Source organism: Protomyctophum bolini, assembly GCF_963924005.1.
Source record: "Protomyctophum bolini genome assembly, chromosome: 8".
Classification (NCBI taxonomy): Eukaryota; Metazoa; Chordata; class Actinopteri; order Myctophiformes; family Myctophidae; genus Protomyctophum; species Protomyctophum bolini.
The window spans coordinates 31527224-31671402 of NC_137869.1; the positions used below are offsets into that span (position 1 = coordinate 31527224).

Genomic DNA, 144179 nt, shown 5'->3' on the forward strand with positions numbered 1-144179 from the left:
GAGAGACATACAGTACGTGCACAGTGCATACACAATCTCGCTAACTTGCTTTTTCTTTTCATCACTTAAACCCTAGACTTAATAAATTGTAACTGAATTGGCTTTGTACTTTTTCCCTCTACACCAAAAAAAAAGAAAAGAGCTACCCTCCTATTTTTGGGTAATCTTCCCCCAGAATATAATATATAACATGAAGTGGTTAAGAACTATAATGTGTTCTATTTTAGTAATGCCCTGATTTTGGATGACTTACTACAGATCAATGTGGTTTGTGGTTTGTCAAAGTGTGTGTTGGTTTGTCAATATGTGCAACATCTGTGACAAGCTTTATTAGTGGGTATCTGTTCAGTCTGATTCAGTCTGACATGCATCAGTTGCGTTGAGGAGACGTTTAGACATGCAGATGTGTTCACTGAAAGACATGCGTGCGTGCGTGTGTGTGTGTGTGTGTGTGTGTGTGTGTGTGTGTGTGTGTGTGTGTGTGTGTGTGTGTGTGTGTGTGCTCGTGTGCGTGCGTGTGAACAAAAACGCAGATGATTAGTAATGCACATATACTCTATTACACTATTACTCCACCTATTAATTATATTATTCTATTACTTCTACTTATTTCCTTATGCAGACCAGATCAAGCTGACCTGACGAAATCATATTATCCACGAGATCCCCTCTGAGTCCCTGAGTTAAGTCATATTTCCACCGACCCATTACTAACACTATCCCAAACCTAACCTCGGTCTTAACCGGCCACGCAGGTCGGACTAGGATGTGGGACTTATTATGGGCAGTCCCCGGTTGTCTCTGGCAGGTTCACCATGGTTTCATTCTCCATGCAGGGTGGGGACAGAGCAGAAACACAACTGGCAGGTGTACATGGGCTTGTCAGACTAAATCTAATCCAGACAGCCAAGAAGTGGAATATGAATGAGAAACCCCAAAATAGGAGCTGTCTCCGCATAATTGGAACAAATGGTAGATGCGGGAATGCAGCAGAAAATAAGATGGCCAAAACAACGGGGCATACACAGTACACAGTACACGTTGACACGGTTTTGCTGACAGTCACAATGGGCCAAGGAGAGTCGTCTCGCAGGCAGGCTGTTTTTCGCAGCTGGGCGGGTTCAAGTGTCTGTAAAACTAGCGCTGATCTCTGTTCTTATACAGTACAAGTTGCAATTATGTGCCCCCTTCACCACGCCTCCCACCGCCCTCCACCTCGCAAACTCCTCTCAAAGCAACTCTCTTTTATCCTAGGCAGCATTTAATTGTGAGGAGCTGAGCCAGAAAAGGAATAATCAGATGAGAGCTGGGGGGGGGTAGTAGGGGGGGGCTACTAACCAGGGATTAATAACACTGGCATCTTGATTGAAGTTCAGTTGCTCTCCCTGACAAAAAGGGAGGGTGGGAGAGAGAGGGAGAAAGGATACAGCAGGACGGATCACAGAGAAGACACGAGGGAGCGACGGAGAGAGAAAGAGAGAAGAGGGAAAGAGTGGGGAAAAAGTGGGCAGAAGAGAGAGGGAATGAGCATGAGGGAGGCAGGGCAGGGGGATAGAGTGATGGGGAAAAACAGATAGATAGAGATGGGGAGAGAGGAGGGAAATAGAGAGAGGGAGTTACGGCAGTGAGAGGGAGTGGGTGGGAGAAATAGAGAGAAGAGAGCAGTACGGCGCAGTGCAGGAGGGCGGGGGGGGGCGAGCAAGAGTGACTGAGACAGAGAGAGAGAGGGAGAGGCAGAGGCAGAGGCAGAGACAGGAAGCAGCGTGCCACTGCTACTGAGCCAGAGAGACGCAGGCAAGGAGAGAGAGAGGGAGACGGAGCGAGAGGGAAAGGCCCTCGACAGCTTTAAGGACAGACACACAGAGAAGGGGAGTGAGGGACTCACAAGCACCGCTGCTACCTACAACAAGGACAACGGAGAGAATAAAGCCAGAAGGAGAACCAGGAGAGGACGGGAAAAGAAAGGAAAACAGTCAGGTACAGCCTCGGACGGGAACATGAGTGGGTGGATAAGCTGGAGCTGAGCTCAGGAGGGGGAAGAAACAGATGAAACTTTTGGGAGAGAGATTGAGAGAGAAGTGGAGAGAGGCAAAAGAGAAAGACATAGGATTTAAAGATAGAAAGATCAATGACAACAGTTTATGTTGATGGCAAAGTTGAGAAGGGGCTTGTGGAGAAAGAGGAGGAAGATCTCTCACCTTCAGGAGTGTTCTACTTCCTCGTATTCCTCTTCATCCTGTGAAGCCTCTGGATAGCTTCTGTCATGTTCTCGGACAGCAGGGATCCGGGACTTGGGGAACGTGGAGGCTTCAATAAGCCCCACACCTCTCACTTCTTGCCCTGGTTCCGCAACGGTTTGAAGCCCCACCGCCCCAGTGACCTGGGGCTCAACAGATCGTACAAGTGCACTGCCGGCGAGCCCCGCGAAAACCTCGCCCCACTGGAACGAACCAAGGGGATCGGATTCTTTTCCAGGGAGCTGATCCAGGGAAAGGAAAAAGGGAAAAAAGGAGAGCTTAGGTGTAACGGTGTGAGACTCGCCAGGAGGCTGCCTGAAATGTTGAGAGCACACAGCATACTGCCTGAGAAAGTGGGTAAGAGAGAGGCCAGTCCAGCTAAATGGAGCCAGTCTCCAGAGCTTGATAGAGACCCAGACATAGTGGCAAGCCCAGGGGACCAGCCTCAAGGTCTGGACCACAGCTCTACCTCTGTCCAGGACAATTACTCTGAACGCTCCACTGTCAGCAACCATCGCAGCCACTTTAACCTCCTTCATTCCCAGACAGACAGAGCCGGCCCCTTGGTTAGGAAGCATGTGCAGCCTTTGACTCCTGTTCACGTTCCTGCATCTCCAGGAGAGTTCAAAGGTCAGGTGGAAAACTTTAAGACACCTGTTGTGGTGTGCGCAGAGGAGGGGAGGGAGAAGCCGTGGCACTACGACAGCTACACCCACCACAAACCAGACTCGCAATTGTCTGGCTGGCTCGACACACAGGGAATAATAGACAGGCGGCAGGGATTTGGCTCCAGTCTCAGCCACCCCAAAGAACTGAGTGGGGACTCCCAGGGCCAGAGAGACCCGAGCAAGCAGAATGGAGACATCTTCTCCACTGACACGCCTTGTGATGGAGTAAACCGTAACAGAATTCTACGAGGCCCCAGGAGACCCAGACCCAGCTCAGAGCACATTGTGACCCAGTGCCAGAGGCAGACATGTGTCCGTACCAGGCCGACCAGCGGAGGTGAGCCACAAACTACTGCAAAGGATGCTGGCTTGTCAGGACCAAGGTGCAGCAGAAAGGCGGTCCGGAATCAGATTAAACGAGTGGTGGATAATTTGGAGCACGTTCTAGGAGCACTGAAGGACGTCCACCAGGAAATGAGAGAGGTAACAGTGATATTGACTGTGAAGACTGTGATAAGCGCAGCTCATACGATCAAAGAGATAAAGAGATCCCAGCATCTTGATAAGTGGTGTAATGTCTGTCTCATATCCCTTTTATGTTGCCTAATGTCATCTTCTGAAACAATAGTTCACCCAGTGAAAATCAGTATTCACGTCGATATTCTTCCCAGGACTCAGCCAAACAACAATGTATGATTTATACAGCATCTCTAGAGGCAGAGAGAATAAATATTTGGTTGTGTTATCATTTCACATGAATTTAATTGAACCACTTTTCTTAACCTTGCTGGAAAAGCGTATGCCAAAGGAACCCCCAGGCAGCTAGGGGCCTGTACACTTTCATAAAACAGTGCAAGCTAGAGATTGTGACCTCAGAATTACATGCATTAAAAAGTTAAATTACTACAATATTATAGGTTGCCATTACTGTTCTGAAACAGCACTACAGGAGGCCCACTTCATGTGAGCCATCACTCTAACTATCCAGCATAATCTGTGAGTCTGCACCACAGCGACACGGGTGACAATTCATCACACAATTTTCATATACGTGGACGTGGCACTTGATGTGATGCTCCATTTACAGTGACTTCTCAGTGGTTGATGTGATAATGCTGTCCAACATTAGCCAAAGCAGTAGGCACTGTCTGTGTGCTTCTGACCCCCCACCCCCCCCTCTCTCTCTCTCTCTCTCTCTCTCACATACACACGCACGCACGCACACACGAATGCACACACGAATGCACACACACACACACACACACACACACACACACACACACTTCTCCCTCCATTTTCCCTTTCTTTTTCTCCAACCGCCCTCCTTCTAGACAGATGGCTAGATCCAATCCTTTTTATAATCCATTCATGGCTAAGCATCTCTGCCTCATATTCCTCATCCCGTAAACGTGCACACGTAAATCATGGGCTCTAGCTCCCCAGCATTTGATCTGCATCTGCAGGGCTGGTTTAGCTTGAGGTGGTAACCTCATCATCAGACTGTTTGATATACTATAGGTTATTTTTTCAAGAAATAATATTACACTGAATAAAGAGCAAACATTGTGGAAGGTCTTCAGGACATTCAGGAATGATCAAAAGAGGATGAGCCGTCTATTTATTTCTACGTTTTATTATTCTGTTGCATGAGCTAACACTTCAGCTATTATTCATACTAAAGCATTTTGAAAAGATGGGGAGTCAAGATTAATGTGAATTATATCTTAATGAAACAAAAAATGAGAGAGACCAAAAACAACACAGAGATAAAAGGGAGGCTGAGTCGTACAACTCCTTGTTCCCCAAAGCTTGATTAAAGTATTTCTCATCTCTTCGGCCTCCTCTTCCTCGAGGCCCAACAACTTGAAGAAGACCTGAGGGGTCAGAGCGTTGTTTTTTTAATAAACACACTTGGGAGCATGAAGCTGAAATGCAGACATATTTTTTTCTCTTTTATCTCTGACGACTAACAAACAGCCACCTGCCCGCAGACACTTCATGTGCATATTCAGTGTACTTTCAAAGTAATATAAAGAAATGAAACGATGACGACAACAACAACAACAACAACAACAACAACAGAAAAACCTTAATAAAAAAGGACAATCCAGGTCGTCTTTGACATCAGTGAGGTTGTTGTTGAGCACAGAGAACAAAATAATAATTCATTTGTTCCAGCAGGGAGCGAGGAGGATTTATCTGTTCACATAGAGCAGGTGGAGAGATAGGTCAAACATTTTCCCCAGTGTAATTTTCTCCAATCTCTCCAGCTTCCATCAACGTGTGCGTGTGTGTTTGTGTGCGTGCGTGTGTGTGTGTGTGTGTGTGTGTGTGTGTGTGTGTGTGTGTGTGTGTGTGTGTGTGTGTGTGTGTGTGTGTGTGTGTGTGTGCGCGCACATGAGTGAGTGTGTGTGTCCACCTGCCCCACTGAACCTTCATGGCATCATTCTGTATTGTGTGTGCACTGGTTGTTTTGCATACTCTCATGCATTACTGTGCACTCATTTAAATGTGTGTATATCTAGTATGTGTGCGCCTGTGCATGATGTATGACCTGTCTCCCTAGTATCCAGGGATGTGTGGAAGAAATGCACCTAAACTCTGTATGCCAGCCTTTATATTCCACACACCTTTATAGGCCAATATGAATCTTTTTGTTATAAATCCACAGAATGCATCCATTGGGTAGCATGATAAGTTATGTCTTTTCAAGCCGATATCATTTGACTTCATGTCAGTTTGAAAATATTTGTCTGGTTAAAAGGTTGATCACCTAAAGGAAATTCTCTAGAAAACAGAGGATTCAGTCTGTAGGTTATAGTATTTTGTGAACAAATCTGCTGGCAAAGCTACCGTTCCTTTGAAAGAACTGGAAATTGGTTTCAATTCTGTGCTTTGGTGGTATCGTTTAAGACGCTGGATAACTCATCCATAATGCCATGACGAGGCATCTGTTTGTCTCCCGGTGACACAGAACTGGAGTTCATAGCTCAACCAGCGTGCTACCTAGTTACTGCTCCATCACTGTATCCCCATCCATCCTTTGTCTTCCAGGTGGTGGAACAGATTGACTATCTGACCTCAACTATTGACCTAGATGAGGTGGAGCTGGCAGGAGAAACAAGAGCAGGAGGAGGAAATCGTACCAAGCCACCTGCTGACAGTAGCTCCAGTTCCAGTTCTAGCTCCAGTGGCGTCACTGTGAGCAGCATTCACCAGCGGCCCTCAGACCAGGAAGAAAATCCAGGAAGTTCAGACCTGACCACAATCAGCAGAGGTCAGCTGCTCAATCATACCAGAAACGTGTCTCCACTAAGCATGTTACAGCACACCCAGGGCACTGTGCTATCGACAGAAGTGACTAAAACACCCAATTTTCCCCGTAAACTCGGGTGTTCTCTAAAGCGATGTGCCCCGCCTTCGTATCACCAGAACCCTCCTCGGTTGATCCGAACTGGAAGTCTTTCTCAACCTCAAAACCCGGCATCCTCTTCCCATACAGGCAGTCCTCTTGCTGTTCGCCCCCCTACTCCCGGTCTCTCTCCCTTAACGGTCAACATCCATCATCCAAACAGCGTTGCATTCCCTAGCCCCTGTGCTCAGCCTCAGTCCCCTGGGCCTTCCTCCCCACTCTCCCCCATGCCTCCACAACCTCCTGCCCTCGGCCCTTCTGTCATCATAGAGACCAAAGTGGTGTCTGATCAGACAGTGCATAGTGACCACCCATCTGCTAGTCCACTCTCTCCATTATCAGGCTGCCCTCCCTCTCCCAGCAGCCCACCCACGGACTTTGACTATCAGCACATGACGGGTGGAGAGAAGGCATGCTCAGATATTTTAGCTCCCCAGGACCACACACCCCCTGCAGGCACAACGAAGATACCTCCAGCACAGAGCCGCAGGGGCCGCAAGCCTCCACCATACCCACACAACGGACGCTTTGAAAGGGTGAAGAAAGCCAAGGACCCCCGCAAGGCTCCTCCGTATCCTGAGAAAAGAAAGCTGCTCTCTACCACTGTGTGAAACAACACAGCAGGAGGGGGAGGTTGATCGAACAGAGCCAAATTCACAGTCACTGCCACCGGCCTGCAAGAGCAGAGAGTGATTTAAGGCTCGTCAAATTGAGCAGAGACCAAGTTTCCAAGGTGATGGGATGAAGACGCAACTTGGGGTGAGCATGTCAGGCAAGACAATTTGGCTCTCCTCGTGTAGCTTTTCTGTTGGTCTCTCACTCTCATTCTCTCTCCCTTTCACTGTAAGACATCTCTGTGTACATCCGTTGAACTATATTATCATAACAGCTGTCAATGCTGCAGGTTTGGCAACAAGAGTCCCTATAGGCTTCACTTTGAGTCTCAGCTCACTCTTTTGCCCCCTAGCCTCCCACAGACACATTTTAAGGGCGTATATGGTAATATGAGAATAATCTCTTGTGCAATGAGAAACTCCCAATTAACATAACAAAGTAAAAAATAATACCAGAACGTCTCACCATACTGTACGTATTATGCCAATCTGTGCAGTCTCCAATTGTGGAAATGGTCACTCCACTTGAATCTGTGCCGTCTAGGGTGGCATACATAATTCCTGTTTGTATGTTGATGACTACACACTCACAGTACACAGTGTTGGCTCAACCGTGTGGAAACTACACAAGGAGTCAGACTAGAGTTAGAAAGGTCATGTAGTATGAGAATATTAACAAGGCCAAACAAGGAGTGAAAAAGGCTCTCTGACTCATAGCTGACAGGGTCACCAGGCCAGTTTCTGGGTGGCGACAGGGGAGACAGGGGCACAGTTGGCTGTTAGTTGTACCGTTCAAGGGGGCCCCCGATGTTAGATAAATTCCATCTCCGTCCTGGCTCTGGCTTGACCCAACCAGCCACAATTTCCATCTGTTCCCCTCCAAATGTCAGGAGACGCAGAGGAGGAAGGGGGCAGGTGTGCATATATGTCTGAGAAGAATAAAGAGAAGAGACGAGTGAGGAGTCTGACCCCCCCCCCCCCCCCCCCCCCCTGAAATATAGGCAGATGGAGAAAGAAAGAAAGAAAGAAAGAAAGAAAGAAAGAACACATTGGATTGCTGGCCAGACTCATTACAGTCATTTACCAGAGCAAATCGATGACTCATTCCATTAGCTCCCTCTCCAATGAGATCCATCAAGCCATGAGTGTACATAATATAATGTAGTTCATTTCAATGCCATCTTGTGGTTATTTCGTGTACCTCAAACACAACTCTTTCTGGGCTGTGAAACATGGTTCTAATCAGGGCTCTTTGGAATGGATGCCAATATAATTTCAGGCAGTGTTGGACAGTGTTAGTTGTTTTTCCCTCCTTGATGATCATACCGTAGCTGTAGCAGTTGGAAGTAAACATCGTTTAAGTAGGCCTACTGGTACCAGATGGTGAAATGTAATGATGTGCTTAAGGTTTGGACAAGAGTACAGAGACAGATCACGGCCTCCATGGGAGAACGAAACATTGGCAAATAAAGACGTATTGTAGTAACATTGGAGACTAATTTACGCACCAATATATTTTCGTGGTGCCACAGTGAATCCTTGTTCTGAAAAGGTGGCCTATGTGGTGTCTTAAAGGTTCCAGACAGGCATGCATGCACGCGTGCGCGCGCGCACACACACACACACACACACACACAATGTGCAATGCCAAATGTGCTATATCATAGCTATAGCCATGCCATAGTAGTTATGTACGAGGTAGTAAAAGTACTTATAATAGGCAGTGGAATAGTCTATTTTCGTGTGGGTGCGAGGACCCGTAGTTGAAATAGTGTAATCTTTTAGAACCCTCACCCCAGAAAAAAGAAGCCAAAGGACATTTGTGATTGCACTATATACCATCATCCTTGCGTCAAAGATTTCGACACCTTTGTTAATTTGAAAAGACGATAGAGATTACTGACCTTTCCCTGGGTTTAACATAAGATGAAGAAATCCCTCTTGGCTCGGTAAGCCCTGTAAGAACACCCTCTATACATTCCCATGCACACCCATGGATTCACTAGATCTCCCCTGCAAAGCCTTTATCCCCAAACCCAATAAGAAACAATGGAAGCATCTTATCTTGTGTAACCTTCTGCTAGATCACAGTGTCAATTTGTGTGGTCACATTTTAGTTTCATTAGTATACATTTGCAAACTCTAATACATGATGGAATGCACATTCTATCCCATTTGTATGTAGGGCCGGCCCTTTATTTGACCACAAGTTCTTATAATAGACAATAGCAGTTTCATTTGGTCCATTAGCACCGGGATTTGAGATGATTGTGGATTAATAGACGCGTGTCAGGGACCTCACCATGACCCAGCTCTGCCACTGCTGTGATTATTATGTAATTTATGCTATAGCACTCAACTTCTCATTTTATGCTTCCTCTTAACAAATTGTGCAAATGTTAAAATCGGATTCTGACTGACAAAACAAAAACTTCCCATTACATCCAAGCAAGAGACAACATGATTTTATTGAAACATCCATCATACATAATCATAAATCAGAACAAAAGAACACGAGTAGAAAAACAACCAAAAAACACAAAATTGTGTAACGTCTATCTTGTGTCTTTCCATTCCCAATTGGTTGTGGTATTTCCTGTTGTGACCCCAGAGGGAGCCTAGCAAGTGACGGGAGGGGATGTCACTGTCCCTGCCGAGGATCACTTCTAGACAGACACTCTTCACCCAGACAAAACATGGTATGTCTCTCACAATCCATCCACATCTTTCAATTAGCAAAATATTCAAACTGAATACCAAACCAGAACTCATCCCTCTGAACGCTTGTGTGGATCTAAGGAAATTGGATTGATGTGAGGAAGATTACCCCATTAAAACCAATTGAATTTGTGCAAATCGTTGATTATTATAAAGCCAACATTTTAACTCAATCTTTGCTTCTGGGGAACAAAGAAATTTGAGATGGGTTCCGCAGCCAAATCCATATCATCTTGGGGGTCCAACCCACTCATATAGCAACATACGTTTTTCAGAAAACTGATTTAGAAGACATTTGTAAGGTTTTAATGGGTTACAGAAATATAACCTGGCACACGAGAGGGCCAGGTTCAGGACACTACTGACACGTCCAATATCTCAAAGGGCTGTAGCAGTTTGGCGATGATTGGTTGGTTTCATGCCATCAACCCCCTGACAACATACATCTCCCATCAACAATTTTCACTAAGACTTCTCATTTCACTTGAGGGGAATCTATGCATTGAATGATGATATGGCTCAAATGGATTGCCCCAGAGCATGTCTGGAAGGGATGCGGATAAAAAGAATGAAATAGAGATAAGGAGAAAGATGAAGACAGGGACTGTGGTGATCTGCTCAACAGTGTTAATCATTCTGCAACTTAGGAAGAAAAGAAAGCAAGTGAAAATTGTAATTGTTCTGGGACACATGACGCTGATGGAGATTACTCACTTTCCCCAGGCATAAACGTAGGATGAATAAATCCCTTGCTACACTAAATATTTCTAGCTATACATCCTCATCTTAAGACCAATCCTCTATGCATTCTCTCTGGTCCTACAATATAATAAGATTCCCCCAAAGCAAAGCTTTTAGCCTCAGATACTTAAAGCACTTTGTATTACAGCATAATTTATGGTAGGACATTGAGGCTCGATGTAATGTGTTCCCTGTTCATTGTGAAAAATCACTTTCACAGAGAACATAACATGAAATTATTGTTCTGTAAAAAACAAAGTGCTGATATATTCAACAGTAAAGTAGCTTCACAATCCAACCTCTGGCTGTCACTGCACAATAATTGCTCTCCGTCACAATTCCTCCATCTACTGAGGCAGGCAGAGCATGAAGCTCCCGACCTCAGAGCTTCCTCAAATGTTCCAATTGGTCAATACGACCAAAGTTAGGTTAGGGGTCCTTCCCAACTACAGCTCGTCATGTCGTGTCTGGCCAATGAGGGTCAGTTTTGAGAGTTCAGCCCGGAACTTTCCATCGGTCTGGGTAACTATAAAGGAAGATTAAAATAAATATAAGGTTTTCAAGTAATAAACATGTAAATAAGATATACAATATACAACGAGGTCGATATTATAAGATAAGGCTGTAATGTCAGCGCTATCCATTCTCTATATACAGTGGGTTAAAAAAAGAATAGAAAGCCAAATAGCACAGAAATTCTGAGCACACCTTCAGGTAGATTAGCAAATTCTCTCCAATGTCAAATGATACATGGCAACAAGGTTCTGTTGACATTTACAACAATTTTAAATGTTTTCATTATTGATTTCCAGAAATTGTTTCAACTTAGGACAAAACAAAAATGAACATGAAAGGGTGGGACTAGAAAGATGACAAAAAAAGAAGTCTCAATTAACATCCTGGCTACAGATCGACAGATATAGATGTTTATTTAGTTTGTATAAATATGTCTTGAAGTACTCTGAAAGTCTTGATGCAGGGATCATTCAATGCACAGTAATCTTCATAAAAGCTTCCAATTTAGTCTCTGAATGAAAGTTATGGTACTATCATTTGTACTCTTTGTAGCTCTAGTACATAACTGGTGCCACAGCGTAACAACAATCCAGTACAGAGATAGTATTCTATCCCAACCCACAAATGTAGCGAGAAAGAGAGAGAGAGAGAGAGAGAGAGAGAGAAAGAGACAGTGATGAACAGAGGAAGAGGGAAAGCAGGAGATGCTAACAAGAAACAGGAGATTGAGCTATAAGACAAGGGAAGCAGTAGAGAATACAGTGAGAGATGATGTTGACAAGCGAGGGAGAGCTAACATTAAGTCAACAACAGTACAGTCAGTAATTTCACCTGTAGAGTCTCCTACTGAAAACTCCTCCGGCTTCAAAGGCACATCGTTCTGTCCTCCTACCGCCGCCTGTGACTAGAGCCCCCACACACACACAGCAGGAGATGTGTGTGTGTGTGTGTGTGTGTGTGGGAGGGGGGGGCACAAAAGCACAGGAATGAGCGAGGGGTAAAAAAAGAGGAGGCACTCAAGGAGACAATTTGATTCCAACAGGCATGGCATAGAGGTGTGTGTGCGTGGGCTGAGACAAGGTCAAGGAGATTCTGAGTGTGTGTGTGCGGGCGCACACGCGTGCATGCGTGTGTGTGTGTGAGAGAGAGAGAGCTGGCAAGGACAGTTATTTTTATCCTATCACTTAGAGAAGTTGCTCTCTGTGTGTTTGTGTCTCCATGCAGGGCACGGCACTGGAATGGAAGAGGAATTTGTGCTCGCTCAGACTGATGACAAGGTGTCAGAGCTGTCCTGACTCCTGACTGAGGAGTGAGGCATGTCAAGGTGTACTGTGCTTTACCGAACCAACCACCACACTGACGTTATGTACGACCAGCGAGTGAATAAATAACGTTGACTGTGCTTAAGGCTTGTGCCAAGCCTAATGAATATTCCACTGGAGAATATACTAATAAAATGAAGGTGAGAAGGAGAAGAAAAAAACAAGGTTGTACTGTTGCTTTGACTTACTGTCTGTGATTATCAAAGCTGAGATTTAGCTAGAACAGTCACCAGTGGACAATTGCGCTAAAAATGCACAGGATCGCAATTAGGTGATTACAGGTTTCCATGGAGATAATTGGTGGTGTGTGTGTGTGTGTGTGTGTGTGTGTGTGTGTGTGTGTGTGTGTGTTTTTAGGGGGGGGGGGGGGGGGGGGGGGGGGGCAGGGACTCAGAAGTCAGATTCAAGGGAAACGGAGGTTGCACATTTCAGTGCCATTGTACAGTACTGTACACACTTCTGCCAAATGCCTTGTGGATTAACACCTTTTACAACATTTGTTTTCATCAAACAGAAAGACTATTTGATGTTCCAGTTCAGTTTATTTGGGTGCCTGGGTCTCAACATGAAGGATAGGAATAAAAGACTTGTTGTACTACACACTATGCTCTTAGCCTTTGGGAATAAAACATACCGTTTGTGATCAATTGTACACACATCCCCCTATCTTGGTACCGAGCCAACCTGCAAACCACAGTAGTTTCGTTGCAACTCTCTTTTTATTTGAAAAAGATTTTCATCCATTCTGGGTCTTATTCAGGTTAAGTAGGGGAGGCTGAACAAACACATCTATACCTACCTATATAGATTGGGTGCTGGATCAAAATAAAGTCATAAATGAAGAAATGAAGAAATCACACCAATTGATGCTCCCAAAATATCTTTACTGAATGGTACCATTCAGTAAAGACATTTTGGGAGCATCAATGGTGTGCAGATTTTTTCATTTCTTCTTATTCAGGTTAAACCTCAAGAATACCCAGAAAGGATCAAAATGTTTTCAAGACACGCAAATCTTACATTTACAATAAGATTGTTTTTTAATGAATTATGTTATCATTAAAATATTTGTGTTTTGCTAATTCTTTTGAGGCCCACTAGCAATACCCTAATGGCCCACAGGTTGGGCACTGCAGATCTAGAGACATTTACATTCCGTTTTTAATTCATTTCATTGTTTCGCCCCTCCCGTTTGTAATGCGGGAGCTTGCAAAAACTTCTGGGAAGTCCGATTATTTCATTGTGTGCCAGCTGGACCACAGTCAGCAGTCACCATCAAATATATACATCCCTCTGAGACCACCTCATATGTGTAAATGTAACGTAAAGTAATGTACTCACTCAGTATACTACGTTACATTTACATTTAGTTACTTTCCACCACTGCCTTTCTCAGTCGCTCTACTGAGTAGAGCGACTGAGAAAGGCAGTGGTGGAAAGTAACTAAATACATTTACTTAAGTACTGTACTTAAGTACAATATTGAGGTATATTTACTTTAATTTCCAATTTTTTCTTCTTTTACTCCACTACATTTATTTGAAAACTTTAGTTACTAGTTACTTTGTAGATTTTTATTATTATTACAATATATACTTCAGCACCTGTACATTTGAAAATAGCCGATCTACAAGCTCACAATGCGTCGCAATGTGAGCTTGTAGATCTGCTATTTTCAAAAGAGGTTTATACCCTTCAAAACTTGAAATGGGACATTCTACACAATAAGTACTTTTGGTACTTTAAGTACATTTTGATGCCAATACTACCGATATGTAAGTACATTTTGAATTCCTGACTTTTACTCAGTAAAAATGTGAGTAATTTTCCCCCCACTGGAGAAAGGGGACTTTAGTTACTTTAAGTGCATCTCCTGTCCTGTCAGTGGAATTGTTGGCACAGTAGCGGATGATTTATTGCTTGCATACGAAGCAGAAATATTTGCTAACTTGTGATTTACTTTGGTTTTTCCAACTTATTTTGGATTTCGGAATGCGATGGAACGGAAGTGTTCACTAGTCTAGTACAGCCACTCAACCAAAACAAAAGCTAGTGTTCCAGGGGTCTTATTATACATCAATGTCACATCTGCCAGATCTACTCTGCAAAAATGTTTGCCAATAATGACAAAATTAGGAATACCCGGTTGGTAAAAACCAAGGAGCAAGTTTCTGTTAATCTGCTTGATTCTACATTCTGCAGGCCTTGTTGTAAGCAGGGTAATAAATGCTGGATCTGATATGTAGCCAATCAAGGATATAATAATTGGTTCCCACAACTCTTTAAAATTATACATTATGTGTTTAAGTGGATTCTCAGGCTCAAAAAAGTAAACCTTGAATTTTACACAACAAAAACGTAAAAGTCAACTGACCCGTGCTGTCTCACTCTCAGTATAAAGCAATAGGCAGTTGGGCACCTAACAGGCTTCACAATTACACTTCAGTCAGTGATTGATGAAGAGACATTGCCATGTAGCCAAACTTTCATTTCACAAAGGGAAAAACTGGCACAGCCTATAGTCAATACACAGTAGGCTAGATTGGGAACATTCCGACACAACCATCATTCCGACTAATTGGTTTCCGCTTGCGGTTAGAGTTCGTATTGAGTGCGTCGGAATAGCGGGCTTCGGAATGCCCTTGACAGTAACCGGCTATATTTGCATAATAGCCTTAAAACAATGTTGCTCCCTTTACCCAGTACTTACATATGCGTTGGCATATTCAATCTTGGCTCCCTTCAGCTCAGCTTTGAACTGTGTGAAGAAAAGGTATGACTTTCCCTGGGGCCTGGCAGATAAGAAAAATTGCATTTGTTATCATCAACATTAATTTCCATCCACACTGACCGTACACTTATCAAGTCAGACATCTGACATTTGAACCTCCCTGAGCAATTGCAACATTGTAACATCTGTAATATGTCATTGCTCAACATTGAGATTTGATTATGGCAAAAGAGAAATTAAATTAAATCCTATAATGAATGCATTGGAAAAGAGGAGCACAGATTTTGTAAGACTGGATGTCTGGGTCAGTGGCTTAAGTGCTGAATAAGTTATAATGCAACCTTGTATCACAATGCATTGTGTGTGTGTGTGTGTGTGTGTGTGTGTGTGTGTGTATGTGTGTGTGTGTGTGTGTGGTTGTGAGGTAGTAACACAACACCACAGACTGTGCCCATGTTTACGCACAGTCTGTCTGTGCGTAAACATGGGAGGGCTGTCACTGTGTGTGGGGATCCGAGTGGAGATTTCTTCATCCTGTTTAAATCTAAATACAAAATTAAACACGTTTAGCTCAGCATGATCTATAAACTTTATAGCTAACATGGCATACGCATAATAGTTTTATATGGTGATCGGAGCATCAATGGGACTCTGGGAGTACAGATTGTAAACGTTAGATCATTTTGCGCTCCTGTCTGCACTGTGCCTCAGCCATGTGCCCCCCCCCCCCCCCCACACACACACACACACACACACACACACACACACACACAATCGGTGTATGAATGGGTGAATGTAATGCACAATCTATGTAAAGTGCTTTGAATGAAACCGCTATATACAGTAAATGCAATATTTACAGCTTACCTCCACAAAGCGCATGAGAAGAGTCTGTCATCATCACTCAGTCCCACACTCATCAGCCATTGCTGTTCAACATGACAGAACATAATTATCATCATGTGAATATATTATTCACATCATCTGACAAGTATCAAGGTTTTTTTATTGTTACATCTTGTGGGTATGCGAGTACATTTATTTTTGTTCAGGTAGACTTTGTAGCAGTAATCAATATTAATGCATTAACAACAACAATAATAATACGACATTATATATATAACTACAATTACTGCAGGATGATTGGTTGACATGCTAAACATTTTTTAATGGGAGAGAATGTGGTTGTGTGTGAGAAAGAAAGTTGATATGGTACCTCATTGGTTCCCCCTTGTGATGCATATGTGAATGAGCACTCATAGTCTTGCTATAACAGAGGAAGTAGAACATACAGTAGGCTACTATTAGGACTTATAAACAATGGCATATACAGGTAAATGTGTAATTCGTGGTAGACTGCATTAACCAGGAGTTATAATTATTTAAAAAGTAAGAGCCACAGTGTCCTTTCCATGGCTGTCTATTTGAATGATAACTGGTGTGTATGTATGGGCAATATAATTATGTAACTATTTCTTTTTTTAAATAACACCAAGGCAGGTTCCAAGTTCTGTATTTACAGAATAAGAAATTGACAATCAATCAATCATAAACACTGTCACTTGCATACGCCATACGGGATATAACAGATGGGTGGGTCCTGCTAAAACCTTATTGTTAATGGTTGCGCACTGAAAATGGCAGATCTACAAGCTCACAGGGGACGTGCCATAGATATGTATAAAGGCTTTCTTATCTGTAGCTGTCCCAGCAATGGGTATTTTGTAATATTCTATTTTATTGCTTACCTTTCTGAAAATGTATAATATGTGAACATTATATGTATGTTTATTTGGGTACATAACATATTGTATTTGCATGCTGTGTGTGGTGCCTGGTCCTTATTGCTGTTCATTATGACCTAGAAGGGCATGCAGGAGCAGAGCCCTGTGATTAGAGTGAGGCTGCATTAATTGCACCTGTGTGAGCTGAACTCGGAACAAGCTGAGTTTCAGTGGTGCAATGGAGCTCTTCCCACGTCTAAAAAGAGTGTCTTTAAATAGAGAATATAAGAGAAGATAAAGTAACTCTCCTAAAATAATCTGCAGAAGGCGCACACGGTATGTTACATGTTGTTTTCTTTGTTTGTAAACAGTTTAATTGTTTGTGTACATCTCACGTTTCTTTATATATAATACGGACATCATGATTGACTGACAACAAGGACATTCATATTTCATGTTTCATTGTGTTTAAAAGGATATTGTTATGTTTTGTGTTGCAGTTTTTCACGTTGTCTTGGGGAAATAAACAACCTCGAGATATCATTTGGAGCGTTTGTTATTCTGCTGGATAGGAGCGGTTATAATATCTATGGGTACTGCGACGCTTTTTGAGCTTGTAGATCTGCCATTGTCGATGCGCGACACCGCGTGCAACGAAGTATATCAAGCCTCTGAGTCTGGACCAATGAATGACGCCCTTGTGGCACTCTGGCAACGACGTGTCAGCCTCTCAACGGCTTGGCTCCTTCCCTCATCGAACCGCGACGACAGCATTTTATAGCAAAAGCTACTACTTTTAATACAAATTTTAAAAAATACTAAGCACGACCGATTTGAATATGGCTACATCTAAATCACGCTTTGTGCTGCTATTACTGCAGTAATAAAGCTATTACAAACGACTGACTTGTATTTTGCCATTTGATTTGTAATTTCGAGACATTCTAACTATGGAAGGACCAGCTAGAGACCATGCCTGTTTAAGTGTACCTACTACAGTAGCCTGCCCTACTAGATGTTGTAGACACGTTACATTTGGATGTGTGAGTTTAGTATGAATACAGAATGCGTCGCAGCATCGGTTCTTGAAAATCCGAATGGCATAAAAGAGACAGAAGAATCACTTACTATTCCCTCAGCGAAGGTGTACACCACTCCTCCTGGTTTAACATTGAATTCCACTGTTTTCGTTTGCTCTGAAGCATTTGCCAAAGCAAATGTCGATATTACCACAAATACAAAGAGGGAGACCACATTGTGAGCATAAAGGTTCATTTCAAGCGCCATCCTTCTGCAGTTGTGTTGTGGGACCAATTTGACACCAGCACCTCCGGGCTTGCCAGATATGTATGTGGGTCGACTGTGAGTGTCGTCACACAATACAATACAACACAGGGAAGGGTATCCGGATTCCGGAATGCTAAAAAACACGTTCGCCCTCGTTTTTTCCGCCGACCTCACCCCGAGCGCTCAGTGGGGCTGTTCTTATGGCTCTGGTTCTTGTATTCGTAGGCTATATCTGTTTTGACTGAGAATAAGGTTAGAAATAACATATACGGTACGCACACGGTCTCAATAACAACTCCCCACCAGTAGGTGGTGGCATAAGACCAACACTGACAACACACCCTTCGCCAAACAATCTGACTTTAATCACTAATCAGCTAGAAAACACCAGAGCCTTAGATATAGAAAACACTAATGCTAAGCTTAAAATATGTCTGGTTGAGTGCAGTACGTAGTTCAGGACATGAAATGTGAGCCTCACACATGAAATTTGAGCCTGTGGTATAACAATCAACAATTCAACATGGACTCACCTAATAGCCTACTGGCAAATAAAAAGCCCCATATGGCGAACGTTTCTGTAACTTATTTTTTGACTTGTCCTTCATACTGTAACTGAGCAGAGAACCAAGCAGCAGATCAAGCCTGTGTTGTGCTGTGCCTGCAAGAGGAGAGTCTTTGAGGTGCTGTTTGTACCACAGCACCCCAAAGGCCCTTAAAACAAGGCTCCAGACAAACTGGAATGGCTTAGGAGTACAGCATCTTGCAATGGGTCTGGTCCACAAGATTCGATACACCACCAAGATACCCATGTAACTGTCCAAAATCCAAATACTTCCTTAATGTTAACGAAGTCCACACCCACAACACCAGAGGGAGTGCAACAAACCATGTGCAACCCAGATTCGGCGCTAACAAGGGAAATTATTTTCGCTCCTATGCCACCAAAATGTGGAACACCCTATCAACAGTCATTAAGACATGCAAATCCCTTGACTCCTTCAAATCAGCTCTCAAAGGCCACCTACGGACGGCTGCAATTCAAAACTGGCCCCCGTAAAATCTGAATCCACCCACCCACCCCTTTTCCCCCTGACTGTATATGTTTCTTTTCCCTTTTACCTCCTTTATGATGAATTCCTGTTCTGTTCTTCGGCTTTATAGAAGTGTATATTTGTACGTCTCTAAATGTTTTGATGAATTGAACAAGGTGTCTTTGTATTGAGTTGTGCTTGAATTGTACTGTACTTCTGCAAACTGTTAATAAATATTTCAATCAATCAAGTCATGAGTGTCCTGCTGTCAATCCTGTTTGCTTTGCTGGCCTGTCTACTCGGAGGATTGATTATATTAGGTGCATTCCGTCAGCGGTGCCCCAGAGAGCCACCTTTGTATAGGGGACCTATCCCCTGGCTGGGCCATGTCGGATGTCCTAGACGTTTCGCAGGGACACAGCAAAGATTCTGGAGAGGATGAAGCGAGAGTATGGGGACATTTTCACGGTACAGCTGGGAGGGTTTTACTACATGTTTCTCATTGACCCCCTGTCCTTTGGGGCTGTTTTTAAAGAGGCCTGTACAAAACTAGACTTTAGAACATATTCAGAACATGATCCTGAAGATGGCGGTTGGATGTGAGTACGCCATTTGTGAGGGCGACAGAGTGGGTATTTTCCCTTACATGGCTGTTCAGAGAGACCCAGAGGTCTACCCCGATCCCCTTTCATTCAAATACACTTTCTAAACCCAGATGGGAGCAGGAAAACTGATTTTTATAAAGCAGTATTATAGCAAGTATTATAACGTGCCGTTTGGAGGTGGGGTCACCATGTGTCCTGGGCGATTCTTTGCCATCATCTAGATGAAGCAGTTCATTTTCCTCATGTTGATATACTTAAAGGACCACTTTTCAACCTATCTTCATATAATCGGTCCTCCCTGATAATCATGATAAAATGGCACGATTTTATTCTACTCAGTCCGTGTATCATAGGAGGGCTGTGGGCAGTTTAGAAACCGTCTTCCAGTGACATCATCATTAGGCCGATTCTTTTTACAAAAATGTTTAGATTTTCATTATCGTGAGAACGATGGCTTCCATTTTCGCATTGCAACTTTTCAGAACTAGAAAGCCTGCCGTTTCTATTAGCTTGTATTCCCCATCGATGATGTCACTGGAAGACTGTTTCTGAACTGCCTTTCAGCCCTCCTATGAGACACAGAGTAGAAAAAAAATTGCGCCATTTTTTCATGATTATTAGTGAGGACCTATTATATTAAGATAGGTTGAAAAGTGGTGAAGTGGCCCTTTCTTTCTAACTTTGCTAACTTTCCCTAACTATACAAGGCTGAAAGCATCCTGTATAGTTCCAACTTCCAAGCAAAGCAGTCTCCTCTCCTCCGCCCAATAGGTAATGAGGCCAAATGGGAGATCCCTCCTCCATACTGTTCAGAAGAACATGAGGACTACAAAGGGTTAAGGTTAGCTTATAGTTAACTATATATCATGGTGTGAAAAGACAATAACATGGCTGAAGCCAGAAGAATAGAGACTGAGGACTCTGGGTGCACGCCTTATGTTGCGTTCACACGGGGCAGATTAAACTATGCAGTCTACCATTCATTGTCAATGGATGCCAGCGACATGACGTGGCAAAAGCGCAAAGATGCATGTAGCTGCTCACAACACGTTTTTGCATTGTTTAATCTGCCTGTGTGAACGCACCAATAGTCTCTTAATGGGTGCATCCCATAGTCTCTTAACAGCAAGCATCCTCAATGTCCACATGGTTTGGCTTGTAGAGATGTAGCATTAGCTCTGTTCTTCTAGTATTATAAATAAATATGAGAATTTAATTAAATCAATTAATATGTGCTATTCACAGAGAACAAGGACCACTAAAATGTTGAACACTAAAATGTTAAAATAACAAGATTGTTTCAGTTCAGTTACCCTTCCCTTCTCTTTCTACTCTTTCTACTCTCCTCCACCCCTCTGTCCCGTCTGACTCCTCCATTCACAGTCTCATCCGGATGCCGCCCCCACCCCCCTTTCCAGACCCAATTCCTTGCCCAAGAATAATAGAATAACAGGATTTCACTCTGTTCAAAATGAGTGTGCATGTACTCTGATGGCCTATGGACTATTATGGTGTTTGCACAGCAGCTCTGAGGGGAAAGTACTGGTCCATTAAGCAGTACACATTATTCTGTTTCAAACATTCCCTGAAACAGAACACCTGTTAAACGTGTAATGACGTGTAAAGGGTCTGACCAACCAAGGAGCACTTGTCCTGCCCAGGTAAACATTGTTTCCTCTTTAGAGATGTCAGACACTCAGCTATGTTGTAGTCCCAACAGTCGTGAAAAACACTCTGTCCTATTTCGAATCCAACATTTTCATATACAAACATGGTCACTGTAAACTTTGTAAACCGACAGATCTTCCATTTATACAAAGTCAACACAGACCATATTCCAAGAACAAATTCTGTTTTGAAATTCAACATCATTTTGACATTCAATTATTTGATTAATGGGGACAGGTCACAAACGTAGGCTTACAGTAATCTATTCTCTGTCATACAGTGATAGGTGTTAGACACAGACAATTGCTGATCTACAAGCCTTGTAGACATGCTATTTTTGGTCGTATGGTGAAGTATAAACAGGGGTTTAGAACAACTCACAAAATTAGGTGTCACAATGGTCTAGTCAGTTGCCTCTAGGAATTTGTTGACTGGGAGTCTGAGACAGTTGGGCCTCTGGACTAGCATGAGAGACACAGTCAGCCTATGATAAGGATGGTGTATAGCCATGGTGCTGCTGATCTCAGCAGTCTCTGGCTAGGTTTTCCTGTCCAACTGCGTAACTGTGGAATTTCTCTTCTCCCCGCCATCTGCATGGGGGCAGGCAGGGCACCTCTGCCCACCATGCACGCTCCGGAGGCTTAGCACGTCAGCCTGCCCTGAGCAAACTCCCCCGGCAGTGGATGTTCTGACTGACCCGACCCTCAGTAACACTCAAATTCACATCAGCAACTAAACCTCTGGGGCTCTCCACCCCAAAAATGGTGTGGGCTTGATAAAAAAAAGGCCATGTTTGGATAAGAGCATGACAGAAGGGGTTTACAGAATGGGTTCACATGCACCCAGTGTAACACACATAGCCATTGCACCTAATCTCTCTGACACTAATCTAATTCCTGTATCCATGCCTGCCCCCTCTGAATGTATAACAGAAAATGCACACAGGTGTTAAACCTCACCCATGCTAAACAATCACCCCAGTCTTTCCCAGGAACAAGTCTAGTGGTACACATTATTACACAGTAAAAATCATCATGTTCATTTATCCATTTGTAAATCTGAGATTGTTGGGTTACATAGGTTCCACTCTTGACCACTTATGCCGTCTTACATTGGCTATTCGAAAATAGCTGATCTACGGATAATATTGCGATGCATTGAGCTTGTAGCTGTGCTATTTTATTAACAAATTGAAATAAGAAGAAGACAAAAACTAATTCAGACGTCAGGGTGAATGTGGTTACATTTATACATTAACCGTGAGGATTTGACTGTGCAGTCTGACTGGCCACATGATGGAGAAAGTATCTCACACCTCCCCAGACAGAGCTATGAGCTGGACTATTGTAAGTCTGATTCAGTGGCTGAGTCAATGTGAGAGCTGAATGAACACCTTTTTAGACAGATGCTGCATAGAGCTACAGTACAGAGACTGTACTCCATGACCTCAGCACCCACCTGTCTGCCTACACTTCCCATAAACATCCCAGACTCATCCTGTTCATGCCAAATCTTTGTCCCTGCTTAGGTCTTATGTGATCACAAATAGTGAGGGCTACATGTTACAACCACGCACACTCATGTTTGGCCTTTTGACATTTCCATTGTGAATTGAATTGAATTTACCTTGGAGGTCTTGCACAACGAAATTGTATTTCCTTGACTATGCTGAATACATAATTAGATTTCAATTAATTTGATCCATTATGTGTAGTCGTCCTCAAAAGGCAAAGGTTATTGGAAGCTATAACTGGGTGACTGAAAAATATGTCACTGTAAGCAGTCAACGTTTTGTACATCTCATCAAATTGGAGATATTCCATGTTATTAGTTATTCTAAACGGACGTTTTAGACAGACTATAAAGACAGGTCAGAAATTCCTAGACACTACACTAAAATATGCAGTTTTCATTTAACTCTGAGAATGTACAAATGGAACCAAGTTTCAATGTTTGCAGTGCACACATGGAGTCAGGAGCACAGATTGTTTTCCAGTCATTCTGGTTAAGTCAAATAGCATAACGTTAGGTACCCTGGTGAAAAATGTCAAACACTGTGTAGCCCTTTCATGCTCTCTCCTCCATTTCCGAGAGACGTAATGCATTAAGTGGTACCCTTTCATGCATTTCTCTGAGATGTGCAGTTTTATTTAGATCATTTTAGAAAAGTGCCATAGACAGCCTGTTAAATGTGAGTGAAAAGTGGAATGACATCATTGACAATTATATAGTCAGTGAAGCTTAATTCCCATCATTAAATTATAAGAGAAAATTAATAAGGCTTTAGTCTTCAATGGCATTCAGGTCTCAAAACATTACGTCAAACTTTATTATAAAATGCAACCGTATAAAATTAAGTACAACTTACAAACATTATTTATACATAATCAGCATATTGTTGAACATTATGCTTTAGCAGTACATGGCTAGTCTATAAGATAATGCACAGAATCTTACATACAGAAAGAAAGGTGTATGTGGGAGTACATGCATGAGTATTGATTCTCATAATGGTTAATGGTACTACTCTAGTCTGAGCACAGTAGCCCAAATGTTACCAACCATGAGCACCTCTATAACTCTTTTCAGAACAAGCACCGACTCAGTCATACTGTGAATGTCAATATTAAGGTCTGTATTAACACACACACACATACATACATACATACATACATACACATACAGCACAGCAGTCATTATTAATTTCCTGCTAATAGCATACAGTATATACTATTAGCAGGAAATGATGAATGATTGCTCACTGAAGTTCTGATCAAATGTTTACACTGAAGAACATATTGACTGCATGTGCCGAGCTTGGGCATGCAGGTATATGGTAGAAAATGTTCCTCACCAGCCAAGTTAGCTTCTGTGGAACATACAATAGAGTAGCGTGTAAGTAATCATATGTTGCTCTGTCACACAATGTATGCTTTTGACCCTCATTATAAAGAGCTTCACACTTGTGTCTGACTTACACAGTGATCCTGCAGTTTCTCGCTTGAACATAGGTCCCGGTGTACCTGATGTCACATCGCACCACATTGTTGGAGAAATCTGACTCCTGGACAAGTTGAGAGGGGTTCACTGTCACCTGGGATCGAAATGAGAGAGAGAGAGAGAGAGAGAGAGAGACTGTATTCTATTCTGTCTTACAGCATACAGTGTGTCTTTGAAGCAGCTAGCCTTTTGAGTCTTTTGACATTTTCCTTACGAAGCTTATCAGTATGTTATTAATGATGATATTTATCTCCCACTGTACCCCATTACAGTCCTACCTTGAGAACATAGTTTCCTGGTGGCACATCTGTAATATCAATCCACTGGCAGTCAATGTTTGCATGATATATATCATAGCAACCCGGACCAAGCCCCTGACAGAAATACACATTCATGCAAATGTTATACGATTAATTAATTGATTGTTTATTTATTAATATTGTTTCATATCAAATGGACACTGACAGAGACATCAGGCAGACCAACCTGTGTGTGAGTAGTGCAGGCAAATCGCCGTCGTATCCCTGGGTCACAGGAAGTGTCTTCCAGACAGAAGCTGGCTTTATGCCCCTCTGCCACCTTCCTGCCAGTAAGGACATCCAGCAGGTCATAGTTACTGAAGGCCTCCATGCTGTGGTAGTGTCTGAGGTGAGAGGAGAGTAGGAGACTGGTCAGTCTGTCTGTCATACAGTATGAAAGGCCTCCATGCTGTGGTAGTGTCTGAGGTGAGAGGAGAGTAGGAGACTGGTCAGTCTGTCTGTTATACAGTATGAAAGACAGATGAACCCTTAAGGTTCCATGCATTTGTACACTCCATGCATTTGTACACTGAGTTATATTAGCACTTTATTTGACTTAACGTGGCAACCCAACTCTGGTACTTAAAAGAAAAGACTATGAAGCCCAAACCACACCAAAGGGTCGCGTCGGGACAAAACCTTTTTTAAAGGTTTTTTTTAAACGATTAAACCATACCATTGCAACTCGTTGCATTGGTGTGGTTGACCTTAAAAATTGTTTTGTTCTGACCCGACCCTTTGGTGTGGTTTGAGTTTAAGAACTACCGTATTCACAAGACCTTTCCATACTGCCTCTGTGCACCATAATAATTATGGTGCACATAGAGGCAGTATATGGAAAGGTCCAATTGCAACACATTCATATTCATACAGCATGCATACAGGTGATGGCAGGCTGCAGTGTAGTGGTGAGTGGTGACTGGACTCACTGATGACAGCTGTGCCATTCCCACTCATGTCTGGGTTTCACCGGGAGGAAGTCTGCTGTTCCCTGGTTCTTTACCCTCTGGGGGAAACGGAGCAGAACCCTGTAGTCCAGGTCCCCCACACTGTGATGGTTCGCAGACCTCCAACAGAGAAGTCGAGGGGATAATAAGACAGCTGGGTCTACCCTGTCCAACTAGTGTTTTTTTTTCCACATTTACTTAAGGGATTCTACAGTCTTTCCTTTAAAGACATTCTACTTGGCAGAGTGGCTGTTCAGACCAGCGCAGTAAATCCAGTTTGGTACCTTTAGGATATTTTCAACACAAGTCATAAGGGTATTGTTATACTGTTATTTATATACTGTTTGTTTAATTGCACACATAAAAACAACCAAACAGTGCAGTAAAAGAATGACGAATGATGAAAGAGAAAAATAGATGATTTAGCAAAATTGTTCTTGAAACAAATGTGGCCATATACAGAACAAGAGTAACAAAAATAGGATATTGTTTTGTGTTAGATAGGCCTATTGTTTTCATATTAACCAACATTCTGTGATTCATTATTTCACTGATTTGCAAAGTGCTGATCGTTTATATGAAAACAAAACGTTTCTCTCTTGACTGGATGAATGGTGTCACGACGACCTGAACATTTATATTTATAACACTAATGAAAATATCACAACTATCACCAAGTGTGAATAATCATAATGCATAGCACCATATGGAGTTACCTGGACAGACAATTCTCCTCAGCAGCACAGCGTAGGGCATACATCTGCACTCTCTGGATGTATATTGCAGCTTGGATATAATAAGGATCAGGAACCAGATCTGGGAGACCTGAAGAACACAATGGATCCACTATTGTTTAGACTCAGAGAGACGTGTATAGTAAAGGAGAATATTCCAATTTCTAATGTTGAAAACTGATATCTTTCCATTTTAAATCTTTCACTCTGCTATACCATTGTGGAAGAGCCTGGTGCCATAGCCCGTTCCGGGTGGATTACGCGCTGCCGGTGCCCTGCTCCTGCCGCCTGGCGGGTACACATTATAGAAAACAGAGTTCCTGTGATTGTTGATCTGTGCATCGCGGATCTCATCGTTTATTGTTCCGTCCGCTGTCCTTGTCGCTTCGGGGGGTGGGCGAGGGAAATCCGTCTCCACGGCGTTATTGGACACCGGGGAAACATTGGACGGCGGTATGGGTCTGGTAACTCTGGTTAAAGAATGCGCTCTGTGAACACCCCGAGAGTCCCCTAAACTAGAAGGCTGGTGAATGCGTCGTCGGATGGTACCGGTGTCCCTAATTACATTACCGACCCACGGAGCCGTGGCAGGTGGCTGAGCTGTGGATTCGTGGCGATGCTCTGTTCGCAGACGAGTGTCCCTACTGCGCGCAAATTCTGATGATCCTACCGATGATGACGCGGCGACCTGTTGCGGTGGAGCCGTCGTCGGACCAACGTCCCCCGTGGTGGCCCTGGTGGGGCTTCGTCCTCCTCTCGGGACCCCGCTTCCCGAGAACTCCTGGATGGCGGCAAGTGTGCGCGCGGTGGTATTAAATGAGGGTTGGCGTAAACGGTGCGCTCCCGCTCCGGGGTATCCAGTAACCACAATGTTGTTCCTCGTGGGTGCCATGAGCGGTTGAGGCTGACTTCGTGCGCCCGTGGCGAGCAAATACTGACCAGCATCAGCACCGAGAAATGAAGCGTCCAGTTGACGGCGCGCGTTTACTATTTGAGAAGGAGCCCCGGGTCTCTCCTCCTCTCCCACAGATCTGGTCCTGGAGGACCTGCTCACTACAACAGGTTGCTGTCGGTTCCTTTTTGTCGACAAGAAGACCTGGGGATGCCCTTTGGCTTGAGCAGGTGCGCGGTACTCAGTCCCCGTGCTCAGTAAATGATACACCCGGCCGTTATTCTCCCACTGAATTCTCTGTCTCCACGGTCCAATACGTTCGCGTGCGCGGTGTTGTCCGGTGCCAAAATGTGCCAGAATTAGAAGGAGAAGGTAAATGGACGCTAAAGCAAAATTCTCCATGTCTAAACGTCTTGTTTGGTGTCTTTATTCGAAGATCCCCGACATTGAGACATTAGCTGCGTGTCCTGCTTGTAAATTGTAGGGCTGGGCTGCTGGCCGGCTATTTGATTTTGACACTTCTTGGAAAATATGGGTGATGTTTCAGGTGGTGTTTTGGACACACTCTTGATTCCGTCACGCAGCGTCGCCATGGTGAATATTTGTGTTGAGACGTCTCGGTGTTTGACTGTTTGTTTGTCCATGCATGCACCACAGACTGCAGAGGTCTATGACGTTTTCCATCACATTTTCTTCATTTAGCCTTTACCATTTGGCCACTAATTGTAACCTTTGTGAATGTATTCTTCTGGGCTGCATGGGGTGACTTTTCAATTATGTTTTTAACGAATACATTATATGAGCATGCATGAATTAATTCGCTGGTAAAATCCAACCTATGGCAACACACACTTTCAGGTTTACTTGAAGCCCTTCCATTTGAGCCATATAACACTGCACATACTTGTTGAATTCAACACTTCTCTGATCCTAATCCAAATGGGTTTCATATTTGCTTTGAAATCCAGTCCAGTTATTCAATGGAGTAGAATGGAATGAATCTTATAACTAAATATATTAATATCAGCCTGAAGACAGGTGGCAGGCTTTGCAACACATTTTGTTTCACCCAAATACCAAATTTAAAAATGCTGTTTGGATTAGTGCCTTAGGATAAGCCGCCCCCTATTTTTGGTTGTTTATTTTATTATGATTCATTATAGATTTCCTACTCACAATTAGCTAGTTCATGCATGGGAATTTAAATATAGTTAAAAAAACATGTGCCATGTGTTGTGTGTAATACACGCATATATTTATTTGATCTAACTGTGTTGTGTATCTAGCTCTGGTCCATAGCCTTACTGCTTCTGATTCTGCAGAATCAGAAGCAGTGTATCCATAGTTCCATGATGTGCTGCTTGTTTTTGTTTTTATTGTATTGTGCTTTTAATTTATACCTTTCTAGTACTTTGTTCTACTTTATTTGTATACATTTATGACACATCTTCACGTGAAAACCTAAAAAAACAATAAAATTGTATTATTCATGTTCATGTATTTCATTTTGTCATATTATTTTATGTATAATGTTAGTCTTTTTTATTAAATATAATCACTGTGTTCTTTGCCTGCCTGCACTGCGCCACAAGGGGGCATTACACTCCAGTAAACATCCCGTATTGATGCAGGCTGGAGTCGACCTTAGACCATAGCCTTAGACCTAGGGTAGCTCATTAGCTTCATTAATGATGCTCAGTGACAAGGTAGCTTTGTTTCCCTGCCCACATCCCTGTTTTTGTCTACAGGCAGGTGTTTGGGTGAATTTCACCCGGTTTAGTGATAGAGGGTAATAATAATAATAATAATAATAACTACAGTAGAACTGCACTCTGTCGAGTGCCTACTTGCTTGTTGCACACAAGTAGGCCTAGTGGCCTACTAGTGCGCAAGCAGAGCGCGCAAGTACTGTCGACCGCTACAAACTGTCAAATCTCAGCTTCTCTGTGAAAGAACGTTTGAAATATTGAATTATTAGGCTTTGGTGACATATATGTCGATCAGTATCGTGTTGGTTTAAAGGAAATGCCGTATATGTAATTTGTAAGTTGATTAGCGGTATACTGTGGTTACTTTGCGTATGCCCCGTTTGATGCGTATGTATCGTAGCAGCATATGACGTCAGGGTATAACTGGTATAACTAGCTCTCAATGATGACGTAATAAAGATGTGGGTTAAAGGACCCAATGCCAGGGTGTAATTGGTTTTTGATGGTGACGTAATGACGATATGTTTTAGTGTCGGGAGGATTGAAGTTAATGCCCCTATACATGTATGTAATCCAAAGGAGAAGTTCCCATGAACTGCTTCCAAGCCAAGAAAGAAATGCCATGGAGCAGATGTTATATCAGAGTTGTGATTTAGGCTCAAACCATTAGAAATATGTTTGAGGGAAATAAACAATATGATGCATGTTGTATATAGTTCCTTTATTTCATTATATATATTTTTAAATGATGTAGACTAAATATAAGTGGGTCTGGGTGAGGAGTGGGTGATTGCTGTGAAAATGTCTCTCCCTGTCCTTGTATTGCCCACCATTTAGCCTCTGCCACAGTGCCACAGTACTGTGTTTTGTGGTTGCTGGCAGGCGTACGTGTGGATAGTCATGGTAGCCTCTAGCTGCCTGCTGGTCCCGAGTGCTAGGGCACAATGCCAGCTATATGCTGCAGAGTACAATGGTGTGTTACAGCATCTTCTATGGCTTCTATGGCTGATGGCTCATATACAGTATATACGGTAGGTATACACTCCTCCCCTGACACTGTGAATCTCAGCTAAATATACTCACACACCCTGCCTATGTTCACACAAGCACAGCCTTTCGACAGTGTTGGAGTCTGAGCACATGTGTGTGAACAAGTGGGGGAAAGGGCGTGTGTGGCCATTTGAAAATTGCCGATCTAAAAGCTCACAATGTGTCGCGATGCAATGTATTGTGAGCTTGTAGATCAAAAGATTTTTATACATTTCATTTGAACACTTGAAATGGGACATTCTGCACAACGACAGGCTACTTTTGGTACTTTAAGTACATTTTGAAACCAATAATTTTGTACTTTTACTCAAGTAAAATTTGAACAGTGGACTTTTAGACAGTATTGATACTGTGAGTAGGCTACTTTTTCCAGCATAGCCGGGGAGCCACAGGCCCAAAAGCTCAAGGAATAGAGATTAACCTGTGTCATGACATACTTTTTATTTGTGTTTTTTCTATTCACTTGGTCATTCTCATTCTGTAGACCTCTCATTCTGTAGCCCTTCTACAGAATGAGAGGTCTGCTCTGCCGGAAAGTTATGGCCATTTTTGTATACAAAACCATAGACGACCAATATAAGGTAACATTTTCCAAATTTCATCATACTTTAAGTTGCATGTGACATGTCAAACGAGGGGGTTTTCATGATTCTGAATACATTCCAAGCATTAGTTTGCACGAAAAACACTCCTTGGCCTAATTTCGACCATAGCCACAATGGGCTGACCTCATCACATTTGTGATGACGGCTGTGGCCGTTTTTAGGCCAAGGAGTGTTTTTCGTGCAAAACTAATGCTTGGAATGGATTTAGAATGGTGGTTAGAGGAGCGCCCTTGTTACCGAAAGGTTGACAGTTCGATTCCCTGGATGGGCAGGAAAAATCTGGGTCAGGAAGTGATTGGTCAACTCATCACTCACCCAACACCGCATAAGTGCCCTTGAGCAAGGCAATAAACCCCCAACTGCTCCAGTGGAGCTGTTTAGTGGCCAACAGTATAAGACTGTGGTACTGGTCAGCTCCCAGGTTTGTGTGTCTGTCTGTGTGTTTCTATGTGCAGGGCGTTGCTGAAAATGAGCACTTGTACTCAGCTACTACCCTGGGTAAATAAAGGAAAAATAAAAAAGTGTATTTTATCGATTCTGACATATTCAATCTCGGAATCGATAAAATACATCTATATGAGACTCTAAAGCTTAGGCTAATGTTAAGTATGTCATATCTAATTGTCATTGTCATATACTGAGTTCCAATGTGTATTAAATACATCTATGAGAATCTTTGGCTAAGTTCAATGTTCACATGTTACGTCTACTCATGGCTTACTGAACAAGGATGTCACTTCCGTTACACTGAAATGATCAGCTGAATTCCCTTTACTGGTGGCCGAGTGGATTGCGGAGCGGTCTAGATACCGGAAGGTCGCCAGTTCGAATCAGCGATCCGACACGTTAAAATTACCACCGTTGAAGTGCCCTTGGACAAGGCATTGAACCTCTACCATGAAATGCTCCATGTGGGCCTGGCTGTAAACAAGTATCTGATGCTTAGTCCAGTTACCCTTGGTAAACTTGATTTACCAGAACGCATTTCTTCTTCTTCTTCTTCTGTTCTCTCATATTTTCCTCCATCTATGACGAATTCCCCAGATAGAGAAATCATTCATTGCTGAGGGTAAATTAAGCCTTATTAAAGCTCTGCTGGATTGGAATCCTAGGATGTAACATAGGACACGCTCCAGTCACTGGCTCACACTAAAGGTCCCAAATCTAAACACTGAGGTGGGGAAAACAGCCTTTTGTTTTAGTGCCCCAACCACGTGGAATGACCTACAGCTTAAATTAAAGATGTTTCCCATAACTTACGGTGAATTTAAATCTTTGATTGCAGACGTACCCCCAAGTGTTTTTAAACATAGCCTACGTGCTACGTCACGCGATGATGAGGAAATGTTACTGTTGCTTTGAAATATTGTATTATGTGTACAGTATCTCGACGACACTACAAATGAGGATGACCTCAATGTCTTTCGAGAATAAATAAAGGTTTGAATGAATTAATGAAAAAAGATTATATCGTGAAGGCTCACATGCACATCTGACTACTTCTGTTCATCAAGCAATCTGGGAACCCATTGGCAAAACAAAGGAAAGCGCCCTCTTTTCACTCTGTCTCTAGAGACTATAAAGTGAACCAGTAGACCTAGATACTTGACCTCACATGCCCTCTCATTATTTATAATAGCCGGATACTAAAAGACCTGAAAACAATACAATTTGGGGTTAAAAAATAATAAAAAAAACATCTTGAATGTCACTTTCCAGGGACTAGCAGCAATACACCCCAAGTAGTTTTCCATCCATGATCCCTGCCCTGGTATCAGTTGGATTTAGAAAGAGACATGCGACAGGTGACAGTCTGGGATACTGTCTGGCTCGTGACTAAATTATGGAAAGTTACTATATGGGAATGTACGGGCAGTGATTGGTGTGTTACGTGGGAGCCTGCCTGCAACCTGATTGGCCACAGTGAAAAAGGACAGAACTCGGAAGAACAGATCTACAAGCTATCGTCGCGTCGCATTGCGGCGCGTCGATAGCTTGTAGATCTGTTCTTTTTGGTACGCGACACCGTCGTACGTCGGACTCATACCGCCCCGGGGGGCGGGGTATAAGGACGTGACGTAAAGCAACCCGAATCAGATATAAATTTCAGGCGGCTTGTGGTTTGTTGTGAATGGTGCTTCAGATAGGAGGCATCTGCTTCTGATAGACTAATACTAGTAACAATATACACAAATACTATATTTGTACTTAAAGCGTTTCGCGTTTCGCTTCTACTGGATTATTGTTTTCATCGTTATCATTTCATTGACTTTTGTTGCCGTTTTCTAAGCTGAACGCATCTCAAGAAGAACTGAATGAAAATGAAATACATTATAGGAATTGGCGGGTAAGTTGTAAAAAGACCGTAAAAGCAGTCTTAAAGATTGTTTAGATTTCAAATAAGGCTCGGTTTGTCTACAAAGTAACATAATTTATAGACGAAAAGGTCTCTGGTGACGATTTGGAAACCCAAACAAACGTGGTGGCAATATTATCTATGACTAAAACCTGATAATTTAAAAGGGTAATTGTAATCTCATCTTAAACCAACACCATTTACGTTATCAGCCAGCCTGTGAACTATGGTGCTCTTTAGTGCTCTAGACCGTCTTATTTGTGTATATTATTATTATCACATGTAATATCCTGGCTGGTTGAGCGGGATATTTGAAATTTCAGCGCGGAAGTCTTATCAGAAGTGAGACTTTGTTTCGGGGGATAACGGGGGTGAAATACTATATATGGTAATGGTTGTAGTCAGTCTTAAACGGAGTAACATTAATTATCAATTCATATCATAAAATGCATTCTCTGATTTATTTTGTGGAGTTTAAGCGAATCGAATACATAGGACCCGACCCGTCCCCAATGGAAGCAAGCCATAGTGCTTTCTTTGGTTTAAGTTTAATCCATTTGCTATCCTTTTGAAACTGTACTTTCTGTGCTTTTTTTTGCAAAAACTGTTAATACATGTTTAATCAAAAGCAGTCTACATTACACATTATTATAGCCGCATCTTCAAAATACATCCTGTGTGTGTGCGTGCTCACACAGTCTCTCTCGCGCGCCCACGCACACGCACACGGTCACACACAAGTGCAGCTGGAAAGATAATCTGCTTTTTTTTTTTTAACTTGTCTTCAGAGTGACTAATGGTGGTAAAACCACGTTGACAAATAAGCTGATCAAGACGTTGCCCAACTGCTGTGTTGTGCACCAAGATGACTTTTTCAAGGTAAGTGGAGCCGAGCTGGCATTATTGTGGTCTTTTGTTTAGTTGTTTGCATGTGAGAAAGGTAATGACCCCCTGCCTTTCTGCTATCACACTGACCTTGATGTTTATGTATGTATGGTATATGCATGCATGCTGTTTCTTTACCAATACTGTCCCCTCTTTTACTTGACACAGCAGTCATGCGTTTTGTTTTCACATGAGCCCCTCTCTTGACCTTTCTGCATACAGCTGAGCTTAGTAGTGAATAGTGATTGCTTAGTCATTTCTTGGCTAGCTAATTTGACATGCTTTTTCAAACGCAGCAAAGCCTAATCAATTTAATGTGCAATAAAAGTTCTGGAATTTTCTGTAAAAATAAAACAATTAAATGCAACGTTTTGACCGACTAGGTCTTCATCAATATCTACTTGTGGCTGTGCTATGTGTGCATTTCGCTTTGCTGTTGGCGTGTTGACTGGTCTTAAAGTGTTCGGCTGTGAGGTTGCAGCAATGTTTTATTGGTGACTGTTATTTCAGAAACCTGATCAGATAGATGTCGGGGAGGACGGCTTTAGACAGTGGGATGGTAAGACTGGATTTCACCATAGGAGACTCCCGCTAGCTCATTGTTTTTACATGAATATATAACTGACTGTCCCCTTTTTTAGTTTAATTATAAGTGTAATATAAACTTGTATTCATCATTTCAATCATAATATTACCCTCACACAAGTATTGTTTGAACATAACCACCCCAAATACACTTCTTTGAACATAACCACACCAAATACACTTAGTTGGCCATAGTTGCATTGTGTCTGTCTAAGTTTGTTTTTTTTCTTCTCTTGCCGACCCATCCCGCTTCCCCTCCCCTATACAGTGATCACCGCCCTCGACATGGAGGCAATGACCAACACGATTAATGGCTGGATTGAGAACCCAGTGAAGTTTGCCCGCTCCCATGGTGTCAGCCTGTCTCATGTCTCCAGCGTGGTCGACCCTGATGTGGACATTCACATCTTGATTCTTGAGGGCTTTCTGCTCTACAACTACCCGTAAGTTAATTTTATTCACCAGTTGAAACTTGATAGTGTATGTGTACAAGGCCAACTGATAAATATCTGCTTCACATTGTAATTTGAGTATTCATTTTACTTGGAACAGAATAGTGTACCCTTATGGTTCCGTTTGTTCAGTCTTTAGACTTAAATTAACACTAAGGAGAGGAATTCCATCTAGCTTGAACTGGTGCAGTAAATTCCCCTTTTAACACTCGTTTTTATGGTGTGTTTTTATTGTTGTACAAGAGTATTGGAGCGAGATGGGACAGCTAGAATAATAGACATTCAACACTGGTCTTCAGCTTGGAATCATACCAGCAATGTTAGTTATGTGGAACTGGTCTGGCTGAGAAGCAACAGAGTGCCAGAGGAAAGTTCACTCAGTCCTCTTGTTGTTTGCAGAGATATACATATTGGGGACTGTACTTGTAGAAAACAAAAAAGATGATCTACCTATAGAGGGTATGTGTGTGACATAATACCCGGCCGGAAGTTATACGTGAACGCATACTGAGTGGCAAAAAATACTTTCTGGCCTTGACAGCCCATACACTCTGATTGCGTTAAACAATGTTAAACTCACCTTGCCACTCGATTTGCGACTCACTTTATGCATGCGCGTACGTAAAATAATGTCTTATCTCTGTTGAAATGATTCTGCCCCATCACTTTTGTGCATTTCCATCCCTACCGCGGTGCAGTTCTGTGAATGGCAGCAGGTTGCCTTGAGATTAGAACTAATTCAGAGAAACTCGTGACAACAAACCTATGGGGAGGGTGCTACTGGGTCACGTGGCATCTTGTTACATTCCCTACTACTAACTACAACATGCACACAAACATTTGGCCCCATAATGCATTGCTGGGCAGGTCCTGCAGTGACAGATAAGCATTTCTGTCCGAGCTGTTCTAAAAATAGTACTTATTAATGCTGTGGCCTGTATGGCTACAAAAACATCACAATTTGATGAATTGAACATGGTGGACCCTCTTGTAAACAAGTCAATTGTAATGCTTAACTGTTAATAAATATTTCAATCAAACATATTGTGTTAAGTGTGTAGGACACACAGCGCTAGTGTGTGTGTGTGGTGACTCCTTTCACGCTGTTTCACAAATTGCATATGTCATAAATGTTTCAGTCGAGATTTTATTTTTGCTTTAATCCTCAATCTACATAATGAGCTTCAATGCATCACGAGCCACAGAAGTACACTGAGGACAATTTCATACATTGAGGCAGAGTTGATGTGATAATAACCTTATTGATGACCTTATGTGTCCCTTCTCTGCAGCCCCCTGATGGATGTGTACAACAAGTGCTACTATATCTCCATTCCCTACGAGGAGTGCAAGAGCAGGAGAAGGTACGGATATTGAACAGCATTTAAACCTGTTGATGGAGTTCATCAGAAGCATCATACTTGTCACTTGAATTTTGCATTTGTCACATACTGGTAATCTGGCACAAAAATTGTGCTGTTTGGAACCTCTAGGATATCATGGTTGTATAATGTTTTATATACCGGTAGCCTCTTCTTCAATGGGGTTTTGTGTATAGAAACGGTGTGGCTCAGTACAGCCACATTTATTTTATATATATATCTTTTAATTACAATTAATTGAAAGAATTTAATTTCATTGTTGTGAACTGCCAGGTACTATAGCTGCTAGATGACATTGTACTGGTAGAACTGCATTTCTTTTGCCCAGCAATGGAATTTCTAGGTTTGTCTCAATACCTTAGATACCTCTCTAATATCTTGGGGGGGGGGGGGGGGGGGCACACAATCCAGTGCTGTTAGTTATACTGTATCGTCTTTTTCAGTACAAGACAGTACACCGTGCCAGACCCTCCCGGCCTCTTTGATGGCCATGTGTGGCCCATGTACCTGAAACACCGGAAGCAGATGGAGGATAGCTGTTTAAGTATCGGTATGTGCATCTGTTCTTCTACGGGAAATGTCTTCCATCGGGGTTCACATAATGTAATGTAGCAGAACACATTTCTGTTACTCAACATATTCTTTGGGATATTTTCCCAAATACTTTAACAACACGAATCTTGTATGGGGGTCCCTGGCGCAAAATATTTATAGGGGTCCATGGCCTTTATATAAAATTTGGGGGTCTTTGAACATGAAAAGGTTTGTGAACCTCTGATCTAACTGACATTCATGTTTCTACCTCCTAACAAGTAACCTTTCTATGTGTATTACAGAATACCTGGACGGTTTGAAATCGAAAGAGGAGATCTACAATCAAGTGTATGAGGACATTCAGAACACACTGCTAAATCGCTTATAGGTGAGGCAACTCATACTACAATAATGCTTACTTTCAATATGTTAGTAGTAATACTTGCAATCTATTGCTCAGATGCAAATGGCATTGACTAATATATATATATATATATATATTTCCCCATTTCTTGCAGCAGGAGCAGCTGTCTTCAATCCTGTATAGATTTGTACATAGCAACAAGGACATCTTTTTGTACCCATTTTATTTTTTTTATATACTTTTTTGTTTTTTTTATATACTTTTTTGTAAATAGGTTAACTTATAATGTGTTTTGTCACCTTCAGTTGACTTGTGTCCTGTTTTGAGAGGATTGTTGAATAACGTAACTTAACAGACTAGTGCTCGGACCATGATTGTTACTGTCATACATCTGAAAATAAACACATTAATATCTGCTGTTGGGCAAACTTGATCAAGAATCCTTTGCGTCTTTGTTTTCTGTTATAAAGTTTGTAGTTGACATGCAGAGTATAACATTTGACTATTGCATGGTTCCCAAACATTCTGGAAAACCCAGAACTTGTATGCTGTTTTTCATGGGAAATGACAGACTGGTTCAAATGTCCTAGAAAATATCATGTTGGCACCGTCTTCTACAACCCATTTTACTGTCCAAAACATAGAAGGAATGCAACTAATGATTATTATCTACATTTTGATTTAGTTGCACCACAAGTTATCTGAACCGGCATGGACATATTGGCCTGCGTAACAGCAAGTGTATGTAGCTTTCGTTTACCCAGCACTCTTCAAACTTTTCATTTTATAATGTGCAAGAAAAGAAAATTGAGATCTGTACAGTGTACACCCATAAGTTCCTCTGATACACTGTAGTATCTTAAATGCAGTTTAAGGGGGTATTAGCTTCAATTACTGGCACCTTGACCTCTTGGAAGTTCTGCAGCTGCCAAGCAGTCAGTGAGTTACTTTGGTTAAAGAATGGGTCTGTGTGTATGTACTTGCAGACGGTACACATTTGTAAAATAACTAACTTGCATTTTACAGTACATACAAACCAGTGTTTAAGATTAGTATTTTCTTTTTTACTTCCTGGGTACATTTCTTCGTCTCCTTGAGACAAACTGATTAAAACCCCTTGCTACACATGGAGTAGCAAGCTATCAGACCCTAGTATAAACATTCATTCGTGACCCATTGTTTAAGAAACCAGGGCATTCTGGATTTCATGTAGGTCAACTCTTAACTGCAATCATGGCATAGCTTTACAAATTCAAAATATGAGACAGCTACCGGTATGCAGTGTATGGTGTAGTCTCATATTGTCTTAACACTTGCGTTACTGCCAGGAGGATATATAAATGATCCATATTAATTCTGAGACTTACTGTAATATTTCTGTCATGGGAAATTGTGACATCTATATATCAATCTCTGAGAAGTGTCAACAGGGCTGTAGCTGTATAATGCCTGAGTGGGTCACAGACTAAACACAGGATTTAGGCCATTAGCACTGGATTTTGCTGCACACAAGGTTTCGTGCACGTGCCGATAACAACGTTTCACCCAAGTTTCCATGCTCATAAATAGCCCTGATAATTGCTCATTTCCCTTCGAGGATACCTCATCCCTGCCATAGAGAAGTCAGTGTGTTAACGTTAGCTCAGCACACCACTGTTGATTATAGGAGGTTAACAGCAGTGCACGTTATTTGGGTTAGGGTTCGGTTATACAAGTTGAATGCATACATGTGAGTTGAATTGCTTCATTATACTTGTATTGTTGGGGTTAATCCCTCAAGAATGTAACTATGCTCATTAAATCCTCTGGAGTTGGGAGATGACTCACTGGACCTATGGTTTCCTCTCAGCTGGACCTGCTGAAGGTGGAGCCGTAGAATCGGGACTCAGTTGTGGGTCGCAGACAGATTTTTATGGGTCTCTTTGTTTAAAAAAAACATTTCCAACTTTGGAATCTGGAAATGTGCCTTGTGTTATTTACACACAGTAGACCTGGCTATTCAGTGACTTTCAGCTGCTATCATCGGGAGCGTACCTAATGTTCCCCACGTTCTATGTTCCCCATGTTCTATGTTCCCCACTTACCCCTGCAAAAAAGGTTGTTCCCAAAAGTTTCTATGTTCTCCACTCAACTAAAAAAGGTTCTATGTTCCCCATTTAGCTATAAAGGTTCTAAGCTCCCCATTTCCCTCTAAAAATAGGTTCTATGTTCCCCGCTCACCCAGAAATACTGGAAATATTCATTTAGAATTTCTCATCTCTAAACACACATAACGGAACATATTGGGGAGAAATTACTATCTTTGGGTGACCTAGGCCATCTTGGTGGTATAAACTAGACTAGAGCAGTGGTTTTCAACACTGAGTCCATTATTGTCTCCACCAGGACGAAGGCATGTGGAGTGTATGTTTTGCGGATAGTGTTTGCCATTAACGATATTTATATAAATAAATGTCACCCTCTTTTACATGCCCCAAAGTATTTAATCAGAATACAACTTTTGAAATGCAAAAGGTTGGTTTTGCCTGTTTTCTTTCTGTCAATTTTCAAAATAGACTCACATTGTGTTCTCGGCTATATTCATTCATATATGGGCCGGGGGCATTCCCATGTATGGGGATTATAAACTACTAATTTATAATGTTAATTAAAGTGTGTCATGTTTGCATGTTTGGAATTGTAACAGCTGAAATCAATAAAAGGAGACTTTTCAGCTCTTTTTGGTTGAGCGGGGAACATAGAACCTTTTTTGTGGGGCTGGGTGAGTGGGGAACATAGAACCTGGGGAACATAGGAATGACCCATCCTGAGGTGTTGGCTGTGGGGGCTGGCTTGTCTCACTTCAAGCTCTCAGCCGGGACCCCTGGGGTGATGCAGGCTTGTTTATACTACCTTTTGTTCTGTTTCATCCTGTGTCACATGCACCACCCATAAATTTGTTGACATGAAGGAACAGACTATAGGACTAAAGTGTTTTTTGACTGGGGGGGTCATATTTTGACAGGAGGAATTGCCTGTCATAATTTGACCCCCCTGTATTAGGATGTTGATATTCATTAATCAGCCAACACCCCCCCCCCCCAGGAAGGATGAGGTGGAGAGTTACAGTGGGGAGAGTGAAACCTATGATCTAAATAAAAATACAACTGTTGAAATAATAGTGAAATCAAACTGTTCCTCATTTTGCTGGGGACCCCCTGAAGGACCCCTGGGAGTGCTATGCTCATTATGTGCATGTGACAAAAGAGACACAGCTGTCATAGCTGACGTAGTGGTCAGGGGTTCTCTGTCAGAGCTTGTGTGCATTGCGGAGGTTGTCACTGTCAGGGGGAGTTATCTGTCAAAGGTTGTGTGGGGGGGTATTGGGGACTCATGTGACGGAGGTGCTATTACGGTAAAGGAGGGGTCATAATGGCAGTATTAATAGCCTCTTTTGATCCCTGGCATGGTGAAAAGATGTCATGGGAAACTCCAGATCCCATCGGGAAGTAATACAGTACAGATACTAGTCACAAATGTACGTACAGCGGATCTCATTGACTATGTATGTGTTGATGGACTTACTACAGGAACTCTTGCTCTTGCTGAGCCATGTGGTCCATTCCTTGAAAAGAAAGAAAGTATAACAGTCTGTGATTGTTGGATGGATCAATTTATTTAGTTATATTTACAAGGCCAAAACTACCATCACAATCTCTAGTGTAGTTCATCTTTCCAATTTTAATCAGGGCAAAACTTTTCTGAAAAATAAGATACTTCATAAGCTATAATTTAATTTCTTTTGCGAGCTTTGTCTTTGCATTCCTAGTGAAATCAAAAATAGATATTGTGCTTTTACAGTTTTAATGAAAAATAAAGACAACAATCGCTTAGAGAGAGTTTTTAACAATGATGTCCCTTTGCTGACAATTACTTGACATTTATTACTTGACATTCTATCACTATGGTTTCTGGGAATTATTTGGTTCAGGCACAGGTAGCTGATAATAACTCCACTTTAAAGGAATGAACATAGTCTTTTTTACAACACATTGCACAGTAAAATCCCCAATTTTACTCTGAGGCTGAAAAGTAGGCCGAAGTGGGTCCATTTTGACACTCTCAGGGTTAAATTGAACACTGCATTTGACTTTGTAAGCTGAATCAATGGTGCTGTTTCACTCCCAGCACTGTTCCAGTACACTTGGCAAAACGCATGGCAAAGAGCTCATGGTCAATTCAACAGTGTGGACAAAAACTGAAGTCACTGGAGGTGAATGGAATTGAAGAGCTAAAAGTTCGATTCCATTCCAAGTACTTCACCAGCCATAAATGCTGATCTTGGTGGTACACATTACCATGTCTATTCACACCTATTCTTTACTTGCTACAATCATACAACAACTTATAAAATCACACCCGTGTGAAGTGAGGGTCACTCTTATCAACGTACATCATGACGTAAAATAGACACTATGCTAATTTTATCAGACACTATGACGTAAAAAAATCTCCATTCATTGTCAATGGGAATTTAATGTTTGTGTAGGACAAAATTAGACACTGTGCCGATTTTCTCAAACATTATATGACGTATAATTCTCTATTCATTGTCAATGGGAATTTAATGTTTGTGTAGGACAAAATTAGACACTGTGCCGATTTGCTCAAACATTATATGACGTATAATTCTCTATTCATTGTCAATGGAAATGTAATGTTTGTGTAGGACGGAAATCTACACTAATAGCTGAATATAGGAAATAAGAAAACCTAGGATGTTCTCATCATCACCCCCCAAAACAGATGACTTAATGTGTAAACCATTTATCATTTATCAGTAATGGGGCAATAGTGCAAAAAAACTATTACACAAAGTTAATTAAATTAAAATGTAAAAGATCTGCAAAAAAAAACCTCACTACCCTCTTGCTACAATGCCATGTAGATAGAAGAAGACATGAACAAGAATCAGTGGCTAGGGGCGACCCCCTACCTCGATAGTTAGGTATGATCATTAAGGAATATAATGTGCCGAGAACACATTGACATGATTCTCTTGCATATATTGCAAAGTCAAACTATGGCACAACAATTTACATTTTCAACTTCAAAATGTGCAACACATTGGAAAGTAACTATCTACAGTGTGTAACTGTAAGCTGCATGAAATGTACCCAGCTGAAATAAATATCAGAAACCCTCTCGTCTCTCCTACATAATGAGGTCATTACATCAGAAGAGGAGTGTCAGAGCTGACACTCATTCTCCAGGCCACAACTGCACTGTATATTCTGTTCAAATAAGCAGCTCAGCTCTTCCTTTTCTTTCTTAAAAACAAAACCAAAAAACACTACCATCAAAATCATATACCCCGGTTAAACATCAGGAAGGTCTGAAGGGATTAAAAAAAAAAAAAAAGACGCTACCCAAGCCTAATTTAATCCATCCCAAAAATGAGAACAGTGAGGCACATCCAGTTACATGGCAGAGGAAGCCTGACAGACAGATGGACTAGATAATGTCACAGAAGCGACATAATCTGAAAAACATATATTAAATGATCCCCAGGTTAATAGAGGTTAGTGATCAACATCTTCATACACCATAACAAGGGACATTAAATAGCAGATTTCAATACAGACAATGTATGAGGCAAATGTAAAAATGAAGGCTTTTGCAAAGTAGTAGTAGTATTTTAAAGTTCTGTGGAAAAGAACATAAAATAAACTGAGGAAGAGCCGTTTTAGTTTGGTGATCTTTCACTGACCTAGGTCAACTTCCGACCCCTCACTGGTAGATTTCCTACTCCATATATTCCAGGTGGTTGTCTTACATCTCTGGTTACAATCAAGATATATAGCCTATAGACCAGTGTAAATACAAAAACTCTGTTTCTTATGTTCATGGTGCTTTTTAGTGATGCATAGGATGATAAGCTGGCTTCACAGAGCCTGCTTGTGATTTCAATTTCATGATGTAACATTTCAAAGAATGTCCTTATATAGGATTAACAGAGTAGCAATGAATTGATAAGTCAGCAACAGTCTCTCATGACTTGGTGGGAACACTTCCCTCTTTAGTAAGTCCTTAACTTAAGCAGGACATAAAACATAAAACCCTCTGGGAAAGAGGGAGCTTTTGTTAGAGGGAATCTGAGACAGAACATTCAACAGCTCGATGGAGAAATGATAACACGTATCTTCATCTGAATACATTATGAAGTAGGACAGGGTCTTCATAGTTCTGTCATGCCCTGCAAAACAATAAGGAACTTGTGTTAGTGGATGATAGTGTTCTGGAAAAGTATATTAGAGTATTCAATTCTGTGTAGGTTTAACAATGACAAGTGCAAAGTTTGGTGCTCTTTTGTGCAGAACACTTTAAAGTTTAAACCAATACAATTTAAGTGTTTCATGTTAAACACTGCACGGCACTTGCCCTGTTGGCCCAGTTGGCACATGCCCAGTCAGCATGGTTGCATAACCGTGCTCAGCACAGCCATGATGCTGTGGGAAGGCTTAATGATGTAAGGATGTCTAAATATTTACTACTATTGCTCATTGCCAACTATTGTTGAGGAGGGACAACAATAGCCTACATTTACAAATCCACAACTATTCATAGAAGACTACAGTCTTTGTCACCTTTAGACATTCAATGCCATGTTATCACATGTTTGAGTAATTCAGGTTATAATCTAGGTTCTCACCAGAAACAGCATGCACCGCACGCACGCGCGCGCGCGCGCGCACGCACGCACGCGCGCGCGCACACACACACACACACACACACACACACACACACACACACACACACACACACACACACACACACACACACACACACACACACACACACACACACACACACACACACACACACACACACACACACACACACACACACACACACAGAGAGAGAGAGAGAGAGAGGCTATAGCTGCAGCATATATTGTTTATAATAATAACAATAGGCCCAACATGATATGCAGAATATTAGACTGAATCCAGACATCATGGCCGGTATCCATGTCACCTCACCTCAGCCACACCCAAGCCTTCACATGGAAGTGCTTGGACATTATCACCTGAAAAAGGTGATTGACGTGCACAATTCTGCCTAGCCCCAGCCACCCCTCCAGCGTATCAGGTACGCTAATTCTTGTGGTTACAGAGGGTGTACTATTTATTTTATTTTTTTAAACCGGTTAGAGTATATTACAACGTATAGTGTATAGTGCTAGTAGAACACACCACTGGGTATATTTTATTTGGCTGCAGTATAAGCCTGACAGTGTGTTGCAGGTTCACCATCTCTCTCTCCCCATTTCCTGTCAGTCTACTGTACTATCAATAAAGCTATAATAAAATCATTAATAAAAAAAAAAAAAAAAAAAAAAGTTGACTTGTTCAATGTTCAATGCATTATTAGTTACAGACAGTCAAGGCACATCCTTATTACAGTACTGTGATACTGTACACCACGGCAGTATAACTAAGTATAACTAATATAGTATACTGTAGTATAACAGTATAACTTGTGATTGTTTTGCCTCTATCTACTCTTATTTGACCAACAATTCCATGTAGGTCCACCGATTTCACCACTGCTGTTCACTGGTTATTAGTGAAGTGTTTCAATGCTCAAAGCATGCCCATGAATGGAGAGGGCCCTGGCCTGCAGTCATCCCATACTGGAGAGGGCCCTGGCCTGCAGTCATTCCATACTGGAGAGGGCCCTGGCCTGCAGTCATCCCATCATACTGGCTGAGTAGGTTCTAAAGCCTAATTTCAGGTGACCAGGTCAATATGAGACAGGACAGACAGCATTGCTGGTTTACCGTTGAAATGAACGAAGCAGCCCAGGTCCTTCTCACAAACCTTTATCCGCAATCATTGATTTTGGTCTGGAAGTGAGATAAAATGAAGTCACATTTCATCATGTGATGACTGATATTCCTGTGTTTCATGAAAGTCATGTACGCGTTATGCCTATTTGTTATGCATTGCTGGCAAACAAGATTAAAGCTTTAACAAGAGTTTGAGCAGAGATTCCCAATCTTTCCAGGGCCCGCTGGTGGGCCATGAGGGTTTTGCAAACATTTTTTATTGAGAATATAACATATATATAAATACATTATGTAAATATAATTATGGTATTTGTTCTTAATTTGCATTGTGATACTGACAAATAGGAACTTAAAAGTATAGTTTGTTAGTTCCATTGATACACAATCAAATGATTGATCATTAAATTAAACATGCTCTGAAAATGCTTGCAACCCACCCATCTGTCCACTTAGCACGGCAGCCATTCATTGGGCTGCCGTGTTAAGTATACTCTAAGGGTGAAACAGGTGTGCCACGAAGGGCCTGATTCAGAAGAGGTTGGAACCACTGCATTATTAGGGGCAAAGTAGTACCTCTCTGTCTTTACTGTCTCATGTGGATTTGACTGCTGCTGTTGTCTCTGTTCCTGCTCCAATCTATATGCGTGCACGCACACACGTACACACACACACACACACACACACACACACACACACACACACACACGCACACACGCACACACACACACACACACACACACACACACACACACACACACACACACACACACACACACACACACCAGAATCAGTTCTACCATAGCTTGAAGTATTCAAATTAATAGCTACTGCAGTGGTGCAGCCCAAAGGTGATCATTTTAACTCAGTGCATCTGCTGGGGTTCAATTTGAATAATAAATGCATTTAATTTAAATGTGCTTCACCTCTCTTTTCGAGCTTTAATCCTCTCCTCGTCAAATCTGAAAAAGAGGTGAATGGTCAAATGCTGTCATAACTCATAAGTCCTTTTAGAACAGAGAATGCTAACTGATATTTAAATGTATCATTAATGATCAAAGCTGATGAATAATAATATTGTCCATTTTTGTACCTAAAATAGTATTTTTTTATGGCAAGGTTGATTTCTTTATATTGACATAATTCCCAATTCCCTAAATCATGTATGCAACCCAGCCCTCCAGCATCAGTCAGTCAGTAAATGAAAGAAGTAGAAAGTACTGTAAACATTCTGTCTCTTGTGCCATCTAGTGGTGGTAACCACTTACTGCGCCACACACTCAGGGACTTGCACATGCTCCATGGGGACAATCTCTGCCAGCTCATCCAGACTGTGGACATACTGGATCTTATTCATGAACTTCACACTGCGGAAGATGAAGATCAGAACAAGTTTAAAGTTGATCTGCATTGTGGCGACCATCTATAAAACATGTTGAATGTTTTTCTAAGATCTGAATACTGTTTAAATTGCCAACTATGTGGAACTATGTGGAAGTGGAAATACAGCATTTCAAACGTACATGCATGCGTGTGTGCGCGCGCGCGCGCGCGCGCGCGTGTGTGTGTGTGTGTGTGTGTGTGTGTGTGTGTGTGTGTGTGTGTGTGTGTGTGTGTGTGTGTGTGTGTGTGTGTGTGTGCATGCTTGCGTGCATGTGTGCATGTTACCTAATGAAGGGTCTGGATATGGCTAGGACAGTGCGTATAAACCAGGTAGGATGAGCAATGACCAAAGACTTCAGATTCTTCCTCAACCTGCAACCACAACACACAAGCAGGAGTAAGTCCATTTAATCACCAGAGCATTAGCTGAGCTACTAGAAGTGCAGGGTAACTAAAAGCACAGAACTTTGTGGTATAGTAACTGAAAGAAACACATTCAAAACATTCAATGCATTTAAGCTCATTGACCAAGATTCAATTAGAGGCTTTCCTTTCAGAGTGCATATGCTTTCTGAGTCTTCTCCAGGCTCCTAATGACAGATAGCAGCCAACAGGTTCCATCACTCTTCATTTACACTTGTTTGGGTCTCAGTCAATCTGCCAGTATAATGTCATGCATGTCTGTACGAAGCGCAGGCACTGCCAGGCAATATAAATTGGTCACATTAGCCACACTGTCCAAGTGTGTCTATTGAGACTGTTAATAAGTGTCTCACAGTGAGATCTAACTACATTCAAAACATACAGTATAATATTAAATAATGGATTCTTTAAACGTCGTGAGCATAATGTCCACTCCCCTTCATATTTCCTCTTCACTAACAGAAAGAAAGATGAGATGCAACGTGGGACAATGTCTGTGGTAGGATTGCCTCTGAGGCCACTACAGTGTTACGTATGGCTCCAGATGAGAAAGTACTGCATCATCCATGGATGCTAAACTGACTTCTTATAGTAATCAATCAAACAAATAGATCCCTACCGCCTGTCAATCATCTGGTAACACTTCTTGAGCCAGCTGATCCCAGGCATCTTGCCTCGTGGAGTGCCTCCATTCATGTAGATGATCAGGTAGTCCTCCGCCACCAGCATCTCTAGACTGCTAACCACATACCTGGAGGAGCAGGGATGGAAAGTACAGTATGTCATTTCATTTTGGTAGCCTCAGAAGAGTGCAGTTCTTTACTGGATATAATTCACATAGTGGCTATTTTGCTCTTACATCATACTCAGGGGTGGGCTAGTGTATGACATAATAAGAGTATAATGACCATTGCTTGAATATGATTTTCTTTTCTTTTCCAAAATATTTTTATTTTGTTTTTATAACAGAAGCCCTTGAATATGATCAATAACTAAGTTACAATAAAAGACATAGATCAACATAATTGTGAAGGAGAATCAATAAGCATAAGCATGTAAACTCAACATTGCTGGCCCAGTGTTTCTGTGTTTTCACTCATTCACTCATACTCACAGAAAAAGGTTCTCCATGATGTAGTGATAGTCAGCGCAGCTGCTATCAGGCAGGTAACAAGCGGAGAAGACAATTATGGCATTTAGGCCCTCACCGTAGTATCCTGAGTGTATGTACGTGCGTGTGTGTGTGTGTACAGTAGGCAATGGGGGAGAAAAGGACAGAGAAAGAGCAGATAGTCGATTTGAGAGTAGAACGCTTAATATGCTGAGTAACGTAGTATTAGGTGTGAGATGCCCAATAAACTACGGAAGAATGAAACCTAATATACAGTAAACAGTATACAGCTTCTGAGTTGCACCAGACTGGCCTGCCATAGGCTAGAGGTGGACTCCCTTCTGCCTAATATACAGTATACTTTGTTGTACAACCATGTTGCAGATTCGTTACCATTCACAAAGTTCATGTTAATAGTGATAATGTATTTACCATGAACTTTGGTATTCTCAATTAATTGTATTGATAATAAGTCATTTATTATCAATACAATTTATTGAGAAAACCAAAGAATCATTAAAATTATATAATAGAATGTAACAGACCCAGAGACTCAGACACAGAAGTGGACAGTATGACTGTCAAGGTCTTTTTTGGCCAGGAGTTGCACACACATCCAAACGATTTTACGTATAGGCTAACTGGCCTTCATGTTCCAGCTGCAGAGTGATCTGTAATTTGACACTGACCTCCGTGTGTGATAACCCGGAGGTAGGGTCTGATGACCTGCATGTCGATGCGATGCTCCTGCTCGCCAATGATCACCGTCCTCCAGAGACGTCCATTTCCGCCGGCCCCATCCTCGTCCACCTCTCCTGACCGATCTGGACCGGCTTTGGCCGAGGCCACTGGCGTGTCATCTGAACAAATTACATGCATTTTCTATGTCGTTGGGATATTTTTGCTACTTTGTCGTGTGTGTGTGTGTGTGTGTGTGTGTGCGCGTGCGTGTATGTGTTTGCAACTTTGCATGTATAATATGAACCCAAACAACATTAATAATTGTTTAATGTTTTATTATATTTTGCCACCAGAGTGTATGTGTGTATGTATGTATGTGTATGTATGGGTGTGTTTTCCCTATATACCAGTAAGACGCCTTAAAGCCAAGGCGAGAAGCGACCGCAGGTCTGAAGCAAAGGCTGTGATATATACACTTCACAGAGTATAGACCACTTGGAATTATACAAATTGGCAGTCTGGCACGAGTGAAATCTCAACTTTTTGTGTGTGTGTCGGAATGACCCGAAACATTGTGTGTCCCTGGCAGTGAAATTGACAAAAGCGATCTTTATAATCTTAATACAAAACCAACTTTTGAACAAAGAACAATATTGATGTACAGTAACTAAGAGATTCAATGAGGTAGCTATATTTATATATAGATTTAGAAGGAATAAGCAAAAGTCGTGATGCAACATTTCCTGGTGTAATGTGGGGTCACTTAGCGCTCCGCTGTTAGTCCGGAGCTGAGTAGCTGACACATTCTGGAGTGGGTGGTGGCTTTACAGGCTTCTGCCGGCGTATGTGTGTGTGTGTGTGTGTGTGCAGCATTACATGAAGAGCGTGATGTGACGGAAGCCTGTGACAGGCTTGAGCGTTGGCGTTACAGGCTTCCTGCACGTTTACAAAGTAAGTGCGACTTGCGGTCGCAATCACTTACCTTCCCACTCCAGGTCGTTGCCGCTGGTGATGAACTCCAGGGAATCCGTCTCATCTGGGGTATCAATGTCGTCTACGTTAATATCCAGGTCGTCAGGCGTATCCAGGAAGTCATCTGACAGCAAAGAACCCTCACTGTGGTCCAACGACAAGAACCCTCACTGTGGTCCAACGACAGGTTCATATCCGGAGCAACCAGTGTACGCCGTTTGCGGTGGGAGGAGGAGCCACCTCCGCCTCCTCCATTTGGACTGACATCCAGGGCGTTGGGCGGAGCTTGGATCGGGAGGGGATATCAATCAAAGAGTCCAATTAGGAACAGGGGGCTGTTATGGCACATGGGTGGCCAGAGTATTTTGTCTTGATGGAACAGGGCTCAACGTCATATATCCAATGGACATTGAGAGACATCCCCAAGCATGATATATTATTTACAGTATACTGCAACATTGCCAGTGTTGATGGTCCATGACTGATTAATTGATAAATAGGCAGGAGAAAAGGCTTCTTCAGGGAAGAAGACCTTACAGGTCGAAACGTTGGTTTCTGTTAATAAACTTCAAGCATCGTGGCTATGAGTGTGCTGCCTTTTTCTTCTTTTCCATGACTGATTAATACATTAGTTTGGGGAACAACAAACACAGCAAATGACAAAAAATATATAGATCTGTCAGAATGGTAAAAGGTGTAGTTCTAATAGTCTTCAAAAATCATCACCAAAGGTCTTGACACGTGTACCCAGTACCCAAGTTTACTTACAGGTTCTGTCATCGGTGAGACCACAGGAAGACTCCATGTCCCCGTATTCTGGTAGTGGTCTGGGGGAAACATGAAAGTGTTAATGTAAATCTATCATAGATAAGAGTATCTTTTACTATTAGTGTAACTGGGTGATACATAATTGCACATTAAAAGTTCATCACTTGGAAAAGGATTGAAACATTTTGTTAACTAGAACCCCTGAAGTTAAGCCTTACAATAACACTACTACACCAGCTGGCCTAGATCAGAGACAACCTAACATTTCACCCACAAACAGATTTGTCTTTTTTTGTATGAATCTTAACTATTCATCAAAGCATCATTCTCAGGTCTCATATTACAGTGTTGTTACTGAACCATATGGCACCATACCAGCAGCCGGTGAGCTGATGTGGCTCAACACTGCATTGGTCACGCAATCAGCACATAAATGGGAATTAACTGATCTCTGGGGAGACATTTAAATTATAGAGATGCCAGTCACGCTGTTAAATGGGAGTATAAAGGCAGAGAGATGGTGGCAAAAATAGCTGGGGGGGTGATAGAGAATGGGGGAGGATGAGAGAGGGAGAGCAAGAGACAGTGTAAAAGAGAAAGAGAAATGACCCATCCTCCTAGTCTGTTTGGGGAAGTGCAGAGACACAGGGGCTGTTATGTCCTGACATCTGGTGTGTGTGTGTGTGTGTGTGTGTGTGTGCGTGTGTGCGTGTGTGCGTGTGTCTGAACACGCATGTACATGAGGACATGCACACTACACATTCCAACAACACAGCAATGGCTCTATAAGAAGGCTGTAATGCCATATGTTTAAATATGGATGCAAGTCAGATTTATATTATTGTATTGTTGTTGGGTTTTTTACTGATAGTATCAAGTGAAGATAGACAGGAGAGAGAAGGGGAGAGACACTCAGCAAAGGTCGTCATGAACGGGACTCGTACACGCGGCGTGCTGTCAGACCAAAGCCTATATGTGGCATGCGCCTGGACCACTTGGCCAGCAGGCGCCCCTATATTATTGCATTGTTGTTAACTTGTTAGCGACATAACTCATCCCCAGTAACTGCATCCTCGGGCAAGCCAAAGATGCTTTCCTCCTTCCATCCACAGTGTGACAATATGCCCCACCAGAACCAACAACACCAGCCATTGGACAAATAAGCACACAGCCAAGACAGGCCAGTGATGAACGATCCAACACTATTCCCTCAGGAATATGTTGATTACCATCCGCCCTGCATATGATGCACAGCACAATATACAATGCAGAGGCTGTCTTTGTTCAAAAACATGCCCTTTCTCCCAGACACGGTTACTGCTATTTACAAGAAGTATGGATGTCCGTTTGATAAGCTGAGCGATACTGTATTGTTGGTCATGCACTGTATACAGCCACATTCTCTAAATGAAAACAAGATCTCACATGTCGAATCAGCAGAGGGTGGAAGGATGGATGATGCTTACCTAACGGAAAGAGAGAGGGAGGATTGTATTAAAGATGATTCCGAAGAGCAATCCGACTTTGCATCCCTCTGCATACAGTTATTTCATTTATTAATTAATTCCCAGGCGAAGGCAAAGCATCTCTCCTCTCCTATAGCCCAATGCTGCTGGTGTTCTTTCTTTCTATTCCTTCTTCTGCTCTCCTCTCCTAAGCCAAACCTTCCTCCATCTTCCTGGTGATGCTGTGTTGTTGACTGGTGGCTGCCGTTGCGTCATATGACGTGGCCAGAGACCATTTATGGAGAGAGCTGCACCTGCTCCCCTGCTCAACCCCCTGGCTGCCTCTCCTGCTCCCCTCAACCCCCTGGCTGCACGCACACGCACACACGCACACACACACACACACACACACACACACACACACACACACACACACACACACACACACACACACACACACACACACACACACACACACACACACACACACACACACACATACACACACACACACACACACTCTCTCTCTCTCTATCTTTCCATGTATTTGGACTCTCCGTCTACGCAACGCATCCATCACTCTGACACTATAGCTTTCTCTAGCAGTGAACAGTGTCTGACTGAATGTTTGTCAAGAATCAGTGTCTCTCCCACTGTCCATGTTTTGTACATTTCAGTAAACATGACGTGATTTATTATGACGTGGGATGTTGATACTGCATCTGATAATAACCCCTGACACTCTCTAACACTGATTATAAACTAGTTTTGTCATTCAACATCCTATAGCCAAATTCATAAATTAATTAATTGCTAATAAATATGTCTATTATTATACTAGAGTTACGTATAATATATCTGCAAACGTCCTACTTTAGATAACAACCAATGAGTCAGCAATGTGCAGACAGGTTCACAAGCAACAAGCAAGTTCTACACAAACACTTAAACCAGACTTATTTGCGGTGCATGGGTCATACTGTATCAAGCCTAACTGCACCGCACCCACACAAGCTATCCTGCTGGGAATTGAGTCACATTATGCAAAACTCAGTGATGCATGCTGTGTTAAGATGAGGACTAGAGGTGTGCAGTATGAACAGAATGCTATAGCACCAGCCCTCCCACCAACTCCTTCCCACCTACAGGGGAAGGCATGCTTGCATGGCATTAGAGGGGAATTAATTATACAGCTAGTAACAACTATGGCATTTGTCACAACCTGGCTGTGGGGACCACACATGACTCTTTGAAAAATAGAACTTTATTATTTGTACAAGTTACATAAACTGTACGTATGTGTGAGAAACATTCTAATCAACACCAAACCAAACAACCTAACAAAGCAATAAGGAGAGCCAGACTGACTGCTCACTGGTGAGGTGAGCAGTCAGCTCGACATAGGTATCAAAGATTTCATAATGGGCCTCTCCTCAGGACCCAGACAACCCACTACACAGGAAATCAGTTACCCTAACAACAACCATATAAATAACACTATTTTTGTTATTATTGCTATTTCAATGGAGCAAAGAGTACAGGATTCAGCCTTACACACAACAGTTGAGCAACCTCTAAGCACAGCATCAAAAAATAACATAATAATAAATGTCTTAATTATTATTGATTATGTTAGTGTGTTCATGTGCAGACGAATGTGCTATATATTGCTATTTTTAGCTACCTTTGATAAATGTACACAAACCATTATGAATGATCAATTATATGACACAAATTCACTTGTGAACAAACATACACTATGCTTGTATTGTACACACACACACACACACACACACACACACACACACACACACACACACACACACACACACACACACACACACACACACACACACACACACACACACACACACACACACACGTGCATAAACATAGATGACAGAAAACAAGCATTACAAAAGGTACATTAATGCATGCAACAAATGATGCTCAGGGAAGGAGGATAAAGATAGATGTATAGTGGATGAACATATTGAAAATTAATCCAACCTTGGGAAGTCTTCATCCTGCCACTCATCCTTTACCTCCATGTTCTCCATTCTTAGTGTTGCCTCTGTTGTGCCCATCCCTTGGAGGGGAGAGGAGGGCCTAGGAGTGTACAAAGAACTGCATTATTTATTAATGTTCACCATTTATAATGACAAAAGAAAACTGTCACAAAAATGCTTCTAACTATATACAGACAGCTGCTATATGAGCTGGACAGCAGAAAAAAATTAATGCAAGTCAGTTATTTGTAACAAGAGGATTTTATCCTGCTAATTTACTTTCTATGGTTACAATTTGGCTTTTATCCTTCTCCTCATAGGGCTCCACATGAAAGGCGTGTGACTGATTCTGACAGGTCCCTTCTTTTGGTGTTGGCTGCTTTCAAAGTCAACTACCATGCGGATCCTGGGGAATTCAAGAGGCTGGGAAAAGGGTGCAGAATTCAAACTTAATCCTTCTACATCAAGCCTTAATCCTTCTGTGCTGAGTCTGTTGGCAACTTTTTGATCAATAGTCAGAGTTACACAACAGTGAGTACATGCTGGCTGTGATATAGTCTGATGTATAGCTGATGTATAGATTGATACCTTGTATTCGAATACAAAAGGGATTAAGAATAAACTTATTTGTAGATGTTTTAACAGTGTTATTCTGTGTTATTCGGTGTCAAAATTATTGACACCTTAGACAAATTGCTGACATTACCGTATAAACAGTAAGAGCACAAAATAGCATTGTTAGAGCCTAACATACTTGTTCTATCCACTCATGTGTAAAACAACCTGTCTTCCAATGAGTGTCTGAGGATTCCCTCGTCTAAAATGGTGGAAATAATTTAAGAACAGACTTTGTAAAGGAAGGAAGTGCCCGCTTGTTACGGGTGGCTAAGGCCAATACATCCAGATATTTCACAATACTGTACAATAACAATAAATTTAAAGCTAACTAACTCAATTTGTTAATGGTAAACAGACATTTTTCATTGTCTTCTAGACTTCTACACTGTATGTTGCTGTCTGATGGTGACGATAAGCTTGCATCATCATGAGTATGGATGTGGTGCAGTGCATGTCCCTGTGAAATATTTGTAATTCATGGAAGTGGTAGTTACTCATAAACAGTATTTATGCTGAAACAACATCCACCACTGCAAGTTTTGCATCATCATACATTACTATGCAAATGTCAACGTATATTTTTCTGAAATTCAGACAATCAAAAAATGCATAAGATTGCATCATAAGCCAAATCATTATAACCCACAGGGTACCAAAATTAAAAGGGCATGCATGATAAAGCCAGCTATCAAAAATAATGTCACAATAAATGATCTTCTTCATGATGCCAAGGCTGCCAATACCAACGGTATTGTTATCAGTTGGTATCAGTGTAAAATTATAGAATAGACATTTTTGGATAGACAAATGGCTACCATGCTACTCTAAATCAGAGCTGCATGTTGTTCACTGTTCAATGCTCACAGTGTTAGTCCAACTGCTGTGGTGAATCAACAAATATGTTAGGAGAGAGCACCACAAATAGTACCCAGTGTTCATTTAAAAAAAAAATATATATATATATATTTTTTTTTTGATGTGTAGAACACAAACGCAAAGGCATTGTAATGAATGCCTATAGTACTCACATGGGCAGTGTGAGACCCCTCGAATATCTCTTGCTCGTCTGTGCCTGGGTGGGTGTCCTTCCTCGTCAGTCACAGACGCAATGTTTTAATGGTTGAAACCTGTAGTCCTCCAAATCAATGCATGAGTTAGGGCTGAATCTCCCGCTCATTCTCATGTGCATATAAACGCACACATGCACAGTACACGGCGCTCTCTCTCACTCACACACACACACACACACACACACACACACACACACACACACACACACACACACACACACACACACACACACACACACACACACTCACTCACTCACTCACTCACACACACACACACACACACACACACACACACACACACACACACACACACACACACACACACACACACACAAACACACACACACACACATACATACAGCAGGTGCCTCAAGACAGGGGCCACCTCTGTGCTCGTCTCCCCATCATCTCCTCCTCCTTTTCTGCCCACCTTTGTCTAGGAAGAAGAGAGTAAAAGACTGGCGTGAAGAGACCGCCGACGCGTTGCCTCCCAGCTCAGCGTTTCACCCCAGCAAGACACAAAATCCTTTAATTAGAATACATCTGCTCTGGCATCATGATCTCTCTCTCTCTCTCTCTCTCTCTCTCTCTCTCTCTTTCAGCTGCAAAACCCCCTTATATGTGTCCTGTTTCCTCAACAGTCAGCTTTTCATTCTTGAACTGATTTCACACAACATCTATATGGGTTCCATTAAAAAAAGAAATCACATATTAATCAGGTCATCTGTTTGCTTCCTTGACGTTACCAATCAGATTGTTTAATCCTAAAGGATCCATTTTTGGTAATCCTGCTGCTGTCAATGGTCCCCTATGTGGCCACTGTTCCTTGGCAACAGCATCTCCCTTTTACTATTGGTCTCTCTCTCTCTCTCTCTCTCTCTCTCTCTCTCCTCCCCAGTTTTTTCTGTTGCATAAAAAGCTGTCATGCTCTGCTTCTACACGCAGACACATAGCCTACACAAATATATTATTCCGACACTTCCATCCAATCATATCACTGTCATCCAGTTTGCAGCACACGTCCTGCTTCTGCTCCACATGAAGCCATGTCTTTTCTGTTACTGTCATGACATGCACATCCATTGTCCATGGCAATTTAGCTAGCCTAACTAAAAAACAGTAGCTATTTTGGACTTGGTCTGTCTGCTACCTGAGTAGCAGGATGCCTTGATCTATATTAGTTACATTATATCCGTCCTTACTAAACATTTCTTTGCAAACTCTCTACACAAAATCATTTGATACTGTTGCTACAGTGATGATCAAAGTGCAAGAATAGAAGCCTGTAAGGAGAAAATAAATAAATAAATAAATAGTGGGCCTGTCAATTAATCATCATTAGCCTTGGATCAAGACTATCATACGTATTTCATATAGTCTGACCTTTACTTTCGTATCTATGTAAAATTGTAAATGTCTAAGTCGATAAAATACATTCATACTAGTCTTGATCCAAGGCTAATTAATAATCATCATCAATCAGTTTTGGACAAACAGCTTGAAACCAAAACACAGCGCCCCTAAAAACGAGTTTGTTTACTGACACACACACACACACACACACACACACACACACACACACACACACACACACACAGTTAGGTAGGCTACTATGCTACAGACAGTACAACTACAGTCTACAGTACAGTGACACACTTACAGTCAGTGTCACTGTCTGCATATTGTAATCAGCTGTCTGTCACTTAGCGCTGGTAGAGTTAACGCAGCAAGCAGGCGGGCGCCCCGACTGAGTGACAGACACACGTGACACAAGCGGATACTGGCCCGTCCACGTACAGTGCTGCTGCTGTGAACGGGAGATGCAAAGATGGCTGCGAGCAATTATTATGGCTATACACATGGTGCCGGTCCGCAGTACAGGTAATTCCAGTTGATGCGTGCGTCTGTTATACTAGGTGTCAGCGTGACATTCATATTCACGCTGTTACTGGTCTCATTGGCAACCTCTCACACACGCACACCGTGCGCAATTGATGCAGGTTCACACTGTCCTGTCCGTGCAGTCAGTGGACGAGCTCGTTAGCTACTAGTGCTGCTGCGTTAGCTTTAGCATGCGATACTGAAGGCCAGCGGTCGCACACGCAATTGGCACGAAGCGGCGAGCCGAAAAAATGGTCACACTTTGGGTTAGAAAGTTGGAGAGCAGCTGCAGCAGAGAGGACCTCTGTATGTTCAGCGAGCTACGTGTGTCAGGTTACGAAGGCAGACAAGTGAAGCCCCAAGCTACCGTTTCGTTTCTGAATGGCAGCCTCAGCCTGCCACTGGCTGTTGCAGACTGCAGTTTTTAATGTCTGTGGGGTGACTGCATGGTAGCCAGGGAGGGTTTTTGGCCAACAACATAATAATGATGATCACATTCCTAGTATTTGGTTTTAAAACTTTTTTGTAATTTTGTGGTTAATGTCATTTTACATAGCGTTGTACAATTGTAGCTTGTAGTGATTCTAGTGCTAAACAACTATTGTAATATTTGTCATTTATTTAGTTTTGCAACATTGTGCAACTGGAGGAGCGTTTTCTCGTCTAATGACGGGGTGGGAAATAACAACTTGTTCCATCTAGGCTAGTTGACTTGAGAGGAGTGTCTGGTTAATTACTGAATTTAGCAGCCACTGTCGAGTGGACAAAAATATGTCCTGCCTAATTTTGAGTACGAAGTTTGATATTGCTATTTGCTATTCTGACCCACTGACACACACACACACACACACACACATGTAGTACCATCACCATGCCATCTGGTCTCCACATCAATGAGTTCTCTCTTAACTTAAACTTGACTTGGCTACCTTTAGCTACTTAACTGCACACACAATCTCATAAAACAAAAATCCTCAAGTAATATAATTTTATTGGTGTAACATATCACTGGGGGATATCTGGATATGGCCTAAATTTGCTATATAATTTGATTATATTTTGATGTTTTATATGCCTATTCATAATTGTGTGTGTGTGTGTGTGTGTATGTGTGTATATATATATATATATATATATATATATATATATATATATAAATCAGGACTTGATTAACCTTTTGAAGCACTTGTCCAGGCACTAAAGTCACTTGTCCAGAGCACGAGCACACACAAACATTTTAAATCAACTAAGTTGGTTTTGGTGAATATTAGATGAATAATTATAGTTTTCAAGTTAATAGCCCTAGAATATCTGTGATTTTACATACAGTACAATTCATGTATTGACATCAAAACTTCCTTTAATTAGGAAGCACAAATGTATGGGGCACACAAAATAGGTGGTGTCATCAATTACCCGGTCCCCACACCAATCGCAACACACCTGTCAATTGTGTGCCCCATACGTTTGTGCTTCCCAAACGTACGTGTGTGTGTGTGTGTGTGTGTGAGAGAGAGAGAGAGAGAGGCAGGTAGATGGAGCTGTCACAATTACCAATTTAAGTTTACACAATTATTATTGTCACACAAATAATTGCGATTTAATTGTGACAGGCCTAGAGGCAGAGAGAGGCATTCTCTTACCGATGACCAGATGCAGCAGTGCAACCTGTCCAGATTTATTGTACTCTTTGCCAACCACTTAAACCCTAGTTGATCAGGGTCCGCCTCTGCCAGGGGTCTGGAGTTGGTCCGCACCTTTTTTCCCTCTGCCCCAAATCTCTTTGCAAGCTTTGTGAACTTGTATATCTGCTATTTTCACCAAACCTTGGCTCCAGAATAGGGATACTAAGGTTTGTGTGGTTAAGGCTCTTGCCTTGATAACGTTGCTGCCATTATCTGCTGTGACACAGACCAACCACTCCCCGTAAAACGTCCCTGAATTAAACCCATCTTTAAGCAATCGTCCATCCGCCTGTATGATCTGTGCATAGCTTCTGCAAGCATGCAATAGTCTGCAAGCATGTGCTTCTCAGCTCTAGTGCTCAGTGAGGCTCAAATAGAGTTGCATTTGTACGACTACTAGACCATGGGATAGTCATCAAGTGAAGTGGTTTAGCAGTAGCTGACATTTTTGCTGGAACTTTTTCAACTGAGCTGAGCAGAGTCACGGCTCACTTTAGCTTGATACAATTAGTTGTAGACAGTTGATAAAGTGTTTTATCTGATTGAACAGATTTGTTGTGTTGCCTGTTTTCACCGCAACAGCTTCATAAAACACTTACAATTTTTTGTTTGTTCAATGTTTTCATCATTTAGCCTGTAACGAAACCATTTGCAATTGGTTATAGGCAAACTGCCTACTGCTGCAACAGCACTAGGCTGGCTTAACAGGACATCATCTTGTTATAGTTGTTAACACTGTTTATAGTACTTATAGATCTGTTTTGTTTGTCTGCCTGCTTGGTTATCGAAGATTTTTCCCTATTCAAACTTAATCAGTGTTACATCCTTTTGCTACTGGTTTTCATCCTGGGTCCAATATATTATTGGATAAAATACAAATTGTGCCAGTCTTACAACTCTGCTTGAATACTACTAGTAGTTTGTTGTAACTTGTGTCACTATTTTTGCTGCATCCATGCACCTGTAGTTGGCCAACACTTGGCCATCTAGGAATCCATTGTACTTTTTTCGCCCTTTCCTGTCCTTGTCTATCTTGACACCATATGCTTTTCTGCTGACAGCATCAGGTACAGGATGTCAGTGCCAGTGCCAGTGACTAGTTTGTAATTGCTTCCATAAACACACAAGGTTGTCTTCTTGGCATTACTGCAAATTCAGCTGAGAATAACATTTTCTCTTCTTTTTTAGTAAGTAGGTCAGTGTGTACTGGACGGTGCCTTCTGACTTCACTGCCCAATTTAATGCCTAACATTTTTGGCCAATACACCATTTGTACCTGTGCTATTATTTGAGCCTCTTGTCAGTGTTTCGTTATGAGAAACACATTGCACAGCGCCTAAAGTAGTCTGCTCTGATGTAAGGAGCTTAATATCGCAGTGCATTTGGCAGAACTCTAATTAGAGGGGAACTGCTGATATTTAACGCGAGACACAGAACACATTGAAAAGTGTTATGTAGGTTTTTTCCCATGATCCCATCAAATTACGGCGAAAGGATTCACATTCCCCTTAGTATAAATGGTTAGGCATACTGTCAGTGAGTGTAGATGGAACCAACCTCCCAAGCTTATCACACTGAAGTTACTGCTGTGAAGGCTTTTTTTGGCAGGCTTTTTCACTGCGGGATTTTAGAATAGAACACAATCTTTAAACACAATCTGAATCAGTAGCTTATTTCAAAACAAAAGCAAGATTTCTATTGAAGGCAATTGCATTTCATATACCAGCTTGTTAATTAAATGTTGCTTCTCTCTCTCTCTCTCTCTCTCTCTCCTCTCTTCCTGCTGCTCATTTCCTTCCCTCTTCCTCACCTGTTCCATCCAACAGTACCCAGCCTCCCCCATCCTACACCCACCCCTCCACAGCCAGCTACAGCGTGCAGCAGGCTCCCGCCGTGGCTCACGCTGTGACTGCTTCGTACGCTCCAGCCCCAGTTCAGGCAGCCCGGCCGGTGGTCTCTGCTGCGTATCCTGCCTATCAGGGCCACCAGGCAGTGCAGGCCCCCCCGGAATATGGCTACAGGCAGCCAGACCCCCCAGCACCCCCACAACCCACCACCACCCCACAGACGTATACTCAGGTATACTCGGACATGGTCAGTCTGATTTCCCTTTGCTTGTTTGTAAAGTCTCATGGCACGTTGTGTTCATGTTTGATTTAAAATATCCGAGATGTTATGATGCAATAAAAAGTGTTATTGAATGTAAATGTAACTGTACATTAATTAGATAAAATCCTTTGGGTATACTTGCTGCAATTCTTCAGCGTGGATCTAACATTTGACATAACTGTTTTGTGGATTTTATTACAATAAAGTAGTGACAATTTATTGATCTTACTAGAATATTATAAATATATATTATAATATATAAGTCAGTAAGCCTTGCCGAGCCATGTGGCCCATCCTATTTCTGTAGCGTGAGGTTGCTGAGGCAGCTTAATGTACAAGTACACCCCCTGGACATGATGCTACTATCGCAATTCTTCACTTCAGTGTAGATTAGATATAACATTTGACATACACAAACAAATAAAGGATACTAAAGTAGAGACAATTTATTGATGATAGACTATAGATTGTGCATCTATTGATAAATGCCTTGGATACCAACACTTACAGGACAACTACAGCTATGGACGGGCCCCAGCAGTGACTGCCTATGATAATAAACAACAGTACTACCAGCCCAGTATAGCCCCAGCCCAGAGGACGGCCACAGACAACTACTACCAGACTGGTAAATCCATCTGCATTTATTCTGTCAGCCATCACTGCGTTTCAGATAACCTGCAGCAGGAGACTGTTCCCGTTTCAATTACAGTTGAGAACTTTGGTTTGCCAGACAGTCACTCAATACATTCTTTGTATTGTTTGTTTCACACTTTCTAAGTATAGAAGTGCAATGTGATATTCTAAGGAATGTTTCTGGTGTCCAAAGGTGGATTAGATGGCTTGACTGCCTTGCCCGTAGTTCTCTTGACAGGCAGTCCCAGAGGATGTGATTTGAGAATCAAATATCTGTCTCTCTCGCTCTCCCTCTGCCTTTCCCTTCCTTTCTGCACTGCTCTTCCCTTCCTTCCTCACCCCCTCCCCATCTCACTCTCAGTAGGTGTAAAGAGCGGCTACACTCCAGCCTCCTCCACAGTGTACAGCCAGCCCCCTCCTCCACAGAGGCAGGTGACAGCCTTGAAACCCCTGACTCCAGCCTGCTCCAGCTATAACATCTACCCAGTGTCCACAAGCGTCCAGCAGTCTCCCTCACCCATATCCTCCTACACGCCCACAGCATCTGCCACCTCCTACTCTGGTGAGAGAGATGAACTACAGATTGTCCTAATGTCTAGTTTAGCCCAATTCCATGCATTACATGCACTAAGGGCAATATATGAGGAATAAGTTCCCCATGTTATTTTCTTACCAATGCGCAGGATCTAGCAGGAGCAGGAAGAGCATGCACACACACCTGGTAGCGTATTACAGGAAAGTGCATGTTACCTGAGGAGTGCTTCTAATGACTGATGTTTAGTTGAATTCGGTCCACAACACTAGGAACTTATGCAGACTAGAATTGTATATTATAGTGGCTCTTAACTGCAAGGCATACACCCACTTAGGTGTGCCATTTTGTGCATAATTCTTTGTGTGTTCGTAAATGAACTCTGGGCAGAAGATTTTGAGTGTTCTTGCTTGTCATTATGGAATTGGAATGGAATTTAGAGCATTCACTGCATTCCTGATAAAAAAATCCAGAGCAATGTGCTCTGAAAGCACATACCATATGGCAGATACTCCAGCTGAAGGAGACTTTGTCTGAGTATCAGAATCTGATGGGTATGACAAAAGGTGATCTACAACAGGGGTTCTCAACCTTGGGGTCGCGACCCCGGCCCTTAGGGGGTCGCCAAATTATTTTTGGGGGGGTCCCCAGATGATTTAAAAAAATTGCAACTGAAAGGCTGGAAAATGGAAATGAAGAGTTTACATAGTACACTTCCCTAATGATATCTGGTTTCAGTATTTATTTATGATGTATTTTCTCTATTAAGGTTATTGTAGCGGTCAATTTGTATTGGTGGTCGGGAGGGTGCGGGGCGGGGGTCACGAGACATGGCCAAGCATTTCAGGGGGTGCTTCTTTACACATTATTTAAATCTCTTAATACATGTGATTTGGCATTTGACTTGCTTCTTGCTTAGTCTACTAAGTATAGACTGTATGGATTAACACTTGATGAAATTCAAGTACTGTTTGCATATCTTCTATCTGTGTGTTTTTGCAACCTGTTCAATTTGGCATAAGTAAGCCAGCCTTGCCGAGACATGTGGTCCATAGCCTAGGGCAGGAACCTATCCTGTTTTTGTAGCGTGAAGCAGCTTCATGTACTAGAACACCCCCTCTGTCAAGCAGATAGTCATTGCGTCCCATTTTTATAAAAGTCTTTGCGACTTTGCCGAACGACACATCTTCTCTGAACAACCTTTTTAACTGCCTCGATGACATCAAGGGATGGATGGCTACACATTTTCATCATATAAAGTCATCATATTTGGCCCCCAGAAATCTGTGAATGACCTCAAAAGTTCCCTAGGCCCCCTTTCTGCGAATTTGCACAACACAGTAAAGAACCTGGGTGTTTACTTTGACTCCAGCTTAAATTTTAATAAACAAGTGTCCAGTGTAGTGAGTAGCAGTTTTTATCAGTTAAGAACAATAGTTAAGAACAATAGCAAAAGCGTACCGTGACCTAGAAACCGTGATCCACGCTTTTATCACCTCTAGACTGGACTATTGTAATTCCCTGTATCATGGCCTGACTCAATCCACTCTGTCCTGCCTACATATGGTCCAAAACTCAGCTGCAAGACTTTTGACAGGAACCAGAATGTGTGAGCACCACATAACCCCGGTTCTGGCCCAACTGCACTGGCACTGGTCTACTTTTAATTTTTAAAGCCCAAAATGACCTTGCACATGAATACATTTGTGACCTCTATGGTACTTAGGTCAACCTCCAAAATGCCCCTTGCTCTCCCCTCAACGAGCCTAAAAACCAAAGGCGACCGGGCCTTTTCAGTAATTGCCCCCAAACTCTGGAATAGTCTCCCACTACACATCAAATCCAGCCCCACCATTGAAAGTTCCAAATCTCTCTAAAACTCACCTTTTCTCCATTGCCTTCAGCTCCTAGTTCTGTGAAAGTTTTTAACCTCTTTGTAATTAGTAGTCTATTGCATGTTCTCATGTTCCTTGTAATGTTGTTATATTGTATTGTTCTTATATGAAGTATTGCTAAACGTTTATTTAATCTTTGTATTTTATGATGTAATTTGGAAAGCACTTTGGGTCAACTTCTGTTGTTTTTAAATGTGCTATATAAATAAAGGTGACTTGACTTGACATAGGCTAGCAGCTAGTAGACTTCACCTAAAAAGGGTGAAGTTTCATTTTTCTGTCTCTAGCCTTCCAGTTGCACTGGATCACTCTTTTACTGTCCTGTCACTTTCAGGCATCAGCTACTCCAGTTACGACTCAAGTGGCTACACCTCCACTTCCACCCCCTCATACTACCAGCCAACACAAGTTACAGTCTCCCAGCCCCAGGCTCCTCCCCAGCAGACCCAGCCCTCCATCCAGCAACCCCCCAAACAGCTGACCAGCTCTTCCTGGAGCAATGCAGGCAGTAACATGGTGACAACCCCGGCTGTAAACACCTACAAAAAGCCAATGTTCCATCAGAGCAAGTTGCAGAAACCCAAAGGGCCTCCCAAGCAGCCACAACTCCATTACTGTGACATCTGTAAGATTAGCTGTGCTGGCCCTCAGGTAAGACAACAATGCATTGTGAAAATTGAACTTGTTTATGATGGGCCTCAGTGATCACGTGGTTGGAGTCACTTTAGTTTGTACTATGATATGATCAATCATATCTTGAAAGTTCCTTGAGCGTGACACTGAACCCTGAACACATACCTACTTACACTTACAGTTTACCTACTTACACTTACAGTGTAAGTAGCTCTGAATCAGAAAATCAGCTATGTGTAAATAATGCCATATAGCACAATCAATGGTGGTCAGTGATGTCTTAACCCTTTAACTGTGTCCAATTCTCTTAGACGTATCGTGAGCACCTGGATGGCCAGAAGCACAAAAAGAAGGAGGCAGCCCTAAAGTCTGGAGGCCAGGCAGGCACCAACAATGGGCCCAGAGGGATTCAAACCCAGCTACGCTGTGAGCTTTGCGATGTGGCCTGCACCGGGGTTGATGCCTATGCTGCTCATATCCGTGGGGCCAAACACCAAAAGGTTAGCAGTTAGCACAACTTAGCAACTTTATATTACTGACTGGCTGACTGCTATCAAGAAATTTATATTTATAGGAGGCAGCCATGAAAAATATTGACGGTAATAAATCATACTGGATATTGGTGCAGTGACTCATGTGATGTCCCCTGAAAGCTGCCAAGTCTCGTACTGATACTTCCCTCAGGGATCTGTTAAGCAATTACATGTCTCCAGCACTCACGCAGTGCTATCTCTCCTTTGCTTTTTTGTGAACGGTCTTATTGTTTTCATGTTGCCATAAAAGAACCGTTACAGAATTGTGCACCAATTATATGCAAATTGTGCACCAGCACATATGCGCACAAAGACCTAAATTCATATACATCGTACATGCATATTACTATACTATGTATCCATCCATCCATCTTCAACCGCTTAGCCGCTGTTTGGTCGTACACTTATTTAATTAATCCCTCATTTCTGATAAAAAAACAAAAAAACAACAACCAGAAAGACTGTACCTCAGTTCGCTCGTCAAACATACTGGCCCTCATTTATCAATGCAGTGTACAAACCAGCTTATTTTGATTTTTCTACTCATCTTTCTTTCATAATGACCAGATACTCTGCACAGTGTTATGTCCCAAATGGGCTGCCATAAAAATAGCGTAAGACCCAGCATGCATGCTCTGAGCTGCGGTGTGTTCTGGATGGAGCCCCCCCCCCCGACTCGCTGCTTGTCATGGCCGCACGTGCACGCACGTAATGTTAAAAATAGTTTTCCACATTTTTCCACGTTAATGAGAGATAGCCTGGCAAGGCAGTCATAATCTGAACGTTTATGGAGTGATTGATGAATTCATGCATAAACATTAATGGATCTTTCTACTTCCTCATTCTTCGGAAAGGTGGTGAAACTCCACACCAAGCTGGGGAAACCCATACCTTCAACTGACCCAGTGATGGTGAATTCTCCACCGGTTTATACGACAACGACAGCCGGGAAACCTCCCGTCTCAGCATCGGCCCCGACCTCATCAGCTTCTACGGCAAAGGCGACCACGCCTGCAATGCTAGCCAAACCAGCAGGCATAAACACCACTACCAAACCAACACCATTGATCAAGAAAATAACTTCTAAATTAACCATCCTTTGTAAGTTGCCTGCTTCAATCTGTACCTTTTTTTTTATAATTAAAAAAATAATAATTATGCGAGTAAAACCCATTTTTCGTAGCCGTCTAGGGCACCTAGGTTGGTAATCCAGCCTGAAAGTGTGTTGCAGGTTCGAGTCTTGATCCCGACCTTTGCTACTCCCCCCACCCCCCCCCCCTCAAAAAAATATAAAAACAAGAATGAAAAAGAACCCATTTCTGTGTTGTTTAGCTTTTATTATATTGTTGCAGTCAGGAGGAAACCACCTAACTCCATGGTTTAGATTTTTCTTTCCTTAAATCACTGCTCTTGAACATTAAAAAATATTGAACCAATGAAAAGTAGTAAAAAGCACTTAGGAAAAAACCTTAACTCTAAGCTAACAGCTAACTCCATCACCTGTCCCACTCTCATGCAAGTAATTGACAATATATAAAGTCACAACACCAACTTTGATGATGTAGTATTGCTTTGTTTTAAAAATATAAGGTTTTCTTCATTTCCTGAATAATGTATATTTTTTATTTCCTGAAAAAAATATATTTTGGAGTTAAGTAGTTTAAGTTTCTTCCCGACAGCAGAGATATGTTTGGTTAGTTGAATGGGTCTATTCAGGCCGCCTGGGAAACAGAAAGTCCCCCCCCACCCCCTTAACACTAACTGCTCCCTGGTCACTATATTGGCATATATCTTTTCTACGTCCGAGCATAGACATGGTAACGCCCCGCCTGCCTCTGATTGGCCTACCGACACTGCCATACCAGAGTTTCCTTTGAGGTGGAAGATACATGCTGGATAGTCTGCCGCAAGGTTACTCCGTGGTGGGAAATAAATAAATAATACAAGTACCATATATAATACAAGAGAATGACAGCTTGACACGTGCGACAGTAACTTTTATTTTTGTAGAAGAGGCAAACTAATATTGTTTATGCCGTTGGCCTGTTTATGTGTAAACTTGAAACATAATTTTACTGTAAAAAGGTCTCTTTTCCCTTGAAAATTTTGCCATTCTCGAGTCTTGTACTTGTATTATTATCCCACCAGTGCCCTTGCATCTCGGAGGACAGGCAAGACGGGCAGTGTCGGTAGGCCAATCAGAGGCAGGCAGGGCGTTACCATGTCTATGCTCGGACGTAGAATAGATATACGCACTGTATTGATGTCTATTGACCACTGCTCCTAATACATTTGTAAAGGAGTGGTTGGAGGACCACGTTAAAACGTAATATGTTACATTATTGCCTGAATACACAGTTACAGTGGTTGTAAAGAAAACTTTGCATTAATTAATTCTAGGTTTTATAGATCATATTGACAGTTTGGGTAGTGTTTGGGTAATGAACATCAGGATACTGACATGCTGCATGTTGCTCGTGTCACAGCCAAGCCGGCCAGCGCTCCAGTAGCAGCGCCAGTGAAAGCAGAGGAGCCTAAGCAGACGAAGATGGAAGAACTGAGTGATGATGAGGACAGTGACAGAGCAGGGGCTCACGTCCAACCTGTGGGACATGACTATGTTGAGGAGGTAGGCAAACGACAATCTTATTGTGTGTGTGTGATATAGTATTCATAAAAAAATATTCAATTTCAGATCCTAAACAAAGTCAAAGTCTTATCATTTGTCACACACGTTACCGCAGTGAAATTTGTTCTCATTTGACCCATCTCTTGGAGCGGTGAGACGCAGCCAAGAAGTGGTGAGCTGCAGCCGTGCTCTGGGATCATTTAGTTGATTTGACCCCCCAATCCAACCTATTGATGCTGAGTGCCAAGCAGGGAGGCATCGGGTCCCATTTTTACAGTCTTTGGTATGACCCGGCCGGGGATCGAACCCCGACCTCTCAGTTTCAGGGCGGACACTAACCACAAGGCCACTGACTGGCCTTGTGGTTATAAACGGCACTAATAAACGTCCGTCATTAATCAGTTTTCCTTTTTATTGGCAACGAGAACTGGGTTGTTGCGACTACATGTCGCTGGCTGTACTGGAGGTGCTGTCTGGTTGAGTGATGTCTGGCTCTCTCGGACACCGCAGGTCATTAAACTCTACTCTTTCAGATTGATGCCAAGTCCACTCATTATTCTAACAATCATCCATGGTGCAGTCTACTAGGCGCATACAGTATACTTGCACATAGATGATAGATGAAGTATTGAAGGGTTTCCTATAAATACAACAAATGGTTCAACAACTGCTGCTTTCATGTCATAGAATAGAGTATGCACATGCATGATTTTCCCATCAGGACACGCCCCCCTCATCTAGACTGAGTGGCAAAATATTGAGCAGCATGGAGTGTTGGAGTTTGGAAGCGCTTGTTGGAAATCACTCAACCTGTTTCTAAATGTCACATAATGCAGGAGGCAGCAAAATGTTGTGTTATTGAAAACAAGCACTTCCAAACTTTGACACTTTCCGTTTTTCTTGACCGAAAGTAGCTCATAACGTTTCTATGGTGGATTTTTATGAAACAAAAACTTTGCAGATAGAGGATAATTCAAGCTTTTCGCAATGTTGGTGAGTTTAACATTGTTTAATGCAATCAGACAGGACTTTTCTGTTTGGATGAATGTGCTGTCAAGGCCAGAAAGTAGTTTTTTGCCACTCAGTAGGCGTTCCCGCATAACTTCCAGGTACGATGATGTCACGCGCATACCCTCTATTGGGAATGATGTGACATTAGTTTAGACGAGGGACAGTTGTGTTGTTAGGTTAATTTAAATGTCTCTATTTTCTGTACAAAACATTCCAGCATTGCCTCTATCTTACCTATGTAGTACTAATATACACAGTTTGTACAGGTAATACTGAATACTTACTTCAGTTAAAGCTTAAAAGAATAAAGATATTTGACCTCTTTACTCATTATGAATAAGTTTTCTTTATCTTCTGCACTGTACCGGTAATTGTATTTGTTGTTTTTTCTTCTATTTTGTATGCCTCCTAATGATTGTCAGCCTTTCACCTGTGTGTATTTCATGCGTCTATTGTCCTGAATTATCTCCAGGTTCGTAATGATGATGGCAAGGTCATTCGCTTCCACTGTAAACTCTGTGAATGCAGCTTCAATGACCCTAATGCTAAAGACATGCACCTGAAGGGAAGGAGACACCGACTGCAATACAAGGTAAAATAAAAAGACATTAAAGAAATGATGATCAAAATGTTTCTCTTGTTAAGACATCTTCTGAGATGGATGCGTCAGTAGAAGGTAATTTTATGCAACTTGAATTGGAGGTTAAGTTATACTTGGATGAAGTATTTGAGTTATGAAAGTGATATTCCAAGCCCTATCTACTATCTGGAACACTGTACCACAAGCTTCTATCATCCCAACTGGTTGAAATGGTCTACGAAATAAAAATACTATAGTGCACTATAAAACAGACATTACAGAAACACAGAGGGAGCGATTTCCTACATTACTCGTGATAAATTATGCCCTGCGACTTGCAGACAGGCAATAAATACATAGTAGATGAGAAGTGGTGTCACTGTGTGACATTGTTATTCACTGGCCGTAAGATGTCGTATTTGCTTCTGAAAAGATCTTTGCTACCCCATTTGACTGGGGTAGCAAAGATGTACATCAGTACATCAGCAGTGTACATCTCTTTTTTTGTTCTGTTTAAATACTGTCTGTAAGTGCAATGATATGTTATCATATGTAATGCAAATCAATATTTGCAATACAAATATAATTATTATATTAGGTATTTTATGATATTGTGTCTATAGAGATTGCAGGAAGAGGTGCATGCATTAAGTCTCTAGTTCTTCCCGGTTCTTGGTCCCCGTGCAGAAGAAAGTGAACCCGGAGCTTCCTGTGGAAATCAAGCCCAGTAACCGTGCCAGGAAGCTGCAGGAGGGCAAGCTGAGAAAACAGAAGCAGAAGGCAGTGCTGAAGAGACAGAGAGATGACGAGCAGCGCTGGCACATGGAGATGAGGTCAGACTCATGGCCAAAGTAAGGATGATCATCAGTGCTGTAGTCCGGCTGCAGTGTGCCTTCTTATTTGTGAAATAATAGGTCTGATCTTGTATTTGTTTTGTATGGAACAAAGATAAATGGAAAATATATGGAAGATAACTCCACAGAAGTAACAAGCCAACCAGTACCAACATGTCATCGAAGTAGATGTAATGAAGTTGATATCGGTATCAGGAACAGGTGGTCAGTTGACTGTATATGGCTGTCAGTATTTATGGTATTAGAGCTTTCCCTATTGCTTGACCTTTTTTTCTTTCACAGTGTGACTTCAGTAGTCCAGCCATCTAAGATTGTCAGTCTCTCGCCTCAAATAGTTTTTCACATGTTTTCTACTTTTTCTCTGTTACTAAAGCAATAAGCCAAGTGTCTCAGCGCCTATACCCTAGGTGTGTTTGGCGAAAGGGCCTTTCTTTGTGGAGTTTGCATGTTCTCTCTGTGTCCCCCGTGCTACGTCCTACCAGGGTGATATCGGGTGATAAGAAGCGGCCTGCTCACTCCTCATGCATTGAAGGAAGCATGAGCTCAGTTTGTGGTTCTCCTCAGGTTGGCAGAGGGAGGCACCCAGGATTCCATCTTAGGGTTTAGGCCATTGGCACCGGGTGAAATAAATTGGTTACAAAAATCGTGGGATAAAATATTTAGAGGAAAAAAACTATTCCTGCAAGAAATTAGTTCCACTTCTCGGCCACCAGGAAGAGCCACTTCCTCATGTTTACATATTAGCCAGTCTGTGCGTTAAGACATCAACTTTGAGAAACAAAACGTAACTGTTAACTTAGGTCAATCTCATTGTAACATTCAATAGAAATTCATATTTTTTTGATGTCTGTGAACATCACGTGAAAAACGCTAGCATAGACATGGCGAGGGTGATCAGCTGTGCTGATGGAATAGGGGGCGCTTTCTGTCTTTACAAGGCCTGCCCTTTGCCGCAGCTCACACCTACAGCCAGCATACAAAGAATGTGATTTATTGTGTGTGTATTAGCTTGTCTGACACCTTGATCGAGTTGAGACAGCATTCTGCAGTTACTGCAGAGAGGCAAGCATGCAGCCAATTAAATGTCTATAATGGAAGTGATCGGGCTGAAACACAGTTTGAGTAAATCGTCTGTCATACATAATAATGCGTAATAGACGACTGATTTCACAGGCTGGCCACATGAACACATTAGAGCCACACCGTTCCCACGTGGATCCCGACATTCACATATTTCCAGTCATGATTATCTCTTCATCTGTACTGTATGTGTAGAATAACATCCATAACCCCCCAATGTGTACCCTTTAATCTGCGGTTTTATATCTGACTTAGGATACTGTCAAGGATACTGTCAATGGAATTGAATTAACAGTCAATGGAATTGAATTAACAGACGGATTCCTAAATGTCTTGTTCTACAATACTGCCACCTCCCTTTCCTCCCTCTCCTCCAGACGCTATGAGGAGGAGCTGTACTGGAGGAGGATGGAAGAGGAGCAGATGTACTGGGGGGAGCAGAGACGTAGGATGGCTCCGCCTCCACTGATGAGCCGCCCGGGGATGCCAGTACCTCCTCTGCTGGTAAGCGCTAACTGCAGCGCCGTTTTGCGGCTGTGTTAAATTAGTTTTAGCAGGATGGATTTAAAGGTTTTGTGACATTACTTTTCATATATTTTTTCATAATTTGTTAGATGATGTATGATGATAAGAACGCCCCTCACTTCACACGGGCGTGATTCTTTTTTTGTAGCGTATTTAACATTTTCTTTTTTTTTAATACTGTTTTTATTAGGCATTTTTGTTCGACAATTTCAGATTAGATAATGATAAGTAATTCAGTTAAATAAAAATGAAAAAAAATAACAGGCAATGTAAATGTTCCACATACAGTATAACAAAAAAACATAAGTGTGATAAACATGAAAAAACAAAAAACAGTTAAACAATGACAAGTGTGAACAGACAAACAAAACAGACAACAGGACAGACATTCTTGCTCTCAAACTTCCAACATGTTGTGAATTAAGTAAGTTAGACATTCTTTTTTAAATAATAAAAAATAAAATAAAGAAAAAACATTCAGTTCCTTTTCTTTCAGTTCCTTTTCTTTCTTTCCAATTTTCTATTGTGCTATTGTGTAGGAGGGGTTAGCGTGCACCTATTAAAATAGTCAATGAAGGGTTGCCATGTCTGGTAGAACCTATCTTCACTCCCTCTCAATTCAAACTTAATCTTTTCCAATTGTAAGTAATGCATAACATCTTTCATCAGTGAAGTGTGAGTTGGAACCTGTGCTTGTTTCCAATTCAACAGTATCAGTCTGCGAGCCAGTAGAGTCACATATTTTACCATGTTATATTGGAAAGTAGACAGTTTGACCCCGGGCCCTGTGACTCCCATAATTGCTGTCAGTGGATCCGGGTCAAAAGGTCTTTCAACAATGTCTGACAGTGATTTAAATATACTTTGCCAATAAGATCTTAGTTTTGTGCAATGCCAGAACATATGAGCTAGAGTGGCCGGCGATTGGCCACATCTGTCGCAGGCTGGATTCACATTTGGATACATTCTGTTGAGTTTTTCCTTTGACAAATGTAATCTGTGTAATATTTTAAACTGTATAAGACCGTGCCTGGCGCATACTGAAGAAGAGTGCACAAACTTTTGAGATGTAGACCATTGCTCGTCAGTGATAGATATTCCTAAGTCGTTTTCCCAAGCAGTTTTTAAATACTCCAAGGAGGCATTATTATCCAAACATGAGAGAGAGTTATAAATAATAGAAACACCTCCTTTGAGCAGTGGGTCTGGTAGAAATATAGATTCCATTGATGAGTTGGGAGGTATGTTTGGAAATGAATCAGTGTGTTGTGTTAAAAAATGTCGTATCTGTAGAAATCTAAAGAAATGTGATTGGGGTAAATTGAATTTGCGTCGTATTTGTTCAAAGGTCGGAAATAACCCATCAATATAAAGATCTTTGAAGGAGTGAATACCATTTCTATGCCATACTTTAAATAATGAGTCAGAGAGGGACGGTAAAAAAGCATGGTTAGCGACCAGTGGTGCGCGCACAGAGCCCGGGTGCCAACCGAAATGCCTTCGTATTGAGAGCCAAATTTTGAGAGAATGCGAGACTATGGAATTCTTTGGCAACTTAGTGTATCTTGAGGCCACTGGGGAAAAGATTAAAGCTGACAACGATGTTGGGGGACAACATTGACCTTCAATAAATGCCCATGTAGGCAATTGATCTTGGAGCCAAAATGAGAGTGCACGTAAATTACACGCCCAGTAATAGAGTTTGAAGTTAGGTAATGCCATTCCGCCATCTGATTTAGGCCTCTACGTATTTAACATTTTCATCTACACTCAGCAGACATGTGTCCGGCGGCCAGATTCCCCTGATGACCGCCACATCATGGCCAAGCACTCCACCATCTACCCTGTGGAGGAGGAGCTGCAGGCTGTCCAGAGGATCGTCTCTCACTCTGAGAGAGCCCTCAAACTGGTGTCTGACTCCTTGTTGGAGAAAGAGACACCACCTGCTGCTGCCGCTGCTGCTGCTCCTGCTGCTGCTACTGCTGCTGCTGCTACTGCTGCTGCTCCTGCTACTCCAGCCACACCCACCACCACACCCACCACTACTACTGAGGATGGAGATGAAAAAGAGTAAGAGGAGGGTTCCCAAGTATTTTACAAAAAGGACGTTGTATGTACTGTATGGCACTTAACCCATTTAGACCTGAGATCAGACTCTAAAAATGTCTTCTACATCCTGACAAAAAGCTATGTCAGTCGTTTTTCAAAAATAGCAGACCTACAAGCTTGTAGATCTGCTATTTTTCAATAGCTAAAGCATAACATAATGCGAACACCAAAAGGGGTTCCCGCCCAGAATGGGTTAATACATGGTATCATCACTTAATACATGGCATCGTTAAATCACAGCAGGAGAGGAGACTATCTGATTGTATGGTCAAGATTGTCGATTGGTGAACCAATTGATCTGTCTGTTGTTAAGGTAAAAGTTTTCTCATTGAAATTCTGACTCTTCCTCTGTGACAGTGTTGAGATTCCTGGACGGCTGCTGAAAGGAGTGATGAGGGTGGGCATCTTGGCCAAAGGCCTGCTTCTCCATGGAGACAGGAATGTTGAGCTTATCCTGCTGACTGCTAAGAAACCCACTGTTACCTTGCTGAGGACCATATCCATGCAGCTACCCAAGGAACTGGCTGTAAGTAACGTCACTTGTCTTGTCTCAGGCTTGCAGAGATGTAGAGGTCATTCATTGACGTAGGAAAGGGTTGGATCCCCTTCCTATGATCTACATGAGGTTATGAGAGGGCTTTTGTTATTACATTTGGAAGTAATTTACTGATTGTGCTTAAACAAAACTGAGCCACTCATAAGCCATTGCCTTCCATGGGGGTGCGTATGAGATGCATTACATCTACTTAAATCCTGTGAGCTTTGTTGGCGGGGGTCTCCCTGGGTTGTGTACTTGGCCCCCTGCTTTTTTCGCTAAACCGAAAATACAGATTTCAACTCGCAATGTGTCACATTGAGACACGTTATGAGTGCAGAAATTAGTGCAGAAATAAATCACTGTATTCCATTGTAACACATGAGACCCACAGGACACGTAAGCATAAGCACAGGTGCTCCACTCGCACACAATATTGTCTGTCCGTATTATCATACAAATACTTTGTATAATTTGGATGACTAGACGTGCCAGTTTGGCGAGACAATCAAGCTCGTGTGTGGTGGGTTTGGTCAACTTTGGTGCATAATTGTGCTAGAGTAAAGGAAAAAAAATGCTTTATTAATTGAATGTCATGATTTAGCAGTGCTATAGTTATATATGTATAGCAGTGATTTATTTAATTGAGTTCTCTTTATCTGCCTTTAGGACAAAACTGATGATTTAGCTGAAGAAATGTAGAAGATTCTCAAAGGATTCACAAACTTTCAAGCACCACTTTATATTCATATGAATACAATTCATTTTATTGTCTTTGCTTCTAAAAGACTATTAGCAGCCCAGACAATAAATCACTCTCACGAAATATCACTTCATGCTTATCCATAGCTTTTGAAATGCATATGTTTTTCTTCTGTGCCCTACAACAGTTCATGTTTGCATCAGTTAACTCATTACAGTGTACAATTATCCTGCTCCTTGCTCCTGCAACTTCAAAGTGTCTGAGCATCATCTTAGGATATCTTAACATTTTCTTGTTATGAGCTATTTGCTGTAGTACTACTATATTCTAACATTATTTGATTGGAAACAGATGTTCTGTATATCCTCAAATTCCCATTTACTTAATTTCCAAACTGCTTTGTCTTAAATGGCATAATAGGAATCTTAGATTTCATGGTTCAAGCAGATGAACTGTCTTAGGCCACAAGAATGATGTGTGGAGTTTTGAATTGACTGGAATTTCCCTTTTTAAGGCTGTTCAGGAGACGTGTAAAGAAGAGAGAGGACCTATAGGGGATGTACAGTATAATGAAGCCTTTATGAATACTGCTAATAGGGGTGTGTTTTATAATGAATCTCTTCCTCCCTCTTGCTGTAGTTGTAATGAGTGTTTCATCACAAGTGCTTTTGACTGATCTTTAGATCCACTGCCTGGTTATGACACCCAAATCCTACAGAGTGAGACTGGGGAATTTATTTTTCCAGAAAGAAAACATGTTTCCCATGTTTAGCACATCTCATAGAAAACATTATTAGTGCCCAAACCTGAGAAACATAATCAGCAACATAACTCACCATTTTTAAATAACAGGGTCTAAAATCCCAGTAGTTATTTGAAAAGCTATATTTGCCAAGGGTTAACCCCCCCCCCCTCCCCCTCCCCCCAAAAAAAGCTGGCCCTTTTGCCTGTTTATTCACAAAAAGGCACTGTCCCCTGCAATCCCCTAACTCCTCTGTAGAGAGTAATCCCCAGTGTCCTTTTAACCGGCAGACGTTTTCTGAAGATCAGTATGAGGTGCAGGCTCACCCAGAGGAGGCCAACATCGTGATATGTTCAAGCAAGGAGCCCAAAATGCAGGTGACGATTTCTCTCACCTCGCCGCTGATGAGGGAGGACCCTGCCACTGAGAAGGACAAGCAGGCAGGAGGAAAAGCGGCTGAGAAAGGTTAGAGAAGCCAAAGCTTTTGGTACCAAGGTGACTTTAATGTTAAGCCTGATTTATGCTTCGTCGTATGAGGGTGTCCTGTGCCGAAAATGGCCGATCTACAAGCTCTCGCGAAACATCAAAGTGCGCTGTGAGCTTGTAGATCTGCTGTTGTTGGCGTGCGACACCGTTGTACAACAGAGAATAAATGTGGCATTAGCATTGTGTGTATTACACTATAAATCCCTCCCACTACTAGCCTATATTTTAGGCTGAGAAGACCCTAAATGAGGCCAAATTAGAAATGGGACTTTTAACCAAGCCCATATAAAGTATCATCTTTCCAACTAAAACAACAAAAACGGTGTTCATAGATATTTTTCTTTATCCCCTTCCCACAAACAAAGATTTGACTCACCCATTCATTTGTCCCATTGCTTCCCCCCCCCCCCCCCCCCCCCCCCCCACATTGTTTGCAGTTATACTAGTGCCAAACAAATTCTTTGTTTTTTCTCCAACATGGGAATCTAAAGCCGGGCTCTCCGACCTTTCTGTGCCTGTAACAGTGTGTGTTTGTCTATGAATACACACTCGGTTAAATCTTTTGGAAATTCTAATGAAAGTGATTTAAGAAGTGATGTTCAGATAATGCCCAGGGATGAGAATGCATCACAGCATTGATACGACTGGTAGAAAAAACAAATCCTAGTTTTTAAGATGTCCTATTGCACTCTTCATGAGATGTTTTGTTGATAATGATCATTGGAGGTCCAGGACTTCCCACTCCCTTATCTATCTCTCATCCCTGCAATGTTAAATGGCATTATCAGTATTGATAAGGTGTTGGAGTGTCATTTAATTTCCTCACAATGGCCTCTACTGAAATAATGAGATCGGTAACACCTTTATTGTTACTCGCCCCCTGCATTGCAGTGCCAGATCATTGTGATATATACACTCCTTCACCTACTGCAATAACGATGCCGTTCAGCATGTACATTTTGTTTTTCTCCCCATTAAGAAAACATAAAATAAATGTTTTCTGTGGCCTTTCTCCTTTAGTTTTTTGTTTGGGTTTGTTGATGAGTAACCCCCCAACTCCTGTATCAGCAGACCTAGGCAATCCATTGGCTATTCTGAAGTCCACACTTGTATACATACTACTAAGAATGGTGAAATGAATAAATAAAAATGAAAACACCCACCTATTTGTTTAAGCTCTTCAGAGTAGGTATGACTATGATCTTCTATTGCACAGCGATCAGAGGGTCAGGACTGTCCCCACATCAATTGACCATATTCTGCTCATGCAGAATGATATACTAGAATAATCCCCTGCACCCAGTATGACACTATGGGCGAAATGGCCACTGTATGAATATGTTCAACTCTCACTACTCTAGAAGTGGTATGGCAGAGTAGACTTTGCAATGTACCGTAGCATGCTTTAATGTACGGTATTCCCCCTGTAATAAATTTAATGTTTTCTGTTCTTGATACAGTGCTAGTCAGCATGGAAGTGTGGAAAGCCGGTAGGATTGTGAAGCATTACACATGACAATTCTCATTAACTGAAGTGGATGGATTTGGGAGGGATACCATTTTGATGATAAATTTCACAAACTGAGGTGGATGGATTGGGGAAGTGATACCATTTTGAGTTGACAAACGAATGTGGATTTTTCATTGGTCATATAATCAAACAGATTTTCTGGCATTAAAAAAAAATCCATCGCTTCCTTATCCAATGTAGCTTTGCTTTCCTATCATCCATACAGTGATACATACAGTGTTCAGTGATAAGGCTTGCTTTAACATTTTGTTGAACAGACTTAACCTCTCGGAAAATGCTTTGCTCTTTGTCAGTTGTTAAAATAGTGAGACCTTCAATGGCATTTTCTTTTTGCTCTTGTGCTTTACCAGCTCGGGATGTGTTTCCTACAAATCCGATTGTACATCCAAAATAGTGCTTGACTGATTGGTCGGGCCCTATTGGAAAAGCAGTGCTCATATGCTTTCCTTGATTTCTTATATCTTAAAACCACATTAAAGGAATCAAGGAAAGATTTTAGGGAACCATGGGAAGTTTTTGTTTTTGTTGGAGAAAAACCTCACTCAAGTAAACAATATGCTTGAAATATTTTCTCACACACTCCTTTGGTCGTCAGTGATCTCACCAATAACATGTCATAGATTGACTTGTGTCAGTGATCGGTTTAGCTATCATCTACTGTATGTCTAACAGTAAACCATGAGCTAGTCTGTTGTCTCTGTCAGGTGTGGCTGAGAAGGAGCTTCCGGATGTCCTCCTGAACAAGAAGAAATGCCTAGAATATCTTGCTGCTCTTCGACATGCCAAATGGTTTCAGGTAAAGACATTACTAATACTGAGCGTTACCCAGACATCATGCAGTAGACCAGTCATTATATGGCATTAATAATGACTATTAACACATTTAGTACCGGAACTGCATCAAAATAAAGGCTTTGCTTGCACCAGAGTAATCGCCAGAGTAGTGATCGCTTTTATTTTGAAAGCCATGAACCGGAAATACTTTCTTAAAAAAGTTGACTTACAAAGTGACCTCACAATCTCTGATCATCTTAATATATTTATATACGCTCCAAAAAGAGTTCATATTTTGCGGGAGAGACGGATGAGGAGCAGAAATGCAGCGCCAGCATATCGATCCATTCATCACCACGGAGAGCGCCCTGGATGAGGAGATACGAGTCATTCTTTCCGCCACGCTAACATGGGAGTCAATGACAATGCACAGAGCGTTAGCATACGGCAAGCGAAAAGCGAAATGCCCAAAAAAAAAATAGGAATAATTCTGAATATTATTATCTCGCCCCGCGTCGTTTGGACGTCGCTAGGACGTCCACAGACGTCGAAGGCACCTCTCGGTTCCAATCCTTATGACGTTTCCAGACGTATTATGTATTAAATGTGTTAAAACACCTATGATGCTAAACCGCCATGTGCCTTGGACGTGTATACACGTCTTTAGGTTCTTTTTAACCCATTTTGGGGCGGGAACCCCTTTCGGTGTTTTAAACATTATGTTAAAATTTAGCTATTGAAAAATAAGCTCATAGCACGCCACAAGCTTGTAGGTCTGCTATTTTTTTTAAATCGTGAGGATTTAGATTTATTTTTAAATTTTGAGGTCTGGCCTAAATGGGTTAATGATATAAAACTGGGACACTGTAAATCAATTTTGACAGCTCCCGTTGCTAGGCAACGCCTTGTTCAGCGCTCCCGGACATGTTTTGTGCTGCATGCGCACAGCCGTTCATTTGCTTGTTTAAGGGGTGACAAACCTTTCTATTCTCTCTAGATCTAGAACCCTCTCCATGGTTCTGATCAGAACGACGATGTTCTGTTCTAATGAACCAAGCATCTTGTTTGAAATATTAACGCTTCTAGAGAGAGATAAGACTTGACAGCGCGAGGTAGTAATGGAACATTATACCTCCCAGGTTTTGGGGGGGAAATGGAAGGCAGGGCTTTTCGGAATAAAATCTGCCAAGTGTTAAGGTCAAGGAACACATGGATTTGTTGACTTCAATTTCTATTTGTTGTCATATAACCAGGATAGTGAAATTCTTTTCAGTACAGGACAATTTCATTTGACATTACCACAGACAATATGCAGCCTACTTTTGCTTAGGCAATATGTCCATGATTTATATTATCACAAGCATTTTCAGTGAGTCTCAAGTATACTTTGTCCAATGCAGTGTTGATGATGGTGACCTGTTTTGAATGTCTTAAGGCTCGAGCCAATGGTCTCCAGTCCTGTGTGATCATCATTAGGCTACTGAGAGACTTATGCCAACGTGTGCCAACCTGGGGCAAGATGCCAGCCTGGGTAAGGCTTAATTCAATTACCAATTGTCAGGCTTAGCCTATTTATTTATTATTTGTGTTGTAATTTATTTATTTTTACATTTGTGGGTTAGCCTGTTTATTTGTCCCTTACACATTATCCTGGCCAATTGACAAATATCACCTAAAATGATCTACAGTACGCTCGGATGTGTATATATGTAATGGAGAGGTAATGTACGCACACTTAGAATTCAGGCAATGCATGTGATAATTAAGGGCAAGATACTGAAAGGGACGAGGTGCTATTCGGGGAAGAAGAATCCAGGGTGCAGTTTTCTACTTCGTACTATTAAATCTTCATTTGTTTCTACCTTCCCTTCAGGCAATGGAGCTGCTGGTAGAGAAGGTGATCAGCAGTGCCACAGGTCCACTCAGCCCTGGAGAGGCCATGCGCAGGGTGTTGGAGTGCATCTCCACAGGCATTCTACTTCCAGGTCAGATAATGGGCTAGTGGGGTTAGCGGTTAACAACCCTTGGAGTTGTCTTTTATCATGCCCCCCTCACCAGGAGAAATACAGTATATCATTATGATGTACACATCTATTTTCTCTTCCAAGAATAATTGTGTTTCAGTATGGTTATCTCAAGGCATCCAATAAGCACACTCAATCAGTCTCAGCTGCAGCGCTTCTCTTTCTGCTGTAAAAATCAGCTTGTCAAACATGCACGTTCTAAGTGGAATTTTGAAGAATTTCAACTAATTGTTGAATTTCATAATTCCATTGGTCATAGTCAACCCATTATTCTTCCCTCATTAATCAGATGGACCAGGTTTGCTGGACCCCTGTGAGAAAGACTCAACGGATGCCTTGGAGAGCATGACTGGCCAAGCCAGAGAGGACATTACCGCTAGTGCACAGGTACTTCGCTCTTTTTCCAAATAAGGAGTTTATGCTTATAGAAGGTTGTTGGAATTCAACTTGACCACCTCTTTTTTCTTTTTTTTTTTTTTTTCCTCATTCTGGTTTCAGCATGCTTTGCGGCTGCTTGCGTTCCGTCAAATCCACAAAGTTCTGGGCATGGAGTCTCTCCCGGCGTCCAAGGCCAGTGCGCGCAACCGTAAACGGAGACGGGATGGCAGCGACAACTGCGAAGAGGAAGGCGAGGGGAAAAAGGACAAGAAGGAGGAAGCAGCAGAGGCTTGACATGGAGATGTGTGTTTGTTAGCATAGAGACTGGTATAATTGATCATTTCACGTGGCCGCCATTATGTTCTTATGTGATACTTTGGGGTGGAGATTCATGAGTATGATTTAAGATACAAAATGGCCACCTTGTGAATTTGATCAGTGTCACAACTTTAACCGTTTTCTTATCTTAAAAGTAATCTTACACATACAGCTATATAGATATGAATAAATGTCTGTCCTTCAGGCGAGCAAAATAACGTTGGAGGGGCGGAGTGGAACTTGAATATTTTACCGTAACAATTTCTCCTGTGCTAAACGTTAAAGATGTACTGTACAGAGAAGTGTGTTAAACATTGGCCATAAGATCATGTCACAGAGGTTCTAAGGGAGATAATGATTGTCATTCCATTTCTAGAACAGGTGTACACTAGATACATACTACCCCTCCATTCATTAACAATATGTGTACCAGCCACTGTTAATCTAACGTCTATTTTGTATGTACTGAAATTAATCTGATGTTGATGCCTCTAGTATAATTTAATCATCGGCACTTTTAGCTTTATTTTCAGCTTTTCTCATTGAAGAAAGGTTTGAATCCCTACTGCTGCACAGGCCAGTCTAATATTATTGTTTTAACACATGGTAGGAGTTACCATACAAACTTAAGTGCATGACATTGTACATTTAAATATTATTTCCATGTCTAAGCTGGAAAGAGATGGTGGTTTACTTGTTATGTTATATACAGAAGACTTTAGAGCAAATTATTATTTACACACCATGCAGTTAATTGTGCCTAAAATACAAGCAGTAGTGACATTAATAATCAAAGTAATGGTGTGATGCTGTTAATCTGAAAGAAATTGGTGTACCTAAAGTCATTCTTTAGACCCCTTTCTTCCCTCTTTATTTCAGCTGTGTTGAGCTTTGCCGCCTCTTGGGGTTTCCCTCTGACCTCTTCTTCCAATGCCCAGCCTCAATATAGATTATCACGCTTATTCTTTTGTGTTAAAAAGAATAAAATCTGGACAACATACCATGCAACAAAACTATTTAATAAAACCACATTTGTCAACTAGATTTTATTTTTGGGAACTTGCAAAAATAGGTGCAAACATGCACATTCTCCACGAGCCAATGTTCTAGCATGTGCAATGCAAATCTGAAAATAACATTTGATGCTGGAGAAAAAAGCTGAGTTGCCAAAATGTTAGTTCATTTTAAATGTGATCAATTTCCTCAGTTGTGGAAAAAGGCATAGGCTATTTTTTTTTTTTTTTATTTACATTCATAAGCATTTATTTTGAATCCCCATGTTTATGTATAACTGGAAAAAGGCATAGGCTATTTAAAAAGGATTTGATTTACGTTCAAAAGCATTTATTTTGAACCCCCATGTTTATGTAGAACTTTCTTGCCACCACTTATATTGCATTGCCCATATTTCCTCCAAGAGTTCACATTGTCCAGGTTTGAATGAAGCGATGCAAATTAATATGAACGAATAAGGGCAGCATCTTGAATCTACTTTGCGTTTACCATATTTACATGGTGGTAATTTTTACTCTTACAGTATGTCATACAAGGGTGCTGGGGAAACCCCAGGGAAGCCAGAGAAAGTACTTGGGGTCCAGCCAATGACCTAATGTACACCAAACCATAGTTGCTTTTGAAAAAAGCAATTAAGGTTTTCAGATACCTGCAAATATAATGCCTGGTACAAGGTTTAATTGCAACAGAAAAATTAAAAGCTTACATTGGGTAATAATGTTCTGTCTGAAGAAAGAGTTCTATGTTGCACAGTTGAGCATGCTGAGGGAATGAAGCACTTAAAAATGACAATGTTTATGCTGCCATAATTTGTCATTTGAATAATGCCTAGCAATCTTTTTTTTTTCTTTTCTTTTAAGAGTATGGTTAGCAGAGGAGACATGGTGAAAGAAATGTCAGACTGAAGATCCACTGAAATGGTCAAGAAGGTTACTAGTATTGCATTGTGTAGAGATTTCTTATGAAGACTGAAGGTGTAGTGGGAAGGGGAACACTTTTCATGCTGTCATGCAATATTTTAAAGATCTTACTTCACAAAGTTGTTGGTTGGTGACAAATCTTTGACAAAGATTTATGAGAGAAACAATGTGCTATTTTAGTTTGTTTTCCTTTATGAACATAGGCGTTTTGTTTTATTTAAAGGATGTTGCAATCAGTTTTGTATTGTTAAACAAGTGTGAACATTGCTGTCCTGTTATTTGAATGTCTTTGTAGTGCTGCCTATAATTAAGGGGAAATATTAAATAGGATACTTTTAAACGGCATAATTTGTCTCCGATTGTGCGTTATTTATTAAAATAAGTGTTGCATAGTTCTATCACTATGCTGACATAGTAATCATTGCTATATAGAGTGTTTATTAAATTGTTCAGTAACAAGTCGTCTTCAAGTCAATAGCACTCTCGGATGTTCAGTTGTGTAGTAGACACCAGACTTTCATCAGTGCTTTGTGTGTGAGGGAATGTATTACCTGGAGTCTAAGAAACTGGTCCACAGAGACTTGATAGCTCGTAACATCTTGGTCTCTGATTAGGTTGTGGCCAATTTCACTGACTAAATAACCAAATTTCATCAAACCAAATTAACAATGTAAGTATATATTGTATGCTATTCATGTGGATTTACTGAAATGTATGGCCATTAATAACCATGTATTTATTTACACAATCATGGGTGTGAATCTAAATACTGTTGTTTTTGTGATTGTCATGTAGAAGTTCTCAACAAGGTCAGATGTCTGGAGCTATGGTGTTCCCCTCTGGGAGATCTTTTCTTATGGACAACAAACAACCCTACCTAAATATGGTAAGTAGTACTAATACTTTCGTTTTAATCATTTACTATACAAGGATTGTGTGCGTGCATGCACATACAGTACATTTCAAGCACAACTCAATGCAAAAACTGTTAACTGTGGACGACACACTGATAAAGCATTACACTTGTTTACAACATGGTCCACCCTTTTCAATTATTCATCAGAACATTTAGAGACGTACAAATATAAAAGTACCTTTAAAGTACAAAAATATACACTGGAAAAAAGCACACCCGTGTGAACTGAGTGGTGCAACTCCCCCCCCCCCCCCCCCCCCCTCCTCTCTCTCTCTCTCTCATTAGCAGGCAACAGTGCAGCACTATCTATCTCTCTCTGTTTCTGGCACAACAGCGCCCCTACTGGTACTCATTAAAGTCACATACTGTAGTCACATACATAGTCACATATAGGTTAACACAGACATTGCTGTTCCTTGGAGTGGTTGCAACACTCAAAAATAGGGTTTTTTTGGGGTTTGGTTAACTTTTTTACAGGGGCCAGTTTCGAATTGCAGCCGCCCGCAAGTGCTCTTTGAAAGCGGTTTTGAAGGAGTCTAGGGATTCACATTTATTTTTTATTGAGGCTGAACTTTCACATCTGTTCAATCGCAATATACAGTGCGTATAGAACCACTTAAAAAAACAACAATGAAATTAATTTAACCCCTTGTTTGAGCTGAATCTGGGAGACTGAGGGGAGGCGATCGCTGGCCCCGGTCTCTCTTTCGCCGTTTTTTTTTTTTTTTCCAAGTGTGCCCTTGTGTGCACACTTGTGTTTGAGAAACTGAGAGGGAGAAGAGGATCACAAGAATATTCTTTCTTCATCTCACAATATTTCACCTTGTCATTCCACATTCATGAGTATTAATTTAACTCAGAAACTTTAAAAACACCACAAATTTTACTGTGCTCCCCTCCCCCATCACTGTCTTTAGCTCTCTCTACTTGTCTTACCATTGCTGATTGCTCTCTCTTTCTACCCCAGCCTTCCCCACCTGCCTCAGTAAGCTGACACAGCGCATTTACACGTTAGCTGCTTTCGTCTCTAATAGGATCAGGGGGACTTAAATTGTCATCTGATAAAACTAAGCAGCTTGATAACTGAACTGTTCCTTCTTAACCAATTTATACTCAATTAGGATAATGGAGAAACAACAGTAGAAGTACAAAAATGAGGAGAGGATATACGCTATGATCACCTTCTAAGCCAGTTGGCAGTGAGAGTCTTTTACAGTCAAACTTTGACTAGAGGGTGGCACAGTCGGTAGCAGTCGATTCCCGCCAGGTACGCTGTGGGCGCTGGGGGGCGTGTTCTCTCATCTGCGTCATCAGCGTCCATACCCTAGGTGGGTTGGCGAAAGGGCCTTTCTGTGTGGAGTTTGCATGTTCTTCCCTCACGAAACATGCAGTAATTCTGGTCTCTGTACTGCCTCCCCCTGGTCAGCCGAGGCACCTGATGGAAGGGAAAGGAACTGAATGGAACAACGTGTTCCACTACTTCCATGCGCTACATCCTACCAGGGAAAATTCTTTCTAAATTTCTATGCTTTAAGTAGCATGTGCCGTTTCAAACTAGGGGTTATTCATGATTCTGAATCCATTTCAAGCATTCGTTTTGCACGAAAAACACTCCTTGGGGTAAAACGGCCTAATTTAGCCCAAGGAGTGTTTTTCGTGCATAACCCCTAGTTTGACACGTCACATGCTACTTGAAGCATAATTAAAAATATATTTATTTTACTTTTAGGTTTTTAATGGTACCCCAACTTTCAACCCCTGAATTTACCATGGTCCCAAAAAATTCGATCCATCAATTTTTTATGTTATTTGGATGACCCTAAGGATCACAAAAAACCTTGAACGATTACTATTACAATTTCTTTCGGGTCATGCCTCTTTTTAGCTTAGATTGACTGGCCTAGAGAGTAGCACCCAGGATTGCAGTTTAGGCATTGGCCCCGAGTGAAAAAAGGGTTACGATGTCGTGGGATTAATTTTTTTTTTAACTTTGACTACAGTATATACAGTACGTTATAATATTTTGCTCCGGTTTATGGGTCTCAAAGGGTACATTTGCATTTGAACAATAAATAATTGGCTAAGAGTTGTGCATAGTTGAACCAGAACACCCTCTGGTGGACAGATCTGTGGACAGAGTGACATGCATATATGCAGACAAACAGGCAGACTGACAGCCTCATTACCATAGTTCACCAGCAATAGCTGCATAATCTAACTACCCATGACCAGTTTAGGCCTATAAAAGCAAAAATCTAAAAATTGCAGTACCTTTTCCTCCTAGAAATGAAGACCACGACTGAATCAACCTGCTGTTTTTAACACGATCTGTTTGTATTGAGGCCAGAGGAAATCTCTTTAACATAATTAGATACATGCTTGATCTCTGTCGTTTACCTCACTAAGCCAGGATGAACCTTGGTCTATGGCCTTGACCGACTGTAAGCTCCCAGCTGACAATTCTGTGCCCCAACATAAAACTCTATGAACAACTGTATACTGTACATCGTGTTGCACGATGTATACAGTTTAAATTGGATTCTAATTCAAATAAATCAAGGATCATAATGGAAATGTCTATAATATAATATTTATTACATAATTCAGTCAAAGCTAGAGCGGGTGAGCTAAGCTTATAACAGGTTTAAAGTTAAAAGGATCCATAACCATATTGAGTTCTGACGTATGATATTGTAGAGCTGCTATTTTCACGGAATGATTTCCTAATATGAGGTGACCACAACAGGGACGCTAGGGTTCGTGTTGTTGAAGTTTAGATCTTTCAAATTAAGATGAATAAAGTTTGCTCTTGTAGTTGTAACCCAATTTTCCAAGTCTCTACATAGTTCTGTTGAGTCTTGCATTAGGTCCTAACTTGTGGCTATCTCTACATAGTTCTGTTGAGTCTTGCATTAGGTCCTAACTTGTGGCTATCTCTACATAGTTGGTGCTTTTCATGGTGGTATTGTCCTCACATGAATGATGGGGGGATTAGTGAAAACTTTCAGTGGTGCTTTTGTCTCTAAAACAATAAATATATGAAAGAAAGATTTGTTGAGGCTTCATTAGCCCGGGCCTCCTCCTGTGGGTGTGAGTGGAAACCCACATTTAAAACAATTACTTGACCAGAAAACAACTGCCAATCATTCTTAAAGGGGAAGGATTCCAATTAATAAACCTCTGCTAATCCCTTCATTTTCCTTCCATTCTCCAGTCTTGTCTGCTTCTCTCTCTCTCTCTCTCTCTCTCTCTCTCTCTCTCTCTCTCTCTCTCTCTCTCTCTCTCTCTCTCTCTCTCTCTCTCTCTCTCTCTCTCTCTCTCTCTCTCTCTCTCTCTCTCTCTCTCTCTCTGTCTCTGTCTCTGTGTGTCTCTCTCTCTCTCTCTCTCTCTCTCTCTCTCTCTCTCTCTCTCTCTCTCTCTCTCTCTCTCTCTCTCTCTCTCTCTCTCTCTCTCTCTCTGGTCCCACTCACTTCTTCCTCCTGTCTCTCTGTGTGTGGCATGTGAACTTATGCTTGTAAAGTGTGTTTGCATTTGTCTGGGTTATTGTGCACTTATTATACAAAGGTTTTCTATGCAGATTGATCCATCATTGCATCAAGATATAACTTAAAGATATGCATAGTAAGCAAAGCCAGCTGAGCGGGTGCGAGCGGTGCACATAGAGGACCGGGGCGGGTGCACACAGGTTACTGTACCACAGCAGTCACAGAGCAATCTGCTGAGAGGAACAGGTGGAATACTGGCATCAGCAACTTCAACAGCTCAACTCATTCATTCTGTAAAGGTAGGCTCCTTTTATTTAGTTTATCATACGTAATAGTGAAGGCAAATTATATGTCCTTCATGATGCTGCATGTGAAATTAAATAAGGTTTTGTCAGTTACTCAACCAGTCAATGAAGAATCGCAGGGCCTTATTGCTATCATGTTTATTATGTTGTTGTTGGACATTCTGTGGTACATTTTGCTGCACATAATTTCATTTGGATAATATTTGTTTTCAATAGTAACATTACAATAACTTACTGTATATCTGATATATTAACTTAGACAACTTGTTGAATTTAAGTAAAAGCCCATACACCACAGTGTCAGTATCATTGCCAAACGTATTGCTCTCCATATGCTATCTAGTTCTTACATTATAATAAGCAGCTGGTTCATTAATTTGGTTTTACTTAATTGAATGATCAACCATGTCTGTTTAATGAGTGTAATATACATTTAGCAGAGATGAAAATCCCTTATCTCAAACACGTTTAGCAAATGTTTAACCATACGAACTCTAGCATCCCTATTCTGGGGAGAACATTCGGAAAAAATTGCAGATTCTCACAACACATGTTGTGACAGGGGTTATGATCTTGTAGATTGGCTATTTTCAGTGAAGCAACTTGGTGTAGAGAGAAAAAAGGAGTGTAGAGTGTAGACAGAGGCCTTGAACTCAGAAACGTGATTATTCTTAATGTTTGATAACCATAAAGCAGTGGTTCCCAAACTTTTTCATGTCAAGAACCCCCAAATTGACACTAATTAGCCCGCGGACCCCCCATTTGAAAAGACACGCCAGGGACTCCCATAAGAGAAGATTTTTGAATTAGAATTTGAAGGAGTCTAGGGATTCACATTTGTTTTTTATTGAGGCTGAACTTTCACATCTGTTCAATCGCAATATACAGTGCGTATAGAACCACTTAAAAACCACATTTGGCAAGAACATAAATTAGTCTACGGACCCCCATTTAATAGCATTTATATCTCTGGTACCCCAATTTATATTGTAAAGTCAATGCTAATTTAACTCGGAGAGTGTACAAATGGAACCAAATGGGTTCCATTTGGTTCCAAATTATCATTTAACTGGGTCCCCCCTGGAACTCCCTCAAGTACCCCTGGGGGTCCCCGGGCCCCACTTTGGGAAGCACTGCCATAAAGAATACTAACAGTGATCTGTGTATTTTGAATTGTTGGTTCTCACTGATAACCTAAGCTATGAATAGTCATCATGCTTATCAATTGTGAAATTGCCATTGTCTTGGGTCGTTGAAAAGGGGAGATTTTTCCCTGTATAGACTAGATTTACAACAAAGTCTCAAACTACTGTGAAATTTTCTGTTCCTGTATTACATTTTATTAAAGCGTCTCAAAACACTACATGTAGAGCAGAGACCTGACATTGTCCCACCCTAGGCTAGGACAATGACAACTATGTGCTACAGAGGAATCAGCAGACTGCCATCTATGAAATTCTCTGACCTCCTCTTGTATCCCTTCTCCCTCACTTGAACACTTTCCCCTGCTTTAGGACAGGCCGGGTGCCCAGACGCTCAAATGCATTTATCACTGGATACCATGAACATGGTGGACGACAGCTGCCTCTCGCCCAGCAACTTCCACGAAATGGGGAAAGGCGGAGGGGCAGCTTCAGGGGGCCGCGTCCACAGCATTGATGTCATTCTGGGTTTCAGTAAAGACCAGGAAACCCTGCTCAGTTCGGCCGGTGATCCGGGGCCCCACAAGGTGGGCATGGACAGCCTTGGAGAGCCTGGTAAGCAGCAGGAGCCCTCATCAAACGCCTCGTATGGTGGCCACCTTTCCTCTCTGAGAGACAGCAGCTCAGAGCAGCAGCCAGCATATCATGGTATGTCATCGACCAGACTGTCAGTGGTGTTCAGAATGAATAAATACTTGATCACTAACCATGAATTCATCCAGGCACGTGCATTTGACATTAACACATGACAGCACTCGTTTGCCCCTCAAAAAAGATGTTACAGTGCATGCAGATCTCACAGGTGTGGTTATTATAACCTTTCATAACATTGCTTGACTTAAATTCTTCAAAGGCAGTAAATTATGCTGATGCTGAATGAAGTGAATCGTTTGGAGCTTTTAAGATGGTGCACACCTTAATCATAAGATGATTGTACACAGGCTCAGTCTGGGTGTTATCACCAGTCTCTAGCAAATACAATAGGCCATGATTAGAACCATAGCCACTTAAATCCTATACTTTGTTGACTGAAGTCCACCAAGGAGTATTTGATTGATTGATTGATTACTTTATTAACAGTTTGAGAGAAGAAAAAAGCATAGAATAATACAAATACAATTATAAAAGGATTGAACCCAAGAAAGCACTATATGGCTTGTTTCCATTGGGATCCTGAATATTTAATTCATAGAATTCTATCTACGTTTTTCACCAAATGTTTGCCTATTCTGAACTGCCCAGAAAAGGCACGTTCATGTGGTTAAACATAATTTTATTGTGAACTGTGTGGGCTGAGATTGAGAGAAAAATAACAGAACAAGATAGTGTGAAATTCCCCCACTGCAACCTAGCCCGTAGCACTTGCCCTAGCATCGACGACCTTCCAGGCTTATGCAAAGGCTAAAAATTTCATTTAGATAACATGTTATGTAGACATATGCCAGGTCATTATTGATCTGGTATCCTATAGTGTTTATAGTTTCAATGTATGCCGCATATTCTACGGATGATAGGTTCTTATGATCCTAGATGACTATTTCTATGCAATTGATACCTTATCTTGTTCTTGCTTACTGTAAATCGCTCTGGATTAAGAGCATAGATGCTAAATGCCTAAATTGAATATTGTAACCTAGATTGATTGTGGTGTAAACTGTCATTCTTCAATTCTCCACATCTAATTTATCATGTGTAATCTGTAGTTAGCAGAAGCCCTGTGACAAACCCATATTTACACACACATAAAGTCATTCAGGAGGATCCAGTCACTGCATCCGAAAAGGACGATATGTGTTGTTGAGTCAACATAAATCACCACATATGTCAATTCTCTTTTGTAGATGTCTATGCTGTTAAGTCAGGCTTGTTCTCCCTGAATGGACACTACCTTGCGCATGGCGTCACTCATGTCCCCCACACCCCACCCGACTCCCCCTGTATTGAGAACCGGTGCTGGCCAGTGAACAGTGGCAGCCTTCAGATCGGTGGATGTGACGGGCTGACAGGCAGAGAGCTGGTCACTGAACCAGGCTTGACCTCTGCCATTGTGAAAGCCTAGGCTTTGTCATAGTTGCTTAATGAGAGGTAGATAAATGAACCCCCAAAATCCTCCTCTGCCCTAGCTTCTGCTCATGTTTGGTAATTGAAAGACTTGCACCCCTCCTTCTCCTCCATGTGCACACATGGACGCATGGGCACACTCTGTCCCCAGTTACACTGAAGCATTAAGTGGAACATAAAGTTTTGGAGTCCTTGGCAATTGGCATCATCATCATGTGTTGACAACCGTTGTCAAATCTTGGATCCCAATGAGTCGACAACTCGACATACCCTCTCTATGAGGTGAAATGGCCTAAAATTAGAAAAACTCAGTAATCTTACAAGTCGTTCTTCTTTTTTATGCTGTTTATACTACTAAAAGTAGCATTTTATCCTGTACTGTTATGAAATCCAAAGTCATGGCCAAAACTTGGCCAAACTGTAGTTTCCAATACTTTTTGTAATCCTCAAAAAGTATATCAGATGCCAGATGAGTGTAATTTGCCACAAACATGGCATATATATATATATACAGTACCGGTATATATGCGCATATAATAAATTGTATATTTCATAGTACGTTTAGCTTGCCTTTCTGTGTGGCTGAGAACTTACCTGACACCATGTGATTTGCACAGACACAATAAAGGGCTACTAATTGAGTCTGATCATGACAGAGACACATACTGGTGTGATCTAATCATCATCTTTGTACTTAAATTAATTAAATTACTTGCTAGTTAGTTAGTCAAAGGCTAATTCATCCAACGGGCTGACAGTGTTAAGGACTTTCCCTCAGGGTTTCTGTAGGCCTATTTCTTTGCTGCTGCACGTATTACACACACAAACACACACACACACACACACACACACACACACACACACACACACACACACACACACACACACACACACACACACACACACACACACACACACACACACACACACACACACACACACACATTAGCTTGTTAGCCTATAGGTAGATTAGAAATATGAGGAGGGCTTATATCAGGTTGGCATCTGTGCCTTCAGAGATTTAAAGTATATACACCTGCCGTGGAGCACAATATGGCCTGTCACAGTGTCTGCTAAAATACAATGTTCACAACAATATAATACACTAGCAAGAAAGGATACTATGCATTAAATGGATAACAATCATATTAAATAAAACTATACTAAGATTATAGACATATTCTCAGAGCATGGTATTATTTTGAATACTCACTACAATGAGGTAAAGTATGTAATGTAACTTACAGTTTGAGTGACACAAATCATCTCCCTGAAGTCCTCTTTCTGAGGATTGCTTATATTTGCAGTTGCAAAATTATATTACAAACCTCTCAAAGTGAGAGTAGGGGTGTTTTCAATTTCAAGCTTCAAGTTTCAGGAGTCTATTGTTGCAGGTGTCAAACAAATGTGTGCTCTACTGGAAAGTGGCCGTTGCATTACTGTAGGTCAATGCAAGACTTCATTTCACCTTTGTGCTGCCTTTTGTTTATGTTCTAAAATGTGTTATTTCTCACAGATTTCATCTAGCCATACAATATTATGTTCAGGACAAAAAGCCAAACAAACACAACACATTGATCTCTCTCTCTCTTTCAATGTTGGACAGAAGTGGGCCTATTCACAAACAAGTGTGATGGGGAACTAAGTGAACTGACAAAGAGTATAGACAGCGATGAAGGCAAGTCCCCAGAGCTATGCAAGGACGATCAGCCCAAGAAGAAGCACAGACGCAACCGAACCACCTTCACTACCTACCAGCTTCATGAGCTGGAGCGTGCCTTTGAGAAGTCCCACTACCCCGACGTGTATAGCCGCGAAGAGTTAGCTATGAAGGTTAACCTCCCAGAGGTCCGGGTTCAGGTAGGCTAGACCTTGGCATCAGAAAGCCATTTCCTAATGTGAGCCTAAGCACGTTATTGTATTCTATGTTGGATTCTCAATAGAGAGCTACAGGGGTCAGGGATGATGTATTTTTGTATGCCAAACTAATTGACTATGGGAGGGAAGCCAGGTGGGGAGGCCGATGTTTCACTGCACGTACTCCTCCGGACTAGGGTGTCAACAGGGAATGTTGAACGGGAGGAGTAGGATGGAGGTGCTAAGCTATGTTTATGTTAACCACACGCCTTATAGTTTGGAAGTACTTTTCCAAAAGGTTTTAGGACTGCAAACTCGCTGGCACTCTTTTTCCAGTTTTTCCAATAACATACAGGTGTAACAGGTAGAACAAGTGAACAACTACTTAAAACATCAGTTAGAAAGAAAACCACTTTGAAATGAGAAAAATGATATTGTGTCTTGATATTCTTCTAGCAAAGCATATTGGTGAAGTTAAGTAAGCAAGTGCCCAAAATGTAATTTCTGGGGATAGGCTTAGACTTAGACTTTTTACAGGGGCCAGTTCCGAATTGCAGCCACATGCAAGTTCTCTTTTAAAGCAGTTTTGAAGGAGAGTAAGGAGTCACACTTTTTTATGACTGTTGTTGGTATAGATTTACATAAGTGAATGTATTAATTTCCCAGATTATGGCATACCCTCAAGGACAACAGATTCCAAGCCACCGGCTTGGCTTTCTCACTATTCAGGTTGTGAGATTATTCAAGACAATTACGATAGGAAACCCTGTGATGCACAGTAAAGTAGCGCGAGGGCACAGCTTTAAAATAGGACAGGCCCTTTCGAGGGATAGGTTACCATATGACAAACTTACCACTAATAACTTTGTTTTATTATCTAGGTGTGGTTCCAGAACCGCAGAGCTAAATGGCGTCGCCAAGAGAAGATGGATGCCAGCAGCATGAAGCTCCACGACTCCCCAATGCTTTCCTTCAACCGGCCACCACCTGTGCACACTAATGTAGGACCAATGGCCAACTCTCTTCCTTTGGATCCCTGGCTGACGTCTCCTCTGTCCAGTGCCACACCGGTCCACAGTATCCCTGGCTTCATGCAGGGACCGGCCCAGGGCCTCCAGCCCAGCTACCCCAGCCACAGCTTCCTAACCTCCTCTCCCCATCCTACCCATCCTCCTCATCCTCATCCTCACCCCTCCATGGCCCAGGGGATGCAGAGTATGGCTCCTCCTCCGTACCAGTGTTCAGCTCCTTTTCCTGAGAAATACCCTTTGGAGGATGTGAACCAACGCAGCTCCAGTATTGCTGCGCTGAGGATGAAAGCCAAGGAACACATTCAGTCTATGGACAAGACATGGCACCCAATGTGACTATGCCATCCTGGCCACCCATGTGATTAACAATTGTCAAAGGGAGATGTTCAAGTTGTGTTGCAATCCTCATTCTATCGGACAACGTAGATGACATTACGTTCATGTCCTTGTTCTACAGCACATAAAGGACATGGAGGTTAAACAAACTGGAAAACAAAATGAACACTGGAGATAGGATACATGGTTTGTTTTTCTACAAACACTTTTTCACTGAAGACAGCAAGTAAACAGATTGAGTCAACAGCTGAATAGCAATCTTGTGGTCAACAGATAGTTGATGATGCCTTGGCTGCTATTTAAGGGATATTTCACTTTCACAAAAACTTTTGCTCATTTTATCATCTACTCAGGCTGTGAGCAACCAGACAGTTTTTAAGTTGCTCGATTCAATATTTATATATTCGATATTCATTCAAACTCAATTTTAACCATGATAGATTCATCGAAAACACCCGTCCTACTACTGTTTTCATTTATTTTTTATAATTCTTTTCGATTTTTTGGTCTCATCCGGCCTCCTCCTGGAGGAGGTTCTTTACCAAAATAATTAAATGAAAACAGTAATTGACAAAACACAGCCCCCTCACGTATTAGAAGGACAATATCAGTCACCAGAAGAAAAGAAAACGGGCGTTTTTGATTAATCTATCATGGTTCATCAAGGGGGCGGGGTAGCTAAAATGAATATCAAATATCTAAATACTGAATCAAGCAACTTAAAAACTGTCTGGGGTGTTCACATAAGCCTGAGTAGAAGATAGAATTTGCAAAATATCCCTTTAAAACACACATCATCAGCTTATACCCCAGGAGCTACTAAAAACTCCTGTGCTCCATCGTGTTCCACTGATTAATGAAACTTTTCAATAGAGTTCAAACTTCAAATGATCATAATATCACAATACCCTAAAACAAGCATTCCTTTTGATCTATTTTTGTTTTCTGTCCCCATTATTTTACTTTTGAAGAAGTTTGCATTGCAATTTAAAAATGCCTGAATGCTGTGCTGATTTATGTCAGACACAGACATAAGCACAGCTTATGTCAGCTTAATGTTTTAAGGTGAAATCTTGTTTTAATTGTTGTTAGGGTTTTCCCCTCTATCACCCAATGATGATCACACATTTAAGTGTACACTCATTACTCTTCCATTTTCTTCCTTAAATTTGTGATCTTACTAATTAATCCAATTGTCCCACTTTCATGGGTCAGCTAATCAGTAGCTCCACATATTTTGTGATGAGGGGCTGATCTTACTTTCACGTGACAGGAGCTTTTTTAATTAAATGAAGGATGAAGTGAGTCTCTGTGTAAATGCAATCTAGCTTATTGTTTTAAAATTGTCATGTACAATTTGCTCATAATCTCCTGTTTTCATACATAATTGTATAATGGGCTAGAATAGAGTACCCATTCTCTTTACTTAATTCACAGACACATGAGCTGTTACTTTAGATTTCATCCTGATTCAAGTTCTTAGCTGACGACCAGTAAACCTAGTTGCTGCCTATCATGAGTTTGACTGTGAATCAGTTGTGAATACACAACTGTAAACTGCACCGTCTTTGCGGATTATGGCTGAATTGATAAAAGACAATCTTTACTCGTTACTTACATTGTGTTCTGTAAACCTGTTCATGACGAGATGCTTATATTTTATACAATGTATGAGAAGTAGCCAGTACTAATGAACAGGGCTTCACTACAGGGACTTACATTTGTCACATGGAATTGTAGGGACAGGAAGAGAGATGTTATGAGTGAAGTTACTTTTTTTTGCTTCAACGACTCTGAGAGTAGAAGAGCTGCGAGCAGCTCAGTGCTGGGTAGCTGTGGTTACGTGCAGAGCAGCAGAAGGTAGTCCTGTCTAATGTGTCACCCCCATAGTTTAGTCTTTGTTCAGCACAATTGATCCAAGCCTGTCCTCTTTGTCTAAAGTTTAAAGAGGGGAAACGGTCACAGGCTGCACTAAATAGGCCCTTGTAACCACCTTTGTTGCAGACGTCTTTTTCCACTCAAAAAGCAAGGAGACATGGGCTGTAGCTACTCAGGTCATCTGGTACAGTATCGGTAATTTAGGGTCTGTTGTGGAGTCTGTTCTAAGTAGGCGTGTCAACTATAAAGAAAAGTGCAGATAAACTTCTTTTGATATTGAAAATGGCAAGTAGGGATGGAGCTCGATAACCGATACCCGAAAAATCCGATAACAATTAAGCTTATTGAGTACCCGGTATCAATAAGCTTTGGGTTTATCAAGCCTGTTATCGAGCATAGTATGGCCCATGATGTCATGTTTAAACAATCAAGACAAGGCGATCAAGAAACAAATGTAATCATCCATGGTGGCACAAACATTTCGGTCTAAAAGTGTATTGATACCTGCCAACCAGCGCTGCTCGGGTAAACAAAATTACGCTTTAAAAGTGACGGTACACATATTAACCAGTTAACAGTTTCTATAATATTATTTTATTGGTAAAAAGGTAAATTACCTTCCATCTAGTAGGCCCTAGTAAAAGATACTGGTTCTCTTCCGAATGTATGTCATCTCCCGTCTTTCCACAAAATAATAGAAAATGCTCGATAGTGGGCTCGATAAGAACCCGGCTCGATAAGCCTGATCGATAAGGTGATCGTTATCAATAAAATGTAACAAGCTCCATCCCTAATGGTGAGAGTCAGACAAAATGTACTATTGCAACTTTGCAAGTTAACTGTGACGCGTGGATCAGTATTTGTATTGCCTATAACATCAAAACATCTCACCAATACACAGCATCTGCTGATAGAATAGAATTGAATGTGTTCAAAAAGGATGGTATATATGGCAATCCATTTGATTAACCCTGAAGGTGGATTCCTTCAACAAAAAAGTGCAATTACAGCATTCTCTACAGTTTGTTTCTCTGTAACTGTCAATGTCATTGTACTGTTTAATTTAAATGTCATGCAATAGTTCACTCTTATCTCCTGTTGTTTAGTTATATGCGCTCAACGATAACCATAATTGCTGTCATGAGAACAGCAGCAACAATAATCAGTTATGTGGTTATTGATATAGTTCAAAATACTTTGCATCTTCTGATCGCATCTGTGTTATGTTGTGGGTTCGTGGTGTTTAGCTGTAGAATTATATAGTTTTTAAATAAAATTAAATCTTGGAGGACCTCAAACTGTACAAAAAGAATGCTGCACAAAGGTGTTGTTTATAAATGTGATTTTGGATCAAGAATAAGCCAAAGGTTATAGATAATGAGCAGAAATGCACTAGAAGCAAGACACATTTTTAGAATTTCTTTTAAATGTGAAAATGTACAGGATTCACCTTGTTTTCTTTTTCCTGTACAGCCATTTTGTTTATTATGTTCTAGTTCTGTCATTGTTTTCTTTTATCTCTTTTATCAGAACCATGATGGATATTCTGGAAAAATGAATACTGATAATAAAAACATCTAGTTTAATAGAATAATCATCTCCTTATCCTTACTATCTTCCACATGTACACTTGCAGACAACAAAATCCTGAGTATTATATTATAACTCTGACAGCATTTGTTGCGTGGCCTTATTCACACTAATTCCTGCAGAATAGTTGTTTTTTAACCCAAATAATAGAATGAAACAAAGTTACTACACAGTTAAATCCACAATGTTTTATTTATCTATTCAACTCAGAGTGTATAAATGGACCTGTAATGATTTTATAGAGTACATTATAGAATTTACAATTAACAAGATAGGCATTTAGCAGATGCTTTTATCCAGACTTACAAGTGCAAGAGCATGAACCGTAGTCAACAAAAGGCACAGTAAATGGTCACATAAGTAGAGTGCAGACTGCAGAGAGAAGAATGCAGTACGTCTCAAAGAAACTACGGTACCAGGTAAATGAACCTAGCATCTGTCTATAACAACATGCAATCTAAATCATTCTAGCATTTATGGTCAAGCAATAATGTCTATAATATCATATAATATATGATGTTATAGACATTATTGCTTGACCACATATTATGTGAACAACATCTATCAAAAAACGAGAAGGGACAGAAGGAAATGGTGAATTCTGAAGAGGTGAGTGGCAGTGCTAGAAGGTGAGGTAGAGTCTGAAGTGGTGGGTTTTTGGACTGCAACGGAAAGTAGGGACTGAGTCTGCAATCCTGACTGAATCGTTATAATCTGATATACTGTACATGGACAGTTTTTTCGCTAGTTCCCCATTACTTTCTGGCCTTGATGTAAGCACTCTTTCTCGCAACTCTACCCCTCCCTTTCCTCTCTCCCAGTTCCATGGCTGGTGGCAGGGTGCCAGCCTGTTAGGAAGATGAGACTCCAATCAATCAGGGCTTCCCAGGGGGGCCTCGGACCACAGGGCCCAGCTCCTTAATTGCCCCCAGGCAGGCAGGCACGGCCGCTGCAGCACATGTTCACAGAAAGGCCGGTGGTGCCGCTGTGCTAGCTGGTCTCCTCAGCATGTGAACCACTTTTTCTTGGACAGATGGAGGCCTGGACGGACCGCACTACATGGGGCCACATGGGTAGAGCAGAGAATCTAACAGGGAGGCATTGTAGTTATGGTTGGTTTTTATTCTACATGCTGGAACTGTGTGGAAAGCTGCTGCAAATTGATGGTAGAAATTTTATTTTAATTCTTGTAATTTACATTCAGACATGAGCCTGTGAGAATACAAACAAATGATGAGTTCAGTTACCTTTTCACCATGAATGTGTTACTACAGAATATGTGAATATGTACACTATACAGTAGTGTGTCAGTGTCACAAGTGGACTGGTGAGGCTGGACAGCTTTTCAGAACCTTGATCAGATGCTCATTTGGGGTTTCCATGTCACTAATAACACAGTGTGTTAGATTAGATGAAAGAGAAACTACAGTCAGACGATGGGAGGAAGAACGACTAACGACGATATAACTTAGTAAGGAGAGAGAAAGTAACATATACATAACATGTAAACTTGAGAGAGCGAGGAGATGAAAATGGGAGAGGGGGAAAACAGTGATGAGAGGGATTAATAAGGAAAAGTGTGGGAGAGGAAGAGAGAGCAAGAGAAGAAAGGATAGAGAGTAGCAGTGGAGAGAGAAATAGGAGTGTGAGAGGCAGAGAGAGGAGGGGTTAGAATGGCTGCTCATCAGAATTAATGATGTAGAAAATCCCCCAATTAGAGCATTTTCCTGCGTTGCAGGATGAGTTCAGAGCAGGGTCCCCTGACAGCCTGGGGATTAGTGCCTAGGCTGGACTAGGCCAGGCTGAGCTGAGCTGGGCCGGGCCTAAAAATACATTTTGTGACTGCTACACAGCTTGGCACAGCTCATTCAGCGCTAGGATGGGTCCCTGGCCACAGCCAGGGGCCGGGGTAGGCATGCGTTGAGTCGGAGTAAGTGGTACAAAGAAAAAGCATGGGAAAAAGAGCAGCAGATCAACAGGAGACAAAAAAACCTTTTTGTTGGGGAATTTTGCTCTACTGTGCGAAACCTTTTGTTTTGAGAATAGGTCATACGAGTTAGCCACCATACCTTTGTACAGAAACGTACTCTTTTGCAGATGATTAACTGACTGAACATCTAAAAGACTCAATTAATAGACTTAAATTATTGAATACCAAAGCAAAACCATGTGTTAGGGTGTGAAACTACTGCCATTCTATTCAACTGTTGATTGGAACAACATTTCTGGTGCAGCACTATTACACATGTGTTCTTTCAAAAATAAAACCTAATCTAGTTCGGACATATGGATTGTTGAGAAAATCAATCTTGTCCACATGCTACTTTGCCTTCAACCATGGATAAAAAGTTGGCATGCAAGCATGGTGTGTTCTCTTACAGCTGGTGGTAAGAGACAGGAACAGGAGTTAATCCTACAAACCTGGCAACCAGGGACATTGGAGATTAATATCTCATGGCCTCCTCAACAATGACAGGATTATTACTTGCAAAAAGTTTTAAAAGTTGCAAAATTATTATAAAAAGACTTAGATGTTGAATAAAGATCTATACAGTCAGTAATCTATTCAATAACTAGACTAACGAGAACACAACTGCCTCACATGAGAAAGAAAGGTAGCAGAACTCAAAGCCACAGGTTGCTGAGTAGCTGAATACCCACTAAAGCAAAGACAAATGATTTAGAGAGAACCTCTAACTCACTACAACCCCGTGGTTATTGTCTTCATTAAGAACAATTAAGTTACTAACGACTAATTGATTAATTGTGTGATCTATTATTTCGCTCCTGCAGCCCAGTGAATCTGAAAGGGCCACGGCTGGAGTTAACAGTCTTAATGGAAAGACGCGTTCCTTTCTGAGGATAATAAGGGAAAAGAGCGGAATTAATTGGTTTTGATTAAGAGAGCTTTTCAATGGGACACAGCTTTTTCGCATGACATAATTGGAGGTCAGTGAGTGAGGGGGTTGTGAGAGGGGGATTTGCTGGCTGGCGCCACTGTTGGTGTGTGTGTGTGTGTGTGTGTGTGTGTGTGTGTGTGTGTGTGTGTGTGTGTGTGTGTGTGTGTGTGTGTGTGTGTGTGTGTGTGTGTGTGTGAGTGAGAGAGAGAGAGAGAGAGAAAGAGAGAGAGACTAAAAGCAAGAAAGATAGAGATAGAGGAACTCTCCACTGCACTCTTGTATAGTATAATAATTTAACAGAAGACATAGTGAACTTCATTGACAGTCAGTGCATAGCATATCCTGTCAAACACACCTGGTATTCAGAATATTTCACGGTTTCGCATAATAAATGTGTAATAACTAAAAGCATTGTAAATCTGTAATTATTTCAATTAGTTCATGACAAATTAATTAATTTTATTTATTTATTTTTCCATCTGTAGTCCCTGAGCAGGCTCTTAAAAATAAAACTATCCATACAAAAACATCTCGCGAACATCATACCCCTCACTCGGGGTGACGCAGCCGGGGTGATCGAGTCCCGACTTACGTCCCAGTAGCTACCCTCGATCAGACCCTATAGCGAAAGACCAGGGCCACAGCCGCCACACAATCCATTAGAACCACTCCGGAACTACTCTGCTGGACTGGGAGGCAACGGTGGTACTGCATGGAGTGCAGGCTCCACTTGCGGCTCGAATGGCCCTCCTAAAGGCTTCACCGAAGGTATTTTGGGCTTCCTCCTCACGGAGGATGCAGGCTGGGGCGCCAACCCATACTGCTCCCGGGGTGCCGTCTACATTCCGGCTGTCACCCGTCTCTCCGGTGGTCACCAGACTATACCTGTTGTCACATAGTCTATTCCTATGAGTCACTATAAATAGAATACCTCAGAACGAAAATACATCGCATGGATGCACCTTGGACGTATCCTCAGTGATGTATCCCAGGGTTTCGGGTCTCGCAAACGTCATACCCCTCACTCGGGTGACCCAGCCGGGGTGATCAAGTCCCGACTATACAATACAATAATACAAGAACAAATAAACATGGTACAGGGGACAGAAAAACCGCAGAGTGGTGTGAGAAGTGACTCCAGTGATAAATAGAGCTGAAAATTACTCATGATTACAAATTTGATCTGTTTTTAGCCACCTCTTAAGGTTGAATTTGAAGGTCAAATAGTTGGAGGTCTCTCTTACTTCTGTACGGAGACTGTTCCAGTGATGGGAAGCTCTAACAGAGAAGGCTGTTTTAATACCAAACACACTACATCTGGTTGGCACTTCGCAGTCCCCTCTGGTAGTGGCTCTTGTTTCTCTGTCACCACTGTCCCTTCCATCTATGAATCAACGATCAATGAATAAAATAAAACATATATACTGTACAAAGAACAGAATAAACTACCAACCCACATAAAATACACAGCATTTATAAACCCCATTCATACACACATGACGATATAGCATTCCTGACCTCACACACCAAAACAACAGCAACGCACGCACGCACGCACGCACGCACGCACGCACGCACGCACGCACACACACACACACACACACACACACACACACACACACACACCCTTTTTGTGAGTCTGATGAGAGGTTTGATTGGCAGTGAGAAGTTCAAAGTTGTTTTCATGGAGCTGCTGCACGCCATTATCAATAAGTAGTAGCCTACTTTGAAACGGATTGTTTCAGGAGCCCGAGCCAGTGAAGTACAGTCATTTGTTGCTTTTCTTGTCCTAGTGAGCACTCTGACTGGAGCATTTTGAATGAGCTGGATCCAGCCATCTTTGACCTCTTAATTGAGGTCATATGTACAGTATGTGAAAATGATGTGGTGTTGCATGATGTGATGCGTATGTGGCGCAAAGTGTCCTTGTGCATGTCCATCCAAGCACCCATAGCTGCAACAAAATGTATTTATGTCCTTGTGGGCAAAGTAAGGGTCTGCCTTCCACGGGTAGGGGGTTATGGATACCGTAGGAATACAACTATGTATTTCAATCCATGTAGACCTAGTCTAGACTTCCTTTTTTTTGTCTGCACATTATGATTATTGTAAGCCCTTGCCTCCAGGTTAAAAGAGGCCCTATTTTCAGAGGCTTGTGCATGGGTCTAAGTTCTACACACCATTTTCAATAGCCTGGCTCCGCCCACTCTGCCACTGCTTGCTTGAGTCTGATCATCAGGCAGCCCAGGGTTTGATAGATTAGGGCAATGTTTGGAAGGTTACTTACTATACTAAAGTTGTTTTAGATAGGTGTGTGTGTGTGTGTGTGTGTGTGTGTGTGTGTGTGTGTGTGTGCGCGCGCGCGCGTGCGTGTGTATACCGGTGCCCTGAGGGCGAGAAGTGCATGCATCCGACTGGGTGACGGCAGATGGCAGACTGCTGGGCGAGCGCTGGCGCTTTGGCATGGGGGGGTCAGATCAACATATGGAATTAATTCTGTACTGGAGTGTACAGGGTTTGATGAAGTCAACATGTGGAATGTCAGAACAGGTCAGCTCCAGAGGTCAGATGTAGAGTTGCTGGCTGGCTCTATATATTATATGCAGATCTAGGTGATGATCCAGTCTTCTCCATTTATGGTAGTGATGGGAGATTAATCGGCAAACACATCGGTATCGGCCGATATTGGCCTTAAACCAATTAATCGGAAATCGGTATCGGTAAAATAATATATCGGATTTAGCAGATTTTTAATTTGATTATAATTATGTTGAAAAATACATTTAAAAAAGCCTGAAAAAGCCTTTTGTGGTGATGAAGTCTGCTAATTATATCAGTGTTTTCTGGGGAAGCTTTCGAAAGAGTCAATAGTTGGAACATTATTGGAGTTTATGTTGGGATATGAGCAAACATTTCCCTAGTTTTGGAATAAAGAGGCATTGCTTTTTTCAAATTCAGCTTTTTTTCAGAATGGACAACATAATTATATATTTTTAATACAGAATGAGATCATATATATGATATCGGCCAAATTGTCTCATCGATACATCCCTAATTTATGGTTATCCAGGGTTAGATGAGGTCAGTGTTGTGATCTTCATATATGGAGATGGCCATATATGGTGCCATGATGTGTCAAGACTCACGTGGCGTGATGTCACGAGGCGTGACCATATATGGAGCCCGACCTGGAGATGCAGGATTTCATAGTATATGCGAGTCTGCGACCTCTGGTCCTCTGGTCGCATTTACATTTATACACACGCGCGCGCACACACACACACACACACACACACACACACACACACACACACACACTTCACTGGAAATAGAGCTATCACGCCATCTATGTTTGGCACGTAGAACTTTCTATTACTACTTCTATCTTCAATTTTCGCTATTCCAGAAGGTGATTATAATAATAAACCTATAAAGACATTGATCAAAGACATAAAAGTGTGTTTCTAGAGTTGACCACGCAACGTGTTAGGTTTGCACTGCAGCTCCTTGTTCCCTTGGCAACAAAAAGTGGCATTTCCTTGTTTTGATTATAAAAGTCACGTCACGGATGTTCTCAAAGAATGTCCCACAATGCATTGCGTCATTTTGTCAATAACCAGTCAGCCCCTCAGCTATTAAAGCTACTACTTTATTTCCAGCAGTGATTAAACACGCTGTTTGTCATCCATACATTTTCCAGCTAGTACCGTTCTCTTGCGACAATTTGGTGTCTGCTGTTGGTTGGCGGTATTCGTATTCTGGGTGCCGTCCTGCTTGCTGGAGGTATGTAGTATGCAACTATGCACATCCCTTGCCAAACATTAGCTACAGTTTGCTAACTGCCATAGCCCAAGATTTAGACTCTTCTGATCGTCAGAATCGGAAAAAACTCTACGAGAGTCTAAATCTTGGGCTAAGGCTGCCATAGGGTCAGGCTATCTATCAGCCACTTGCCCACTTATCTACTGTACTGTCTGTACTGGCTTTTCTTACCATGACGATAAGTATTTACACAGTGTCAAAGTGGTGTTCCTAATGGCACAAACGTTTCTGTGAAGTGGAGTCTATGGGGATCACTATCTGTACTCACTGTGAGTCCTGCATCATCAACATGGTTACATTTCACCTAAAGTTAAGTCAAACAGACAGCACACGATTCTTGACTGTAATGTACCCAATATTGTTTAGTTTTTGTTGTTGCATCGAATCAATATCATTCTTGTGTAATCAGTTAACACCTAGCTGCAAGCAACAGTTTCAACTGCTGTAGTGCTGTACGAAAAGCTTAGGTTATTCTCTTTAACTTTGTATCTCTCAAGTCTTTTTTATTTTCATACAAATCCACCGTAGACATCTTCTGATGATATGCACACAGCTGCCAACTTGCCAGCAAGGGGCTACCTAGCCCCTTTTGGCCCTCGGTTACTTTTTCTGACTTTTGTACGGCGGTACCCTAGGGTCCCTGATCGGTTATTCCACTCTCCATAGGATGCAGATTTACATATGGTACTCTCTGTTCACGGAGACCTGCTCGGTCGCTTGAGTGTTGGTGAGATGTTTCAAAGATGCATACAACAGCTTTAGGAGACCGCCACAAAATGTGCGAAACGGCATTAACCGCATTAAGTCTTTTTAATCTTTTTTTAAAGTTTTGCTTCGCTGAAATTCTCTCTTCTTCACTTCCCATGTCCCGCCTCCCACGACACAACAGCATTATTCACATTTTTCATATGGCCCATAAGTCTTTGCGTTTGTGTGTGCAAAGCTTTCCATACAGCTGCAATATTACTGTAGATAGGACCTTTTGGTTTCAGTGAATGGGCTGTCAGTGTCAACTGACAGGGTCGGTATTGCATCTTCGATGCCAGATAGCATTAACATCTAAGTTGCTTGCGGCTAGCTAACACTGTCCCAGCCTGTGTCTGTGTGATCCAAACGTAGCATGGATCCAGAATATGAACGGCGCCTCCTTCGACAGATCAACATTCAGAATGACAACTCAAGTCCCACTGTGAGTCCTAGTTTACTGTTCCACTCTTCTCATTTTGCTGTTGTTTAAATCTAAAGGAATGCTTTTCACTGAAGTATTATAGTGATTAATGTTGAGCTCATCGATTGACTAATGATAACAAAGAGAGAATAGTTTAACAGCCTATGCCTTTCTATGACGCAGAAAATGACCAACGTGGTGCGTGGTGGTCTCACACCAACTAGCTCCCCCCTGTCATCCCCAAGTAAACACGGAGACAGGTTCATCCCAGCAAGAGCAGGGGCCAACTGGAATATCAACTTCCACAGAATCAATGTATGAACACGTTACAAATGAATGGGTGCCGGTATGTGCGTTAGAGAGAGAGAGAGAGAGAGAGAGAGAGAGAGAGAGAGCTGCCCTCCACCCAACATGCATCATCTTGGTGCTTACATTTTGTTACAGTATTATTGTTTTTGTTTGGAACAAGTCTCCTATTGTCAGACTTCTAATGTCGTTTTTGTGATTTTCAAATAGGAAAATGAGAAATCACCAAGTCAAAATAGAAAAACAAAGGATGCATCTTCTGATAATAGCAAAGGTGAATTAACAGTTTCAAAATGAATAACATTAACAAGTAGATTGAAACACCTTGTCTGCTGTCCTCTGAACAGATTCTAGTAACCCAACTTTATCAATATGTCAAATGTCTATGTGTGCAGCGGATGGGCTGGCCTACTCAGCTTTGCTGAAGAATGAGCTGCTGGGAGCAGGCATAGAGAAGGTCCAGGACCCACAGACGGAGGACAGGCGGCTGCAACCGTCCACCCCTGAAAGGAGGAGTCTTTTTCATGTAAGAACCCTAGCAGATGGCATACCAGACGAGATACATTGTCAGTCAGAGAATACTCTATTAGGGGGACGAAATTGTCATTTTAATTAACTGATCTGAACTCTGCTCTTAAATAGATGATACTTGCTACTTCTCCCTCTATCATTTTTGTTATTTTAATCAAACTTCGCTCAGAGAGTAGCCTCTCTATCTAATAAAGTTCCTATTGGGAGCTGTTATACAGTTTGCTGACTTCCCTTCCTCTTTTTATGTATTTTGGTGTTTTTGTTAAAGGAGAATTCCATACTAAAAGGCTTTCTTACCTTTCTTTGTAGTTGTTGCGTCCCCATCATAGAGGTCCAGGTGTTATTTTGTGCAAAGGCTCCTTATTGGCTATTTCCCCTACCATAAGCCCTAAATGAATTGCATTGAATTGAATGGGATGTATGGGGTGTTGTGCTAATTCGCTTATTTCAATCGCTCAAAATAAAATAAAAATTGTATATATCCTCTCTTCATAATGTAAATAATAACCCAAGCGGCACACTTTACTACTTATTTAGATGGAAATAAGCGAATTAGCACAACACCCCATACATCCCATTCCATTCAATGCAATTCATTTAGGGCTTATGGTAGGGGAAATAGCCAATAAGGAGCTTTTGCACAAAATAACACCTGGACCTCTTTGATGGGGACGTAACAACTACAAAGAAAGGTAAGAAAGCCTTTTAGTATGGAATTCTCCTTTAAGATGTGCGTGCTTCCCTCTGGACTCTGTTATTATTGTAAGTCATCCAGTGACTGTGCTGTTGATGAACAGCTAGATGCAGTATATCTTATGTCATTGGTTTATACTTTTGTAATATTTGCAGTACTCCCTCAGTGCCAAGAGGTCCTCACCAGATGATGGAAACAGCATCTCTCCCTACTCTTTATCACCTGTCAGTAGTAAAAGGTACAAAATAAGACAATCGATTGCTCAGATTAAATTTATTATAATGTCAGAACTAGTTGACTAGTAGTTGACGGAGTAAACAAGTGTCATGTGTAATTCTTCACTTTGATATCTGGAAGGAGGCAATATTTCATGACATCTGAGTATCTGACCCTCTCTCATTTAGTCAAAAATTGCTGCGTTCGCCAAGGAAACCAACCCGTAAGATCTCAAAGATTCCCTTTAAGGTTCTGGATGCTCCTGAACTGCAGGATGACTTCTACCTCAATTTGGTCGACTGGTCCTCTCTTAATGTGCTCAGTGTTGGCCTGGGCACTTGTGTCTACCTCTGGAGTGCCTGCACCAGCCAGGTATGGTTTGTTTGTGTACATGCATGTGTGTGTGCATAATGTGTGTTTGTCTGTACCAGGATGTTTTTTTGTATAATATGCCAACGTGCTGTCAAACTATGGGATATATGTACATTTATTTGAGGTGTTTTCTATTTTTGATTGGCCAATAAAAGGCCTTATGCTGCGTTCACACGGGCAGACGCAAAGACGCAATGATGCATGTAGCTGCTCCAAATGATACTCCCATTCATCTTTGCAACTGCCCATGTGAACGCAACATTACAAGAGAAACTCTTACTTTTCTGGCCTTTTCCTTAGGTAACAAGGTTGTGTGACTTATCAGTGGAGGGAGACTCGGTCACGTCAGTTGGCTGGTCAGAAAGGGTGAGTACTGATCCTGTGCCGTGTCTTCACGTCTACAACGGTACATGATGTGATATGGGTTTAGACAGACATTTTTGTTGTTGTTGTGTTTGTCTCTAGGGTAACCTGGTGGCAGTGGGAACTCATAAAGGATATGTACAGATTTGGGATGCTGGTGCTGGGAAGAAACTCTTTGCCCTGGAAGGACACACAGCCAGAGTCGGTGAGGCAGTTTCCAGTAGTAACACATTTGACATGGCCTACATTTCATATAAATATTTTACAGAAATGCTCATTTCATTTTCCTCTCTCTCACTAAAACACAGTCTCTCTCTCTCTCTCTCTCTCTCTCTCTCTCTCTCTCTCTCTCTCGCTCTTTCTGCCAAACCCCCTCTCTCGGTGTGTACTCAGCTCAAGGTTGAGTAATGTGTGTCACTTTGTTGTTAATTATTATTACTGAGTCCACTACAGCCAATTTCAGATGAACATTTCATATCCAGCAATTCACATTATAGACACTATCACTTCTTACTATTCAACAAATTGCCCACAAATCTACACAAAGTATAACGCTCAGCCAAATACTAGGGTTGACCCAGCATTGATTACAGAAATGTTCACAGTCTTAAAGACACAATGATAATTTTTTACTTATTTTATTTTTTATTTATTTTTATTTTATTTTATTTGGATTTATGTCTGTCTTTTATTCTATGTTTTATTGCTATGTTATTAAATAAAGCAAACTTGTGTATCCGTCTGCAGGAGCGCTGGCGTGGAATGCAGACCAGTTGTCGTCAGGTAGCCGCGATCGTATGATTGTTCAGAGAGACGTGCGGACCCCTCCGCTACAGTCGGAAAGGAGGTTGCAGGGACACCGACAGGAAGTGTGCGGCCTGAAGTGGAGCACTGATCACCAGCTGCTTGCCTCGGGAGGGAACGACAACAAGGTAGAGTCATTGGTGGAAAGGAATTTCCCTGTTATTTAATTGTGTTCAGTGGTGTGGAAAAGAGTTAAGCTCATCATATATATATTATCATGGAGGGAAATTACATGACATTTGTTGCAGGGCGAGGTCTGCAACAATCATATATCATATTGATATATATATTTTTTCAAATCTTTCAAATACCTTGATATTGAGATTATAACAATTATTGTATTCGTGAGAATGTCAATTATCTTTTTAATTTGAAAAGAAAATAACCGATCTAAATGTCTGTAACATTACAGTACACAATATAATATTATTATATTGTTTTCTTTATATAAAGGTTGTGATTGAAGCCAAGAAAAGACAACACTAAAGCCCCATTCAGACCGAAGAAGCAGAAGCTAGCTTCTGCTTCTTCGTCCCATGTTATCTCTATGCAGAACAGCTTCTGCGTTTAAAAGCTGGAAGAATAGCTTTTTTTTGTTTTTGCTTTTTTTTTTTCTCACCGAACCTTAACTTTAAAGCAGCTTTTAAAAGCTGGAGCTTTAAAAATCTGCGTGTAGCCAATCAGAGCACAGCGTGGTTTGAGGAGGCGGAGTTGAGCTCATTTTACGAAACCAAAAGGCTTTGGAAAAGCTGTCCGAGCCAATTGTCCGCATTAAAAAATAAACTTTTTAAATATGGGCTGTATATGAAATATGAATGGATATTTGGCAAGACCATAGCATATTTTGTGATAGAAATTAAAGTTTATATGAGAAACAAGTTGTCGAAGCGGTGAAAACAGGTTGTGTTCCGTGTGCCGTCGCGAGTGTCACGTTTCTGGGGACAAGTCATCGTGCATTCACCCCCCCCTCCGGTTCTCATCGAAGCTATGGATGGACTACTGAACTGAACTCTCCAGAACGCTATCCGTCGCTTGTGGACTGTTTGTGGACTAAACAGTGCACGCACACACACACGGTTGATAAATTAGCAGATATAGATAGATAGACAAACAACTACTAAACAATATAGTTGTGTCAGAGTTTTCGCCAAAACCTTCCCCGAGAAGAGGGGAGAAGCAGCCCGCTCTCAGCGCGTTTCTGTGCCGATCCTCGTGTGTCTCGGTAGTATGTTGAAGCTTTTGCGCCGTCAATCAATACCTTTAAAATAAATAATTAATAGCCTTTATATCAGTTGTATGTACCCCCTCTATTTACCCCCCCCCCCCCCCCACACACACACACACACACACACACACACACACACACACAGTACGTAGTGCAGTAGTCCCGACTCCCTAGTACTGGAACGCCGAGGAGAGCTGTGCTCGGAGACGATTTGCTGGACGTTTCCTCGCACTAAAATTAATTGCCCTTGTCGCGGGACCTCGCCCTGAGCACAGGGTGTTGACCACTGGTGTACGCTCCTCGACACCCAGTCTCAACTTAGGGGGTCCTCCGCGGGCCGGGCCACAGGGTCCAGAAGTCGGTCCACTTTCGCTCGGGGACCTATAGGTTCAATTGGTTTATTGCGTTCATGTATGTAGGCCTATCGCCCTATCGGCTATCGATGAACCTCATAGCAAAAGTTGAAAGACAGTAGATAGCCTATATTTAAGATAGATAGAACACAATCCCCGTGTGTGTGTGTGTGTGTGTGATATTGAGCACCGGGGAGCCGACACGGCCCACGGGGATCACTTGCGAGCCTCTGTGTGTGTGTGTGTGTGTGTGTGTGTGTGTCCAGCCGAGGAGGGTCAGTGACGGACTGAATGTCCGGAAATCACACGTAAACATAAGCTGTTTTAATTGCTTTTACGACGTGCTGGATATATACAATTGTATTTCTACGGTATGCTCTTTCTAAATCAACATTAACATTACATACAGAGCTGCCATTTAAAAGAATGCCAGGAGGGTTTCGCTCGTGGCCTAGGGGGGAGAGGAGAGCGGAGTGGGGGGAGAGACATGAGCAGAGCACTGAAGACGGGGGGGATTGAGATCCCGTCCGTTCGGTTATTTACACACAAGTTTACCAAGATTATATTATTTATTCATCGATACATAGGCTATGATGTAACTAAATATATAATTATGTCTCCTCTACAGTCGCTATTTTACATTTTAGACTTTCAAATGCGCATCTGCTCAAACTGCCTGTCTCTCGTCTCAAAGCCAGACAGCCAGTCCAGGCAGCTTGAGTGACAGGTACCTTGTACACGCCCACTTTCTCAAAAAAAAGCTGCGTCTTTTAGATTTCTGCTTCTGCTTTTTAAAGCAGCTTCTTCGGTCTGAACGGAGCTTTATGCCATAACATGACATAATATCCAAAATCCCAGACAATTAGTTTTTACTTTACTCTATTGGTTTATTCAGATGGGACAATGCACATTGACTGATGAAGGCAGTAGTCCTGTAACACGTAGGTGCATTTTAATCTTGCACTGCATTAGCCACTTTATTAAAGGCTTTTTGCTTTTCTATAAGAGTGCCTTGGTCTCATCCTTTTTTTTCAACAATTGTCACCCAGCTGTACCAAGAGCACCATGTTGTAGATTTTTACTTCGGCCAAACTGATGCCCTCCTTCCTCTCTCTCTTTTTTCCACATGGATATAATATTGATACAACACCTGTCTGCTCTTAACCGTTTCAGTTACTGGTATGGAACCACTCTGCACTGAGTCCAGTGCAAACGTATATGGACCACCTGGCTGCTGTGAAAGCCATTGCTTGGTCGCCACACCAGCATGGCCTGCTGGCATCTGGGGGCGGCACCGCCGACCGCTGCATTCGCTTCTGGAACACTCTAACCTCACAACCACTGCAGTGTATGGACACAGGCTCACAGGTCTGCAACTTGGCCTGGTCCAAGCATGCTAATGAGCTGGTGAGTGCCTTCACAAACATCACATCTTTTTTTTCTATTTTTTTTACAATATATTTATTGCATTTTTTTTTCTTTTTTGACAAACGGACAATACAACAAAACAATACATAATAATACAGACAATACAATTACTTAAACAAACATCACATCTTGAGGTCCCCAACTAAATGAGGAACAGCATTTAAGCACTTCTGTCACATTACATTTTTTTCCTATTTGAAAATCGCCTATCTACACATTGCGATGTGTTGTGAGCTTGTAGATTTTTGAATAATGTTTGACTTGATTTTTTGAACAATGCTGACAAATATTGACAAATCATCTCTTATGGGGTTTGCTGGCACAAAAGCTTCTTAAACGGTGGCCCAGTAAACCGATGCATATACATTTGGGGGTAAACAAATGGATCTACATCCTTGACATGAGAATGCTTCAGAACCACATACTAAATTACATTACACTCTTGTAGTTGGTGTTTGCACACAGTGAGAATGCTCTGGATTAAGAGCGTCTGCTAAATGTCAAAATTGTATTGGTAGTTACTAGTTAGAGAAAATTTGCGAAATATGTGGCAAATCTGCAAAATAAATGCTTACCACTTACTAGCTTTCTTCACAAATGTGTTCATAAAGGTGGCTACTATAACATATACATTTGTTCCAACCCAACTCCCTTGTGAAACTTTGTGACAGCTGCTGAAAGTTGGGGTACCATTAACAACCAATATAAGGCAACATTTCCAAAATTTCATTATGCTTTAAGTAGCATGTGACATGTCAAACTAGGGGGTTTTCATGAGGCAAAATGTGTCCATAGCCACTAGGCGAAGGAGTGTTTTTTGTGTGCAAAACTAATGCTTGAAATGGATTCAGAATCATGAAAACCCCCTAGTTTGACATGTCGCATGCAACTTCAAGTATAATGACATTTGGAAAATGTTGCCTTATATTGGTTGTTCAATGGTACCCCAACTTTCAGCATCTGTCACAAAGTTTCCCAAGGGAGTTGGGTTGGAACAAATGTATATGTGATTGTAGACACCTTTTATGAACACATCTGTGAAGAAAGCTAGTGGTAAGCATTTCTTTGCAGATTAGCCACACATTTAGCAAATTTTCCCTTATTATGGAGGCGACCAGGCTTTTCCTCCCCGATATCACACACAATTGGCGACGTCCCCTTCTGTGCCTCTTCTGTGTCATGTGTCACATTTTAGGAGGACAGCATTCCCCGGCTTTGCTCCGTGGTGGGAAATATTGCTAGGCGCTGGCATTGCCTGGGGCGGGGCCGGGGTTAATAATTTACGATTCTGTGCCTGTTGTGGTACATAACTCGAACGGCGTTGAGTCTGCTCTAGCATTCAGTATGGACACTCACTCGTCTAACGGTTCGCTCGGCAGTGCCTCTCGTTGCTCAAGCCCGCAAGAGAACTGTTTTTTTGCTACTGCTAAGTGCTGTAGTCTTTTCTCACTAAGTGAGCCGAGTGGCAACTCCTTGGTAGCCATGGACGTGATCCCGAAATATTGCCGTCTTTGTAATGGGTGCCAAGGACGTAACAAGGCCAATATTTTCAATATATTTATTTAAAAAAAAAAAATCTTTTTTTTTTCATCCATATTTTGAAAATTCCTCCAATCTGTTCATCATGTGATGACATGCACATTACATGCATAATAGAATTACAAATTCTTTCTTACTTTATAATGGGCACTCGCCCACTGGCGCTTAAACAGTTAAGTGGCAAATGCCTAAACCTAACCTTAAAAAAAAAAAACACTGCGATGAGTGAGAAGAAGGATTCGAACCTGAGGCACTGGGATTGAAAGGATAATGATTAACGGCGATTCCACAGTGCCATCTGGTTTAGCAGGGGTTTTGGGAGTTATTTAATGTAATCTACTCATGTGAGAGGCAGTTCGCGTACATCACAGAAGGTGGCGTTGTATCGGAGACAAAATTATTATCATAATCGTGAAGTTCCTGTTGACAAAGGCTGACACTGTCTGTCTCAAACACACTTTCTCTTTCAAGGTGAGCACCCATGGCTACTCTCAGAACCAGATCCTAGTGTGGAAATATCCAGCCCTCACTCAGGTGGCCAAGCTCACGGGACACTCCTACAGAGTTCTCTACTTGGTCAGTGTTTTCATATTTACAGTGGTGAAAAGTACATTTACTCAAGTATTTTGAGGTACATTACTTTACTGGTTTCTAGTTCCAATTTTCAATATTTGCACTTCCACTACATCTCAGAGACAAATATTATACTTTTTATTCCACTATAATTATTTGACAGCTTTAGTCATAGTTACTTTGTAGATTTAGATTATTATCACAAAGCATTTTCCACTTCAGCCATATATACATTTTGGCCATTTGAAAGTAGCTGATCTACATGTCACAAGCTCACAATGTTTTGCATTAGGAATGCTTTGTGAGCTTGTAGATCTGCTATTTTCAAAATATTTTTATACATGATATACATTTGAAAACTTGTGAAATGGGACATTCTGCATACTTAATGAGTACTTTTACTTTTGACACTTGTATATTTTGATGCCAATGCCTCAAGTAGATTTTGAATAGTGAACTTGTACTTGTAACAGACTATTTCTACAATGGCGTATTGATACTTTTACTTGAGTCTGTTTTATTTGTATCTTGCTTAAAGGAAATGCTACCTGTTCATACTTTAAACGGCATATATTTTTTCTTAAGGCCATGTCTCCTGATGGTGAGGCCATCGTCACAGGGGCGGGAGATGAGACCTTACGTTTCTGGAATGTATTCAGCAAAACACGATCGACCAAGGTAAGAACGCTAGTTGATAATGAGAGGTAGTTAGAGAAAACTTAATTGATGTAACGTAATTGAAAATGTATCAATTAATGTTTTTTTTCAATGTTCCTTTCCTTCTTGTCCCCCAGGAGTCTGTGTCAGTTTTAAACCTCTTTACCAGGATAAGGTAATTGAGCAAATAAAATGCTTTGTTGTTGACAGACACAGTAAATCCCAATGTTAGCTTGGATATTCAGGATGGTGCTAAAGACATGCAATCCATGCAATCTCTTGATACGTTTTACAGAGAACAATGAGCAATGACAGTAATGTTTACTTTTACTTGCTTACAGCTGATGGTAGAGGAATTCAAAATGAATGTATTTTCTACATTTATTTTTAAATGTATGTATTTTCATGTGTTTTGATGTTGTACTCTGTACTATAAGAAATCATACGCCTTACTTACAATATATTATACTGTATGCCATTTACATTAATGTGGAGTTTGAAATGTGGAGCCAGTGTTGTTACTATAGTTTGTTATTCTCAGGTCTAAGTTATTTGCAACATTTATAACATGATCAAACTGGGGCAAGATCAATGTGATAGTTATTAAAAATCCAAGGTTTTGTGGCTTCAAAACACTAAATCAAAGATATAAATGCCATACATGCAATGTTTTCCTAACTAGAATGACTTATTGGGATGCAGCACTGTAACCATTGGGAGACTACACTGAGTGTAGGGTACCTGAAACATTGCGAGAGTCTAATGCTGTGCATCTAGACATCTTCACTGTGTAGTGAACAAATGAATAAAAAGTGATGGAACTGAAGAACCAGCAGTTCAGTTGATTTATGTGTCCTGTTAGGCAATGTTACTCTGGGGAGAAGGAAAGTCATCATTGTCTCCCTCTAGTGGTTGGTTTCATTCCATTGCCATCCAGAGCTATTACTCATTAGAGTCCTTGCAATTTGGTGTAAAAAGTAAGTAGCCTTGCTGAGCCATGGGGCCCATAGGGAAGGAGCCTATCTCCTGTTTCTGGGTCCGTCTTTAGTATGACCCGGCCGGGGATTGAACCTCGACCTCCCAGTCTCGCACACTAACCACAAGTCCACTGAGATGGCAATTTGGTGTGGTTTAATAAAAAAATAAATGTATAGACATTTTATTGCTAGAAATGATAAACATTGCACCTATATGTTGTTACAAACTGTCTCACGAGAAAGGGAGAGTAACAAAATATAAATCTAATTTAGAATAAAGCCGAACCAAAATATCAGTCAATGTAGATGAGGAACATGTGTGTGGGTGGGTTTAAGTTGTTGTGCACGTTAATGTAAACATTACTCAGTGTTGTAATGTGTAAACCTAAAAGAAGGCCTTTGAAACAAACATCTCGGGGTGAAGAGATAGAATGAAGGGGCTTTATACGATGGATACACTATGCCCAGCTATGTCCCATTCTCCCTGACAATCCCTCTGCCCACCCTGGATACACTGTGCCCAGCTACGTTCCATTCTCCCTGACAATCCCTCTGCCCACCCTGGATACACTGTGCCCAGCTACGTTCCATTCTCCCTGACAATCCCTCTGCCCACCCTGGATACACTGTGCCCAGCTACGTTCCATTCTCCCTGACAATCCCTCTGCCCACCCTGGATACACTGTGCCCAGCTACGTTCCATTCTCCCTGACAATCCCTCTGCCCACCCTGGATACACTGTGCCCAGCTACGTTCCATTCTCCCTGACAATCCCTCTGCCCACCCTGGATACACTGTGCCCAGCTACGTTCCATTCTCCCTGACAATCCCTCTGCCCACCCTGGATACACTGTGCCCAGCTACGTTCCATTCTCCCTGACAATCCCTCTGCCCACCCTGGATACACTGTGCCCAGCTACGTTCCATTCTCCCTGACAATCCCTCTGCCCACCCTGGATACACTGTGCCCAGCTACGTTCCATTCTCCCTGACAATCCCTCTGCCCACCCTGGATACACTGTGCCCAGCTACGTTCCATTCTCCCTGACAATCCCTCTGCCCACCCTGGATACACTGTGCCCAGCTACGTTCCATTCTCCCTGACAATCCCTCTGCCCACCCTGGATACACTGTGCCCAGCTACGTTCCATTCTCCCTGACAATCCCTCTGCCCACCCTGGATACACTGTGCCCAGCTACGTTCCATTCTCCCTGACAATCCCTCTGCCCACCCTGGATACACTGTGCCCAGCTACGTTCCATTCTCCCTGACAATCCCTCTGCCCACCCTGGATACACTGTGCCCAGCTACGTTCCATTCTCCCTGACAATCCCTCTGCCCACCCTGCCCTCGCCAACCAGACCCAGCAGCATCAACCACAACAGTCAAGGTGGGAGAGGGTTGGCACAGAATTTGTAGGTTTAGTTCATGATCATCAAATGTTTAATCACACTTCATAGACGAGTCATGTCTGTTTAAAAAATAAAATAATAATAATAATCTGTAGCAGGTTTAAAGGTTATAGGCATACACTGGAGTATGGTGGAAATTGACATATTTTTATGTATTTGATTAACTTTTCTAAAGGGAACAACAAACCTAGAACAGTGGTTTTCAACCAGTGGTCCGGGGACCACCAGTGGTCCTTGGGGGGTTGTTCCAGGTGGTCCCCAGCTATAATGATGGAAAGTTGGTAACCATTGGTTTCATTTAACACTCAATTAAGAGTTAAGTCTACACAATTAGAGAATGTAGAAGAGTTGTTATTTTGACCAATGTTTGCCTATTATCTCTCCTAATGTTACCATACCGAGTACCGACATCAATACAGCATGGAATTGTGGACAAAATCTTATCCAACAGCAAAATATTCTTTAGTTTTGGGTCTTGGGGGCAACATCAAATGGTGGTCCGTACGTGGCTCAAATGCCGAATAAATAATGAGCCTTGAATTGATATGAAAGGGTTGAAAACCATGCACTGTCCTAGCAGACTGGACATTGTAGGAGCTCAATGGCTCCAGAAGGTGGCAGTAATGCAACATTATGGAGGAGTCTACTACTGGGAACAGCGGAAGCACGTGACCTGACCGGACATTGAGAGGAGCGGGAAGTTGGAATTTTGACAACAAGGCTAGCTGCCTAGCTCTACACCATGGCTACACCAAGGTAACGTACAATACAATCCTCTTAAATATAAAAAAAGAGCCATAACATTCGTACAAGCAACAAATTAAGCAAGTCCGTTTAGTCAGTAACGGCACGCATTAAGGCTATGGACAAGAGCTATGTCAGTAATTAAACGTCAACGCACACACAGACTGCAGTCATGGTTTATATACACAAGTGGTTGCCAGATAGCTTAGCCTAAGATTTAGACTCGTAGATATATTTATTTAATCGATTCTGACCTTTTCAATCAATGTCAGAATCGATAAAAAAATCTACATCTAAGGCTAGCTATAGCTAACGTTAGCACCACAAGCAGAACCCAAATGTACTGAAGTTTCTGACACTTTTTAAGCTTAAAGTCCAAATTTCATAAAAGCTTTATGGAGGGTTCCGAGAGGGGCTAAGCTAACGTTAGATGTATCCGGTCGCTAATATTGTGTCCATAGGATTCCGAGAAAGAATTACACGATTATTGTTGAACTTGAAACATTTGTGTGTTTTGCTGTCCACTGTGTCCAGAATGGGGGACGGGAACCTTGTCCGTGAGTTGAAGCGATGGGCGACAGAGGAGTTCAACCTGCCTCCCCAGTCTCTGCCACATGACAGCTATTTGAAAACGTATGTGTTTATTATTCTTGTCTTTGCATTGATTGAAATAATTATTAACAGTTTGCAGAATCACAGTACATTTCAAGCACAAACTCAATACAAAGAATGTTAACTGTGAGTGGACGACCCAATTAAGCATTACACTTGTTTACAACAGGGTCCACCATGTTCAATTCATCATAACAACTCATTCGGTCTTCAGAACGAATCCTTATTTTTCCACCGTAATATATACATAATGAATGTTCTATATTTGTTTTAGGCTGTGTGTAGGCAAAGGTTCATCCATATGGAAATATGTTATCCAACATGTTTTTCAACAGCGGTGAGTCTTCTACATAGCACTGCTTTTGATTGATTGATTTGAAGTATTTATTAACAGTTATTTGCTTGAACAGTACATTTCAAGCACAACTCCATACAAAAACTGTTAAAGGGGCATTCCACTCATTTTCAACGTAATTTTTTTTCTTCCCATAATTACAGTTCTAGGAAACACATAATGGGGGGGCTTTTTATTATTTCCACACAGCAGCTCTAAGGTATATTAATAATATAGTAAAATGTTGAAAATGAGTGGAATGCCCCTTTAACTGTGGGACGACACCATAAAGCATTACAATAGGGTCCACCATTTTCAATTCATCCTGATGATAATCCCCTGCCTGTATTTCTGTTCTTGCAGGAAAGTCAAGATCATACGTGGTAACCTTCAGTGGTATCCTTTTTTTTGTTTCACTAGTCACTACTCACAACGTTCTTGTTTGAACTTTGAAAGCTTGATTTGCTGAAATATCTCCAGTTTTTATGTTTTGACTTGTACTGTATAGTTTGGTACTGTAAATACAAATGTCAAAATAATGTTTATAAACTGGATTATTTCCTTGCCAGTGTGCAGATTCACTTTATAAGCACCTAGTGTATATGCTATTTGTAAGTGCAAAATGTTTACATGTAATAATAATAATAATAAAACTTTATTTGTATAGCACCTTTCATGACATGAAATGCATCTCAAAGTGCTTTACAGAGCAATGGAGAAGGAAAAAAAAGCCATTTCCTTCACACTGTGAACAGGTACAAAGGGGTGCAAGCCAAGGAGGTACAACTTGTTTTTTTACTACAGAATTAGACTCACTAAGAAATATAGACAATAGATTAGTCAGAATAACCTTTTTAGAGCAGACATAGTGGGTCGTGTCATGTGATAATCCTGTTGACATGTTGGTCATGTATTTGTACTGCGATTGATACATTCTGACAAATCATGACGGTAATAATAGTGAACTGTGCACTGTAGAATATCTATTCTTCATGATAACTTTACCTGAGCCACTCGGATGATATTATGCATTCTATCTCCCCTGCATTTGTTCATCCTCAGTTGAAGCAGGTTGAAGGCCAGAGTGAGGCTGTGAAGCGGAGAGAGCTCCAGGAGAAGATCGAACACCTTAGAGCTGAGATCAGTCACCTGGACACTCAGATCAGTGGGGGCTGTGGGGCAGAAGACCAACTGGCCACAGAAGGTTAGGTTATCCCTGCACACATCATCTTCTCCACTGTTTCTCCACAGCCTGTTAAAGCATTAAAAGGACATGTCGTTCTTCTACATTTTACATTAATGTGTTTTGTTATTACCCACGTCTTGTGTTTTCTACTTCTCTCGGATCAACAGAGCAGTCCATCAGCCGTACCTGGGCCCAGGTTGAAGACAGCCAGCGCAGGGAGCTGTTGCTTCAGGCCTTCAGGCAGCACTGCTCTGTGGGCCATCAGGCTCTGCGCGAAGACGCATGCAAAATCAGGAGACAATGCCAGAATGTCGAACAACTGGCGAGGTAAGGGAGAGACACACGTGCACGAATCATGTAGCAGTTTTAGTCTGTGATAACTGCAATGTACTGACGAAGCCTTGCACTGCAGGAAGGCAGAGGTCAATGTTTTGTTTGAGAATGAACCTTCCAGCAACAGTGGTGGAGTCCAACCCAACTTCACCATGGCAACAGAGCCTCAGATCCTGGTAAATGCTCCCGATCTATTTCTATTAGCATTTTATTTGCATCATTCTTCAATTGCAAACAACTTTTCCTATTTGTTGTGGTGTTTCTGCAACAGCGTGAGGTGAGAGACCTGTGTGATGAGCGAGTCCACTTCTTCCAGTCTTTACAAGAGAGTGAACAGAAGACGGCTCCCTCTGCAGCCTTGCAGTAAGGATTTAATGCATGTAGCTCATCACTGATCATTTCTATTGTTCAAGGAACAATTCACCTTTTTCCAATGCTATCTTTGGTAATCAAATCAAATTGGTAATCAATAATGCTCACTATAGGACATTACAATTAACAACCTTTCTTTGTTAGCTTGATGATGTCAGATAAACTGGCACATTCGGCAGCCACATCTTTTTTTTTTTTTGTAAACTTTATCTTTACATTTTCTTCCGTTATTACATTTTGACAATACATTGCATTACATGTATGTAAGTAAACACACAAAACACACAAACATATACGACCCCTCCCCCCTAGGCTAAAAAACAAAAAACAAAACAAAACAAAGTGGTGGGACAAAGCAGTGGACAATCATAGATCAAAAAATAAATAAATAAGAGTCAGGACAGGGACATAGTCGGGCACAGTCGGACACAGTACGAATTACAGTTCACTGAAATGGAAAGTCTTCAACAAACTCCACAAAGGCACTCCAAGCTAGGACAAAGTTTTTTTGGGCTCTGTCCACTCTATACCTGAGTTTTTCCAGAGGCAGGAATGATAGAACTTCTTTCAGCCATTGTTGAAAGGAAGGCGCCTTATCGGACTTCCAATTAAGGAGGATTAGTCTACGTGCTAATAGGGATGCAAATGCCAAAGCATTTGCTTGTGGAGATGTGAGTGTACAGTCTGGGGGAATTATGCCAAAAATGGCGGTGTGAAAAGAAGGGGTCACCACTGTATCACACATATGAGAGAATACGTCAAATATTCGCTTCCAGTAGGTAGTGAGGGAAGGACACATCCAAAACATGTGGCCTAACGAGGCGGGGGTCTGGCCACATCTTGGGCATCCAGGGTCTGGCATGTTAAAGAGCCTGGCCAGCTTATCCCCTGAATAGTGGAGTCGATGTAGTATCTTAAATTGAATTAAACCATGGCGTATGCACATTGAAGAGGTGTGAATACGTAATAGACTGTCCTCCCACATCTCCTCAGGGAGCTCCACACCCAGATCTCTCTCCCAGGCAGCTTTTGTTTTATCCCAGGTTACTGGTTTTAGATCCCGTATCAAATCGTAAATGACAGACACACGTTTTTTCGCAGCGGGGGTAAATTCTAATATAATGTCCAATTGATTTTTGGGTGGTAAGTAAGGGTATGAAGGGAGCTTTTTCTGGGTAAAACTACGAATTTGAAGAAACCTAAAGAAATGAGATCTGGGTATATTATGATCTGCAGTAAGTGTTTCAAAAGAAATAAACTTCTCGTCAGAAAAGAGATCACAGAAAAACACCAGTCCATTCCTGTGCCAATGTTGAATTATGCATTATCCATCATTGATGGGGGGAAAAACTGATTGTTGGCCACCGGGAAAAATCTAGTACCGAGCTGGCTCAAGCCAAAGTGCTTTCGGAACTGTAGCCATATTCTGAGTGAGGCTTTAACCACCGGGTTTGTAGATTGTATGGTACGGCCAGATGGTAACGGAGAGGTGAGTATTGGCAAAGGATTGGACAACAACTCCATATGGACCCAATCTGGTCCCTCTTCATAGTCATATGTATATCTCCAATGTAAACATTTTACAATATTTGCAGCCCAATAGTACCAGATAAAGTTTGGTAAGCCGAGTCCCCCAGCTTCCCTAGGGACCTCTAAGTACATTTTTTTCATCCTGGGGTTTGAATTATTCCAAATAAAAGATGAGATTAACCTATCTATTTGTTTAAATGTTTTCTTTGTTATGAATATAGGGATCATTTGGCAGCCACATCTTTTAGCTATCCACAGCCTGCCACTGAGACAAAGAGCAAGTAAACAGAAATACAAGTGTCTAAAAGTGAGCAAAAGGACTTTCATGTGCTCAAGATCACCTTATGATTTTTAATCCTTTACCACCTCTGTCTCTTTCTCAGCATAACCCGTGAACAAAGAGCTGCCATGTTTAAATATTGGTTAAGTGCTGTGGAGGTTGGTACCATTTATTGGCATTTATATACGATAGCTGATATAGTTTGATTTTCACACCATATCATGACAATGTGTTTGTCTCATCAGGATCTGCTATGTGGCTATCCTCCAAACCAAATCCTTTCAGCCTTGCAGTATTTAGCTTTTAGACAACAGAGGGACATGGAGGAAAAACTAACCTCTCTGGATGTGACTCAGGATGTGACAGCATTACGGTATGATTAACTCCAATGCATTTATGGCCATCTTGTTTCTAGGAGGAATAGGAACTCTTTGGGCATGAGTTGTGATTTAACATGTAGAATCTATCTTAAAAAATCACACCCGTGTGAAGTGAGGGGCGCTTTACCAACCCTTATCATCTTACATCATCGCGATATAACATCATACCGGTATGCTGATTTGCTACCTGAAACACGATCCCACAATCCCGGGTGATGAAACTGTTAATATACTGCAGCTTGTTTTGTCATCCTCATTTCACCTCACACCCCTCATCATTTTCAAGCAAGTATTTATTCAATGTTTATTGCAGGTTTCGCTATGAGAGCAATCACCTACTGGACATCAGCAGAGAAGAGGAAAAGGAGTTACCACCTGTGAAGCATCTACTACAAGTATTGCAGTGCACACACACACACACACACACACACACACACAAACACACACACACACACACACATTAAAGACAAATCTTTATTTATCAATAGCTCAATTTCTTACACAAGTGTAATTTGAAGTGCTTCACATGTGTTTGTGCTGTTCCAGTGTGCGTGGGAGGTGGTGGAGCAGAGTATGGTGGAGTTGAACCAGACCCGCTCCAGGGTTCAGCAGCTCCAAAGTGAGCTGCAAGCCCGCAAGGAGGACTCAATGCAGGATGTGTCTTTGAAGGGGAATGAACACAACGATACTTTGGCTTTGTAAGTAAACTCTGGGACATTTCTTTATCTTAAATCTCCTTTGGGCCATTCTCAAAGTTTAAATCACTTCTACAGATTTATAATCACTCTTTGTTCAAGTCGTTCTAGATGTACTGTATGTACATGTACATTTTTTTTAACTGTCTGCTCTGTGATACTCATTTTCTCTGTCTGCATCCCTCCCAGATCAGTGTTAGAGCTGGAACTTCAGTGTGTGAAGCAGGTAGCAGTGAGAAACCATATTGGAGAACAGTGTCTCCATTTTAATCAGGAAGCTAAAAGCCAGCAGCAGGCACTTCGGAACCTGCACAACCAATGGCAGAGCATTCTGGACTTTAGACAGCTTGTGGTAAGCATGTCTGTTTTCTTTCTCCTAGTCAGCTGATTTGTGATTCCTTACAGTAAACGTATTAAGATTGAATGTCACATGCATGAATCGCCAGTCTGTGCAGCTATAGAATATATTATAATCCCAACAGCTCATGCTGAGGAACATTCATGAACATAAAATTAAACATTGAAACATAATAATAATCATACTGATCATCATTATGGAAACAATTCAGAAAATATGGCCCAGTTGAAATACAAAACAAAAATCAGTGTTTTCCTTTGCCCTGTTTCGCTCTAGTTCTTATCAGTTCGTTCATGTATCTGATTGTTCGGGGAAAGAAGTCTATTTCCAGTGGCTTTGAGACTGCAAAAACATTTTCCATGCGGCAGCATCTCAAACAGGCGGTTGGGATGGCTTCATAATTCCACAAGCTTTGCTGACATAATGTCATAATACAGGGCTTCGATGGGGGGGATATCACATCCGCTGATGCGTTCGGCTGTCTGCACAACCCTCTGCATTGCTTTACGGTTGAGGTTGGTGCAGCAGGTAGTGAAGCAGCCAGTCAGGATGCTCTCTGTGGTGCCTATGTGCCAGGTTCTCCTTCTCTCCTGTAGGCTGATTCATCATCGTCTGTGATCAAGCCTATGACTGTGGTGTCATAGAGATATTTGAGGACATCATCTTTCGGAAAGCTCATTTTCTAAACAACTAACGATTAACCCAGATTTATTTCATTATTTGACAATGATAATTTGTTAGTTGCAGCCATAGAACTTATACTTGCTGTCATTCCATCTACAACTGTATTAGTAACATTTTGTTGTATTGTTTTTCTCTAGGATGTCAGGCAGGAGCAGATCAGGGGCCTTATTAAAGGGAATTCCTCAGCCAAGACTGAGCTGACCCGTTTGCACAGAGAGGTGTGGATGTCCTCTTGTATTGTACTTGTACTACAGTGAATGGAAGTTGAATACCGTATGTCGCAAAGGCTTTTTTTCCTCCTTTTTTACAATTACTGTACTGTCTCTCTGTATTCAGTTAGTGCAGTTTGTCCAGGGAAAGCTTGTGCCGCAATTCGGAGAAGTAATCGCAGCAACAAACCACCTACGAAACTCGGTTTCCCAGGAGGCCAGACATTTTGGAACCGTTTCACTCTTGTCTCTGGACCGCAGAACTGTTGAAGGGTAAGAGATAGTTTCATGCATTTGTTTATTAAGCTTTCTCATTTTTACTTTTAGGAATGATTACATTTGTATTTTTTCCATTTTATTTGGGTAATCAAGTTTGTCTCTATTATTTCAGAGTGCAAAGAATACCAGCATCATGGCTGTCCATCCATCGTTTGCAGTCTTCTTGCTTCTACAACTTGTGTCAAAGCCTGGCTTTTCCACTGTACAGGGTAAGCCTGCCTATGCATATTTTACAAGGATCTGCTCAAATCTAACAATCGAGGATGTGAGCCTCAATGTGTATGTTTGTGTGTATGTATAATAACGCCATGCCAGGTTATAAATAAGATCTACAGTCTACAGTTTTTTCCCATCCCTAATATATATATTCTACTGCTTGTCTCACTCCCTATCCCTCCTACAGGCTCCAGAGGAATTGTACTCCCAGACTCGCTCCCAGCTACTTGAGTTGTGTTTTCTCCGTCGCCTGCTGCAGCTCCATACTACCACTTTGCAGAAAGTACAGCAGCAGAGAGAGCTGCTACATGAACCTGACCTGAAAGGTAAAATGAGGCTTCAGCTCATTATTTGTAAAGGGGTCAGAAACGGGTCTCGTATGGAGAGCTGGTTACACACTATGCAAGAATAAGCATGTTTGGTGTTATAATCGGTCTATGTACAGTATGTAACAACAGACCTCGCTCATCCTCTTCTTTGTTGTGCTTGGAAGCCTTTCTGTTCAGAGTTGCGGAGGAGGATCAGAAGCTTCTTAAGTCTCTGATACCAAGAGTCAGACAGCTCTCCAAGCATGTTGCACAGGGTCAGTCTTATGGCGAACAAGTCAAAACTGCAGTCTCTCACTGGTGAGTCAATATTATAATATGAAACTTTGGGTTTTATAGATGACTTAAAAGGAATGCAGGCCATTAACTACTGTGAACCACTTGCAATAGATTAAACGACACTAACTTTATTGTATTTATTTGCATTACCTATTCTCAGCATTTGTGATTTCCAGTCAACATACACTGAGGGACTCCTGACTTATTAATTTATTAAATTACAAGAAGTCATTTTTGTGATCTTGGCCATTAATAAACAGTCTTTGTTATTTCCCCATGTGTATTTGTTCCGATTTACAGGTGGGATCAACCAGCCCAGCATGCCCTTCCTGAGATCAATAAAGGAGGACTGACTTTTCAGCAGTGGTTACAGAGGTGGAAACAAGCTGCCAAGACTTTATAATAAACTACTAGTACTAAAAACTACTAGCTGAGTAGCCCTAGAATGTCTCTGATGTTGCATAATACAGAGCTATAGATCGATGCCGTCGGCATTGCGATAGTTGGGGTAATTAATCACACCACCTGCCAATTGTGTGCCTATACATTTGTGTTGTTTCTCTGGTCAATTGGTGATGACTTTGTGCTTCCCAAAAGGAAGTTATAAACAACTAAATTAACGGTTTTCAAAAAGTAGTTACAATATGGGTATTATGCTTTTGCACACTTTTTAAACTCATCTTACTTAGTGTATATTATTTTTAACCATATGGGTATGTACCCTGTACTGTATATACTTGTAACTAATGCATGTGACTGCCCAATTTACCTTTTTATTTTATTTTAATAAAACGTTTTAAAATCAATTGTCATTTGCCTCCCTGAAATGCACTCAACGAGTAGAAAATCACGTACGTCGTACAGTGCAAGGTGCAGGGTTATATTGTACATGGCTGCACGATGTGTTTTTCTCATAGTAGAATTCCATTACTTGCCCTGTTTCACTTTTTTTTTATCGTGTTGCGGGTGTGCGAACTAAAACCTAGGGTTACGGGAACTTAGGGATACGAACACGTATGTTTGTAGCCATTGCACTACAACATCTATGACTGTAATATACACAGTAGTAGGTTGTTTCTTTGTAGCATTGGGGGTGTTGAATAATGTGAAAATGTCTTGTGAAGTGGACTCCGCCTCTCTATGCGGCTGCGCACTTGAGTTTTTCACTCCTACTCTGGCTTCCGGACGCCAAGAGAGGCTGCTGCCGCCGAATTTAAAGAGACAGGCGATACTTATTTTAAAATAACATAATCGGGCAACCATTGTTTCAAAGCTTATTTTCCGTGCATTCGCGTTATCACAGTTAGCCATTACTTGTTCGTTAAAAAATTCATAATGGCGGGTAATTGCATTCGCATCGAATAAGCGGCTCGGCTTGTCATTCCGCTCCACTCGGGTGGATTTTCCTTATTTTGCGTTGAGGAGACTGGCCAGCCAAGGGATAGACTAGCCAAGGGAGGGAAGTAACGTTAAACGTTGCTTGCAAGGCTGGCAACCCCGAGCAGGAGGAAGATTCTGTCGGATATCCAACAAGCGGAGACACCGAAGCTTCCTCGTTAAGTTGTGGACTGGTAGTGTGGCTTCAAGCCTCCCCGTCGCCGGGATAATGGCGAAGATCCAGGCGCACAGCAACACGAAGCAAATAAACCAAATCCAAGACAAGCCTTACGTTGTAACGCAAAAGCAAGTGCAACAACAGCACTTCCAGAAACTGAAGGTAAGACAACGGAATACGAGAGAGAGAGAGAGAGAGGGGAAAGTCGTTCTCCCAGTCAGTCACAACCATTTTGTTCGTCATCCTATTGCATGGGATTTGAGGGCTTTCTCTCCTGTATAATGTAAAGTGAAAGAAACGAACCAGCTAGTTAGCTCCCTGGCCTTATTAAAAGTATGTGGTGGTTAGATAGACAGATGGACATGGCGTTTACGGTTCGACTCTTGATGCGACGTTTCGGTAGTAGTAAGTTGGTGGAGGGAGGAATGTCCACAACACACAGTAGTGTCAATAATGAAAGCAGCTAACAACGACCTCGGCTGTTGGAAGTTCCTCCTTGTTCCTTTTTTTAAACGCTACTTTATACTTTGTCGCATGAGCCGTTTGCCCCGACGGAAAATGACGTTTTCAACTGAAAAAAGTGTCGACGCGACGCCCGTCGACACTTTTTCCAGTTGAAAATACCGTATATTTGGTTGAAAATAACGTCATTTTCCTATCGAGGAGTGATACGGTGGCGCGACGAACTATAAATTAGCCTTTACGCTAATACGGTCTCGTCCAGTTGCTTTGCTTCTTCATTGAAAAAAAGGAGAAGGAAAAAAAGCATTCTTTGTTGCACTGTAACGTTATTATGTGACAGTGGATGGGTTTCCACAGCATCGTAATTCGCCACGGTTTGGCGATGTTGTAGCATCAACAATAGCCAGCTGTAGTGTGTGACTGTACTGAGTGTACTCGTCGTATTTGTGTTATTTGACTTGTGTTACCTGCATAGTTGTGGTTTTGTCATATCACCGGGTTGTTGGCTAATGTTAGCCAGGGCTACCGAGCTGCTACCGCAGTCATGGATTAATTGTTACAATGCTTTGTGCGAACAAATTGTCCCGTTTTCCTTATTGTGGAAGGGTTGAGGATTTTTGGCAGCTATCTGGTTGCCAAAGCACGTTGTTAATGTATACACTCATTTATTGTTGTTTGTTTATTTATTTGATTTGTATTGGTGTATTTGTTTATATGGCACTTGTCAGTGAAATCGGCTAACGTTGGCTATCTAACGTTACGCGTTTGCCCCTTTTTTGCACGGATGGCATTGAGAAAACCCTGCAGTGCTCATTTTTCGTATGTTTATGTTGTAGGGTTTGACTGTAGTAGTAACACAGGTTGATAACACGTCCAGCGATAACAGCTTGGACATGTAGTGATGTGTAAAAAAAACCCCAGACGATCCGTGTTGGATTTGCTTCATGAATTGAACAGTAAGACATTTCTCTCATTTAGTGATGTTATCTTACGTTGCATTGGATGTGTGTGTGTGTGTGTGTGTGTGTGTGTGTGCGCGCGCGCGTGTGTGTGCGTGCGCGTATGTGTGTGCGCTCAGGTTGAAGATGCCTTGTCATACCTGGACCAAGTCAAAATACGATTTGGAAATGACCCTGGAATATACAACAAGTTTCTCGACATCATGAAAGAGTTCAAGTCACAGAGGTATAGCTATGGCAATTTTTCTTTTTCACCATTGATTTAGCAGAGATGACAGAGAGATTGACTTTATTAGCCGGGTCTCTTAACTCTTATAACTTTCTAATCTCTACAATTGGTCTTTTCTTAGAAAGAAAAGTTGCCTCTTTCTGGGGATCCATTATTTCCATTACAATTCTCCCATGTGTTTACTATTTAGCAAATAATGTCAATAGGAAATTGCATTATAAAACTAAAACTATATGCATGTTCTTTCAAATAGCATCGACACACCAGGAGTTATAAACCGTGTATCACAACTCTTCCATGGGCACCCAGACCTGGTCTTAGGTTTCAATGCCTTCTTACCACCGGGGTATCGAATTGAAATCCCTAAGAATGGAATGGTTTTCCTCCAGTCTCCGTTCTCTACCCAGGTGAGACACTGATTTTACAGATGCAAAATGTTCAGAGGCAAAGATTGTAATGTTTCTATAGCAACATTTAGCCCCTCAGACTTGTACTTTACCACATTCACCCTGTGTTCTGGGTTGTCCCAGATATTAATGAGTGCTCTTGAATTCTCCCAGATATTTCATTTTCAGTTACACTATTTTGTATTGTGTGCAAAGAGAAGTTGGCCCTAAAATATTGTTACCTACCTAATTTCTGTTGAACATCACTCTCTGCATGATACCCAGGTGTCCCCAGGCCAGCAGGGAAAGAGCCAAGCCACCCCTGCGGTGGCAGCCACTTCAAGTAGTACCTCATCTAGTCATCCAGAGGCCGGCCCTGCCCCGAGCAGTGAAACTGTGGCGGCGACATCAGAGACGTCTTCCTCGACCACCACAGGACCTCCCGAACCACCCAGTAGACTTTCCCTTCCCCTCTCTAACAGGGAGAGTCAGAATCAGGCACCCACGTCCTCTGTATCGCCCCCTGCCTCGGAGCCCAGCCCTGTAGAGTTTGACAGTGCTATCAGCTATGTGAACAAGATCAAGAACCGTTTCCTCGACCATCCAGAGATCTATAGAGCCTTCCTGGAGATCCTGCATACATACCAGGTACGATGGCGCTAACGTGCATGAAACGGCTGGTTGCAATTCAAAAGCCAATTATGACATTTCTTGATGATCACTGTGATATTAGACAATAGTTTTACAATTTTTTAAATCTCAGCTTTTATTTCAAAGATTGGATTCAGGTTTCTCTGAAAATCTGGTGAAAAAACCTGTGGTGTGCTTGAAAACCTGAGGGTATTCTACTACCAAAAAAACAATTTTTTTGAATAGCAAATCGACATACTTCCATAAGAAATTCTCAAACTACTCCTGCAGTATAATCCAAGTCAGAGGTTTGCAATTGTTAAATTGTACGATGATCACAGCTATTTTCACTAAAGTATCGCTAAATAAACAATTTCTGTCAAATTTCATACATGAAGGCGACTACACTGGCCCGTTGAACGACAACATGCTAGAGGCAGGTCTTCAGTTCAACAGAGGTTTGCATCAGAGGATTTGCCGGAAATGGTTTATTATGCAATATTTGAAAATAGAAACAATTGGATATCTGAGAATATTCTACATGAGTACTAGTTTAAGAATTTGTTACAGATGTTTTGACATTGTTAAAAATAATCAAAAGCTATCGTATCTGAAATGGCTACGGTCTGTACTCTCTGATCTCTGAAAACATGCAGTCATATTCCAAGCAAAATGGGATTAATAATTCATGTTGAGGACCACCGCATGTATTTGGCCATGGACCCTTTCGGAAATTATGTTGTGCCAGGGGCCCCCATAAGAGAGAAATCTGGGGTGCTGTAGTTAAAGGACAACTTTAGTTATTTTTTCAACCAAGGGTCATGTTTTAGGTTATTAGAGGAAGTAAAAGATGATAATGTTAATGTTAATTATTTTTCATTTGCTGCTTTCTTTCACTTCAGCAATTTTAGCTATTCTCGTCAGGGGGGTGGAGGCATTCGAACATGGAGCTAAATATGTAATTTTTTACACTTTTATAGCGATTTAAAAAAAATGATTTACTATAGTCTTACTAGACCCTATAAAATCTGGCCACAAAAGATCACAGGATCTACTGAATGTGAAGGGAGGTACTATAGGGGGAAGCCATACTCTGTTGTAGGCTCAACATGTCAGTTTTTCACCCCCTTCACATTAAGTAGATCCTGTGATCTTTTGTGGCCAGATTTCCCGGGGTCTAGTAGGACTATAGTAAATAATAAATAAAAAAATCGCTATAAAATTGTTGTTGTAAAAAATACATATTTAGCCCCATGTTCGAATGCCCCCGCCCCCCTGTAAAAAATAGCTAAAATTGCTTAAACGAAAGAAAGCACCACATGGAAAATAAATTAACACTTATCTTTTTCTTTCTCTAATAACAACCTAAAACATGAACCGTGGTTGAAAAAAACTAAAGTTGTCCGTTAACCCCACTTTGAGAACAACTGGAATAATTCATACAAACATGGTCATCAAAATGGATCTTGTATTCCTTTAACATTTTTGAAGAACAAATATATACATTATACAAGTGTATTTTCAGGAAGTGGAGCATAAAAATGAAGGATTATTGTCTAGTATTACACCAAAGCAGTCAATTTCTTAGCCTGATTTTGACAGCAGCTTTAGCACCACACAGCACTACACTACACCACACCACACCGCATCAAAATATCTACCGTTTCCATTCAAATAAAGTACCCCCTCGCAGTAGCCCAGATAACTGTAATAACTAAAACTGCACTCTGGCGAGTGCCTACTTGCTTGTTGCACACAAGTAGGCCATAAATGGCCTACTAGTGTGCAAGCAGAGCGCGCAAGTACTGGTGAGGTATATGTCGATCAGTGTCGGGTGGATTAAAGGAAATGCCTCTATGTATATGTAATTTGTAAATTGATTAGCGGTGTACTGTGGTTACTTTGCGTATGCGTATGTATTGCAGCAGCATATGACGTCAAGATATAACTGGTATAACTATCTCTCAATGATGACATAATAAAGATGTTGATTAAAGGACCCAATGCCAGGGTCTAATTGGTTTTCGATGGTGACGTAATGACGATATGTTTTAGTGTCGGGCGGATTAAAGGTAATGCCCCTATGTATACATGTATGTAATCTGACACCACTGCCATATCAAGCACAAGTAGTCATTACGTAATACGCTGGCATGACGCATACGCATCAAACATCGCCCTGGACGAAAACTATTACTTACGCGCTCTGCTTGCGCAAGTAATAATTCAATATAAAGTATTATGATGTGTTATTACAACTATGATAATACACTATGACCCCTTTTCCAGTTCAGAACCAGTTTTTAGTCCATGAGCCTGACCTCCAAAATTGGAACGTTAATTATGAATTGAGTAGGCAAAACCATACCTATATTAAATTGTCAATTTAAGTAAATTAATATATGATAACCCTTCCCTAGTAGTAGCTTTTTCATATTTTCTAATTTTTGCACATTTTCCTACATAATGCCTAATTTGCATAATGTAACCCCTTAAAGGGGGAGTGTCCCGGCCCGAGATTAACATTGCTGATAAGGTGCATCACGTGGTCTGAATGAAAACAGTTTCAAACGACACGTGACTATATCTCAGGCTCTGACGTGACCTAGCATCTAGCCGAGCTGAGTGGCTAGCGCACTAAAGGCTAGTGGTTTTGAGGTGGCCTTTTGCGTCATACTAGGTGAAAGTATAATAAAAAAAAATATTTTGTTGCTCGGAAATCTTCCTTACAATGACATTGAGTTGTTGCACTGAACTGAACTGAACTGTTGCATAATCGCAATTTCGCGTGACTAGTCCGTCTGAAGCCCACCACACACCGGCTCGAAGTCCCCCGAGAGAGAGAGAGAGAGAGAGAGAGAGAGAGAGAGAGAGAGAGAGAGAGAGAGAGAGAGAGAGAGAGAGAGAGAGAGAGAGAGAGAGAGAGAGAGAGAGAGAGAGAGAGAGAGAGCTTAGCCGGCTGAGGGCGTGTCAGCGGGGGGGAGACAGATAGACAAGATAGGTACGATGGAACCTGTCGCGCGGAATTGCGATTATGCAACAGTTTTCCCTAAAACTTACACGTCAACTCAGTGTCATTCTAACGAGGATTTTGGAGCAAAAAAGTAATTTTTCCGCCAAACTTTTACCCAGCTGTGAGGCTGGGGGTGACCTCAAAACCACTAGCATGAGTTGATAGCCACCAGGAACGCTAACTCGCAGAGCCCAGAGCCGCTCTGACATTTAGACCAGATACAAGATCAATTTCATTGGTCAAATTGAGCTGGCCCGACTTTACGTCACAATCTAGATGCTAGTTTTAATAGCCTTAATAGCTTCCCGAGGGGCGTGTCAGTCCCGCTTTAAGATCTGAGGCCGATTCTACAAAGGTCTTCTAAATCCTAAAAGTTTTCTGAAAAATATGTTATATCAGTGGTTCTCATACATTTTGGGGCTCCATGGCATGAAATGGTTTATGTATTTGGGCCCAGAAGCAAAGATTTGTATCATAATGCGGCACAAAGTGACACACTATGGCTATGAGCTTGTATATCTGCTTTTTGAAATTTTAAATAGACATAGACCGAGTACACAATAGTGGAATCTCAAATGACATGGAGGCTTTCCTGGTTTTTGGGTTAAAGCACAAGGACACTTTGGTTTGGGTTGTTAGTTATCTTATTATGGTGCAACTAATCTAATTGGTGAGGTATCTTGCTCTGTTGCACCGTTGATTAGAAATTCATAATCTCAAAATAGCCTCCTTGATTTACATTGTATGTTGAAACGGCTCTTAAAGTCACTATTTCAGCACATAAACAAAGGCAAACAAAGCTGATTCTGCCAATATATCCGGATCTGTGGATCCAGCCCGATCTTCTTCCTACTACAAATGGCTAATCAACATGAAGTTGGCATTTCTTTGTATTTAAAAATAATGCTGTATTGGGCTTTGTGATGTTATACAGGTACAGTATATAGAGGCTATGCACGTGACATCATCAATCATACCCGTAAGTTAACGGGAACGCAAAAAACGACTCTCTGGCCTTGACAGCCCATACATCCAAACTGAAAGGTCCTATCTGATTGCATTGAAAGACGTTAAACAACACCACTGCACCACTCAATTTGCCACTCGCTTTATGGATACCCTCTTTTGTCAGAATGTGGGCTTCACTTCCTCCACACAGGTGATTGTTTGCATTAATTTACTAAAAGATTTTGTTTCACCACACAATGTAAGTCAATGAGGAGGCTATTTTTGGATTGTCAATGTAAGTCAATGAGTAGGCTATTTTGGGATTATTAATTTATAATTAACGATGCTAAGGAGCAAGATTTATTTTGCCATTTGGACTAGTTGGGCTACTTCATGACATGGTAACTACACAACCTACAACTCTACCAAAGTGTTTTTGTGCTTTTACAGTATGTACTGATCTATCATGGTATTGTTGCTCTATATTGTCCTATTGTTTGTATTTTGTGCTACTTGCATTTTGTTTTGGTTCATTGTACACTTGTATAAGTGATATTGTTTTTTTTATATCTTGGGTGGTAAACTAGCTGCCCACTACCCCAGAGTCTGGGGATTTTAACCCACCGCGGAGCATCCAGCTTTGTCGAGCTCTATTCTATACAAACATAATGGCCCGTGTTCGGGGGAAGGTAGCCGAGAGGGCCCAGCGGGGTGGGTGATATTTGTCACTGCACATGAATAATCTTACGGGCTGGGGTGGCACCTGTCAGCAGGGTATGTTGGGTAGGAGGCTCCATGTTCTCCTGCGGGCTCCTCAACTGGCAGGTGAGTCGGTAGGATACAACAGCCGTGACATACAGAAATGTGTGTGGGGAGGAATTAATTGGCATAACTACTAAATTGGGGGAGATAACTGGTTAAAACAAATTTATCCCAGGGAAAACAAATTTCTTCCTCTTTCACACCATTCAGAAGGAGCAGCTGGAGGTGAAGGAGAGCCGGGGAGGCAGAGGCAGCAGTGGGATGACGGAGGATGAGGTGTTTTCCAAGGTTGCCAGTCTCTTCAAGGGACAGGAAGACCTGCTGGCTGAGTTTGGGCAGTTTTTGCCTGATGCCAAAAGATCATTGGTCAGTCTCTAAATAAACTTAAAGATCATTGGTCAGTCTCTAAATCAACTTAGCAAATGGACCATGATGTGTATTATGCAGCTGTTTCAAAAATGTGCCACACAAAATGAACACTTGCTGAAAAGAACACAGCACAGTAAAGCTCAATCAAATTCTCCCTATGTTTCTATTGGACACAAACCCCCTATTAATTTCTTAATTTCTAATGATCTGGTTGTATTGCTTTTACGCAGATATTATTGTGTTTTATGTGGTTAATGTAAAAGTAAGGACCATATAAATTGTCTTGAAATATGGACACATTTATAGCACATGTGCTATTTTGAAATGTGGACCGTGTAAGTGCTTTATGTCATCTGTCTATAAATGGTCCACTTTCCTCCTGCAGTTCACAGGCAGTTCTCTGACTGGGGGGAAAGAGCAGCTGAAGAGGTCGGATGAAGAGGACATGATGAGCAAACAGAACAAGAAGAGACCCAGGCCTATGCTGCTCCCTCATATGACCCCTCTACTTAAGGTACTGACATTACAGCGCACACTGTGTAGCTTAGACCAATGAGTTGAGTCATTTCAGATCGATCATTGTAGATGAATTGTTAAACTCAACAAGATTAATTTGTACGGTTAACTTATACTATTGTTTTATATTATTGATTGGAGAATGAAACTGAACGCCTCATTTGTTATACATATTTCTGTGTTGAAAATAAAGGGATCTAACTGTTGTTTTTTCTAACTTAGAAAAAGATGAAGTATTCATGCACCAAAGATCAGTCTTTTGCTGCAGTTGGTAAACATGGAGTTTTACGAGAGTTTAATTTCTTTGATAAGGTAATTGCTTTCTGCTACCTTCCCTCATCCTGTAGCCAGATCTCTATAAATGTCGTCCTGGCGAAATTTAGCTTCCATGTGGCACCTGAAATGCTGATTGTTTCCGTCTCTGTTTTCTTTCAATTAAGGTTCGTCGCCTTTTCAAAAGCCAAGAAGTATATGAGAACTTCCTGCGCTGTATCGCCTTGTTTAACCAGGAAGTTGTTTCTGGAGCCGAGTTGCTGCAGCTAGTCACTCCTTTCCTGGGGTGAGTCAACTGAAATATGAGATGGATGGTCATATGCAGAGATGGCCTTGGCCTCGGCAACGCTCACATTTAGGCACACAAACTGTGCATAATAGAAATATAGATATATAGATATTGCTGCAGAGAACTGCTAAGCGTTCTGGTGTGTCAGAAACATCAATCTTTTTTCAAATTCCCCAGTTGAGCAGTCCTTACAATATATCTAAATTGAATACTGATAGTTTTATAATGTGTATATATATATATATAGTGTATAATGCTGTTTAGCACAGTATGTGGCATTTTTACAGATGACCTACTGAGATTTGGCTTATTTATCAAGTGCTGAAACGTGTGATCAATATCCATTGTGCTTTGCATTCATGTCATTCATCTTCATGTTTTCTTCCTCTTTCAGGAAGTTCCCGGAACTGTACACACAGTTCAAGTCGTTTCTGGGGGACAAAGAGCTCTCTCATGTAGTGTCGGGACTGTCGGATCGCTACATGGAGGGGGGAGGGGGCCGGGAGGTGGATTATGCTTCTTGCAAACGGCTGGGGTCCAGCTACAGAGCACTGCCCAAGACCTACCAGCAACCTAAATGCAGCGGACGCACTGCCATCTGCAAGGAGGTAAACCTTTTGTATAGACTTGGCGTATGTGTTCAATTGGTTGCATAAGTATTATGAAAGTAATACTAAAACATGTACTTAATTGTATTTTCTTCCCTGATATAGTTTTCCCCCATTGACAAATTGTGTATGTGTGTGTGCATTTGTACTTTAGGTATTGAATGACACCTGGGTGTCCTTTCCCTCGTGGTCAGAGGACTCCACCTTTGTTAGCTCCAAGAAAACCCCCTATGAGGAACAATTACACCGCTGTGAGGATGAAAGGTTTGAGGTAGGTAGACTAGGTACATCCACACAGTACAGCTTTTTATCTTTCTGTTTTCAATATAATTGATCTTTATGCCTCTGTGTCCACGATTTCTCTCCCTAGCTGGACGTTGTCTTGGAAACCAACCTGGCAACCATCCGGGTTCTCGAGAGCGTCCAGAAGAAACTTTCCCGCCTTTCTCCGGAGGATCAGGACCGTTTCCGATTGGATGACTGTTTGGGCGGCACATCGGAGGTCATCCAGCGACGCGCTGTTTACCGTATCTATGGTGACAAGGCCCCGGAGATCATCGAGGGGCTGAAGAGGAGTCCCGCCACCGCTGTGCCTGTGGTGCTAAAAAGGTGAGCTTACCTTTTTATTGTTTTTCATTCTTTTTTTAACAAATGCTCAAAGAAGGGAACCCACCTCTTATGACAAGGTGTCAAGATTGGCATTTCAGTTCCTCTGTTGGCTTCACCGTTCTTTTCAATATCTTTTTTGTATGGGCAAAGCATTGCTGCCACCATTGACTCGGGCGCTGCAACTTAAGTGCTGTCGGATGCAGCACATCTTTTTTTTAAGACTCCAAAATTCACCCCAAAATAATAGGCTCAAGTTAATCTGACGAGTGTAAAAGTAATCAGAAGCGTTAATATTGTAAACGCGAGGTAGCAAGGATTTAGTAATGAGCCCCTAACATCAACGTTCTGTTCAAACACCACAATCTGATCCTCAATCTAGAAAAAAAGCATCTTTAACGCTTTTTTGTAATGGTGGCGTAAGGTGGGGAATCACTTCATTGACGGACCACAGGTTAGCCAAGCGTTACCTAGCGTCGAGATAGACGGTGTATATCTGCGAGACCATTCTGAATCAATAAATATAAAAAGCAATATATTTTGCTTTAATTCACAAGTAATCTATTGGCTCTGCACTAAGAACTAAGAACAGGGATTTAAATAAAAATATATAAACAATAGGACAGTGTGTTTGTACAAATGGGGAGCTCACTCAACCACTGCTACTCTTCCTCTGCAATGCCAATGCCATCCTTAGCATCCTCCGTATACACCGGTTTCCCAAGAAGCTTACTGTGGAAAAACCATAGAGTATTAAAAGGATAGAGACCGAACCGGAGCGACAGCCCCGCCCCCCCCGCTGCTCATGTCGATGGAAGTTGCTCAGTGGCGTTTTGAAGCACCCGGAAGAACGGTCTACTACCGCTTTGTTTATCTCGATTTCCTCAAAATGTGGAAGTGCAAACGAGCACTCAATGTTAAACGGCAGCTGCACAGAGTTTCCTCGTCATAAATCCATGGGTCCGCCTGCAGTCCCCGCTCTTACCAGTAGGGCCGAGCGCTTCAACGTTGGAGAGCCTCCCTGGGGGCTTGGGAAAAACACAGCCCCTTTTCTGAAAAGGGGGTGTGTTAATGTGGGCTTCACTTCCTCCACACAGGTGATTCAAATCACTTAACAAGCACCATGTAATTCCCATGCAGAGATTCAGGCGTCACAGCCAGTGTTGCCATGTATGCTTATTATAAGCGACATTGGGCTTGTTTGGTCTCTTGTAAACATTGGTAGTTGCTGGCTGTGTTTTTTTTGGGCTCGCTTCCTAGTTGCTTATTTCATAATGTTTAAACCAGTGGTTGCCAAATTCTTTCACGTCAAGGACCCCCAGATTGATATGCAATTGTCCACGGACCTCCATCTGAAAATATTTTGGGCTACAAGATCTACATCCTCACGTGTCTCTGTAAGCTTATAGATCAGCTATTTTCAAACAGCTGATGTAAAGTGGTAAAACACAGCCTAGTGTGTTACCGTTACCTGGCCGTCTCCGAGTCTGGATTTATCTAGTCGAATTGGAGTCGATTCTAACCTGACTCCGCCAGATTGCGGCAGTATTGAGTTCACAAGTTCCCTCCTCCTGCCTGGATCTGGGCTTTCAAAAGCAGAAACGATAGACCGGAAGCAGCGGGATAAAAATGATGATATCTCCATAATAATTTTGAGTTGTAGTCTTGTTAGGTTGTGTTTACATTTGCACCGTGGCAGAACTTCAATACGTAATGTCATCAGTATCACATTGATCCCGCTTCTCGCGGCCGCATATGGCCGCATATCTCTCCGATCAGAAATGGCTCGGAGTACATCGTCTCTGTCCGAGAGGGACCAGATGGGAGCAGGAGGAGTTAAGTCGGGTCAGCTTTAGCACCACACCACACTTCATCAAAATATCTACCGTTTCCATTAAAATAAAGTACCCCCTCGCAGTACCCGCCTCCCCTCCTGGAGAGAATTGACGCCCCCTTTGTAATGTAAGGACATACAGTAGGTGGAGTTCCTGTGCAGGAGTCTTTTATTGCCATCTATGCTTATTGCCATCTACGCTTATAAACGTAGACAACCGTTTCATCGATATATGAAAGTGTCGACCGTTTGTTTACCTTTTAGCATTACTCCGGCTAGTATAGACCTCCTCCGACACAGCAGCGATGCGATTTTTAAATCCAGCTCCGTTGAGCCTCCATTATAACCCGATTTTCCAAGCGTCGTATCTCCAAAGGTTCGAGAGCTGTCCAAGGTGAGCGGCGCACACCTGACGATGGTAAATCATTTGTGAGTTTGTATCGTATCGCTTGTACTGTTAGCTAAAGGCTGTGGGCTGTGTTCTGTTGTACCCCTTCCGGGGGGCCCCCACCTTCCTGTTTAACCCGGAAGGACAACAAGCTCCGTACAGTGGGCCTGGTTGGGTGGCCCATGGGGCAGTAACAGCATGATAACACTAGGGGCAGAAAATGAGTTAACAAGAAGAATGTTACCACTGAGAATTAAATTAAAAAGTCAAGCCAAAATGAGCTAGGGAGAAGTCTCATAGTCTGAATCAAAACCATTTGTGGTGGCTGTGTACACTTCATCTTCAGCAAGTTGTTACCGTGACAAGACTTACAAGAGCTGAGAGCAGCACTGTGATTGGTAACACTCCATGTGGGTAACGGTGTGTGAGAACATGCAGCTGGATAGATCTATCTGTCCTATCCCAGCGGTACACATGAAACATTTGTTTGTGTTTTAACCCATTTAGACTAGGAACCCCGTCCCCTATACGTAACTCTAACTTTCAATCCAGAAACCCCTTCTGGGGTTGTTGTTGCTATGAACTGTATATAGCAGCAGTTTTTCAGAAATTGAAAAGGCGTTTTCTGAATTGGCCTCAGTTCTAAATGGGTTAACAACTTGCATGTTGCAACATACTGTCTGCCCCTCCCACCCCCAGAAATACACGTTACTACAGTAAGACATGCTGAGAGGTGTGCTATGCTAACAATGCCATAGATCGAGAGAGCAGAAACAGGTCTGGCGTTCCCTGTGAATTATGTGGGTGATGGCGAGAGACTGGTGCTTAAAAAGAAAATGGTATGTCGCATATTCGATACGAGTCTAGGTTACATCAGCTGACATCACCACAGTGTGTCAAACAAGGTGCAACACACATGCTTCAGGTTCCCTGCAACATTTAGGCAGCCAAACAGGGTAAAACAAATCCCCACAGTGTTGTGGTGATCTGTAGTGCAAAACACAGGCTTTATGAACCAGCGTGGTGGTCCGGCCACCCTAGGCTGCAATGCCAGCCTCACAGCGTGTCTCGGGTTCAAATCCTCATTCCGACGACCTTTGCTGCATGTCACTCCCCATCTCTCTCCCCATTTCCTGTCGGTCTACTGTCCTATCAATGAAGGCATAAAAGCAATTAAATCAATGACATTTGTTGAACAGTACGGCACAAAAGATCGTGACACCTCTGTATCGTATTAAACCGTGAATAGGGTGAACCGTTACATACCCCCCACCCCCTTGAAGAAACAAAATATATATTTTGTTCATTCAAACGTATCTATAGAAAGTTTGCAGAGGATCAATACACTCTCACTCACTCCAGCAGACACAACAGATTAAATTCTCCCAGTCATGCTGCATGCCTTGTACTTTGATGAGTGTGAAATATCTACATCCCGGATATCCTCCTCTTGGGGTGCGTAGCGTTAGTCCGACATCCCAATAATCCGATGTTACTAACCCTAAGACAAAGAAACAACCAGGTGCTCACTGAAGACGTATACATCAATAATGTTAAAATATTAACAAGGTGCTCCTGGATTCATCGGGATAAAACAACAGATATAAAAAGGGGAGATCCAGGAGTTAAAAAAGGGAAAAGACTTTATTCAACCAACATGTTTCGACCGGTAACGGTCGTCATCAGGGCCCTGATGAAGACCTGATGAAGTCCCTTTTGTTATTAATTATTTAAGTGCCATCTACGTTTATAAACGTAGCTAGGCTAATGGGACCTATTCATGCCAGCTATGCGTATAAGCGTAGACGACCATTTACTCCATATTTGAAAGCGCTGTCATTTAAAAATATATATATTTGTGAGTTTGTACTGCATCGCTGAGAAAATGTAGCTGGTTGTACTGTTAGCTAAAGGCTGTGAGCTGATGCGAGTGGTGTTTATCTCCTTCCGGAGGCCACCACCTTCCCGTTTAACCCCGAAGGGAAACGAGCTCTGTAGAATGGGAGCAGACAGGTGGCATATCGGCAGTGACAGCATGTTAACGCTAGATGGCGCTAAATTAGTTTTAACCCTACCCTACCTCTAACCCTAACGGCACGTGGAAGCCACGGTGAGTCTTAACCAGCCACGTATGTTGGACTAACGGCATGTCGGACTAACGCTTGCCCCCCCCCCCCCCCTCCCTCTCTTATACAGGTTGAAAGCCAAGGAGGAGGAGTGGAGGGAAGCCCAGCAGGGTTTCAATAAAATCTGGAGGGAGCAGTATGAGAAGGCCTACCTCAAGTCCCTGGATCACCAGGGGGTGAACTTCAAACAGAATGACATGAAGGCCCTGCGCTCCAAGAGCCTTCTCAATGAGATTGAGAGTGTCTATGATGAGGTAAATATTCAAATGTGAGAACATGTGGCCTCTTACATGGATGTTGCACTGTACAATATTGGCAGTCTTGTCTGGGTGTTGTCCCAGACAAAATGTCCATGTTGACTGTTAAACTGTTCTGTTAAATGTAAGCGTCTTGGATAGTGCAGTGTGATCGGGTCAGGGACGGCCACACACAAGTCGAAACACACTCGTAGGCTACGATGGAGTTCTGTCTGTGTCCAATATTGTGGCTGCATTGGTGCTACAATGGTCAATACCAAACCGTTCAGCAACCAGAATTTTAATGTTTTTTAGGACACAAGTAATATGTGGTTTTAGATATTTTAGTCATGACGCCATGTTCCATGCCATGTCATTTACTTCCTTCCTGGACTAATAGTCACACCTCCACACAGCCTCCCCCTTTCCACAAGGAGGGGGAGTGAACTAATAAAGCATTGTGATCATTGTATGAATTCAGCAATCCAGTCAAACCCTAGTGAAACACACAGACTTCATTATTTTTCTGGCCATAGGGTGCAAATTTGAAATTGTGCTACTATTATCTACTACGAATACTATTAACATTGAGTCACTGCAGCTTCTTCCAGTGGTGACATGTCCTTTTAAGGGTCCAGTTTGTCAACCTTGTTTAATTTCATGGCCCCCACGTTGAAAACCACCACTCATTTGTGAATTTGTGAAAAATGACATTGAGATATTATCAGCTCCCTTTAGAGAATTGCCAACCCATGCCTCTTCTGGCAAGCCAGGACAGGGTCCACATTTCCCTTGGTTTTGTTTTGTTTTGCCTCAGCATACGTTGACTGAAGTAGGTCATAGTCACGTCACACAATGTGGCAGGTAGACTCAATTTAACATGCACAGTCTGTCGAGGAGCATAACACGTTTACTACCCTTTTCATGTGTGACACTGACATAGTGTACTGAAGGTATACAACAGCCAAGATCACACGGTATACATGCACCTTTAGTCCTTTACACAACACCTGCTATAACAGCCACTCTTAGCCACTAAGACAATCAGAAGATGTTGTAAATTAGCATAATTTTCAGCATTATTATGTCTTTGTACTTTTCATTACCTGTGTTTTGATCTAGTAGTAGTAGAAATATTCTGCAGGTTTATTTTTGAGTGGTACAACCACTCCATTACGGAGCTTTGTGTGTCCCTGGGTCCGTCCCTGGCTGGCTGGCTGCGTCTGTCCGAGCACGAAAATAGCGTTTGGTTGGTTTTCACAACAAGTGTAACTGTTGCGCAGCCTAACATACACACACATATTAACTGTATATATGATGATTTCGGGTGTACGGTACAGTAGACAGAGGGACCCCCTGCGAACCGGCCCGGCCCCCTGGGCGCGTTCCTGGGGGTCTGGATGTTCCGGTTTGACCTAGTTTCTTTGCTGCTGGGCAGAACCAATTGCATGTCTGTTCTTAATGTGAATGAATCCCATTCAAAACTAATAAATGAATTAAACTGTCAATGTCAACCATTTTGCAACCCCCCCCCCCCCCCCCCCCCTTCTATCCCAGCGGCAGGAGCAAAGCACAGAGGAGGCGGGTGTGGGCCAGCAGGGCCGCAACGGCTCCAGCACGGGCTCCGCCACAGAGCCTCACATGGTGTTCACGTACGAGGACAAGCAGATCCTGG

General features: G+C 41.8%; 10 protein-coding genes across 21 annotated transcripts in view; 7 read left to right on the forward strand and 3 right to left on the reverse strand.

Moving 5' to 3' along the window:
- Positions 1–1849: 1849 nt before the first annotated feature.
- LOC308320200 (uncharacterized protein) lies at positions 1850–6928 on the forward strand (the record flags this gene model as incomplete). The annotated part of the gene is made up of 2 exons (XM_080770518.1): positions 1850–3388; positions 5960–6928. Exons 1-2 carry the CDS (start codon positions 2264–2266, stop codon positions 6926–6928), a joined length of 2094 nt encoding a protein of 697 aa, XP_080626644.1. The 5' UTR covers positions 1850–2263.
- A 2452-nt stretch (positions 6929–9380) lies between these two features.
- mydgf (myeloid-derived growth factor) lies at positions 9381–18121 on the reverse strand. The gene is made up of 6 exons (XM_080769558.1): positions 17812–18121; positions 16176–16226; positions 15827–15888; positions 14939–15020; positions 11738–11810; positions 9381–10916 (listed from the first exon to the last, which is right to left on the reverse strand). Exons 1-6 carry the CDS (start codon positions 17968–17970, stop codon positions 10837–10839), a joined length of 507 nt encoding a protein of 168 aa, XP_080625684.1. The 5' UTR covers positions 17971–18121; the 3' UTR covers positions 9381–10836.
- A 5481-nt stretch (positions 18122–23602) lies between these two features.
- loxl5a (lysyl oxidase-like 5a) lies at positions 23603–27616 on the reverse strand. Of its 2 annotated transcripts, none has more exons than XM_080769944.1 (7): positions 26474–27616; positions 26240–26348; positions 25506–25643; positions 24764–24860; positions 24556–24651; positions 24256–24371; positions 23603–24146 (listed from the first exon to the last, which is right to left on the reverse strand). In XM_080769944.1, exons 1-7 carry the CDS (start codon positions 27549–27551, stop codon positions 24140–24142), a joined length of 1641 nt encoding a protein of 546 aa, XP_080626070.1. In that variant the 5' UTR covers positions 27552–27616; the 3' UTR covers positions 23603–24139. The 2 variants fall into 2 exon arrangements, with proteins under 2 accessions (XP_080626070.1, XP_080626069.1); XM_080769943.1 differs by having other exon boundaries at positions 24764–24920.
- Positions 27617–32636: 5020 nt separating this feature from the next.
- Positions 32637–37511, forward strand: mibp (muscle-specific beta 1 integrin binding protein). Of its 2 annotated transcripts, XM_080771097.1 has the most exons (8): positions 32637–32860; positions 33658–33748; positions 34265–34313; positions 34608–34782; positions 36084–36155; positions 36617–36723; positions 37010–37095; positions 37226–37511. In XM_080771097.1, exons 1-7 carry the CDS (start codon positions 32829–32831, stop codon positions 37093–37095), a joined length of 612 nt encoding a protein of 203 aa, XP_080627223.1. In that variant the 5' UTR covers positions 32637–32828; the 3' UTR covers positions 37226–37511. The 2 variants fall into 2 exon arrangements, with proteins under 2 accessions (XP_080627223.1, XP_080627224.1); XM_080771098.1 differs by lacking the exon at positions 34265–34313 and having other exon boundaries at positions 32843–32860.
- Positions 37512–43220: 5709 nt separating this feature from the next.
- atcaya (ATCAY kinesin light chain interacting caytaxin a) lies at positions 43221–53780 on the reverse strand. Its single transcript, XM_080770132.1, is given in 13 exon segments — positions 43221–43306; positions 44894–44959; positions 45476–45538; positions 45826–45861; positions 46168–46266; positions 46568–46654; positions 47325–47456; positions 47820–47922; positions 48506–48676; positions 49480–49630; positions 49633–49754; positions 50238–50296; positions 53693–53780. Coding segments are annotated over 12 exon segments (1134 nt in total). The 5' UTR covers positions 53770–53780; the 3' UTR covers positions 43221–43306; positions 44894–44925.
- Positions 53781–57171: 3391 nt separating this feature from the next.
- zfr2 (zinc finger RNA binding protein 2) lies at positions 57172–84134 on the forward strand. 6 transcript variants are annotated; one of them, XM_080770686.1, is made up of 19 exons: positions 57172–57260; positions 60772–61039; positions 61565–61682; positions 62055–62252; positions 64452–64768; positions 65062–65250; positions 66138–66384; positions 67770–67912; positions 69396–69515; positions 70191–70354; positions 71815–71941; positions 73740–74032; positions 74429–74597; positions 76342–76516; positions 78773–78864; positions 80278–80373; positions 80716–80827; positions 81156–81253; positions 81365–84134. In XM_080770686.1, exons 1-19 carry the CDS (start codon positions 57208–57210, stop codon positions 81536–81538), a joined length of 3153 nt encoding a protein of 1050 aa, XP_080626812.1. In that variant the 5' UTR covers positions 57172–57207; the 3' UTR covers positions 81539–84134. The 6 variants fall into 6 exon arrangements, with proteins under 6 accessions (XP_080626812.1, XP_080626813.1, XP_080626808.1 ...); XM_080770687.1 differs by having other exon boundaries at positions 60772–61024; positions 62052–62252; XM_080770682.1 differs by having other exon boundaries at positions 62052–62252; positions 73737–74032; positions 81365–84133.
- Positions 84135–89742: 5608 nt separating this feature from the next.
- Positions 89743–98011, forward strand: rx1 (retinal homeobox gene 1; the record flags this gene model as incomplete). The annotated part of the gene is made up of 3 exons (XM_080769714.1): positions 89743–90052; positions 93072–93325; positions 94204–98011. 3 exons carry the CDS (start codon positions 89743–89745, stop codon positions 94687–94689), a joined length of 1050 nt encoding a protein of 349 aa, XP_080625840.1. The 3' UTR covers positions 94690–98011.
- A 6679-nt stretch (positions 98012–104690) lies between these two features.
- Positions 104691–115880, forward strand: LOC308319301 (fizzy-related protein homolog). Of its 3 annotated transcripts, none has more exons than XM_080769306.1 (14): positions 104691–104840; positions 105973–106068; positions 106231–106362; positions 106564–106627; positions 106749–106879; positions 107734–107816; positions 107983–108166; positions 108467–108532; positions 108632–108734; positions 109277–109461; positions 112085–112318; positions 114350–114454; positions 115037–115129; positions 115246–115880. In XM_080769306.1, exons 2-14 carry the CDS (start codon positions 106000–106002, stop codon positions 115285–115287), a joined length of 1491 nt encoding a protein of 496 aa, XP_080625432.1. In that variant the 5' UTR covers positions 104691–104840; positions 105973–105999; the 3' UTR covers positions 115288–115880. The 3 variants fall into 3 exon arrangements, with proteins under 3 accessions (XP_080625432.1, XP_080625431.1, XP_080625433.1); XM_080769305.1 differs by having other exon boundaries at positions 105999–106068; XM_080769307.1 differs by lacking the exons at positions 104691–104840; positions 106231–106362 and having other exon boundaries at positions 105419–106068.
- Positions 115881–118191: 2311 nt separating this feature from the next.
- On the forward strand, positions 118192–127111 carry haus5 (HAUS augmin-like complex, subunit 5). Of its 2 annotated transcripts, none has more exons than XM_080770137.1 (20): positions 118192–118254; positions 118777–118875; positions 119129–119191; positions 119552–119584; positions 119944–119968; positions 120251–120392; positions 120542–120701; positions 120787–120883; positions 120979–121070; positions 122993–123047; positions 123135–123262; positions 123583–123664; positions 123816–123967; positions 124154–124316; positions 125144–125224; positions 125343–125488; positions 125607–125703; positions 125898–126036; positions 126204–126336; positions 126616–127111. In XM_080770137.1, exons 1-20 carry the CDS (start codon positions 118241–118243, stop codon positions 126716–126718), a joined length of 2004 nt encoding a protein of 667 aa, XP_080626263.1. In that variant the 5' UTR covers positions 118192–118240; the 3' UTR covers positions 126719–127111. The 2 variants fall into 2 exon arrangements, with proteins under 2 accessions (XP_080626263.1, XP_080626264.1); XM_080770138.1 differs by having other exon boundaries at positions 118219–118254; positions 119552–119571.
- Positions 127112–127533: 422 nt separating this feature from the next.
- Positions 127534–144179, forward strand: part of sin3b (SIN3 transcription regulator family member B) — a 28433-nt gene continuing 11787 nt past the window's right edge. The window contains exons 1-13 of one of the 2 annotated variants that reach the window (XM_080770835.1): positions 127534–128032; positions 129411–129517; positions 129774–129927; positions 130192–130554; positions 135470–135625; positions 136014–136142; positions 136367–136456; positions 136585–136703; positions 137101–137314; positions 137469–137585; positions 137685–137923; positions 142339–142522; positions 144062–144179. The exon at positions 144062–144179 is cut by the window's right edge and continues 774 nt beyond it. In XM_080770835.1, coding sequence (XP_080626961.1) covers positions 127922–128032; positions 129411–129517; positions 129774–129927; positions 130192–130554; positions 135470–135625; positions 136014–136142; positions 136367–136456; positions 136585–136703; positions 137101–137314; positions 137469–137585; positions 137685–137923; positions 142339–142522; positions 144062–144179 — 2101 coding nt within the window. In that variant the 5' untranslated portion in view covers positions 127534–127921. The remainder of the gene's footprint in view (positions 128033–129410; positions 129518–129773; positions 129928–130191; positions 130555–135469; positions 135626–136013; positions 136143–136366; positions 136457–136584; positions 136704–137100; positions 137315–137468; positions 137586–137684; positions 137924–142338; positions 142523–144061) is intronic. The other variant, XM_080770836.1, reaches the window with a different exon arrangement.

Excerpts from the sequence above, each read along its gene's own strand:
- mydgf (XM_080769558.1), bottom strand. The coding sequence starts at position 17,970 with ATGGCGCTTGAAATGAACCTTTATGCTCACAATGTGGTCTCCCTCTTT. Across the intron at positions 16,227-17,811 it reads ACACCTTCGCTGAGGGAATA|CAAGACTATGAGTGCTCATT; the intron begins GTAAGTGATTCT and ends CCTCTGTTATAG. Across the intron at positions 11,811-14,938 it reads TTGAATATGCCAACGCATAT|TCACAGGCGGCGGTAGGAGG; the intron begins GTAAGTACTGGG and ends TGGGGGCTCTAG.
- loxl5a (XM_080769943.1), bottom strand. The coding sequence starts at position 27,551 with ATGGAGAATTTTGCTTTAGCGTCCATTTACCTTCTCCTTCTAATTCTG. Across the intron at positions 26,349-26,473 it reads CACCAGGCTCTTCCACAATG|GTCTCCCAGATCTGGTTCCT; the intron begins GTATAGCAGAGT and ends TGTGTTCTTCAG. Across the intron at positions 24,652-24,763 it reads CCTGCACTACTCACACACAG|GGGCTTGGTCCGGGTTGCTA; the intron begins GTTGGTCTGCCT and ends TATTTCTGTCAG.
- mibp (XM_080771097.1), top strand. The coding sequence starts at position 32,829 with ATGAAAATGAAATACATTATAGGAATTGGCGG. Across the intron at positions 34,314-34,607 it reads CGGCTTTAGACAGTGGGATG|TGATCACCGCCCTCGACATG; the intron begins GTAAGACTGGAT and ends TCCCCTATACAG. Across the intron at positions 36,724-37,009 it reads GGATAGCTGTTTAAGTATCG|AATACCTGGACGGTTTGAAA; the intron begins GTATGTGCATCT and ends TGTGTATTACAG.
- zfr2 (XM_080770682.1), top strand. The coding sequence starts at position 57,208 with ATGGCTGCGAGCAATTATTATGGCTATACACATGGTGCCGGTCCGCAG. Across the intron at positions 61,040-61,564 it reads CTCAGGTATACTCGGACATG|GACAACTACAGCTATGGACG; the intron begins GTCAGTCTGATT and ends CAACACTTACAG. Across the intron at positions 65,251-66,137 it reads GTGGGGCCAAACACCAAAAG|GTGGTGAAACTCCACACCAA; the intron begins GTTAGCAGTTAG and ends TTCTTCGGAAAG.
- LOC308319301 (XM_080769306.1), top strand. The coding sequence starts at position 106,000 with ATGGATCCAGAATATGAACGGCGCCTCCTTCGACAGATCAACATTCAG. Across the intron at positions 108,735-109,276 it reads AGGACACACAGCCAGAGTCG|GAGCGCTGGCGTGGAATGCA; the intron begins GTGAGGCAGTTT and ends ATCCGTCTGCAG. Across the intron at positions 114,455-115,036 it reads CCTACAGAGTTCTCTACTTG|GCCATGTCTCCTGATGGTGA; the intron begins GTCAGTGTTTTC and ends TTTTTTCTTAAG.
- haus5 (XM_080770137.1), top strand. Across the intron at positions 119,192-119,551 it reads CAACATGTTTTTCAACAGCG|GAAAGTCAAGATCATACGTG; the intron begins GTGAGTCTTCTA and ends CTGTTCTTGCAG. Across the intron at positions 125,225-125,342 it reads TGACCCGTTTGCACAGAGAG|TTAGTGCAGTTTGTCCAGGG; the intron begins GTGTGGATGTCC and ends CTCTGTATTCAG.